Source organism: Ochotona princeps, chromosome 30 (assembly GCF_030435755.1).
Source record: "Ochotona princeps isolate mOchPri1 chromosome 30, mOchPri1.hap1, whole genome shotgun sequence".
Taxonomy (NCBI): domain Eukaryota; kingdom Metazoa; phylum Chordata; class Mammalia; order Lagomorpha; family Ochotonidae; genus Ochotona; species Ochotona princeps.
This window is the reverse complement of record NC_080861.1, coordinates 16227159-16328584: the sequence shown is the minus strand read 5'-3', so window position 1 is coordinate 16328584 and position 101426 is coordinate 16227159. Positions and strand designations below refer to the sequence as shown.

The following is a 101426-nucleotide window of genomic DNA, read 5'->3' as shown; positions in this document are numbered from 1 at the left end:
GCTTGACAAACAGAGCCCACTTCTGCTTCCCAGCAGGTCCATGACGGGTGTGTTAGCATCGCACCTTCTGCCTAAGAAAATGAGACCAAAGACAGATGAAGCTGTCTGCCCCCTGCTTGGACCACAAGTTAGCAGAGCTGGGACCAGGACCAGGTGGTTGGGTCTCTGTCTGTGTGTTTCCCTGAAGCCACACCCAAGAGAGGAAAGGAGAGATTCGAGTGTGGATGCAACACACTGAGACAGCAAGATCTGTGGGCAGAAAACCCTTCTCGTCCCCGTTTGGAGCTCTGAGCACCTGGTGGAGATTCCCGTCTAGACAGTGTCATCATTGGATCGGCCACTGACTGCCCTGGGGGTGGGGTGGGGTGGGGGAGTGGGTCTGTCTCCTGGGGCAGCTGGAATGTGGTCTAGGCAGGTGTCTAGGTCCACGCACTTCATGAGGCCGAACCGAGTCATGGGTCTGAGGCTGTCAGAGCTGGTGCTCCTCAAAGACCTGGCCCAGCTGGGGACACAGCTATCCCAGCTCAGGGCTGTTCATCCCGACTCTCCTTTTTTTAAAAAAACTTAATTTTGTTGGAAAGGCAGATGCACAGAGGAGGAGAGACTGCGAGGAATCCGTCAGAGATCTTCTCTTTCCAAGTGGCTGCAATGGCCAGACATGAGCCTACCCAAAACCAGGAGCCGGGAACCAGGAGCCTCCTCTGAGTCTCCCACATGGGTGCAGGGTCCCAAGGCTTTGGTCCATCCTCTACTCTCCCCCAGGCCACAAGCAGGGAGCTGGAAGGGAAGCAGGGCTGCCGGGATATGAACCGGCATTCATATGGGATCCTGGGGCGTGCAAGGTGAGGACTTTAGCTACTAGGCTGCTGTACTGGGCCCCTGAATCTCCTCTTGAGGGTGAGATGTAAACAGCCAGCCAAGCGGATGCTTCTCACAGGGTTGTCACTTGCCTGATCATGACAGGTTCCTGCCTGTTTGCCTGACATGCCCCTCCTAGAATCCTCTCTTCCCATTGGTGCATCCTGACGCTCACTAAACGAGAAGAGAAAGCTGAATGGAGGTTCTTGGTGCCTTCCTCTTGTTTTTTTTTTTTTTTTTTTTTTTTTTTTTTTTTGAGTGGATCCTTAGCCAAATAGCTGTAACAGAAACCAAGAGCCAGGAGTGCCATGCTGGTCTCCTCTGTGGGTGGCAGGGACAGGGACATCATTTGCTGTCTCCTAGGATTTGCATTCGCAAGCAGCTGGATGGGAAAGAGTAACCAGCACTCAAACCCGCATTCCAATACGGCATTCAGATATCCTGAGCAATGGCTTCACCCACTGCGCCACAGTTCCCGCCTCACAATAAATCATAGACATAAATAAACTTGTGTGATTTATAGACATCACACAAAGTTGTATTTTGTTTTCCGTGTTGCTTTTTTAGAAAGTAGAAGTTTTAGACATAACTTTAAGTTTTTTTTTTTTTTAATTTTTATTGAGAAGCAGTGAAACACAAAGAGAGAAAGCCAGATAGAGCTTTTGTCCATTGGTTTAGGTTTAGTTCGCCATGCCTGCAATGGCCGGAGCTTACACTAGGAAATCCACCTGGGTTGTCCATGCATCTGTCAGGCAGCACGTTATCTGAGCCATCACTGCTACTCCCAGGGTGTGCATCAGCAGGAGACAGAGTTAGACAGCCAGAGCCAGGAAGGGTTAAAGCCAGGTACTGCAATAGGGGATGCAGGGGGCTAGCGACCTGTAGGGTCCAGGCAGGTGTTTAGAAAAACCCTCAAGATTTAAACTTCTATGTAGACAAGGTCGTGATATTCTTTTAGGAATGGTTAAGGGAGAACGCTATTACGGAACAAAATCTGCAAATACAAGCACAGGCTGGAAAGAATTGAGGCTGGCTTAGCTTAGTGGGTTGCCAGTTTGCACTGGGTTAGCTGTCAAGAGTAGGGATCCTCTCTTGGTACCCCAAGACATGTTAGCCTGGGTGATTTTAGTGCTGAAGTGCCCAACATGCTCTCTTTTAGCTCCTTTTTTTGTTTTTAAATATATTTATTTGAAAGGTAGGGTAATAAAGTGAGCTGATTGGAGGAGATAGAAATATGTAAATAGAGACCGAGACCAAGAGAATGAATTCCCTTTGGTCCATTCCTCAAATAACCAGAAGAGCCAGAGATGAGACAAGCCAAAGTCCAGTTAGGAACTCCATCTGGGTCTCCCGGGGTGGATAGCAGGGGCCCAAGCACTCAAGCATTCCTGTGCTAATTCCCAGATGCCTAAGCTGGAAGCTAGATAGGAAGTGGTGAAGCTGGGAATTGAACCAGCGCTCTAATGTGGGATACAGTAGCTGCAAGTTACACAGGCCATCTTCCTTTATGCCCCGTGCCCTCCCATGACATCCATCTTTGAACATGCAAGCATGATTTGCTAATGCATGTGGCCCAAGGAATACTTTTCTCTTTAGTTGTCATAGCCTCTCAGTTTTGCTCAGTTGTACCCACATCTATAAATTCCTTTTAATAGATTGAATGATTAATTTATTTTTTTAAAATGTACTTGTATAAAAGGCAGAGAGCTATAAGGAGAGGTGTCACATAAAGGTTGCAATAGGCAAAGGCTGCCGCTGGGAGCTAGGAACTCCATCTCGGTCCCCCACGTGTATACAAGGTCTCAAGCACTTGAACCAACTTCTGCTGCTTTCCCAGGTGCACCAACACGGGGCTGGCTATGTAATGAAGCAGCCTGAACTCAAACCAGCACCTATACGGGACGTGATAGTTACTTTAAATAAAGAAAGTGAGATCTCTCCTGTCTTCTGGTTCACTCCCCAGATTTCTACAACAGCTGGGGCGGGGGTCACTTCAAAGCCAGGAGCCAGGGGTTCAGTCTGGGCCATCCCAAGGTTGGCAGGGAGCTAAATGATGATGTCACCACTTGCTGCAGGAAGCTGGAATCCAAAGGTGAGCCAGAACTCAAACTCAGGCACTCAAAGAGAAAAAAAGATTATATACCAAGGCATATTATCTGTAAGTTTTAATGTACCAAAAATACAGGGATTCTGCTTGAATATGCTTTGAGAGCAATCTTCTCTTTCTCCCTTAGTGTGTGTGGGTGTTTTTTCTTTTTTAAAGATTTATTTATTTATTTGAAAGGCAAAATGACGCAGAGGGAGAGAGAAATAGAAAGAGATCTTCCATTCACCAGCTCACTCCCGCAATGGCCACAATGGCCAGAATTGGGCCAATCTGAAGCCAGGAGCATCTTCCAGGGTTTGCTACAGGATTGTACCTGGGCCATCTTCAGCTGCCTTCCCAGGCACGTTGAGAAGGAGCCGGATGAGAAGCGGAGCAGCCAGGACTCCAACTGTGGCCCACACGGGGATGCAAACAAAGGTTTATGGCTGGTTCCCTCACCTCCATACACTACTTTTCTTTATACTTGGTGGCTTTCAAAATGAGTGAAAACCTGGAAATGCAATGCACCTTGCTTTTTAGAGAGCTTAGAGTAAATGTTTCATTGTCCCTCTCAGTGACACAGACGCAGACCTTGGTGTACCCAGCATGGGGAGATGGGGATGTCACGGCCTCTAGGACCTCCCATGGGAGCCACTGAGCCATAGGGGTTGAGAACTTAGCCCTTCCTGCCAAACGTCCCCTGATCCAGCTCCAAGGGTGCACAGCTCTTTCCAGATGGCAGTGTGACCACCTTAGTCCACCTGCCACAGCCCCTTCCCTGTGGGTAACGCCTCCTCCAGGGAGCCTGCCCTGCCTTCCTCCACACCTCAAATTGCAGCCCTGGAGCTTTGGCCTCCTTTCCACAGGCACCCTCACCCAGAACAATCACCCTCTGTGGGAATAAAGCCTTGACTCCCAGACCGGTTTTCCTTGGGGGGCGGGGGGATAGTCATTAATAACATTGAATTCATTAGCACAAGTAAAACCTTGTCCCTGACAGTGTGGGGGAGGTGAGACAAACACTCCGAGAAGGTGTTTGTTTTCATCCAAAAGTTCTGTCTCCAAAGTCAGGGGCAGGCAGAAAAGTGCACACATTCCAGGACAGAGCGGTCCCTGGGGCTAGCATTGTGACACAGTAGAGGTAAGCCATCAGCTGCAGCACTGGTCTCAGCTCTGCTTCTGTCCCAGCTGCCTGCTAATGGCCTGGAAAAACAGTGGAGGATGACTCAAGTCCTTGTGTATCCCGGTGGGAGACCTGGACCACACCGGCACAGCTATGGCCGTCACTGCTATCTGGGGAGTGAACCAGTGGAAAGATCTCTCTCATTAACTCTGCTTTTCAAATACGTGAACTTAAAAAAAAAAAAAAAAAAAAAAGATTGCCTACCCTTTCTTCTCACTTGCAAATAAAATGACATTTTAACAGGTGGAGGAAAAATCAAGTCAACTAAATATTTACATTCAATAAAAGGAAATTAAATGAGGCACAATAAAGAAAACCAAAGTAACGAAATCAATTTACAAACGAAATGTTCTAACACACAAAAGTGAATAATGAAAGAAATACATCAATTAATGGGGGGTGCACATGAAGTGAATAAGGATTTAGCTCTATGGCTACATCTTCACCTTGCAAGCACCTGGAGCCCATAAGGGTGCTGGTCGGTGTCCCGGCGGCTCCACTTCCCATCCAGCTCCCTGCTTGTGGCCTGGGAAAGCAATTAAGAGGACGGTCTAGAGCCTTAGGACCCTGCAGCCACGTAGGAGACCCAGAAGAGGCTCCTGGTTCCTGGCTTCAGATCGGCTCAGCTCCGGCCATTGGGGCCCCTTGGGGAGTAAACTAGCGATTTGATCTTTCCAACAAAAAATAAATCTTGTAAGAAAAAAGTAAATAAAAGGATAACATTAAATAAAACGAGATTAATAGAAGGAAAATGGAATAAGCGCCACCATCAGTGCAGGAAACCGAGCCCAAAGGTCGGGGTGGAGTCCCGTGTCCGCCCCGCAGATCTAAGGACGCGCGACGGAGGGTAGCCAGGGACCGAGCGGGTGCCACGACGACCCCCTCGCCTCGCGCGGGCAGGTGACACTGACGGCTCCGAGGAGCACGCGCAAAAATGTGGCGAAACACACTCTGCGCCCCCGTGGCCGTGGAAGAATGAGTCACGGAAGGCGTCCGGTGGCATGAGGGCATCTTGGCAGACTGGGCATGGTGCTTGACAGCGTGGCCGGCTCTGGGGACGCTGCGGAGACGGGACGCTCCTGGGGCCCGGGACGCGCCGAGTGCAGGTCCGGGAGAACCTGTGCGAGCGTCCAGGCTGGGGGAGGGGTGCTTGGCGCAGGGGCAGGGGTTGGGGTGGGGGTGGTGGGGAAGCAGGCATCTCGCCCGCAGAGGCCGCGGGGACAATCGGGCCAGCCTCCGGGAGGCCGAGGCGGGGACAAAGCCAGAGCCGCGTTCTGCATGTGAAAGGCGCGCATTCCTGGGCGGGGAGGCCGGGGGCGCCGCCCCCCACTACCCCATTCACGCGCCGGACCACACAGCGCGGCGCCTCTCGCGCCCAACGCGCGCGCGAAGGGTCCCGGTAGCTTTTCTTCCGAGCCGGGCGATTCGTGCGAGATGTAGACATTTCCCTAAACGGCAGGCTTTGACATTTAATGCGATCCTAAGTAGTCTGAAATGTGGTCGGGATTAAGAGGAGGCTGAGGAGAGGGGGGTGGCCCGCGGGGACACTTGGCCAAATCCCCCTAAATCCTCCAGGGCTATTGTTTGTCACCGCACGGATCCCCTCAGCCCCAGCTGAGGGGGCTAATGAACTTCCCCCATTCCCAACCGGGCCGGCGTGCAACGAGAGGGGGGAAGGCGAGGGAGCCTGTGGCCGGCTTTGTGCCCCTGTTTACCGCAGGCAGGAACCAGCAGATCTTGGGAGGGCGGAGAGGGACCGGTAACTAACCACTACCCTACCCATCCTGAGCCGCTGTTTTTAACTTTCACTCCACAAGCCTGCAGAAACCCTGAGAACCGGGGCCACTCCTACCTTGAAGACCATGGCCCCGTGTAGAGCAGAACCACCACCAAATATTGTTCTAGAACAGTGCCGATAGGAGCACAGCCTGTAGCACCGAGCAGAACCCGGAGACTCCTTTAACACCAGGAGCCCTGCACTTCCTTAGCAGATGGTGTCCTTGCCTGTCCCCCTTCAAGAGGAATTCACTGACTCGAGGGAGTAACCCAGCTGGCCGTACAAGGTTCTAATCTCGACTCAAGGAGTCTGTGGGTTGAGGAGTGCCTCATGGCCAGTGCTGTCCTGGGGTGATTTGGGCAGGGGAGTTCCAGGTCTAGGTAGAATGAAACTGTTGCATTCGTGTAATCCCCAAGGTCTAGGCAAAATGTAACTGTTACATTCTTATAACACCCCCAGGTCTGGAGCCAGACCCACTGGAGCCCACCTGGCTATTCTAAATCCCCTCAAAGAACACAGCATCACTGACCAATCCAAGGTGGTCAGGAGCTCCACGCACCAACCAGGAAGCCGGACATGAGCTGATCACTGACATCTCTCCCCCAGTTCCAATCTCCAAATCCTTCACACCCCCCCCCCCCCCCCCCGCTCCACTGGGAGCCTGGGAATTAAGCAAGCGCTTCCCTACCCACTGCCCCTGCTCTGGGCTTTGGAATAAATGCAATTTCCTTCCATCCTCCCTTGTCAGTGATTGACTCTGTGTGTAGGGCATGAGAAGCCAGGCTGGGGTTCTAGTGTAACGTCTCCAACTGGTTTGCGGTGCTGTTTGGTCAAACATGGGCTGTCTGCCCGGATAAGCCTGCAGGAACGTCCTTGGACCAGGTGTGGCATGAGTAGAAACTCGATGTGTTGCGTAATGTTCATTTGCCAAGAATGTATTTTTGAGATTTAAAAAAAAATCTCAAAGGCAGTTACAGAGGAGGAGACAAAGTCTTCCAACAGCTGGTTCACTCCCCAAACAGGATGAAGCCAGGAATTTTTTTCTGGGTGTCCATGAATGCAGGGGCCCAAGGCTTTGGGCCATCCTCCATGACCACAAGCAGGGAGCTGGAAGGGAAGTAGAGCAGCCAGGACTCGTACCAGTGCCCATATGGGATGTGGACACTGAAGGCGATGATTTAACCGACTATGCCACAGTGCCCTTCTCTCATTATTTATTTATTTTTATTGGAAAGGCAGATATACAGAGAAGAGAAGAGACGAGACGGAGAGGAAGATCTTCCATCTGATGATTTACTCCCCAAGTGGCCGGAACGGCTGGAGCTGAGCCAATTCAAAGCCAGGAGCCTGGAGCTTCTTTCACGTCTCCCACTGGGGTGCAGGGTCCCAAGGCTTTGAGCCCTCCTCAATTATTTTCCCAGGCCACAAGCAGGGAGCTGGATGGGAAGCGGGGCTGCTGGGATTAGAACTGGAGTCCATATGGGATCCTGGCATGTTCAAGGCGAGGACTTTAACTGCTATGCTATCATGCCAGGCCCTATTACTTTTTTTTTAAACTTAGTTTTTAATGTTTACATAGTTGATTAGGGTGGGAACGGTTGAGGGTTAGGGCAAAGGGGGTGAACCCTTTTTATTTTAAAGGATTTATTGTCACTTGAAAGGAAGATTTATGGGGGGAAGGGAGGAAGAGAGAGAAAGAGAGATATCTTCATGTGTCGATTCACTCCTCAAATGGCTGCAATGGCCCAAACTGTGCTGGTCCAAAGCCAAGAGGGCTTGGGCCATCTCCCACTGCTTTCTCAGGCTTGTTGGCAGGGATCTGGATGGACAGTAGAGCAGCCAGAAGCCAAACCAATACCCAGTGCAGTGCTAGCATTGCAGGTGGAGGCATAATCTACTAAGCTATAGCACCTCCCTCTTGTCTGCATCTCCAAACGGATCAGCAATGAGTACTGAAGAGCCTGCTAACAGACTCCAGAACCAGTGCTTCTGCCTGAAGGGCCAGGGCGGTGACCCAAGCCATCGCTATGAGTCCTGTGTGCCTGCCAACCGCGCACAAGGGCATCCTGCCTTCTTAACCCAATCAGAGTGGCCTGATGGCCTATGTCACCTCCAGCTGATATTCTGTGATGGATTCACAGATGCTAAAACACGCTTAAATCTGCAATAAAGACTACCCAAGCCAGTTTCGACGAGATCATGTCGCCTATAGTACAGATCACAGAAGGCTCAACATTTATAAACTGGCAGAATCAGCAGAAATACAGTTGGAACATGAGTTTGTCAAAAAAATTTCAATATAAGCAACCTTCTCACATAACAGCCAGGGGTACATGAGCTGAAAATCAGGCCTTCAAAGTAGCACCTTTTACCATCAGTCTTTATTCATTCTGCCATGCACACTAAGAAGGCCAGTAAGTACACCCCCAGGGGCTCAGGCAACAGTTTTTCCCCTCCAAAAGCAAAATATCACTTTCTCTGCACAGTGGTAAAAGCTGGCATCTGGATGGGCGGCATCGGGTGGGTGGGCGGGCACACTGCCTTCTTTCTCATCTCGGAATGCACCTTCACCGCCGGGAGCAGCTGATTCCTTTTGATGATCTGCAAGGCCAGCTGGGTGTTACCTAGGAAGACACTTCACAGTTAGACACAGAGCACAAGACCCGGCCAATGGCCACCCACCTCTGGCCGGGGCACCAAGAGGTGAACTTGGAAGACGCATGGTCCGCAACCCTGGATGAGCAATGGAATCGCAGGAAATGCTGGCTGCGGCCTGGACAAAGGGTGCTTCACGAGCTCCCTGGTGATGCTGAAGAGCAGCCAAGGTGGACAATCAGTGGCACGTGGGCAGGTGGCACCAAAGAAGGGGCCAGGACCGCGTGCTAACCCTGCTCAGGCCTTCAGGGGGCCAACGCGGGCTGGCCCCTTCCTTCAGTTACGCAGGGAGGGGCCTGTAAGGGTTCCTTCACCAACACAAGCGGCTGATCCTTCCCATCTGCCCCATCCACACCTCCTTAGCCATTCTTCCAGGAGGCTGCATCCTACAGGTGAAAAATGCCACAGGGGCATGACCTGGATGTAAGTTCAGATAGACAATGCTCTGTGCGAACTAGCTTACTGTATCAAACTCATTCATGACACTTGTATTCAGTGTCCTGGGGTGCCACAGGCATTCTGTCTCAGGTTCCTCTTAGAGACATTCAGCAGCCTACAGGAAAGGCTCCTTGGTGGGGACTAGTTAGAACTGTCAAAAGCTCCAATCCTGGATTCCAGCAGGTAAGAAGAAATTAGACTTCTTTCGCCAACAGGAAGCTGCCCCACTTCCCTGCTGCGGAGAGGCACTTGGCAGGCACCATGTGTGACGCAGGTGAGCGGGCAGTGTGGGGTGCTGCGAAGGCAGGCAGGCTGGGCGGGGGTAGCACTCACCGTTCTGCAGCTCCAGATAGACAGCTAGCAGGATGGCTTCGGGTGGCACCTCCTTAGGGTGGATCACTGATGCCGCCTTTGCTCCAAACAGAAAGACACCCTTGAAAACCAGCAGCCCGACACACACCCCAGGGATGCCACCCACATGTCCCCAAGGCAACCCCTTAGTCCCGAGCGTTGCCACAGGATCACTGCCATGTGGCCAGGATGTCCCTCAGCTACCTTGTCCAGTCTGGAGAGCCATTGATGAAGCCAGACCCGTCGCTTTCAGCCAACAAGTCAAGGCTCATTTCCCTCTGCCTAGCTCACACTGACCTAGCTTTACCTGGGCACGTGTGGCTGCCCTGTCCTACTGGCCTTCCCTGGCTGGGGGCTCTCCCTGGGTGTAGCGCCACACTGCCCAAGTCAGGGGTGAGAATAGAATTTAGGCGGTATGGTAGCTCAGAGGCAATGTACCACTAGCACGTGGGCCATTTTTTTTTTTTAAAGATTTATTTGTTTTTATTGGAAAGAAAAAGAGAGAGAGAGAGAGAGAGAGAGAGAGAGAGAGAGAGGAAGATCTTCCGTCCATTGATTCACCCCCCAAGCGGCCACAACGGCTGGAGCTGAGCCAATCCGAAGCTGAAGCCAGGAGCTTCTTCTAGGTCTCCCATGTGGGTGCAGGGTCCCAAGGCTTTGGGCCGTCCGCAACTGTTTTGCCAGGCCACAAGAAGGGAGCTGGATGGGAAGCGGCGCTGCTGGGACTAGAACCAGCGCCCATATGGGATCCTGGCGCGTTCAAGGAAGGGACTTTAGCTGCTAGGCCACAGCGCCGGGCCCACGTGATTATGTTTTGAGTGGAGATACTGAGAGCCATTCCTGACTAGAGCGCTTTGGGCTGAGGGTGACCTGATGTCACCCTTGCAGGGCAGACAAGCGGCTGGCAGAAAGGAGGGGCAGGCTACAGGTTTGGGCTCTCGCTTCCTCAGCTAAGGAAGCCATCCCACAGGAGTGGGGAGGTTTATCCAGGGTACACACTGAAGAAGCTCCTCGTGCCTCTCTCTGGGTCACCGTGCCTTAAAAGAAAGGAACGTCAGGGAGCTCCAAGTAAAGAGGGCTCAAACCGGGCAGGGAAGGCTGAGTGGGAGACGGGTAGACAGGGGGCCATTTCAGAAGGCAGGTGTGGACAGGTTGGCGGCAGGGAAACTGCTCGGGCAGCTGAGTGGCGCCGCAGAGGCTAGATCGTTCTTCCCCTACATCCGTGACCGCAGGAGGGGAGGCTACTTCACAGGCAGGAGGTCATTTCATATCACAGAATCGCCAGGTCGAGGTTCAAACACAAGCCAGTGCGTATCAGTCAAGCCCCTGTGGGCAGGGGCGGAATGGAACGCGCTCCAACGCCACACCCCTACGGGCGCCATTTTGCGCCGGTCCCCAGCGGGCAGATTGCAAAACTCCGGGACAAACCAGCGGCCAGGCACGCGCCACGCGCAGGGACCACGCATGTCCGGCTCCCCAAGGGGATCGGCCAACTCTGGCCCAGGAACGTTATTTTGCTAGTTCCACCAGAAAAATACCGGCAACGCAGCATCTCGGGGTTTGGTTTAAGAAATAAGCCCGGGTTACTCAATGACCTGGCCTCTTGCTAGGGTCCGAAAAGAAAATAGGTGCTTGTTCCGCACTGAACTAGTCTAAATCCGAGAATGGATGGGGAACTGGACAGTGGAAGGGAACAAAACAGATTGTTCACACACCCGCAAAGGACAGAGTTTCCAGAAAAAAAAAAATCTGCAGGGGCTGGCACGGTGGCATATCATTATAACTCCCAAACTCTGGCTGATGCACTTTCTGATTCAGCTCCCTGCTAATCCCAGGAAAGCCGTGCAGGATGCTTGGGTCCCTCATCCATGTGCGATGCCTGGAAGAAGCTTCTAGTTAGTTAAGCTCTGGCTGTTGCAGCCATCTCTGATAATTTCTCTCTGTAACTCTGATTTTAAAGTTAAATTAATAAATCATAAAAAAGTAGTGTTTCTGAAAAAACGCAAGAAGTTTTTGTTATTTAAAGATAAAACTGCCTGAGGAAAAAAACCCGATAACCTCTATTGCAGTGCCAAAGAGAAGACACACAAACGCAGCGGGCTTCGCCCAGAGTAACAGAAACAAACAGAGGAGGAATCATGGAAAAATTCGCCATGTCCTAAGCCTGGTAGAATCAACATAATAAAAAATATCCACATCACCAAAAGGAATCTACAGATTCAATGTGATCCAATTAAAATTCCAGCAACATCCTTCTTAGAGCTAAAAAAAAAAATGCTGCTAAAATGAATTCAGAAATGCAAGAGACCCAAATGGCAATCTAAAACAACAACAACAAAATGAATAAAGCCGGAGTTATCACAATGCCAGACTTCAATAAATACTACATGTGGTAATCTAAACAGCCTGGTGCTAGCACAAAACAGACCTGAAGATCAGTGGGATGGAAGAGAAATCCCAGAAGTGAACCCACAGTTACAACCAAGCGATCTAGAACAGACAAACCAAAACCCAGCCGGGGAGCAAGGCTAGCCTCCTCAACAAACAATGCCGGGAAATCAGTTAAGATGTGAGACTACTACCCTGCCTCTCATGCCAAACGCAACTCTAACTGGATCAAAGATCTAAATCTACAATCTGACACTATCAAATGACATCTGGAACACTCTACAAGAGCGAGGTCTAAGCAAAGACTTCCTGGAAAAGACCCCAAAAGGCACAGACAAAGCAAAAATAAACAAGTGGACTTATATCAAGATGAGAAGCTTGTATACCGCAGGTCCTGCAGACAGGCCCACAGAATGGGAGAAAATATTTGCAAATTTCACGAGACTGAAGACTAATATCCAAGGTTTAGGAAGAACTGCAGAAACGTAACAACAGCAAAACAAACAACCCAGTTAGACAGTGGGCAGAGGACATGAACAGAGATTTTTCTTTCTTCCACTCCCCCTTTAAAGACTTACTTATTTTTATTAGAAAGTCAAATTAACAGAGAGAAGGAGAGGCAGGGAGAAAGATCTTCTGTCTGCTGATTCACTCCCTAAATGGCTGCAATAGCCGGAGCTGAGGTGAACTGAAAAGCCAGGAGCTTCTTCCAGGTCTCCCATACAGGTGCAAGATCCCAAGGCTTTGGGCTGTCCTCGACTGCTTTCCCAGGTCACAGAGGGAGCCGGATGGCAAGCAGAGCAGCCAGGTCATGAACTGGTGACCAGTGACCATACAGGGTCCCAGTGTTTGGACGTGAAAGATTAGTTAGTTCAGCCATTGTGCTGGGCCCAGATAGATATTTTTCTAACAACGAAATTCAAAAGTCTAATAGACACATGAAAAATGTTCAGGTTCTCTAACAGTTAGGAACATGCAAATAAAATCACAATAAGATTCTACCTAACTCCAGTAAGAATGGTGTACATATAGAAATCAAAAAATAACTGCTGGCAAGCATGCAGGGAAGAAGATGCCTTAGTCCACTGTTGGTGGGATGTGAGCTAGAGCAGCTGCTCTGGGAGTCAGTCAGAGGATTCCTCAGACACCTGGAAATACCTCCCATATGACCCAGCCATCCCTTACCTAGGAGTATTTTCAAGCAAATGAAACCTGCATCTAAGACAGAATGCCAACTCTGCATTATACCAGTGAAATTCACAACACTGCTGTTTCTAGACATGGAAACAACCCAGATGCCCATCAAGAGATTAATGGATAAAGAAAATATACATGTGCCAGGATCTCCTACAGGTGATGGTTCGTGTCCCAGTTTCTCCGCTTCCCACCCAGCTCTGCTTGTGGCCTTGGAAAGCAGTAGAGGACAGCACAAAGCCTTGGGACCCTGCACTCATGTGGGAGACCTGGAAGAAGCCCTTGGCTTTGGATTAGCTCAGCTCTGGCCGCTGTGGCCACTTGGGGAGTGAACCAGCGGACAGGAGACTCTTCTCTCCGTAAATCTGTCTTTCCAATAAAAAGAAGTAAATCTTAAAAAAAAATGTGATACATACACTCCGTGGAATACTATTCAGCCATAAAATAAATGGAATCTTATCTTTTCAACAAAATAGACTGGAAACTATTCTGCTTATTGAATAGGCCAGTCCCCAAAAGATAAATGTTGTACGTTTTTTCTGATACGTGATAATAATACACAGAACACATATGGACAGAAAAACAAAACTATAAACTCTACCTGGGACATCAGCATGCTGGCAGAAAACAGGTACACAGTATGCGTCTTAACTCACAAATAGCAATTCCCATTATTATGACTTTTATTTATACTTTTACAGTTACATGACCTTTTTCCTTTTTCTACACTTGCAATGTCATGATACATTCGTATTCCAATAAATTAAGCCTATAATACTGAAAATAATAAAATAAAAGAGGAGGGCTTAGGGTGGGGTGAGGGGAGGCATGAGCCCCTATGCATGTAAGCCCGTATCAAAGGAGGACACAAGGAGATCCCAAGACGCAACCGCAGTGCAAGGCAGGATGTGTGGCACAGCCACAGAGCAGCTCTGGGCTCCCAGACCCCACAGCAGAGCCGCTGGGCTCCCTGGGCATGCAGCTGCCTGCTCACACAGGCCCTGGCAGGCAGCAGAGGCACTTGTGCCTGGCTCCCTGCCACCACAGCACGGAGCTCCTGGCTTGCGCTTGGCCAGCCTCAGCTGTTGGCCACATCTGAGGAGAGAACCAGCGAACAGAGATCTCTGTATGTGTTCCTTCTAACAAATGCATACGGAAACGACAACTTTATGAAGCTCCTCAGGAGTCAAATGTCTCCGGACAAATCACTGAGGTATAACCACTGGTTCAGAAAACGAGATTTCGCACTCCTTGGTTTTTCACTTGAGCTCATGTGGGTGCTGGTTTGTGTTCCAGCTGCTCCATTTCTGATACTTTCATACTAATGGCCTAGAAAAGCAGCAAGGTCCTTGGGACCCTGGGGAGATCCGGAAGAAGCTCCTGGCTCCTGGCACCAGATCAGCTCAGCTCTGGCCATTACAGCCATCCAGGAAGTGAACCAGCACACAGATCTCTGTCTCTCCTTCTCTCTGTAAATCTACCTTTCCAATAAAAATCAGTAAATCTTAAATAAAATAAAAAGCAAGCCAGCAGCCACAATTTCCATCTGGGTCCCCCACATAGCTGCCAAGAACTTAGGCCCTTTTCCATTGCCTCCCAGTGTATTCATAGAAACCTGGAGCAGAAGTATAGAGCAGGTAGCTGGGGAGTCGGCACTGGGGTGCAGGGGCTTAAATTGCTGCCCACACATGCTTCCCAGAAGGGTGTCAGTTTGTTGTCACAGCTGCTTTGTTTCTGATTCAGCTCCCTGCTGATGACCTAGGAAAGCAGCAGAGGACGGTCCAAGTGCTTGGGCCCTGCAACCCACGTGCAAGTTCTGGATGAGTCTCCTGGTTTTGATCTGGCCCATCTCTGCACATTGTGGCCACCAGGGGAGTGATCCAGTGGATGGAAGATCAACCTTTCTTTTCCTCTGTATCTCTTTCCAATAAATAAATCTTTAGAACACAAGAAGTGTGGAGTAATTGGGAATCAAATCAGCACTTAATATATAGGATTTGGCCATCCTAAGAGGGGGCTTAAGATACCACAACGCATTGCTAGCCTCTAGGCCCAGCTTTATACACACAACATTATTTTTTTTTAATTAATTAATCTTTCATATATCTGATTTATAGACAACTTTTTTTTTAATTATTTTTATTGGAAAGGTACGTCACATTTATCCAGAGACAGAAAGGCAAAGATAAAGATTTTTCATCTGTTGGTTCACTTCCTAAGTGGCTGCAATAGTTGTAGCTAAGTTAACCTGAAGCTAGGAGCCAAGAGCTTCTTTTGGGTCTCCCATGCAGGTACAGGGTCTCAAGGCTTTGGGCCATCTTCCACTGCTTCTCCAGTAAACAAGCAGGGAGCTAAGTGGGAAGCAGGAGCAGGCGGGACATGAACTGGCGTGCCCATATGGGAGCTGGCTCTCAGAAGGTAAGGGTTTAGCTATGAGCCATTGCTCTGGGCCCCTAGATACGATCATTCTTTTTATTTTTTCTTTTTCAATTCTGATCACTTACATTTATTACTAGTTCCACTTAAAGGATAGATAAGATCATTCTTACATCATTTTGTGGTTATTAAATTCCCTTCTCTTTCCAGTTGGTTAGGACGTTTACTGTTCTTTGATCACAGCCTGCAGCTTTTTTCCCTAGATGTAAGAATTCAAGGCTCTAAGTTTCTAAGAGTTAATGACGTTCTGCTTACTGGCTGTTCAGCATGGTTACTGGTGTGGGCAACCTAAGAGCTAACCTGCTTTGAGCCCCTTCCCTTTCTACATGTCATTGTTCTGCTGTCTCCCAATTAAACCAAAGTTCCACCACTGGATTAATCTACAAACCAGGGGACCAAAACAAAACGCCCTCGGAGCCTGAACCAGGCCTGACACTGCCTGTCCTTCCCAGTGTAACAGCCAGGGACACCTGCTGCCAGAGAACCTGAGCTGCAGCGTACACACTGTAACTTTAGATTAGAAGCTTTGTCTCTGTGGTGATTGGGGTGACTGGGGTCGGGGGCACCCCAGGTGGGTGCAGGGACTGTTACACATCCTAGCTCTGCCACCAAGAACAGTGAGACAGCTGAACTCAAGCTCTGAATTCTCACACACCTTCCTCGACAGCTACTACTTCTAACTTTCCTCGTTTTGGACCAAAAGTGCCAAACAGACACCATCAAATTGTCTAAATATGTTACTTGCAGCTGTTTTCTCGGTGGTAAAGCAATGCTACTTCGAGGCACAACAATTCACCGATAGACAGAAGTTTCTGGCAACTAACACAATGTCTAGGTGTGATTCATTTTTATTTTAAAAGATCATTCCCCGAACGACCACAATGGCCAGAGCTGAGCTAGCCTGAAGCCAAGAGCCTGCTCTGAGTCTCCTGCACGGGTGGAAGATTTGGGCCATCTTCTACTGCTTTCCCAGGCCTCAAGCAGGGAGCTGAATACAAGTGGAGCAGCTGGGACACGAACTAGCACCCACATGGGATCATGGTGCTTTGCAGGTAAAGGATTAGCCAGTTGAGCTGTTGCAGCAGGCCCTCTAGGCATGGTTTCAATGCTTGGCACCACCTAGGGCAAGGATGGGAAGGGACCCTTTGGGGCAAGCTTTTCTGTGTTACCAGTGTTACTACTCTGCATTCCTGACTTTGCACAGGGTGCTCAGGCAGGGCTGGAGCACGGCCACAGTTGAGTGTGGGTCTGGATGAGTGACAGAAGCTGTCTAGCGGGAAGACGCACGGCTCTACTTTATTCAATGCCTGCAGCTTCCTTTAGTGTGTTGCACGTTTCTCAGCACTGGATCCCTGAACTCGTTCAGAAAGGTGTTTTTTGAGGGCACAGGGAAAAGCCTCTTGCCAGACTGCTCATCCCGCAGGTACTGGTGCACACGTGGGCGGCCCCAAGGCCTCTCAGCTTTCTCAGGGCACACCAATGCCACAGGGCAGTGGGCACCGGGTTATTTCCACCTGGCACCTCTCAGCTATCTTCTCACTTAGTACAAGCAAGGACTTCACCGAGGCATTGTGTTAGCCAGTGTTTACTTCAGTGGCCTCTTATTTGGACAGTTTTCAACCTTTTGGATTAGGGAAGTAATCAGGCTAGTCAGATGTCTCCCTTGCAAGAATATTTTTAGGGTCCAGTGCAATGGCTCAATGGCTAAAATCCTTACCTTACACACAATGGGATCCCACATGGGCGATGATTTGTGTTCAGGCTGTTCCACTTCCTATCCAGCTCCCTGCTTCTGGCCTGGGTAAGTAGTGGAGGACGACCCTAGCCCTGGGACCCTGTGCCCGCATGGGAGACCCAGAAGCAGCTCCTGGCTTCAGACTGGGTCAGCTCTGGTCACCGTAGTTACTTGGGGAGTGAACCAGCAGATGGAAGATCTTTCTGTCTCTCCTTCTCTCCATAAATCTGATCCGCTTTTCAAAAAAAAAAAAAAACTACAAAAATATTTTTAAAGCTGGACAAATAATATTCTAATGTGTACCACATGGCTCTCACAGAAAACAACAGACATAGTAAACCTCAGGCCCTTTGTTGGCCGCTTTCCAAGAAAGGTCGCCTCTGCAGCCCAGCCTCACCTGGTGCAGACACTTGCGGGCTTTGTCGTACTCGCTCCTCAGGCAGTACGCACTGCCCAGGTTGAAGAGCATTACGGTCCTGGCGGAGCTGACGGAGCTGGGGTAGCACTGAGGAGCCCGCTTCCCGGCTGCGGAGAAAGAGCGGAGACCCTGGTGAAGGGGCCCGGCCACAGCCCGGGGAGCGACCCAACCCTCCCGCCCTCGAGGAGCTACTGAGAGCACAGCACTACTGCTCAGGCTGACAAAGGCAGGACACAGACAGTTAGTTTAAGTCTTCAGGGCACAGGCCAGGCTATGTCAAGTACTGACACAACTTCTTACTTACAGGATTCCATTGCTTCATTTTCACCTTTGTCTGATCCTACAAAAACATGAAGACACATCTGAGGGGCCAGACAGCAGAGCACATTAAACCTCAAACCCATCTTGCTCTATGAAATGGAGATCCAAATGAGGCCATGTGTCAGCGCATTGCCTTTGCATGCAGTGCAGGTTCTAGTAAGAGATACGCATGCACCTGCCTACCACCACCTTCAGGAAAGTGAATGCCACACAGTGTCACCCGCTCAAAAGCTTTGCCATGGTTTAAACCATATCTGTGAGTGCCACACTAGAATATAACCCCCTGGATTGCAGCAGCACTCCAAGGGGAAAAAAAAAATACAGAGAGAGATGCAATATGAATTGTTAAACACTAAGAAGCCTGATAAGTCTTCCAAAAATGACCGCTGTATCAAGGGATAAGCAACCCCCAGGTCTACTTTGGAAATAATTTCACACACTGACTTCTACACATCCTGACTATAGCAGCAGGTGGAAGCAGGGACCAGCTGTGGTCAGATGTGTCCTCATTCACCTTGGTCCTGCTCATTTGAAGAGACCCCTAACGAGACATCAGTGACATTCTCCGGGTTCAGGTGAGTGATGGCATCAGATATTCTGTCGAGAGAGATGAGGGCTTCTGCAGCATAGAGATGGCCCAAAAACCTAGGAGGACAACAGATTCTCAATTGAAAAGCTGTTCATTACAAAAACACCCAATGGGCAAGAATATTAACTATGTTACTATTTTTTGGGTAAAGACTTGTTTTCATGTGAAAGGCAGAGTTACAGAGAGAAGGAGAGACACAGGGAGGGATTGCCATCTGCTGGTTCACTCCTCACATGGCCACAGCGGCTGGAGCTGGGCTGGCTCAAAGCCAGGAGGCAGATCTTCTTCCAGCTCTCCAACGTGGGTGCAAGGACTTGGGCCATCCTTTGCTGCTTTCTAGGCCATCAGCATGGAGGTGAATCAGAAAACAGACTGGTTCCAGGAAAGAAGGTGAAACCTTCTGTGCCACGGTGCTGGCCCAATAGTATACTGCTATTATAACAGTATATTGCTATTATAAACTGAGTATATGTTTCAAAGATTTCATGTCCTTGAGATGGAAATTTATGGAAAACTTATCAACCAAGGATAACTTTCTCTTTAAGAACATTTAAACACTAAGGGGTCTGGTACAACAGCCTAGTGACTAAAGTCCTCGCCTTGCACGTGCCAGGATCCCATATGGGTGCTGGTTCTACTCCTGGAGGCCCTGCTTCCCATCCAGCTCCCTGCTTGTGGCCTGGCAAAGCAGTCAAGGACAGCCCAAAGTCTTTGTACCATGCACCCGTGAGGGAGACCCGGAAGAAGCTCCTGGCTCCTGGCTTCAGATCAGCTCAGCTCTGGCTGTTGTGGTCACTTGGGGAGTGAATCACCGGACGGAAGCTCTTCCTTTCTGTCTCTCCTCCTCTCTGTGTATCAGATTTTGCAATGAAAATAAATAAATCTTTAAAACAAAACAAAACCCAACACTTGGGGCTGGCACTGTGGCACAGCACCTTAAGCTGGTACTTGCAACACCAATTCCTAGCTTTTGAGTTGGCTCCCTGCAAATGCACCTGGAAAGGCAGAGGAAGATGGCCTAAACGCCTGGGTCGCTTCCTCCCACACGGGCGAGTGCCTTCAGCCCGACCCACCTCGGCTACCATGCGATCTCAGGAGTGAATCCTTCTAGCTCTCTCATTCTTTCAAACAAACAAATCAATCTTAATAAAACATGCAAGTTTCGGGGCCAGAGCGGTGGCTCAGCGGCTGAGGTCCTCGCCTTGAATGCACTGGGATCCCATATGGGTGCTGGTTCTGGTCCTGGCAGCCCCACTTCCTGTCCAGCTCCCTGACCTCTCTTCCTCTCTGTATATCTGACTTTGTGATAAAAATAAAATAAATCTAAAAAAAAAAAAAAGCAAGTTTCATATTAGCTAAGTAAAACAAAGTACACACTTCCATTAAGAAAGCAGCTCAAAACTTCCAAGCAAATGCTGCTTGATTTATTTTGGAAATAATATTACAGCTAACACAGTTGGGGTCGGTACTGTGACACAACAAGGTGAGATTCCATCTGCTAGTGGTGCTGGCATCCTCCGATGGGCATCAGTCCCAGCAGCTCTGTTTCTAACCCAGCTCCTTGCCAATGCACCTGAGAAAGCAGCGGAGGATAGCCTAGCCAAGAAGCTCCTATCCTGGCTTTGGACTGGCCCAGCTCCTGCCGCTGCGGCCACCACGGTGTGAACCAGCAGAAGGAAGCTTTCTCTGCATTTCAAATGAAAACTAAAAAACTAAATAAATAAATAAATAAAAATTAAAATAAAAAAATGTTTTTGACCAAGAAAGCTGCCTAGAGTAGGAGACAAACTGTGGATCTAACACGCACAGTGTGGACCTCCAGAACCAGCCTGTCGAGCCGGACACCCTCATGGCTTTTAACAGCTTTCTCCCGGTCTTACTTTGCACCATTTACCCCATGATCACCCAATTTCTCAAAATTAAAAACAGTCTCAGACATATAATACTTTTAGACGCACCCTCCCAGAGCTGGCCTACTCTCGCTGAGTCTGTCCACAAGGAGCCTGGGCCCTCAAGCCTCAGCCTCTCTCCAATAGGACCACCTTCTAGGGATCTAAATACATTAATGACCCACTTTATTACTTTATTAAGTAGAAGCTAAGTGACCTTTTATTTTGTTTCCCCAGCAAAGAAATTACATTTGAACAATTCCTAGGCCACAGGACTGGGTGCCTGGCACAGCAGCTAAACCACCACTTGGGGATGTGTGGGGGAGAGGGGCGGCATTGTGGTTAAGCCACTGCCTGTTACACCAGCATCCCATATCCAGACCTTCTGTTCAGATGACAGCTGCTCGTCTTGCAATCCAGCTCCCTACTAGTACATCAGGGAGAGCAGTGGTAGATGGTTCTGGCATCTGGGAACTTCCCACACAAGTGGGAGGCTCAGCATGAAGTGCGGGACCCATCTGGAGTGAAGGAGCAGATGGAAGAGCTCTGTCACTCTGCCTTTCAGATAAATAAACCAACCACAAGAACAAAAGCCCTATGGGGCCTGGTGTGGTAGTCTAGTGGCTAAAGTCCCTTTCTTGTACATGGCTGGGATCCCATATGGGTACCAGTTCTAATCCCGGCAGCCCTGCTTCCCATCCAGCTCCCTGCTTGTAGCCTGGCAAAGAACTGAGGATGGCCCAAAATCTTGGGACCCTGCACCCAAGAGGCAGACCTGGAAGAAGCTCCTGGCTCCTGATCAGCTCAGCTCTGGCTGTTGTGGCCACTGAAGAAGTGACTCAGTGGAAGGAAGATCTTTCCTCTCTCTCTTCCCGTCTGTATATCTGCCTTTCCAATAAAAATAAATATATCTTAAAAAACAACAACAAAAACAAAATAGAAAGAATTGGTTCAGTGGCAAGAAGTTATCTTTCAGTGTTTCTCTCTCTTTTTTTATTTATTTATCGTTATTGGAAGGTCAGATTTATAGAGAGAGTAGAGACAGAGAGGAAGATCTACCGTCCGTTGATTCTCTCCCCAAGTGGCCACAATGGCTGGAACTGAGACAATCTGAAACCAGGAGCCAGGAGCATTTTCCAGGTCTCCCTCATGGGTTCAGGGTTCCAAGGCTTTGGGCCATCCTCGACTGCTTTCCGAAGTCACAGGCAGGGAGCCGGATGGGAAGTGGAACAACCAGGAAAGGAACCAACACCCATATAGGATCCCAGAGCGTGCAAGGAGAGGACTTTAGCCACTAGGTTACCATGCCAGGTCCAAGATGTATTTATTGGAAAGTCAGACAGAGAAAGAAGTCTTGGGTGTGGCGCCATGGCTCAGTGGCTAAATCCTTGCCATGCAATCGCTGGAATCCTATATGGCTGTTGGTTCCTTTCCCGGCTGTTCCAATTTCCCTCCAGCTTCCTGCCTGTGGCCTGAGAAAGTAGTTGAGGCCAGCCCAAAGCCTTTGGACCTGCACCTGTGTGGTAAAAAGATCTGCTGGTTCACTCCTCCAATGCCCGCAATGGCTGGGGTTGGGCTGGTTGAAAATCAGGAGCCTCTCTTAGGTCTCCGGCGTGGGTGCAGTAGCTCAAGGAATTCCATCATCTGCTGCTGTTTTGTGAGATACATTAGCAGAGAGCAGGATCAGAAGTGCAGCAGCTGGGTCTCGAACCTGGAACCATGTGGGATGCCAGCACTACAAGTGGCAGCTTTACCAGTCCCAATTTTCAGCATCTTAATGACAAATGTGGGCCCTGGGAATGCTCCAGTGTCCAGAGTGCACCCTGCCTTGGTAGGGTCCTTCCCTGTAGACTGACCCTATTTTTTCTTTTTTTAAAGAAGATTTATCTATTTTTATTGGAAGGGCAAGATCAGATTTATAGAGAAGAGAAAAAAGACCAAGATCTTCATCCACTGGTTTACTTCCCAAATGCCTGCAACTGCTGTTGCTGAGCCAATCCAAAGCCAGGAGCCAGGAGCCAGGAACAAGGATCTTCCTCTGGGTCTCCCAAGTTGGTACAGGGTCCCAAAGCTTTGGGTTGGCCTCAACTGCTTTCTCAGGCCATAAACAGGGAGCTGGTTGGCAGGTGGAGCAGCCAAGACTCATCCAGTACTCAAATGGGATGCCGGTGACTGGAAGTGGAGGATCAGTCAACTGAGACATGGTGCAGGCCCCCGTATATACTTTTCTTATATATATTTCTGGGTATGTTTGTGTGTGCATATATATTAATTTGTGTTTTCTACTCTATCTAGTGAAATATCCTAATCTGGCAGATACAATTATGTCTTTTTTTGTGTGGGTTTCTATCTAAGGATTCACCTTATTTGGGGGCCAAAGTTTCTAGGCAAAGGAAATGAAAAAATTCCTACTGCAAAGACAGGAGTTAAGGAAGAAAAAAATTTTTAAAACAAGTTGTTCTTCCTTCTCCCCCCCTCCACCAAATATGTTACTAGGGGTTTTCAGAAACTCTGAAACAAAACAAAGGAGACACCTAGGGCAAGTCACACTTACTTGAGAGATCCTGATAGCTTGGGCTGCTGAAGAAGTTTATCTGCATGATTCAAAGCCATCAGGTTGTCACCCAGAGCCAGGGCCACGTAAGCACTGCAAGCCAGGATGGAGCACCTGGAACACAAACGAGAAGACTGAAAAGTCAAGCTAAAAAACCACAGATCTTCCATCTGCTGTTCACTCCCCAAATGGCCGCAGTAGCCGGAGCTCCTCTTTCCTGCTGCCGCCGCCAAGCCGCACAGAGGCGAGGCAGGAGTGTGTTCAAGATTCGGTTTCACTCGTAATCGACCGCCATGGCCGAGGAAGGCATTGCTGCTGGAGGTGTAATGGACGTGAACTCTGCTTTACAAGAGGTGCTCAAGACCGCCCTCATCCACGCCGGCCTCGCACGTGGCATCTGTGAAGCCGCCAAAGCCTTAGACAAGCGCCAAGCCCACCTCTGTGTGCTGGCATCCAACTGTGATGAGCCCATGTATGTCAAGTTGGTAGAGGCCCTGTGTGCCGAATACCAGCTCAACCTCATCAAGGTTGGTGACAACAGAAACTTGGGGAATGGGTAGGCTTCTGTAAAACTGACTGAGAGGGAAAGCCCGTAAAGCAGTTGGCTGCAGTTGCGTAGTTGTTAAGGACTATGGGAAACAATCTCAAGCCAAAGACGTCATTGAAGAATACTTCAAATGCAAGAAATGAATAAACGTTTGGCCTATAGCTAAAAAAAAAAAAAAAAACCAAAACAAAAAACCCTGGAGCTGAGCCGATCCAAAGCCAGGAGCCAGGAGCTTCTTCCTCATCTCCTACACAGGTACAGGGGCCCAAGGCTTTGGGCCATCTTTCACTGCCTTCCCAGGCCACATGCAGGGAGCTGGATGGGAAGTGGAGCAACCAGGGCACGATTCAATGTCTATATGGGATCCTGGCACTTGTAAGGGAGATAAGTGAGCCAGAATAGTCACCAAGTTTAACATCCATTCTTTTTTCTTTATTATTATTATTATTGGAAAGCCAGATATACAGAGAAGAGGAGAGACAGAGAGGAAGATCTTCCATCCGATGATTCACTCCCCAAGTGCGCCGCAACGGGCTGATGCACGCCGATCCGATGCCGGGACCAGGAACCTCTTTCGGGTCTCCCACACGGGTGCAGGGTCCCAAAGCTTTGGGCCGTCCTCTCCTGCTTTCCCAGGCCACAAGCAGGGAGCTGGATGGGAAGTGGAGCTGCCGGGATTAGAACCGGCGCCCACATGGGATCCCGGGGCTTTCAAGGCGAGGACTTTGGCCGCTAGGCCATGCTGCCAGGCCCAACATCTATTCTTACTGATGACTCTGCCAAAGATCACCAGAGAAAATCACGTGCTCCTTAAAAAGCAAGATGGCCACAGCTTTTTACTGCTTACCACGGAAAAACTGGTGTAATTCTTCACCAGGTGTAGAAGGTGTTTAATGGATACTTGCTGACGAATATGGCCTTCAACCTTGGGAATCTGCTTCCCCAGCACCCAGACCCCCCCCATGCTGGTGAAACTGACTGTGGCCTGCCTCCCAGACCCAGGATGTTTCTGCACGCTCTAGGCACCAGGCCATGGGACAAGCCCACCTTCGTGGGCTCTGCTCGGAAGAGCCGCTCCTGACCGTAGGGGGGCTGTTACTGATGCAGTCCCCTGTCAGGTCCACTTTAGGTCAAGAAATCAGTCATGTAAGATCGGTAGAAGGATTCTGTTTCCCAGCAAGCCTCCACCATAACTGTGTACAAGAAGATAAAAATCTGTTTGCTTCAACTTTATACCTATTTTACAGTAAGACAGAAGAAATCCCATCTAGAAAACAAATATCATTCTACTAAAAAATACTTAAACACGGAAATACAAAATTTGGGGTTGGTGTTCTGACCAAGGGTCATCAGTTTCACTGCCCAAAACTCAAACCACTATTTATACTGCCCTTCTTGATGGCTAACACTCCCCCCCAGCTCCCCTCAGACCTTCCGCCCTCCTCCTCCTAGAAAACAACACTCGGCCCGGCGTAATTCTGGCAGACTGGTAATGCCCAAAGCATGCACTGCCCTATTTACTAAGTCCCTGGAGAAACCACTTCCTTTGATAGTTACTGCTTAAAATATTGACCTCCCCTTCCCTCTCCGCGCGTGACTGTCTCATCTACTTTGCCAAGGCCTCAGTGGATCTGACAGGTCAGCAGACCGGAAGAGCTCCACCTCAAGCAAGGCACACAGACCAGCGTCTCCCCTGCTGAGGATGGCACACACTCACGCTCCACCCCGCTCAACTGCAGGAGGGAGCTCTAGGGCTCAGCCCTTGGAAAAGCAGGGCAGCAAGAGAGGAAAGGGTGAAGACATTCCCCCCCCCTTTAAAAAAATTACTTCTGTTTAAAGTCAGAGTGCAAGAGAGAGATCTTCAACCTTCTGGTTTACAACTCAGATGGCCACAATGGCCAGGCCTAAGCCAGAGCCTGCAGCTTCAATTTGGGTCTCCCACATGGATGGCAGATGCCCAAACAATGGGCCAAGTTCCACTGTTTTTCCCAGGCCATTAGCAGGGAGCTGGATCGGAAGTAGAGCAGTCTGGATATGAAACAGGGCCCATACGGGAGGCTGGTGTCTGCAACTTGCAGTAGTTTTACTCACTACATTGTTAACACCGGCCCACATTAAGTATTCTTTTCTTGAAGCACCAAGTTACAGTAACAAGCTTGTGGGACTGGCATTACAATTTGTCAAGCATCGTGTTGCAATCTGTCCTCATCACTTCTAGGACTTGATTATTTTCACCTTTTTTCCTTGATTTGGATCTGATCTTTTTTTTTCTTCTTTTTAAGATGTATTTATTTATTTTTTAAGTCAGACATACAGAGGGGAGGGACAGACAGCAAGATCTTCTGTCCAATGATTCACTCTCCAAATGACCACAATGGCCAAAGCTGAGCTGATCCAAAGCCAGGAGCCAGGAGCTTCTTTCAGGGTCTCCCACGTGGATGTAGGGTCCCAAGACCATGCTTTGGGCCATGCTCGACTGCTTTGCCAGACCACAAGCAGGGAGCTGGATGGGAAGTAGGGCCATGGAGATAGGAAATGGCACCCATATGGGATCCTGGCACATGTGATTGGAGGACTTTAGCCACTACACTACTGCATCGGCCTGCTCTTTTCTTTTAAAACGTTCATTTTCCTTGTTTCATCGTCTATGCTTTTCACTTTTAGAAAAAGAATTTCTCCTCTGTTCTTTTGACTTATTTTCCAAATCTACATGGACTTCCTGGTCTCTGTTATTTAAAACTCCTTTAAAATACAGGGATAAATCTTTATGACCTTGGATTTGACATATCAGTTACACATTACATGAAAAGAATAACAAAAGAAAAAGTATCACTTGAACATCAAAACAAAACACTTTCATTTCAAAGGATACTTCCCAAAAAGGAAAAAGGTGGAGTATGCTACCAGAAATGGGCTGTGCAGGGTCGCCATGGCTGAGCACCAAACTAGGGACAGGTCAGAATGAGGACAATGGGGGCAACCTAAGGTGTGTAAAACGGTTGTCAGGGATGTCCACAGAGCAGGCCACTGCACATGCATGTCAGCCAGAAAGCAGGTAGAGGTGTTGGAGAGGACAAGGGTGCCTGGAGTGCCTCCCAGGGCCGGGCCCCTATACTTGCTGACACGCATGATAACCAGGTAAGAATGCTTGCAAAATATCTTCGGGCTTCCAGTGCACATGGAGTTGGGGAAGGGAGGTGCGAGACTTGGCCAGGATGTAGCAACCACTTGTGTGCGTATCAGATCAGGCGGCCAGCTTGGTATGGATTCTGGACGGTTGCCCTATCTAGGCCACTGCATCCATCAGTATAAAGAACAGTCAGTGTGGGGTGAAGTTTTAACCTTTGTCACCATTGTAATGGCTACCACATATGAGAGCCAGATCTGGGGACTGGTCTGGCAGAGGTCCAAAAGAGTCCATCTGATGAGGCGGCTACACCTGCTGGGACACACGAGAGCTAGGACTGGGGGCAGGAACAATCAGGATGCAGAACACAGCAGAGGTCACAGGAAGTAGGATTTAGTAGGAGCTTAGTAGGAGCTCAAGGGACCTCCTCGACTAGGATGCTGCACCCTTTAGAGAGAGGTCTGGGGCGGTCTGACCTGTACTGTGGCATAGCACAGCAGGCTGCACATTTGATGTATGAGTACCTGTTTGAATCCTAGGCGCTCCATTTCTGACCCAGCTCCTAGAAAATTTGCCTAGAAAAGCAGCACAAGATGGCCTAAGTACTTGAGCCCCATACCACCCAGATGGAAAATCTGGATAGAGTTTCTAGCTCTTAGCTTTGACCTGGTCCAGCCCCAGATGTTTTTGACTTTTGGGGAGTAAATTGGCAGATGAAAAATTTGTCTATTCCCTTTTCTAACTCCAACTCTTTATTTAAACTTGAAAGGCAGAGTTACAGAGAGAAAAAGAGAGACAGCAAAATCTTCCATCCTCTAGTTCACCAATGGCCAGAGCTGGGCAGGTCCAAACGCCAGGAGCCAGGAGATTCTTCCACGTTTCCCACATGGTGCAGGATTCCAAGGACTTGGACCATCTTCTGTTGGGAACTGGATTGAAAGTGGAGCAGCTGGCAGAGAATCTTTCATCCACTGTTTCACTCCTCAGAGGGCTGTAAATGGCTAGGACTAGGCCAGGCAGGAGCCAGGAGCCAGAAGCTTCCTCTAGGTCTCCCACGTGAGTAGCATGGCCTGAAACATTTGAGCTATATTCTGTTGCTTTTCCTAGGTCATTAGCAGGGAGCTACATGGAAAATAGAACAGCCAGGACTTGGACTGGCACCCACATGGGACCATATGGATGGCATCACCACAACTTGTAGCTTCATCCAATATCCTACAGTGATGGTCCCAGGAAAAAAAAAAAACAACTTCGTGAAAAATTGTGGGGTGGGTATGTGAAACAACGGTTAAAATGTCAGCTGGGTTGCCTGCACCTCACATCAGAGTGCTGGGTTTGCAGTACTAGTTAATTGCCAGCTCCAGTTTCCTGTTGATGCACATCCCTGGGCAGCAACAGGTGATGGCTCAGGTTATCTGGGTCCCTGCCTCTCTTCTGGGAGGCTCCTAGTTTTGGTCCAGCCCTGGACATTGCAGGCTTTGAGGGGAATGATCCCGTGGAAAGGTGCTAACTCCATGTCTGTCTAGAAAATAAATTAAAAGTCGCAGAAAAAGAAAAATTCAGCTTAAACTGACACAAAATGAAATACCAAATTTAAATAGTGCTCTATACTGAAACATTTCAATACTAGAAATTTCCTTACGTAGCCTCAAATTGAGTACTTTCACCATTGTATTTCAGACATTTAAGATGTTACACAAACAAGGAACTGACAGAATGCACCTTTCCCCATGAAGCCCTTTCCTCTCTCACACTCGTACTTTCAGAGAACAGAGGGAGAAGCCCTTCTTCACCCATTTTCACGGTCAGTGTCATCCTGAAAGCAAAATCTGACAAGGACATTTCAAAGAAAGGAAAGCGCAGACCACCATATGGGTATTAACAAATCCAGTGTAACAGCCTAGAAGTGCGATGCACTCTAACCAAGCAGGGCTCATCACCAGGAGGGAGAGTCAACACGGGACTTTCAGTCACGGCTCCAGCACAACCCTTCAGATACTCACTTTAAGTTTTCTAGTTCTTGCTTTCTCAGTGGTGATGAAGGCGGGGCGGGAATGAATTGATCTCCATCGTGGCTTTTACTGCTAAAACAGAGACGGACTCTTAGTGAGAAGAACAAGCAAATCAACATTTGTGTCCTGTCCCCGTGTGTGCGCTCTGTGAGAGTCCACACGATGGGAGGGCTCCTGTTTTGGTGCTCCGGTACTGTCACATATTTCTCACTCATCTCTGATTTTTTTGACAACTACAGTGATGCTCATATGGAACCCACTGTTGGGCAAAACCCTCCCAATCCTGCCTCATGTTTTTGACATTAAACATGTAGAAGCAGACTTTCATTAACTATTGAGAACACAGGATTTTAGAAATTTGGGCTTTAGAAGTTGGGAATTTAGACTCTAAAAGCCCCAAAAGCTTATTTAAAAAGCCCTATGGATCTCAGAGCATGCCCCACATCCGGGACTCGGAGTGGGCGGGAAACCGGGTGGGGCTTCTCCCTCAATATCCCCCTTTACCTCAGATACATGATGGAAACAATATGGACATAATAGTATTACCCACTTCCCTATCCCCTTGAACCTTTTTTTTTCCTTTTTCTTTCTTTAACTGTAATTAACTATGTAAAGATTGTCAACAACAATACAATAAAATAGATTTAAAAAAAAAAAAACAACAAAAAGCCCTATGGGATTGCGCCAAGGTGAGTTGGGCCCCAGGGTTCAACATACCTGCAGGCTTCACTGCTCTCACTGCTCTCGGTGTCCCCGCCTAACTGGCTACTGCTTTTAGAGCCATTTTCCTGCTTTGGGTCTTGCTGTTCCTCAGGTAACAGCAACAAGGCATTTCTGAGACAGATGGCTGCAAACTCCATGCTGGCTACGGGGATAGCTGAAGACTGCCCATCACTGAAAAGAACAAACCAAAATGAGTTAAGCATATCAGAAAACAAAACAAAGCAACACACAAAAAAGGCAAGGCCTACACTGTTAGGAATAACAATGAACTACAAATGAAAACTTTAGCAATTTGATAGGTAGACAGTTACATATAAGCAGTTACAGGAGAATGCTGAACATTTTATACATGATGTGTATGGTATTAATAATGAATTGCAAGTACATGTACGTTATGAGACAAGGGAGGGAGGCGATGTGAAACATACTATAATGTCAAGTTAACACAGCAGTCCTGGAAGAATTAAGAGTGGACAAGGAAAATTATGAGGACCAGGACGGCTACATACTGAGAGTGGGAAAGAAGGGAGAAAATGGATTTTCACATTTGAGTCCTCTTCTGGCTGATCCTTTGTTCGTTTGTTTGAAAGGCAGTGTTACAGATGAGGACAGCAGTGGGAGGGATAAAGTGGGAAGAGACACAGAAAGAAATCTTTGATCTGCTGGCTCATTCCCTAGTCTCAATTGCAAGCACTGGGCCAGGATTCAACCAGGAGCCAGGGAGTCCACCTAGGTCTCCCATATGGCAGAGAACCAAACACTTGGGTCATCTACCATTGCTGTACTAGGCACACATTAGAAGGGAGCTGCCGGACCAGAAGTTGTACAGCCAAGGATCAAACTGGTACTCCTGGCATGCTGATGTCATGGGTGGTGGCTTACTAACCGTGCCACAACTCTGGCCTCATTCTTGCTTGTCAAAATGCCTCTATGGAAATGGCAGAGGATCTTAAGAATCAGTTCTCAAGAAAGGAAACAGAAACGGTCCACAAATACATGAGAACACGCTCAATATCACTAACTGCCAAGGAAATGCAAATGAAAACATCATCACCCTATCACTGTCACAATGACTAAAATCCCAAACACAGAGAGCAAATGCTGGCAAGAACGTGCAGGAGGAGGAACGCCTACAGACTCTGGGAATGTAAATTAGCCTAGCCACCTGGAACACAATATGGAGACTGCTTTAAAAACTAGAAACAAACTTGCCATATGATCCATTAATTCCATTTCTGGGGATATGCCCCCAAAATAGGAACATATTGTATAGAAGAGAAATATGCTGGTGCTGGTGCCAGTGTAGTACCTTAAACCTCCACCTGCAGTGCCAGCATTATATATGGGTGCCAGTTTGAGTCCTGGCTGCTCCATATCAAATCCAGCTCCCTGCTTGTGGCCTGGGAAAGCAGCAGAGGATGGACCAGGTCCTCAGACTCCTCTTCCCTCATGGGAGACTGGAATGAAGTTCCTGGTTCCTGGCTCTGGACCAGCCCAGCTCTGACTGTTGTGGCCATTTGGGGAGTGAATAAGCAGTGAAGATGTCTTTCTCACTGTTTCTTTCTAACTCTTTCAAATAAAAACAAAGAAATATTTAAAAAGAGAAAGAAAAGAAAAATGTTTATGGCAGCACATAATACAGAATCATCCAAGGTGCCCATCACCAGATGAATACATTCAGCTACCCCAAAGAGTGAAATCTACCATTTGTAGCAAATGCATGTAGCTGGAGCATGTTCAGGGAAGTAAGACGGACTCAAAAAGACAAACACTGTACGTGCTCCCCTACATATGACAGCTAAAATTAAAAACCAAAAAACAAAAACAAAAAAACAAATACCTTCACATCAGTATTGACACAAACTCTGTCAAACTATTAGTTAAGAATGTTAAAAAAAAAAAAGTTATACTATTGTTGTTAACGACCTGTGATTACTTTGAAATCTATTGTCTAAGGGTGAAACAGTCATTTTTCCATTTGATTATTGTTTATAGTCCCACTTATTTTTCCAATACACTAGGATAGTTTCCTGCTTTTTACTTGAACTCTATTTACTAGAGCATTAAGTCCTTGACTACCATGCAAATTAAAGTGAAGGAGAGGAGCCAAAATTGTGGCATAGCATGTAAAGTTTCTGTCTGCTATGAGGACATCCCGTATGACTGAGAGTTCAAATCTTGGCTGCTCTACTTCTGATCCAGCTCTCTGCCACTGCACCTGGAAAACCAACAGAAGATGGGCTGGATCCCTGTAACCACGTGGGAGACCTGGGTAAAGCTCCGGTCTTTTGCTTGGTTCAGGCCTGACCGTGACAGCCATGTGGGGAATAAATCAGCGGATGCAACATCTATCTGTAGCTCTTTCAAATAAATAAATTAAAAAGAAATTAAAAACAACTTAAAAAGAAGTGAAGGTGGGCCCGGCGGCGTGGCCTAGCAGCTAAAGTCCTCGCCTTGAACGCACTGGGATCCCATATGGGCGCCGGTTCTAATCCCAGCAGCTCCACTTCCCATCCAGCTCCCTGCTTGTGGCCTGGGAAAGCAGGAGAGGACGGCCCAATGCATTGGGACACTGCACCCGAGTGGGAGACCTGGAAGAGGTTCCTGGTTCCCAGCATCGGATCGGCGCAGCACCGGCCCGTTGCGGCTCACTTGGGGAGTGAATCATCGGACAGGAGATCTTCCTCTCTGTCTCTCCTCCTCTCTGTACATCTGACTGTAATAAAGTGAATAAATCTTTAAAAAAAAAAACAAAAACAAAAAAAGAAGTAAAGGGCCCTGCTCAATGGCTCAGTGGCTAAATCCTTGCCTTGAAAGTTCCAGGACCCCACATGGGCACCAGTTCGTGTTCCAGTGGCCCACTTCCCATCCAGCTCCCTGCCTATCCAGTGGCCTACTTCCCATCCAGCTCCCTGCCCATCCAGTGGCCTACCTCCCATCCAGTTCCCTGCCCATCCAGTGCCCTGGCAAAGCAGTCGAGGATGGCCCAAAGCCTTGGGACCCTGCACCCATGTGGGAGACCTGGAAGAGGCTCTTGGCTCCTGGCTTTGGATCAGCTCAGCTATGGCTACTGCAGCCACTTGGGGAGTGAACCAGTGGACAGAAGAACTTTCTGTCTCTCTTTTTCTCTGCAAATTGGACTTTCCAATAAAAATACATATCTTAAAAAAATGTGAAGGAGAGACGGAGAGAAGGTGGAAAATAGATAAGCGGAGGTGGAGAAAAGGGAGTATCATCACCTCACTTGTATCTATGATTTATATGAAATCTGTTAAAAAAATCCAAAAAATTAGAAAAATAAGAATGACTTTATAAATTCTAAAACAGCAGCACTATCTTCTGTCTTATATTTCTGTTAACATTTTATATAACTTTTTATTGATCTAATATCAAAATGAGTTGTTTATTAGAAAAACAATTTAAATCCTTGTTATTTCAAATCATAGGACAATGCTACTTAATCATCAAATAGTACTTCGTACAGTACTGTATTATGATGAATTAAATTAAGGCAAAATGCTGTGTGCTGCATACCACTTAACTTTGAAAAAATGTTTCAATTTTCTAATTATCTATTGGCTAGAGGGGCCAAGACACACAAACACAGAAAGAAAGAGTTCCCTAAGAGTCAGAAACTCGGTCCTAGCCACGCACATGGGTGTCCAAGAACCCAAGCACTTGCGCTATCCCCTGATGGCTGCCAGAGTACAGAGTACATGTCACCAAGAGGCTGGACTCAGAAAAAAGGCAGCGTCTGAACCAGAAACTGAGTATGGGATGTGGTGTTTTTAATCGGTGTTGCTATCAGGCCAAACACACCTAGAAGAATTTAAATTGTAGTCAAAACTTTTTCTTGTTGGAATAAGAAAAAAGCAGTTTTTTAAAAAAGTTTCTCTATTTGAAAGAGTAACAAAGAGGGGCCTGATATGATGGCTCGGCTGGCTAATCTTTCCATTGCACGCAGCTGGGATCTCATACGGGCAGTGGTTCATATCCCAGCTGCTCCACTTCCCATCCAGCTCCCTGCTTGTGGCCTGGGAAAGCAGTCGAGGATGGCCCAAAGCCTTGGGCCTCTGCACCCACATGGGAGACCTGGAAGGAACTCCTGGCTCCTGGCTTCAGATCAGCTCAGCTCTGGCCATTGTGGCCACTTGGGGAATGAACCAGTGGATGGAAGACCTCTCTGTCCTCTCTGTAAATCTGCCTTTACAATACAAATAATAATTTTTTTCCCCCTGCTGCTGTCTGCCTACCAGTCATTCGGGTGCTCAGGGGCCAAAGCACTAAGTGCAGATGTGGCCCCTCTCTGCCACCTGCTGACACAGGTGGGGCACAGCAGCCACACCCACAACACCTTAAGGACAGCAAAATAAACCTTAAAAACAAACCACAAAAAACCCAAAGGGAGTCATGGAGAAGCGCGCAAGGGTGAAAGAGAAAGAGAGATATATAGATATAAGTGAACTCCATAAATGCTCATGCGAGCCAGGGCTCTGCTACCCAAATCATCCATCTGGGACTCTTATGTGGGTGGTAGGGACCCACTGCTGCCTCCTAGAGGGCACATTTGTAGAAACAGGATCAGAAGCAGAGGTGGGACTCAATTTCAGGCATTCCAATAAAGGATGTGGGCATCAAGGAGTTTAACCCATCTCCACTGGCAGACAATTTTCTTACTGTTTCTTTATAAAAAAACACAAAAAAAGTTTATTTCTTTGATATGCAAGACTGACAGAGTCAGCGATCTAGAGAAATCTGCATCCCAAATGCCCACATCATCAAGGGATGATCCAGCCAAAGCCAGGAGCCAAGAGGTACACCCTGGTCTCCCACAAGAGTGGCAGGAACCTAAGCTCTTGAGCCAGTACCTGCTGCCCACCCAGGCACCTGGGCAGGAAGTGGAGGCAGAAGTGCACTAACCAGGACTTGAACAGGAATTCTGATGTGGGACGCAGGCTTTGCCAGCAGCTGGTTTACCTGCCACAACATCAGTCACTCAGATGCCTTCTCTGGACAAGCTGGACAATCGGGCCTTGGATCGATTAGGGGTTTCTTGGGGCATGGGCAATTTCAGCAAGCAGGGATGCAATAAACCCAACTCACAGTGTATCAGTCAATGTTACCATCAATCCACAGAGAACCATCTGCTCAGGGAAACAGCAGTAAGATGCAGTTACAAAGAACCTGCTACTATAAACCAGCCTATGCATTCTCCCACACAGTAACGTCAAATAATCACACTCTTGTCTTTGAGAGATACTTACTTATATACAGTGTTCTGTACAGACTGTGAAGCCAGAACTATTTTACGATGATAGCCTTGACCAACGATGGACTGAACAATTCCCTTTTTGCTTGGAAGCCCTTTAGTTTCTTGTTCAGAAGTCTAGAAAATACAAACCATTTCCAAGAAAATTAAGGTGATTGTGACATGTGGCATGAAAAAATGATCAAATGCCTTTTGTAATTACTTTAAGACGGTTCTTACGATTCATTTGTGTGTGTGTGTGTGTGTGTGTGGACAATCAAGGATGTGTATTTGGTATAAGTGGATCAGAGGAAAGGCAAACACTTTAAGAATTTGTAATTTTGTGTCTTACAATTCTGTTACTATGAGATCTGAGGTAATTTTAAGGAAAAACGTCAATGCAAGAACGACCCAGGTATATTTACAGGACTGAACACTTCGTTTAGCAGGCTCAATGTTACAGGTCCTCCGACCAGAGCAAGAAAAATGAGAGCCAAAAACACAAGCTAAAGAAAAGCAGTTCAGCAAACATCTCTTACTTCTTAGATGAAAATACTAATTGTTGACACACTATAAGCTATATACTAAAATTGGCATCAGCGTAATTCTTGTCTTTAAGAAAATTAACACCTACGCAGATAAACGTTCAGGCAATCCTACTAGATTATCTCTAGGAGCCTGAGGGTGCCAACGTCATTCCTCTTCTCCCTTCACTCCAGCTCTCCAGCTGCAGATGGAATAGCACCTGTTAACTTAAAAAGACACTCAAACCCTCACGTTGGGAACAAACTGAGTGTAGCACCTGAAGAAATAAAACACTGTCTTGGATAAGTACTTCTCTCTAAACACATGAAAAACAAACCAAGATTTCCTACTCAAATTGGTGGCCATTTGGGATCCTGGTGGTGTAGACTGAGTCTTAATCTACTGTGTCATGGTGCCAGGCCCCAAACACAAATATTTTATACTATCACTTATTATTATTATTTTTTTTTTTTTAAAGATTTATTCATTTTATTACAGCTAGATATACACAGAGGAGGAGAGACAGAGAGGAAGATCTTCCGTCCGATGATTCACTCCCCAAGTGAGCCGCAACGGGCCGATGCGCGCCGATCCGTTGCCGGGAACCTGGAACCTCTTCCGGGTCTCCCACGCGGGTGCAGTGTCCCAAAGCATTGGGTCGTCCTCAACTGCTTTCCCAGGCCACAAGCAGGGAGCTGGATGGGAAGTGGAGCTGCCGGGATTAGAACCGGCGCCCATATGGGATCCCGGGGCTTTCAAGGCGAGGACTTTAGCCGCTAGACCACGCCGCCGGGCCCACTATCACTTATTATTGCTTAATATAACTTTACCATAGTTGTACTTCCATATAGGATTTAAACAAATCAAAGATTCATTTTGTGTATTAAATTGCTAAAAAAAAAAATACAAATGTATAAATTGCAATGAAACCACAATTCCCGGCACTGATGCAGAGGAGGTGGCCAAGCAGTATTAAAGAAGCATAAGGCACAGTGACCATCTGAAGCACAGCTGGTAGAATCTGCATTTCCACTCGGCTTGCAGTGATCAGCTCACCAGGATCAGCCATGTCCCGTTCCCTGATGTGTAGGACACGCACACTGACTTACGGAGCAGGAGCTGGAGACGCAACACAGGAAACCAAACCGGTCCCGGATGGGGCCAAACCAGACACCATCAATCACCCACAGCCAGGAAGTGTGCCCGATCTGTTCTGATGTGAACAGGATCACACACAATTAAAATATAGGACCTGTTTTGTTTAGCAGATCTGTCCTTTACACACAGTTCTGCCAACAAACATCTCAAAAACTGAATTTATTTTTGAGGGCAACTGCTTTGTTCAGCATCTTTTTTGCCATGACCAAATAAAGCACATTTTATAAAATTCTTTTAAAATTTTGTTTGTATTGCAAAGTGAGCTATATATAGAAAGGCGGAGAGACAGAGATCTTCCGTCGAATAATTCATTCCCCAAGTGGCTGCAATGGCCGGTGCTGCACTGATCCGAAGCCAGGAGCCAGGAGCTTCATCCTGGTCTCCCACGTGGGTGCAGGGTCACAAGGCTTTGGGCCGTCCTTCACTGCTTTCCCAGGCCACCAGCAGGAGCTGGATGGGAAGCAGGGCTGCTAGGATTTGAACTGGCACCCACATGGGATCCTGGTACTTTTAAGGCGAGGACTTTGGCCACTAGGCCACCATGCTGGGCCCATTTTATAGAATTTTATTTGGAATTTATAATTTTTCCTATTGGGATTTTGTTAAATCTGACAGTGTTTGGAGGCTTTATTGAGCTTTATTGAGATAAAGCTCAAACACAAGCTTTACTGCGATAAAGCTCACACACAGATAACTATTTAAGCTTACTTCCCATAGGGTATGTATATTCTGTTACCCACCAAGGTATAGAAACCAAAATTTATCTTTCCCATTTTTAAAATGGGCCCGGCATGGTGACCTAGTGGCTAAAGTCCTCACCTTGCACTGGGATCCCATGTGGGCACAGGTTTGTGTCCCAATCGCCCCGCTTCCCATTCAGCAACCTGTTTGTGGCCAGGGAAAGTAGCCCAGGATGGCCCAAAGCCTTGGGATCCTGCGCCCATGTGGGAGACCTGGAAGAGGCTCCTGGACTGGCACCGGCTGTTACGGCTGCTTGGGGAGTGAATCCATGGGTATAGATCTTCCTCTCTGCATATAAGACTTCTCAGTAAAAATAAATAAATCTTAAAATTTTTTTGAAATATAAAATCTCTTAGAGAAAAATAGAGGGCTATGTTTTAAACACAATGGAATCTATAATAGTTCTAAAAGTACTATTTCTACAAATACGTAACTTAAAAAACTGAGGAAGGCATTTGGTGCCACACTGGCATCCAAGATCACAAGGGCTTGATACCAGATTCCTACTGATTCAGACCCCGGAGGATCTGTCGGCAGCTCAGGTAAGGTGGGAGACCTGGACTGACTCCTCAGCTCGTTGGTCCAACCCGGTCCAGTCCTGGGCATTGTGGGCATTTGAGCAGTGAACCAATCAGCAGGAAATGTGTGCCTGGCTATCTCTGTGTTTCAAATTAAATAGGTACATCAGAATTTTAAAATGAAATATCCAGTTTTCCTATACTTCTCTAGTCCCAGGAGGAATTAAGTCCCTGGTTTCCTGGAACTTTGTAAAGATCCCAACACTTAAACTCACGGATTGACTGCAGAGTTAAAGCAACCTCTGGAGGTCCCTGTACTTTTAACAAGTATGAATGGGCCTTAGAATTACTTATCAAGTGATTTAAGAATTACCCAAATAAGAAACTCGACTTTCAGAAAACAAAGTACAGTGAAATAAATCATTACAACCTTCCAAAGATGCCCCATCTCTTCTGCAATGGTATACTCAAAGCATACAAGACTTCACTTCCACAGGTCAAACTGCCAGGCCAACGCACTTCTTTAACCCCCTCAGCAGCTGCGCTAAGGCTCAGCAACTGCGGCTTGGCAGGAGAGACTCACCATCTCCCACCCCAGGATGGTGTCCCTTCCTAATCTTCACACACCCAACAACACAGCAGGAGAGGACAGGAAATGGGGTGATCCAACCTGTCTTCTCCCTACCTCCCACCTGCACATTCAAAACGCTGCCAATCACTACCGTTTGGAGCTAATCAAGGTACAGACATTCATGTTGGCTGGTCCAGCCTCCGTCCACAAGGGACAAGTGGCAGGAGAGAGAAACCACAGACCCTGGTATGAGTCACCACAACAAAATGAAAACTCTAGGTAGCACATGTAATGCGGTTTTAGTGCATTCTTCTCCACACTGTCACTGACACTATGATCATCGCCTGGTTCACACACAGCATCCTCCAGCATCCTTCTGTCCCCTGAGACCCAGCCCCCAACCCAGCAGCTGACATCAAAGGCTGCCTAGCAACCACCTTATCGCAGCGGCAACTCTTTCCATGGTGGCACACAGACCAAGAGCCACAGATACCTTGCCACACTCACTGAGAATCAAAATGTGAACAAACGGCTTTGTGAACCCAGCTTTTCCCCCTCAATTGTTCAAGAACAGAACATGTGTCAGTTCACTGACGCTTCGAAGGGGAAGGAGGCTTTACATGTGTTCTATACTCTACGTATATACCGTACGATCGCGTGCCGTTCTGTTTCTGTGGAACAAGAGTGGGGGAAGACACGGCTGAGCAGCACTCACCCCCTTATTGGCAGCAATGCAGCACTCGGCCAGCCGCAGCCACAGGCGAGGGTTGGCGTGGTAGACCTGCACGGCTTCGATCAGACACTCAAAGGCAGCCAGGGGCCTCCCGACGTGCAGCAGCTGAATTCCGCAGTTATACAGCAGCTCATACCTCTTGGTGGTGAGCAACGTACACATAGGCCTTCCCGAGAATTTTTTGCCTAGTGACAAAAATGACAGGACAATGTTATCATCAGGTATACACCGCCAGCTGCGCAGAATATGAACACCACCACGGAATCAACTCCCTTCCAGGTAACAGCAGCCCTCATTAAGGGTGATCTCCACCTCAGCCCCCTAATCCCCCCACAGTCATCCCTGGTGGTGCTGCCAGGGACAGAGATGTCCGTTCCCACTTGCCAGGCCTTGTCGCAACAACACTCTGGGAAGGCAGGGATAAGAGGTGACAGGACTCACTTCCTCATTGGAATGTGACATCCACAGCGTATCCCGCTCTACTGTCACCTCAGTTAGCCATTTTATGGTCATGTGCTATCAATTATCACATGTGTTCATAACAAGACCATTCATGATTTACAACACCTATTCCATGAATTTAACAGCTTTTCACTGTTTTTAAAAACATTTATGCTTATTTGAAAGGCAGATTTTAGAGACAGAAGGTATTCCAATCTGCTGGTTCACTCTCTAGATGGCAGCAATGGCCAGAGCTGCGCTAATCCACGGCTGGGAGCCAGGAGCTGCTTCTGACTCTCCTATGTAGGTGCAAGGTCCCGTCCTCTACTGCTTTCCCAGGCCATTAGCAGAGAGTTGGATGGGAAATGGAGCAGCCAGGATACAAACCAGTGTCCATATGGGACGCTGATGCCATAGGGCAGAGGAGTAGCCTGCTGCACTACAGCACCAACCCTGCATTTTACTATTTTAAAAAGGTGATTGAGGGCCGGAGTGGTAACCTAGCGGCTAAAGTTGTCGCCTTGCATGCGCCGGGATCCCATATGGGTGCACAGTGGGAGGGACCCTTCCTTGTGAGAGACCTGGATGGAGTTCCAGGCTCCTGGTTTCAGAATGGCCAAGCTCTGGGTGTCGCAGACATTTGGAGAGTCAACCAGCAAATGGAAGAGTTCTGTGTATCCTCCAAGTAAACAGAAACTAGGATACTTAGCATAGATTAATCAAACATTCTGTCTTGTATTACCTTTACTGAATCCTGACTTTCAAATTCATGAAAAAAGAATATAAGTAATTTTTATACAGTTCAAAAGCACTCCAAAATTGTTGCTACTCAAACAAACACCACCCATTAAAAGTCCCCAGAGACAGACGTGGCGGGCAGTATCACTGCTAAACTATGTAAGGCCACACACACACGTTCTGCCCAGACGCTCCTTAAATTAGGCTTTGCACAGTGCTGTGGCACAGCACATTAGGCTGCAGCCTGTGACGTGGCAGCGGCTAGGAGTGCCCGTTTGAGCCTCAGCTACCCCATTTCCCATCTAGTTCTCTGCTAAGGTTCCTGGGAAAGCAGCGGAAGATGGCCCAGTGCTTAGGTTCCAGCCACCTGGGAGGGATGCTGGATGAAGATCCTTCTTCCGGCTGCTGTGGCTGCTCAGGCAGTGAGGCAGCAGACAGATCCGCACTTGGCCCACGGCCCCCACCCCAACCCCACCGCTTCTCTGCAACTCTGACTTCCAAAACACACAAATCCTGAAAAACAGATAAATACGTAAATAAACCATGCTTTTCCCAAGTAGCAAACACAGCCTCGGCCAGTGTGGGACTTACCTGGGTCAGTGCTCCCTGCGCTGAGCTGGGCACAGACATTGTCATTCTCCTGTAGCGCCTTTTTAAAGTAGAAAATGCCCAAATTGTGCTTGCTCATAGCAAAGTGGATGCAACCAAGATTATTCCAGAACATGCACCTCAAGCATTCACCTGCAAAAAAACAAGAACAAAACACACCAATCAATTTCGCAGAAAACTTTCAGGGTCTGATGTTTCTCACGAAGGAATCTGGTTTATCCAGGACGAGGGAATGCTGCTTGTAATTCCACTCAGTCCTTTCTGAAGTTCACAGCCACCTGAAACAGAGCGAAGTCTGAAAATACTGCATACTCCTAAAACCATTACTATTTTCTTTAAAAAAAAAAAAAAAAAAAGATTTATTCATTTTTATTGGAAAGGGCAAAGAGCGAGGAGGAGACGGATATCCTGACAGCTGGCTCCCGCCGACATGGCGAGGACACGGCGAGGACACGGCGCCAGCCCCAAGAACTCAGAGCCTCTCATTCTTGTCTGATTTAAGTTTAGTAACTCTACCAAGTGACATAAACCTACAAAAGGCAAGTTGTGGCATTGTTTCCATACAGTGAAACATTGTGTAGAAACTGGAAATAATGAATAAATAGAATTGAAACCAATCTACATACATAATTTTTTAATTACATTTTTTCCTTTTTAAAATGATTTTATTTTTATTACAAAGTCAGATATACACAGAGGAGGAGAGACAGAGAGGAAGATCTTCTGTCTACTGGTTCACTCCCCAAGTGGCTGCAATGGCTGGAGCTGAGCCAATCTGAAGCCAGGAGCCAGGAGCCTCTTCCAGATCTCCCACGTGGGTGCAGGGTCCCAAGGCTTTGGGCCGTCCTCGACTGCTTTCCCAGGCCACAAGCAGGGAGCTAAACGGGAAGTGGAGCTGCCGACATTAGAATCGGCGCCCATATGGGATCCCGGGGCCTTCAAGGCAAGGACTTTAGCTGCTAGGCCACACCGCCGGGCCCCACTCAGCTCATCTTATCTTGAATTCCCAATGCATCTGCTGGGAGCTGGGTTGGAAGTACAGCAGCCAGGACTCAAACTGGTACCCACATGGGATGCTGTTTCCACATGGTAGCTTAACCTACTGCATCACAATGCCAATCTCAACACATTTCCACTAGCTTACCCTCATTTCTTTGTGTGTGTGTGTATGTTTTTCCTTTTTCTTTTTTTTTTCTGGGGAAGTTTTGCTGGCTCATTTGGTAATGCTTACAACTGAGGCTGTGTAAGGTTGAAGCCAGCGGTCTCCACCTCCAATCTGAACTTCCACATGGGTGGCAGCTACCTAACTACCTACCTACCTACCTACCTACCTACCTACCTACCTGCGTTAACATTTGCTGCCTCCCAGGGCGTGCAAGAAGCCGAGAACAGGACCAGACCCAGGCACTCCAACAGGGGATGTGGGCAAACCAAGTGGCATTGAAGCACTGTGACATACGCCTGCCTCATACTTACTTTTTAAGTAACTTACTTTCCTTTCTCTCTCCTCATAAAATAGCAATGATACAAACCTAAATGTCAGCCAAACTTTATCTTTCATTGTAACATTAATATCAAGCAATTCACGAAGGCTTTGAGACAATAAGTAAAAATAATTGTCTTCCTAGTCATACAGAAATATTTTAGACCTCAATGGAGGGTCAGGCTCCTGGCTACTGCCTGACCCAGCCCTGGCTACCGCATCAGTAGATCTCTATCTGTTTCTCTGTTTCTCCCTCTATTATGTTGTCCATCAAATAAATCTTCAAAAGATATATTTTAAATATAGGTAATGTCTAAATAATCTTATTATTTACTACTTTTATAGGAGAAAGGCAAAGTGTAAAAACATTGTCTCACCTCCTTAAACGCTTTCACTTTATAGCAAAACCCCAGGAACTTATCCCCTGGATAAAATTTCTAAGCTACTATTAAAAAAAACCTTGAGGTACTAGTGCTGTGGAATAACTAGTTAAGCAATCACCTGCAGTGCCAGCATCCCCCTTGGCCGCCTGTTAGAGCCCTGGCTGCTCCACTTCCAATCCAGCTCCCTGGTCACGTGCCTTGCAAAGCAGCAGAACGTGGCTCCAGTGCTTCGCCTCCTGCACCCACGGGCAGATCCAGAAGCAGCCTGTGGTACCTGGCTCTGGTCCTGCCCAGCTCTGGCTGCTGCAGTTAGGAAGTGAGCCGGCAGACGGAAATCAATCCATCACTCTTCCTGTAAATCCTGCTTTTCAAATAAACACACAAATCTACCCAGGTTCCAGCTCTGGCCTCTAGCCCCAAGTCACAAGAGCAAGCTTTTATCTTGCTTTTCATCTACCTCACTTTTTCTCTCAAATAATCAAATAAAACTTATAAAGGGGGAAAAATTGTTGAGAGAAGTAACAATGCTGTCTCTCAAGTGCAAAGAGGTCATACCGTAAAATACAAAGAATTCTTTCTAGAGAAGAAATACTGAAAATATTTTCACATCAAACTAAGCATAAGTTGGGGATGGCACGGTAGCCTAGTGGCTAAAGTCCTTGCCTTGATTGTGCTAGTTCTAATTCTGATAGCCCAACTTCCCATCCAGCTCCCTGCTTGTGGTCTGGGAAAGCAGTGGAAGGCAACCCAAAGCCTTGGGACCCTGCACTTGTTTGGGAGACCAGGAAGAAGCTCCTGGCTCCTGGCTTCAGATCGGCTCAGCTCCAGCCATTGCAGCCGCTTTGGGAGTGAACCATCTGAAGGAAGCTCTTCCTCTCTGTCTCTCCTCCTTTCTGTATATCTCACCTTCCAATAAAAATAAATAAATCTTAAAAAAAAAAAACCAACAAACCCAAAGCATAAGGCATTGAAGAGCGATCCAGCAAAACGCAAACAAACAAAACCCAAAGATCAAGGTATCTCCTAGTTAGAAGAAAAACAACACTGACGTTTCAGGAATTTTTTACCTGTTTTCATGAATCCTGGGTGCTCAGCAATGTTAGAGCTATTCAGAAGCTTCACAGCTTTTCGGTAATTGCCCCTTAAGTACTCAAAATTGCTTTTAAGAAACAGAGAGGGTGCCGACTGCAAAGAAAACAGAAATTAGTTACTATTTGCTTTTAGATGCAAGATTGAAATTATACTGCTACACTGGAATGTGTCCAGGAGGGTAAATATTTCAGCTAAGTCGTGGTCACAAATACTATCGTCTCCAAATTCTCCGTGAGCTCACAATCTAAAAATGAAAACTATTAGAGAGCAGGTCTTCGAAAGAATTACTTAGGGTGTACCCCCTCCAACTCCAGAAAAAAATTTTAAGAAGGAGCAACTGACATGCCCAAGAACACAGCTGCAGAGCACAGACGCCTTCACATGTTACACCAACTGGAAGCCAATTTGCAAGCACAAGCCAGTTTTTTCATCAGCATGGCTGCGAGACTCTAGTGAGCTGCCTTACATCTTAGGATATAGACGCAACTTTCATTAGAACCCTAGTGACCAAACACTTCCAATTAGGAAATCAGAGTCATTCCATGAATGGGAGCACTTCCCAACAGAACGCCTCATCTGTGGCTGCCAATCTGTTCAGCAGGGCTAAGACTCCTCGCAGGAGTTAAGCCTTTCCCATTGTCTTTCCTCTATGACTCTGGTCTCCCTGAAGGCAAGAATTGTCTTACATCTCAAAAAAGGTGTAGAAATGGCTGGTTTACTACTCTCTTTCAGCTTTATGTCTAAGCTAAAACCGTTATTCTCAAAAAAAAAAAAAAAAAAAAAAAAAAAAGCGGGGGGGGCGGGAATCTGGCACAATAGCTTTGCCTGGCATCCACCGGGATTCCATATGGGCGCTGGTTCATATCCTGGCTGCTCCACGTCCCTTAGCTCCCTGCCTGTGCCCTGGGGAAGCAGTCAAGCATGGCCAAAAGCCTTGGGAACCTGCACTGCGTGGGAGACCAGGAAGAAGCACCTGGATCCTGGGTTTGGATCTGCTCAGCTCCTGCTGCTGCAACCACTTGGGGAGTCAATCAGTGGATGGAAGATCTTCCTCTCTGTCTCTCCTCTCTATATATCTGACTTTCCAATAAAGAAATAAAAATAAATATTTTTTTAAAAAAACACTGCAGTCAGAGCCAGTGGCTCATCTGAATCCTGCCTCACATTTCCAGCTATTTTTCCTCATGACTTTATACTCTTAGAAATTACCTAGTCCTAAAAGCATCAAGACTGCTCATGATGGGCCCGGCAGCATGGCCTAGCGGCTAAAGTCCTCACCTTGAACGCACCGGGATCCCATATGGGCGCCGGTTCTAATGTCGGAAGCTCCACTTCCCATCCAGCTCCCTGCTTGTGGCCTGGGAAACCAGTCGAGGACGGCCCAAGGATTTGGGACCCTGTACCCGTGTGGGAGACCTGGAAGAAGTTCCTGGCTCCCGGCTTCGGATCGGTGCGCACTGGCCCATTGCGGCTCACTTGGGGAGTGAATCATCGGATGGAAGATCTTCCTCTCTGTCTCTCCTCTTTGTATATCTGACTTTGTAATAAAATAAATAAATCTTTAAAAAAAAAAAAAGACTGCTCATGATCCAGTTTCTTCCCCATATCATCTTCAAAATTATTTATCAATGGAAGGTGAAACTGGAGTGAGTGGAAAGAAGGAGTATTTATATCTCAAATATTTTAGTATTCTTCAAATCAAAGCTATTGTCAAGCAAAAAAATCAGCTTGTGACTATAATTTGACTATTGAACTTTAAATGTTTTTGAGTACAATGTTGAAAAACTCTAAAGTAACCTACATATTTAATAATAGAAAAATATTTTAACCGAATTAGAATAAAACATCACAGAATACTTAGCAGCTAAAAGAATTTCATAGGCTACATTTAGAGGAGACAGGCCTCCTAAGCAAAAACAAACAAATAAATAAAATGTTCTGCGAGGGAGCAGGTGTTTTTTCTAGCAGGAGAACTCCTTACAGGAGCGCCTGGATCTGAGTCCCAGCTCTGGTTCCAGACGCCAGCGTGCTGCCAATGAAGACGGGGGAAGCGGCCACGATGGCGGACCCACTTAGGGTTGTGCTGGGCACCTGGAGCGGAACGTGCAGCTGGGAGCTGCCTCTCTCTGCCTCTCAGAGAGACAACAACTGTGAACTACAGGCACAGTTGACAACTACACACACAGCAGGAGCACGACTTTCTTTTTCTGTTAGTATAAATAGTAGAAAAAAATCATTTAAAACTGACAAACTTTCACAGGCTAAGAGCAGCAAACTGAAAAACCAAAGCCCAGGAGAAACTTACATTTCCAGCCGTGTTCATGACCGACTTGATTTCCCTCTTGCAGGCTTTCAAGGACTTCATCTGGATGTAAGCTCTTACTTTGTACTGTCAAAGGGAAAGCTGGGTACATAAGAACTGCACCAGATTTATGTAGGTTTCAAGTTTTATTTTCTAGTTAATGAAACAAACCCAGGCTATTTACAACATAATCATACCAGCTGACCACAAACGCAGGTCTTAAATTATCATACTCTATTTTTTAAAATTTTTTTTATTAAATTTATTCATTAATTACATTGTGTTGTAATTACATAGAATCTGGGATTCTACCCCCTCCCCCCATCATACTCTATTTTGATTATAGTATTGGAATATATAGTACAAAAAAACCTTGGGCTATATTCTACCAAAAATAGGTAGCATGAAATGTGTATTTAGGTTCCAAAGAGTCTATCAACCCTTCTCGGTACATGGTTAATCAAGCATGAGTTAGAAAATTCCACAGACAAGACACTTTGCCATTTATTATATTCCCAGGCCATTTCTCTCAACCTGCTATGGAATGACTTAAAAAAATAAATTGCATTACAATATCTTAAACAGACTATATAGAATAAGTATGCTCCTAAACAATAATACTTCAAAGTCAAATAAATATGCATGCTTTGAGTTATTTACTGCTTTTAGTAATTTATTACTTCATTATTCATGAATATATATGGCTTCCCTTCAAAATGGACATTACCTGATGTATCTTTGACTTCGCAGCTTCTATCAGAGCGCCGCTCTCAGCTTTATGGTTTGATCCGTCTTTGTTGCTATTATTACCTGTCTAAAAGGAGGTAAAACAACTTTAGTCAAAAGTGAGTACTTTCTGCCATAATTAGCTCCAAGGGAGCTAATCTCTGTCACCTCGAGCGCAAGTCAGAGCATACCACTTGAGGTCTGTCCACAGAGGCTCAGGTTCAGCTGTCTGGGGTGAGGGATGTGCAGGCACTTAGCAGAAGTGGACCCGGAGCATGCAGACACACTCGTTTGAACCAACACGACTACTACTCGGTTATCTTTCTAAAATCCAGAACAGATCTCATTACTACCTTCTGTGCTTAAATTCTGCCAAAAATCAAATCCTGAAAGGCAGCGTTGGAGAGAAAGAGGGCAGTCTCTCATTCCCTGGCTTACTCCCCAAAAGGTCGTAACCTCCAGGCTCGGGCCAGGCTCAAGGCAGGAGCCCGAATTCCATCACAGTCTCCCACATGGGTGACAGGCGTCCAACCATTCGGCTCATCTTCTGTACTTCCCAGGCAGATCAGCAGGAAGCTGGATCGCAAGTGGAACAGCTGGGACTTGAACTGCTTCTCCTATGAGATGCCGGCATTACAAGCGGCAGTTTGCAGTATCTTAAAGTTGGGCCTCTTTCTTTTATAACATTTATTTAATTTTTTTTTTCTTTGAAAGGCAGAGTTGCAGTTCCTAACCTAACAGGTACAACAGCTGGAGCTAAGCCGATCTGAAACCAGGCGTCTGAAGCTTCCTCCAGGTCGCTCATGTGGATGCAGGGGCCCAAGCACTTGAGTTCTCCTCTGCTGCTTCCCCAGGTCATTAGAATGGGAGCTGGATCAGAAGGGGAGCAGCTAGCACACAAACTGGTATCTTATGGAATGCCAGAGCCAGAGGAGGAAGCTTAGCCTATTATGTCATGGCACTAATTTCCTACTCTTAATTTCCTAGTTAAGTATTCAAAGATCTTCAAGCTATGAGCCACCCACACATTGCCAACACCAGGTCATGCTGTTGGCAACTACAGTGCTCAAGTTCTGCACATGTGACCACAATGTTCATGTGGGATGCTACTGCTGCAGGTGGAGGCTTACCCGGGTAGGCCACAGAACACATACTACCTGATGCTGCTTCCATGAAATGCCCAGAATGGGCAATCCCCCAAGACTAAATACAGACTAGCAGGGGTGGCCATTCAGTGTAGCCATTAGGATGCTACTGGGACCACTGCATCCCAAACTGGAGAGGCTGCTCTGGCTCCCAGCTCTACTTCCCAATCTTGCTTCCTGCTGCTGTTGCAATCTGAGAGGCAACAGTCATGGCTTGTAGGGAAGACTATCACCCATGCGAGAGACTCGGATGAGAGTCTAGGCTACAGGTTTCGGTCTGGCCCGTCGCTAGCTGTTGTGGACAATTAGGAAGTGAATCAGTGAATGGAGGACCTCTTTCCATCTTTGGGTCTCTCTGCTTTTCAAAGAAAATGACAAAAAAAAAAAAAAAAAAAAAAGCAAGTGTATTGGTTTAACGTGTTAAATAAAGTTAAAAAAAAAAAAGTAGGTTAGTGGGGAGTGACTACTACTAAAACACTGGGGTTTCCTTGGGTATGAGGAATGTTCTGCAATTCATTCATGGCGATGATTAGAAGCTCTGTGATGGTACCAAAAGAACACTGGACAGTTTGAAACAAGGAAGCTTATGAAATTTGAATGATATCCCAATGAAGCTTTTAAAATACTACTCTGCGATAACCACAAGTATCAATCACATTGTTCACTCTGACCTCCTGGGGGCACTCACCTCATTCTTCCCATTTTTATTGTTGCTGCCCTGGGAAATCATTTTTTCCAGCACCGCAAGAAGATGCAAAGCTTTCTCAGCTTGGTAGGTTAATATGTACAGGTCTACAAGCAAAAAACAGACGGCCTGGGCGAATTTTTCTTCTGCGAGAAAAAAGCAAGACAAAAGTCACACTTCAAAGGAGGCAGCTGTCCCCGTGCACACCCACGTGAAGAACAGAGCTGGGAAGAGCGCAGCTCAGTCTCCACTCAGACGCGCCCACGGCACCTGGAGCCACGCAGGGAGCCGCAGGCTTCGCTCTGGCTGCCCAGTCCAGTGATGCGACTGGATCGCTTTTTGGCAACGTATTTACTACGTGGCAGCATGTGTAATGAAGGGTATTACATCAGGTGGCAGCGGATCTGCATCCCAGCACTTACTCTGCTGCTTACTGGATGTATGGTGTTTGGAAAGCATTTGCCATATGAGACCTCAGTTGGCTGACCTGTACAATCAGGAGCCCACCTGAGCTGTCTAAAGGTAGGGGGTGGACCAGAGGCCCTCTCAAGGATCCCTCTAACTGCACAAAGGCTCATGATGCTAGGAAACAGACTGCCACAAAGACAGAAAAGCAAGCACTCTGATGACAGGCACAGGAGTCATAAGGTGCTGCCCGGAGAGTATCAGAAAATTGAGGCTGCCAAGAAGGAAATGCAGACATGAGGCCTTCCGAGGCAGAAAAGCCCAAAGAGGAGAAACGCAACCTGGTGAAGGACCTTCCTAAAGGGCAGCTGCTGTCATCCAGCACAGGACACTTTCCAAGTCACTGTTTCTCTCCCAAACAGTGCCGCTGGCCCCGGGTTCTTCTGCATATGCCATTCCTCAGGGACTGGTCACCTGCCCTCACTGACAACCACAGTCCGTGCCCTCATCTTCCTCTGCCCTCACTCTGCTTACCACTCCCATTTGAGACTAATACAGAGTAACCTAGTTAAAATAACCAAAAGCTAACCAAGTTCTATACTGTCTACTCCAGAGTACTCATGTAAAAACACAGCAAGCCACTGCGTGCCCCCCTAACATGGCAAACATTCCATCCTTAAGGTGGAGAGGAGGAAAGCCGGTGCACAAGGCGCTGTTCCAACCTCAAAAGCAAACAAAATGCAGCCAAGTTAGAATGTCTTTACCACTTTCCAGCTGTGTTTCTGACAGACGCCTTCAAAACCTGGGAAGAGATGCTGAAAGAAATCCTGGATTTATCTGAAGGTCAAAAAAAATTTTTTATCTTTCTAACCACTAGGAGAAAACTTCAGAAAAAATGACTGATCTGCACTGCTAGGTGAAGATCAGGAAAGCCCCCCGGAGCCGGGAGGAAGCTTCCGGCCCGACAGAGGACCTACCGAAAGGTTCTATGAACTGGTAAAGCTTCTCGCCCACGGAGATGGCTTCTGTGTACTGCCGCAGGTGGTACAGAATGACAGCCTGGTTATAGTACAGCACACTGTTCTCCACGTCATCCAAGCCATCCATCTCTTCCACAGCAGAGTGCACCTGTAAAACGACCAACAGAGACTGTTCTAACATCAGAAGGGAAGAAGGAGCACAAATGAGGCGACCCACACCCAACAGCAGCCCACGGCCAACGCTGCCTCCTCTGCTCGACCCCACAGCTTCCACGGGACCGCTGGATTTGTTACTCTCACCTTCCGTTTTTTTTTTAAGATTTATTTATTTTTATTACAAAGTCAGATACACAGAGAGGAGGAGGAGAGAGAGAGAGGAAGATCTTCCATCCATCCGATGATTCACTCCCCAAGCTGCCACAACGGTTGGAGCTGAGCTGATCCAAAGCCAGGAGCCAGGAGCTTCTTCCGGGTCTCCCAAGCTGGTGTAGGGTTCCAAGGCTTTGGGCTGTCCTCAAGTGCTTTACCCAGGCCACAAGCAAGGAGCCAGATGGGAAGTGGGGCTGCCGGGATTAGAACTGGCACCCATATGGGATCCTGGCATGTTAAAGGCAAAGACTTTAGCCACCAGGTCCTGTCTGTTTATCTGGCTTTCCAATAAAAATAAAATAAATCTTAAAAAAAAAAAAAAGAGTTTGGGTGGTACCTACTAAATGCCCTGCACAGGACAAGGCCATGCTCTTCCTTGTCACTGTAATGACAGCTTCCACATCTCGGCTTCCCAGCAGGACTCCAGCAAAATGCTATGGGGGAGTGGGCAGAATTCAAAATGGCCTTTTCCATAAACGCATGATGTGATATTACACAGCCAGATTCCATTTTGTAAAAGCTCTAGTAAAATTTAAACATTAACAGTAGCTAACTACTTACTGTGTGCCAGGCCAGCCATGTGAAACATTTATAGGCTAGTTTCTTCTATACCACGAGGACTCAGATATATTTCCACTTTATCATTATGAAAATCAGCATAGAATTCTATCTTATCCAAGGTTATATGGCTAGAAAATATACTTTCAAGTACAGTTCCCACACAAAAGATTGTTTTTTGTAAAGTAATAAAAAGCAGAAATTTAACTATCTCATACAAGACAGTGAGAAGCAGCTCTTACAAATTATACTGGAACCCGAACATCTCCAATGATCAGAAGAAAAAGACTCGCAACACTTTACAGTTTAAAGCTAATCACACTTGTATAACACTTTCTCTAAGTTGTGGCAATAGGCTTTTAAACTATCCATAATTTCATGTCACGCATGAAACTGGAATTCTACCTATATTAAAGTGAATCTGTTGCCATTATGAAGACTGCAATAAACTACTGTGCAACACTATATAGTTAATTCTTGGAAGAGTGAGATTTCCTGCAATTGTTCAGCAGAGCTGTGGTACACTTGGCCTTCCCAGCCTCGGTTTGGTTAACGGTAAGGAACCCGAGAGTTCAGAACAAGCTGTGATTTGTAATCAGATTCCTGCAGACTTGAGTCACCAAAATAATCCAGTAACTACTTAAGCCAGACCAAACCTGCTATTAAATGAGATACAACATTAATGAAAACAGAAGTAGAAAAACTACCACTGCTCTGAAGACACGTGACTGGGGGCTCAGAGAACCCCTGAGACATTAAGTGCCAACAGAAGGCAGGCTTCTTGGTTCAACAGCAAGTCTGGATGAACTTCTTATTCTAAAAAACATTCCCAAGGCTAACTTTGAAGGAAACAGCCATTGGGAAGTGCAGTGTTGCAGGACACATGTAAGGTTGAGAAAAATGTCACCTTTCCTTTGGCCCTAGAACTCTATCAGCTGAAGTCCTGGGCAATAACACTGCAGTGACAAATGCAATACTGTATTCACATAGGAACACTAAGGGGTTACAAGGGCAGGCTCAATAGCCGGGAGCTCTAGTTCAAACCCTGCTCCTCCCCCTACTCAGTTGTAGAATTTAAAATGATTAGAATTTCTAAACCCTAATTTAAAAACCAGACAACAAGTGTCTACCACAAGGGCTGAAAGTAAGCATGTTAGGAGATAAGGCGTAAGTGCTTCACAGGCTCTGACATCCAACAATAAATGGACATTGGCTAGTTCCATTTTTGCTGAAGAATTTTAATAGGGTTTTAAAAAATGACTTAACCAAAGAATTATGAAAAGCCTGGAGGGATATTTATCTCTAACTGTACCATATTTTTGGCTGACACGTTGCAGGGTTCACGTGCCTTTCAAGAGCCCCCACTGCCATAACGGACAGCACCGGCTGTGGAAGCAGACAGAACCTTGCTCCTACAGCGCTTACTAATGAAGGTCTATGTCTCTCGACAGCGTACACAGCCACTAGTGCCCCGGGTGCCTCACTTGGAGCAGCAGACATGGCACAGCATCCCTGCGCCTCGTCAATGAGACGGCACACAAAGCTTCTTGGCAGAGCCTGGGCACAGAGTAACAACAGCCCTGATCTGAAATGCTAGACCCAGACAGTAATCTATGTGGTCACAAACAAGGTGCAGCCAAGTTTCTTCACATAATTCTACTTCTCAAAAACTCCAAAGCCCATTCAAATTTCATGTTTTTCTACTAAACAACAGAAAAGAAACAAAAAAAAAAATCATACAACATATCTTTCACTCCCTGAATTAATAACTTCACCTAAGCAAATTGAATGCCAATAAATGTTTCACACACACTAGAACTTAGGTCATTAATATCAATCAAGAAATTAACTTTCCTTAACCAGTCATATTTCACAAGTTCAATAAAAAAACATTTTTAATAGTTAGATTTATTTGCATTATCACCTGATTCTTCAGCTGGTTAAGCGTCTGCCTCAAATTATCTGTTGTTGTTTGGTTACTTTTAAAAAATTCAGCTACTGCTGTGTTCAAAATTATTTTGTAATCGTCTTTGTTTATATCTTGTAGACAGGCAAGGTGCTGCAGACAGGCGTCGTAATTTCCAGACTACAAAAAAGCACACACAGATGCAAACTTCAAACATGGAATCACACGGCAGTGGTAAGAACGATGAGCACGTCCAAGCCAACTTCACTCATGTTTTTTTTTACATTAAAAACTTTAAGATGAAAGTTAGAGTTTCCCTAAAGATGTTTACCGAAGAGACTAGACCAAGCAACACTCATGTCAATTAAAACACTGTGTATGAACCTCCTAAGACTGAAACTCTGCCGCCGACAGAAACTTTCAGTAAGACGTAAATACAGATAGATATATAAGTATTAGTAAGTTGTAATTCCTGGTATCTATACTTTGAATATTCAAGGAGCCAACTCCTCTGCTTATATACATGCAACCCTGATAAGCAAATAAAATCTTCTTTCATATCATTTAATGTCAGGAAAGCTAAAATTGTGACAGTAACTTTTCTTTTCCTAATCAATTTCTTTTTTTATTCATTTGTTTATTTGAAAAGCTTTGTGGCACAAAAAAATTAAGGGAGTGATCATCTGATGGTTCAACTCCCCAAATGCCTCAACAGCCTGAACCAGGTGGGAGCCAGGAGCCAGGAACTCCACCTGGATCCCAGGCACAGGCAACCCAAGCGGCAGCATCACAACACCTACCCACCCTTACAGGAGTGTGCTAAAGTACATTCAAGACCAACTGAACAGAGCAGGAATGAAGGGACCCATCTACACATGTACAAGTCTACATCTAAGACTTAAAAATACAACAATGTGAGTCAAAACGCGTTTATGAAACGTAAAAATATGGGAATGGTTCAAACCACTTCCATTCCTCTGACTGTAAACTCTAAAATGTGTTTTAATTTTAAAGTTAAACTTAGGTTACCAAATAGAACTCTTGATTATCATAAAACAGAAATGATAAACGCAAACATACACTGTGCCAAGATGCACACTTATGGAGTACTACGACGTGAGCAGATTGGAAGACACACCAAGCGCCGGCGCAGAGCCAGCAGCTAAGACGTCCCGCCTCCTCCCAGAGGCGAGTCCCGGCTCTGGCTCCTGACTCCAGGTTTCCACCAGAGCCCACCTTGAGAGGCAGCAAATGATGGTCCAAGCAACTGAGTTTCCACCTCTGGTTCTTTCCTTCAGCCGCAGCCACCGGAGACACTTGGGGCACAAACAACATGTGGAACCTCTCTGTTTTGGTCTCCCCTCCCTGTCTCTTGCTTTCTCAAACAAATAAATAAAAATTGCAAAACAAACACAAAGGCCAAAAGACAGAGAAGCAGTTTCTTACTGTGAACGCCTGGTAGGCATTGGTGGAGAACTCCTTCTCTTGATCCGTGAGGCCAGAGGACTGACCTGGCCCTTCATGTTTCTCTGCCCCCTGATCTGTAAGCACACAAGTTAAATAGTTTTTTTTTTTTTTTAGACACAAATTTGTCCCTAGAGCCCCTCAGGTCTTCTTCCTTAGCAAGTTGCCAGAACTGAAGCACTCTCAATTAGGACTGATAAGTGTTATAAATGAGCAAGCAAACCTGGAAACTTGAAATGTTTCTGTCAAGGTGAAGAAAGATGAGAAGCCAGCCACACACACTTGGAATGGGGCATTCGAGCTGAGGGTGCGCGCACTCAGTATTACACCTGCTACTCAGCAAGATGCAGAGCCCACACACATACAGGAAACGGTCCCGGGCCCTGGACACGCAGGGCGATAAACCTAGAGCATCTTCCAGGGATTCCTAAGCCTTGGCATGTGGTGATGTCAGGTGAGCAAAAGGAACCCAGCTCTCAAAGCCATGCTCCATGGAGACAACAGGATGCTTATTCAGTTCTCAGAAAGGCCAGCCCCACCTTTGTAAAGTAACATACTAGTCACCAGGAAGCGTTTAGCCCCTTCCACGTGCATTCATGGCCTTGCCAGTGACAAAGCCTCGGAGGCAGGCGGTCTGGCAGAGGAACAGCGCCGACCTTGGGAAGGCTAGGCTAGGCACGCTGCCTCCAAACTCAGGACACTTGTGTGGTGACATTTCTTGCTTTCCCCAAGGTGTACTTCAACATGCAAGCTGTTAGGTCCTTACTAACACTCTTTAGAAATTTCAAACATCTTTTTATGACCACTCATGCCCCAAACTTTCAGTGTTGAAAACTATCATACCTTATGGAAAAATGGAAAAGGTCTACAATCAACTTTGATTTCTGCTTCACTTGGATTAACACTTTTTCATTTTAAACTTTTAATTGTAAGAGAATCACAGAATCACGACAGTTTTCAGACATAATGCAGAGGCCCTGTGTATCCTTCACCCAGTTCGCCCAGTGTAACACCTTCCAGCACGCAGCACCGCGTCACAGCCCGGATGAGCGCAGGGATGCAGGTGAGACGCGCACTCCCAACACAAGGATGCCTCTTTTCTTTTATACTTTGACATCCACATAACACTTCCTCCCCTCCTTCCTACTTGTAGCTCCCACTAATCTGCTCCCCCACAAGTTAACAGTCCTATCATTTCGTGAATGTCATATAAATGGAGGCTCCCATTTGTTAACATGTTTGTACATATGCTTTTATTGATCGCTTCATCTAGAGTGTTCATTAAGTCACTTGAAGGTTATAGCATTTAACCCCTCAATTCCTCAGCACTAAGGCTAAGGGTAGTCTCCTACATCAACAAGGTAAATGATTACACTAAGAAAAGCCAGCAGGAAACTGGATTGGAAGTGGAGTAGCCAGGAAACGAACCAGTGCCCTAATGGGATGTGGGCACTGCAGGCAGAAGCCTAGCCTACTGTGCCATTGTGCCAGCCCCTAAGAAAACTGTTCTAGCTTTGTTTTTGCTTTCTCAATCCAGGCTCACATATTTCCCTTGGCTGTTAGGTAACTTCAGTTTCTTTTATTACAGAAGACCTCCTTGCCTTTTTACTTATTAGGTCATGGAGTTTTTAATTTAAAGTCTCTAACCCTCAGGGCAGCATTTTGGGTGTGAGTCAATGGATGAAAGTTCTCTCTGCCCCTCACGTAAATGAATTAAAAATTTGTATTTGTTATTAAAAATTTCACAGTGGACATATGTAGAGATGGAGATTCTGTTTGAATCTAAATTTACACTTTTTTGAGAGAGTTACAGAGAAAGAGGAAGAGATAAAAATCTTTTCTCCATTGGTTTACTCCCCCAATGATCACAATGGCCAGGACCTGGCCAGGCCAAAGCCAGAAACCTGGAACTCCATCTGCTCTCCCGCGCAGGTGGCAGGGAACTGCACTGCAAGTGCAGCAGGCAGGTCTCAAAACTGATGCTCATTTGGGATGCTGGCATCACAGGTCGTAGGTTAACCCACCGTGACACAATACGGGCCCCTTGAATACTGCTTCTATCTGCCAAGCAGGATCTCCAGCTCCACATATACTCACCAGGAAATTTTTAATAATGAATACAAAGTTTTAAATTTATTTATGTGAGAGGCAGAGAAAACTCCTCCACTGACTCACACCCAAAATGCTCACAACACCCAGAACCAGACCACGTTGAAGCCAGGAGTTGGGAACTCAATCTAAGACTTCCATATGGGCAACAGGAACTCCAGTACTTCCTAGCCATCACTTGCTGCCTTGCAGGACAAACGTCAGCAGGAAGTTGGGTCAGAAGCAGGAGTCAGGACGTGACCTCACCCCAATGTAAAAATTCTTACAGCCTATTTGTATACTTCCCAACTTTCCCACAAAGAATGAGTATTCATGTCTGTCATCAGTTTAAACATTTTTTAAATGTTCATTAATTAAAACTGGTGGCGTCTTACCAGATAGAGACTGCACATAATTCCACAAAGTGTCTTTATTTGTCCAAAAGTAATCTCCGTTGCCAATTGACAGAGTGTATGACCGCTCATCCATAAGCTTCACTTTCCTTCTGCTCTGGCCCACTGAGCAGGGCTGACCTTCCGGGCGAACAGAGCTCTTTGTCCCACACACCTTGACATTCTTTAAGCCAATGGACTTCATTTTTAACCAGGTAACTGCTTTCTGGTTTGAATCAAGTAGAAAAGAAATGCACTGCTTTTTTAAGGCCGTGGAAAGTCAGTTAACTGAAACCCAGACACATTCCAACACAGAATGTTAACAATTCAAATCTGATTGGAGGATGACTACTGGCTCAAGTGCCAATGATGTTCAAGGAAAGAGAAAATCCCCAAATAAAATGGAATACTGAAAAGCCTAAGGAGGGAGTGTTTGGCCTACGGGTTAAGACCTGCGTGTCTCACATGGTTTAATTTCCAGTTCCACCTCCTGATTCAGGCTTTCTAACGCACCCTTGGGACCACCCAGGTTAGCAGCACTGATGGCTCAAGCGATTGGAGTTGTCGACTGCCAGGGGAGACACAGGCTCGCAGCCTTGGTGACAGGCTGACCCAGGTCATCATGGACACTCCAGCAGGGAACACTCTCAGAAAAGCCCTAGGAAACGAGTTGCTACAGCTACAAAAGTACCAATGACACCTCTGTGGAACAAAGTTTTAAACAAGAATGATGTCACTTTGAAACTTCACAGAAGGTTCAACTAGCTAACCCTCTGTCTGCATACACTGGAATCACAAACAGGTGGTGGTTTGTGTCCCAGCAGCTCCACTTCCCGAATCTAGCTCCCTGCTTGTGGTCTGGGAAAGCAGGAGAGGATGGCCCAAAGCCTTGGGACCCTGCTCCCATACGAGAGATCTGGGAAGAGGCTCTGGGCTCTTGGCTTCAGATTGGCTCAGCTCTGGCCTTTGTGGTCACTTGGGGAGTGGCTCAGTGGATGGAAGATCTTCCTCTCCGTCTCCCCTCTTCTTTGTATATCTGACTTTCCAATAAAAATGAACAAATCTTTTTTTAAAAAACGGTTATCAGCCAGAAATCAGAAAAAAATAATGCTGTTAAAGATGTGGGGGAAAAGGTTCTCTAACACACTGTGAGTGGGAATGTAAACTTATACAACCAAAGCGAAGACAATATGGAGATTGCTAAAAAGTCTGAAAACAGTCTACCATATGACCCAGCCACCCCACTCTTGGAAATTACCAGCATATGAAAAAGTTATCTGCACCCCCATGTTTTAGCAGCTCTAGTCACAATAGCTAAGATTTAGAATCAACTCCGATGTCCATCAAAAAGTGACGGGTTACAGAAAATATGGCATATGTATAAGACAGAACACCACTCAGCTATAACAAGAATGAAATTCCGTACAACCAGATGGAAGCAGCTGGAGGCCACAAAAATTAGAAAGATAAGTCAGATCCCAAAAGACCAATCACGTTTTGATTTGCAGACACAGAGTACCAAATAATGTAATGAGCAGAGCTGTCATGTGAGATGCAGTTACTGTTCATAGTATTTCTACTCTTGCAGAATAGCAGTCCTCCCAGGGTTAAATTATTTAGTGGAAGACTAAGCCTGTGACTACAAAATGAATGTATGTTATCACAAAAAATTAAAAGAAAAAAGAAGAAAGGAATTCAGAGGGAAAAAACGGGGAGCGGAGGAAGTTGGGTGAGTGGGAAGAATCGTTATGGGATTAAAATAATATACATGGGGCTAGTGCCAACGCTTAATAGGTTAGGCCTCCTTCTGTGGTGTCGCCTCCAAATGGGCATTAGTTGGGGTCCCAGCTGCTCTACTTTCAATTCAATTCCCTGCTGGTGTACCCAGGAAAGCAGTGAAGCATGTCTTTGGGCCCCTGCACCCATATGGGTGACAGAGGAAACTCTGGGCTCCTGGTTTCTGAGCAGCCCAGTTCCAGCCATTTTGGCCATATGGACGGTGAACCAGAGGATGCAGGCTCGCTCACTTTGTTTCTCTCTGTAAATCTGCCTTTCAGATAAATACGTGAAAAAAAAACTAAGAACAGATAGAAATACATATTTAAGATATCTATTTTTGGGCCTGGGGTAACAATTCAACTGGCTAATCCTCCACCCCCAAGCATGGCATCCCATCTGGGTGCCGGTTTGTGTCCTAACCACTCCATTTCTGATCCACCTCTGAGCTGGAAGCAGCTCATTCTTCCCCACATCAGGGTCTCCAGTGACAAGCAACTGTCTCCATTCTTGAGTGCTGACACAGTTGGACAGCAAAGAACGGTGCAGCCCTCCCTCCACCCCCAAGCAGGACACAGGAGGAAAGACTCAAGCATTTGTCTCACCCCCCTTCTCCCTCTCCTGGCCCTCTCACCAGTCAGAGCTCCATATGGGCTGCAACTCCTTCCCACGTGCAATCAATACTGAAACAATTTTGGGGAACTAACTGGAGTCCCGAAGAACTACATCAATGCGTTCCAACCACAGTGCCCCAGGTAGCTAGTTGCCTTCCACCAGCCCCCGCCTTTATTTATTTTGAAGAAGTGAGTCAAACATAACAGCGAGCTCTCATCTACCTCATTTGCTTCCCAAACGCTTGCAGAGACTGGACCTGAAACCAGGAGCCGCAAACTCAATCCTGGTCTCCTTTGTGAGAAGGAGGAAACGAGTCACTGTGCCACCAAGACTGCCTGTCAAGGTCTGTGCGGCAAGAAGCTGAGGACAGGGGCCGGAACTGGAGCTGGATACCGAGCTGAGACATGGCTTACTTCAGCTTTATGCCCAGGACAAATGCCACACGCAGACCCCCCTTAGAGGCTGCACCATCTTTCCCAACAACATCAAGGGACCAGACTTTCAGCTCCTGAACACTTGTGGGAACGCCTCAAACCAAGTCAGTCATTTCTGATGTCGAGTTATCCAACTCAGTGGGAAAGACAGCAAAGAAGCTCACGACCCATAATAAAGAGGAGATACTGGATGCTCCAAATCAGGACAGCCTGAAGTTTACAGGCAGGACAATGACACGACCCAACGAGGGTTTCACAACTTAAACAAAAAAGGCAGCAGTGATAATGCAATGGACAGAACAGAAAAAAATCATACCAGTTTAATTTACTTATGAAATATATCATACTAAGAGACACAAAGTAGAACCACAATAGTTGAAATGTAGACAAGGATATGAGACAATATCTATTGGTCCATTTTCAAAAATGTTTGTTGACTGGCTTACACACATAGCAAAATCCGTTAGGTCAACAGGATGCTAAGGAGTAGCCAATTCACAAGAGGAAATTCTAGAGAAGGAAGGAGGAAGGTGATTGTAACTTAGGTTCTGGCTGGGAAGGTTGTAAACCCCAAGGACTCAGCCAAAGAAGGACTGTGGGAGGAGTCTGTGTCCTGGGAAGATTGTACACCCCAAGTACTCAGCGAATGAGGGACTGGGGGAGGAGCCTGTGTGCTGGGAAGATTGTACACCCCAAGTACTCAGCCAATGAGGGACTAAGGGAGGAGCCTGCGTGCTGGGAAGATTGTACACCCCAAGTATTCAGCCAATGAGGGACTTGGGGAGGAGCCTGCGTGCTGGGTTCAACTGCTGTGAGTTTGCCAGCTCATCAAACACCAGTTGTTACAAAGCTGAAAGGCCTAGCTTGCACTGCAGTTCCTGAGCCAAACCATGTCCGGACAGGTGAAGACATTTTCCACAAACTTAGGAACTCATCTGGGACCTGCGTGCCCAGGTGCTGTGGGACTCCGCCACAAGGGTACTTCTGTGTGCCCCACCTACTCGCAAGGCCACAGAGGAGCTTGAGTCTTTCTTGGAAGAAAATGAAGGTGACAGAAAAAAGCAGACACCATGGCAAGAGACAACCTCATGCGTAAGTACAGCCTTGGTTGGTGGTGTTTCTGAAGGTCCAGTTTGCGTGATTGACACACACCCTACATATAAACACAGCGTGGAGTCCTGTTCCACATCTTGTTCTCCTTTGACGGAACTAGCCAGAGACAAAGTGGGAACACTACTGTGCAAGAAAACTCCACTTTGTTGAGATCACAGGGAAGCTTGAGATAGTGTGTCAGCAAACAGGGCACAAGGGAAAGAAAACAGTTAATAATTCTAGGCCCCACATTGGCCCCATCAATGTGATGGCTCAAGCGGCTAATCCTCCCCTTGCAAGCACCATGATCCCATATAGGCCCTGGTTTGTATTCCAGCTGCTGTTCCACTTCCCATCCAGCTCCCTACTTGTGGCCTGGGAAAGCAGTAGAGCATGGCCCAAAGCCTTGGGACCCTGCACCTGTGTGGGAGATCCGGAAGAAGAAGCTGCTGGCTTCAGATCCAGCTGTTGTGGCCACCTGGGGAGTGAGGGCTCAATCAAGACACACATTATTAGAACCCTGCAAATACACCGTAAAATACTGCAACTGTCCCAGTTAAGAAACCTGATGGGTCCTATAGATTAGTATAGGATGTAAGAAAGCAACTGGTACATGGGGAATTAACAGGACCAGCTCTGGAAAGCCTGTTACTTCCAAAGAAGTGGATACACTTCATGCAAATGGTCATCAAAAGGGACATCCTGTGAAAGTTACAGGAAACAGACTTGCACATGAAGCTGCTAACCAAACCCCCGAACAAGAAGGAATTACGTTTCCCAGTGTAATCACACATATCCCTGGTTCACTAAGGAGGGAAAGGAATTCCACAGAACGAGGACCCCTTGTCCAGCCACAAACAGGCCAAGTCAGCCCACAGCCTGAACCATCCTCCCATCCATTCCCTCCTACTTTGTAGAGCTGGCTGCTTCAGTCCATTCAGAATTCCGCTCAAAGAACACCTCCAGTGGCCCACGTTCCTGAAGCCGCAACATTCCATTCCCTTGTAACCATGTTCTCCGCTGCTTTTCTTCCGATTTGGAAGAGATCCTCTAACGATTTTTTTTCACCCGCACTTATTTTCCGAGCGGCTCCTTTTGAATTTCATACCGAAGTTCATTTTGCCACTTACGGACATCAGCACCCACCAAAAATGTACAGCACGGGACAGATCGCATCTTTTCTGCGAAATGGAATTGTTTGTAAAATTAAGTCCTGACCACTTCTCAGTCACATAACTCAGGTTCCTTTCAGTCAAGGCTAGATACCACAGGGATTTCTTACAGAAATCACAGGAGATCCTCCAGAGCTGGGCTGGAATTTCGTATTTCTCAAAGGGGGTAGATTCTAGGAACGGGGCAGGAGGGCTAATAACGAATAAAGAAAACCAACAAGACAAAGGAGCTATCTTGAGGAACCAGAAGATAAATACAGGTACTGAACAGATAGGGGATCATGGAGAGACACGCAAACATTTCATGCCCATTTAAGCACTGCTGGCAAAGTTAATCCCACAGGTCGTTACTTATGGAGGACGGGTCCAGGTGAGCCCCAGCGTCCGGCACCGGGCGGGAAGGGCAGCTGGTGGTTGCCGGGGTGACCTTCCCCGGGTCGGCTGCCTTTCCCAGTGGAGAGCCACTGAGTGCGCGGGGGCCGCACGCTGTCTAGGCCGAGCTACCCGGGAGAGGGCTGGAAGGACGCTTCGCCCCGCATCGGAGTGGACAAAACTCCTGCAGTCGGGGTTCCAAGGCCCGAGGCAGGGCGCGGGAACGAGGGAGCCACACGCCCCGCTCCCAGGCGTCCCCGGGCCCCGCCGCGCGCGTTCCTCACCTGCGGGCTTGTCTGCAGCCATCTTCCCGCCGCCGCGACTCGGGGTCTTCCCCGCAGGTGGCGTGGCCCCCGACTGCCGGCCCCCCGCCGGACGGGCCCTGGCCGATGGTCCTCAACTCGCTCACCCACCCCGAATGCGGGCCGCCAGGTTCCGGCCTGCAGAGTGGGCTGACCGCGGCGGGTTGAGGAAGTGACGAAAAGCGGGCGCGCGTTGCCTAGCAACCACAGCAGCGACTCCACCCCGCGGCGGCCCGGCGCACGGCACTTCCGGAAGCCGGGCCCTTCCCACCTCTCGGCGCGGCGTGGGAACCGCGCAGGCCCCGCCCCACGCCCCGCCCCACGCCGGCGTCGGCTACGTGCCCCGTCCCCGCCGGACGTGCTCTGAGGTCGGCGGGCGGTGGTTCCTACCGTGACCGAGGCCGCTTAGCTGTTTTTTATTAAAGGTATCGTGGTGTTCCCGGCACGGTAGCCTAGTGGTTAAATCCTCACCTTGCAACAGCCCGTTCGTGTTCCGGCAGCTCCACTTCCCATCCGGTTCCCTGCTTGGGGCCTAGGAAAGCAGTCGAGGACGGCCCAAAACCTTGGGACCCTGCACTCGCGTGGGAGACCTGAGGAATTTGGGTCTCCTTTTCTCTGAAAATCTAATCTACCTTTCCAATAAAAATAAACCTTAAAAAAAAAAAGTTACTTTGGACAAAAAGTCTGCTAACTTGTGTACCTGTTAAAAAGCAGGAGCGCCGCTGTTCAACTTTTATGGCGTTGCCTTTGTGGGTGAAGACACAGAACACTGACTCTGGGCACAACACTTAACAAAGTGTCAAAAAAAACACCTTGCCGAGTTGAGTTTCCTCGTAACCTATGGCAAAAGGAAAAAGAAAACAAGCAACACTAATTCTGTTCTAATTCAGACTGCCAGCAGTGGCCGACGGCGTTGTGGTGCCACAGGTTAAGCCGTTGAAGACACACATTCCGGATAAGCGCTGATTTGAGTGCCAGCTGCTCCCTTTCCAGTCCAGCTCCATGGGAAAGGAACGCAAGATGGCCCAAGTGTCTGGGTCCCTTCCGCCCACGCATACCGGGTTCTGAGGACCTAGGCCGTCTCCTGCCGCTTTCCTGGGTGCATTGGCAGGGAGCTGGGTCAGAACAGAAACCTAGGAGCCAGGACTCCAGTGCGCACTTGGGTGTGGTCATGCCCTCTGTCATCAGTCCCTGTTTGCACTGTGCTGCAGTATGTTCTTCAATACATTGAAATTTTAAGTTGTAGAGATGTTTAATGCACCCACTTTTATTTTCTCATGGTGCCACATCCAAGACTCCATTGTCAAGTCTGAGATCACAAAGGTTGACCTCTATTTTCTGCTAAGAATTTTAAGGACTTAGAGGTTAAATTTAGGTCTTAGGTAAATGTGGAGTTGACTATATGGTGTGAGGAAAAGGCCCAGTTTCATTCTCTTGCATATGGATACCCAGTTGAAAAGACTGGTTTCTCATCCTTGGGTAGTCTGGGCACCCTCGTCAAGAGATCAACTGACTTGGGCCCGGCAGCGTGGTCTAGCGGCTAAAAGTCCTCGCCTTGAAAGCCCCGGGATCCCATATGGGCGCCGGTTCTAATCCCGGCAGCTCCACTTCCCATCCAGCTCCCTGCTTGTGGCCTGGGAAAGCAGTTGAGGACGGCCCAATGCTTTGGGACACTGCACCCGCGTGGGAGACCCGGAAGAGGTTCCAGGTTCCCGGCATCGGATCGGCGCGCACCAGCCCGTTGCGGCTCACTTGGGGAGTGAATCATCGGATGGAAGATCTTCCTCTCTGTCTCTCCTCCTCTGTGTATATCTGGCTGTAATAAAATGAATAAATCTTTAAAAAAAAAAAAAAAAAAGAGAGATCAACTGGCACCGGCATCTGGCACCGCAGGTAAGGCTGCCATTCTTTTTTTTTTTTTCAAAGTCCTTATCTTCTTTTTTTTTTTTTTTGATTATTTATTACGTTGCATTATGTGACACAGTTTCATAGGCTCTGGGATTCCCCCATCCCCTCCCCGTACCCTCCCCCCATGGTGGATTCCTCCACCTTGTTGCAGTATTACAGTTCAAATTAAGTCGAGATTCTTTCGTTGCAAACATATACCAAGCATAGAGTCCAGCATCTTATTGTCCAGAGAAATTCAACGGTTTCCTGGGGAGACCATCTCTGGTCTGAAGGCAGAGCTGGCAGAATATCGCCCCGATCAATTAGAAGGGCTGCCATTCTTGACTTTGGCATCCCACATGGGCTCCTGTACAGATGGGAGACCTGGATGAAGAATCAGTTGGACTTTCAAGACTATTCCATTGATATTTATGTTTGTTCCTATGACATTACATACTGTCTGAATGACTATTTACAGTATAGTTTGAAACGGGAACATGTGAGTTCTTCAACTTTGTTGTTTTTGATCCTGTTATCTATTTAGGGTCTCCTCAAATTCTACATGAGTTTTATTTATTAATTTTTAAAGAAGGTTGTATTTATGTGTGTATTTATTTTTATTTTTTCTTCTGTTTTATTTTAATTTTATAGTACAATTCCATAGGCTCTGGGTTTCCGCTACTCCCCTGTCTTTATTCTCTCCCCCCAACTTATTTCCCCCTGTAATTATAATAGTATAGCACTTCATAAGCAGTCATGAGTCCATCATTCTGTTATTTAAGTGTGTCCTGACATTGTGGGTACAGACAATGGCAGAGTCCAGCATCCTATTGTCAAGACATATCCAACAGTTTCATTGGGAGTCCATCTTTGCTTTGGAAGTAGAGATGCATACCACATTGTATCTTCACAACCGGATATGATAGTCTGTATTATGCAGTTACTATACATTCCTTATTTATGTGTTTAAATTTATTTTATTTGAAAGAATTACAAAGACAGAGAGAGGAAGTCAGAGAGAGAGGTCTTCTGTCTGCTGGGTCTCTCCCCAAACGACTAAAACAGCCAGAGCTGGCCTGGTCTGAAGCAGGGAGCCAGGAGCTTCTTTCGGGTCTCCCACATGGGTGCAAGGGACCAAACACTTGGGTCATCCTATAGTGTTTTCCAAGGTGCATTAGCAGGAAGCTGTATTGGAAGTGGAGTAGCCAGCATTAGAACTGTCATCCATATGGGATGCTGGCCACTGCAGGCAGCGGTTTTATGAACTGCACCGCAATGATGGCCCTGTCTGTATTTATTTATTTGAAAGCAGAGTGACAGAAAGAGAGGGGTGGGAGCCACAGACAGAAAGGGAGATATGATTCACTCCCCAGTGGCTGCAATGGCCATGATGGTCCAGGCTGAAGGCAGGAACCTGGCCTTCCACTGGGATGCAGGTGTATTAGCAGGGAGCTGGATCAGACGGTAGCCAGGATTCTAAGTGACACTCCCTTGTGAGATGCCCCAGTGCTAGTTGTGGACCTGTGATCTTTTCCCATTTGTTCAGACATTCTGTAACTTTTTTCAACAATGTTTTGTACTTTACAGAGCACATATTTCATATTTGTTTTGTCAAATCTATTTCTTAGGTACTTAGTTCCTTATCCTTTTTTTATGGCATTTCTAAAGGAATTTTTAAAAATTTATTTTTCGGGCCCGGTGGCATGGCCTAGCGGCTAAAGTCCTCGCCTTGAAAGCCCAGGGATCCCATATGGGCACCGGTTCTGATCCCGGCAGTTCCACTTCCCATCCAGCTCCCTGCTTGTGGCCTGGGAAAGCAGTCGAGGACGGCCCAATGCATTGGGACCCTGCACCCGCGTGGGAGACCCGGAAGAGGTTCCAGGTTCCCGGCATCGGATCGACGTGCACCGGCCCGTTGCGGCTCACTTGGGGAGTGAATCATCGGACGGAAGATCTTCCTCTCCTCCTCTTCTCCTCTCTGTATATCTGGCTGTAATAAAAAAATGAATAAATCTTTAAAAAAGATTTATTTTTCAGGCTGTTCATTGCCTATATATGAGGATTACAATTAGGGACATGTATTTGACATGGTGTTTAAGATGAAAATAAAATTTTTTTAAAAATTTATCTGAAAGGCAGCGTTACAGGAGAAGGAGAGAGAGAGAGAGAGAGAGAGAGAGACAGAGACAGAGAAAGGATCAGCAGCGCAGCTTTGGCCATTGCGGTCACTTGGGGAGTGAATCATTGGATGGAAGTTCTTCCTCTCTGTTGCTCCTCTACTCTGTGTATCTGTCTTTCTAATAAAAGAAAAATACATCTTTAAAAAAGAGGTAGAGGCCCAGCAAAGTAGCCTAGAGCCTAAAGTCCTTACCTTGCATGCACCAGACCACAAATGACACCAGTTCATATCCCAGCAGCCCCACTTCCCATCCAGCTCCCTGCTTGAGGCCTGGGAAAGCAGTGGAGGACGGCCCAAGGCCTTGGGACCCTGCACTTGTGTGGGAGACCCGGAAGAAGCTCCTGGCTCCTGGCTTCAGATCAACTCAGCTCCAGCGATTGTAGTCACTTGGGGAGTGTGAACCAGCAGGTGGAAGATCTTTGTCTCTCCTTCACTCTGTAAATCTTACCTTCCAATAAAAATAAATGCAGCATATCATATTCTTTAGAACATAATTAATTTTTTTTTAAAAAAAAGGTAGAGCCTAGTGGAACGTGGTTGGATCTCTGAGAAACAGAGAAGTACTAACCTCAGAACTCCTAAAAATCTCATCAGAAGGGCAGTCCTGGGTGGTGCTAGGGGTGAGCTGCAGGTGGCAGTGGCTGAGCAAGCTAGCGTCACATTAAGCTGTCTGGAAGCTCAAGTGTCCCCATTAGGCCCAGCTTTCTGTTCTCTATTAGCCTGGACGTGACCCTTATCAAACCTGGAATTAAGCAGCAGTGTACACTAGCACTGTGGGGGCACCATCAGGTGCCCTCAGCACCAGTCCCCCATCCCCTCGCCTGGCCTCAGGTAAGCACAGCCTGGCTGGAAAGGTCGCTGAAGATGGAGCAGAGACTGGATCAGGGCTCAGGGGTCCACGATGTCTCTCACACAAGAGCCTGTCATGCAAGAAAAGCCGCTTAGACCAGCTGCACCCGAAATCTTTCCCACTTTCCTCACCTCTCCCTGGAAGCACTTTCACTGCCCTTGCCTGCTTGCACCGTCATTGCTAACCCCTGTTCTGGGACTTCCTGAGCCTCAGAATCAATTTCTGTCCAGTCCTGGGCTCTCTGCATGCATCCTGCAGATACGGCTTGCATGCCATGTGTGTGCAACAGCGCTGGTTTACACCTATGATTTTGCTTAAGCTGCTTTGAACCTGGAAATGTAATTTACCTTTGACCACTAGGTGGTACCGTCTCATAAATTATACTCCACTTAGGGTAGGTTTTTGAAAACAGATTTCTTTTGTCTGAGATTGTCTTTTCTGACCACAATAGTATCATGTTCAAGTATATAAAGTTGTTTTTTTTTTAATTATGTTTTATTTGAAAGATGTACAGAATGGAGAGACACAGAGAAGTGGGGTGGTGGGGGGAGATCTACTGGATTACCCTCCAGATGGTCACAGTGGACAGAGCTGAGCTGATCCAAAGGCGATCCTGAGCTTCTTCTGAGTCTCCTTGTGGGTGCAGAGGCCCATGGATTTGAGCCATCCTCTGTTGCCTTCCCAGGCCATAAATAAAGAACTAGATTGGAAATGGAGCAGTTGAGACTAGACCCAGCCTGCTGAGCTACTGCAGCAGGACCAGGTGTGCCAAGTAGAAGCATTGAGGCTCGTTGAAGAACTGAGATGCATAGATAGTCCCAAAAGGAGAGTGACTGGCGTCTTCACTGTGTATCAGCCCACATTTGTTGGATGTTTGTTACAGATCAGCCTCTGTACAGATGTCTCGTGTGTGTGACTTCTTTCTGTTTGGGGTGCAGAGACCCCAGAGCGTGCAGCCTCCTGCATCTCCTTCGCAGTCCAGAGTTTCAAGCTCAGGACGTGACCAATCACGTGTTAGCCTTTCCCTTCTGCTCTTTCATTTATGCATAAAACGGAAGGAAGAACAATAAGACCGCAAATCCTTCTCCTTAAGATGGTTGATTCATGCAGGTTAAACCCACCCTGTGTCTAGCAGAGAAAACAAATGGAATCACACCAAGCTCTCTTGTCCTGACTTGGATTGTTTCTGCTCTGTGTACTGTTGAACTTCCTCTGGTGATTGTGGACGTGTATTTGCATAATCCTTGTAACTTCTGGGAAATCCCACCCAACTCTCCTTACATCTCCACCTGATAAATCTTGTTATCTGATGTTCTGTCGTGTTAATTTACTTTATTACATATCCTTAGTATTAACAACAATTTTATTTTCATTTCAATTGGCAGATAATTTTACATGTTTATGGGAAACGATGTGCTATTGTGAAACGTTGATATGTTGTGGAATAAATAAATTAGGCAATTAGCATATCCATCAACTCACATAATTGCCTTTCTTATGTGACACATAGTGGAATAAATAAATTAGGCATTTAGCATACCTCGCATAATTACTTTTTCTCTTGGGAGCATCTAGCGTGACTGGGTTCAAGTCCCTGTTCTCCCAATTACAGCTGCCTGCTAATGAACATCCAAAGAAGTAGCTCGAGAAGTTGGTTCTCTGTCACCCCCACTGGGGGTTCTAGATTAAATTCTCGACTCTGGACTTCAACTTGACCTAGTTGGGCATTTTAAATTTATTTTTGTCAGAAAGACAGATTTGCAAAGAGAAGGAGAGACAAAGATCTTCTGCCTGCTGGTTCACTCCCCAAATGGCCACAGTGGCTGGAGCCAAGGTGATATGAAGCCAGGAGCCAGGAGCTTCTTCTGGATTTCCCATACAGGTGTGGGGTCCCAAGGCTTTGGGCCGTCCTCGACTGCTTTCCCAGGCCACAAGCAGGGAGCTGCATGGGAAGTGGAGCAGCTGGGATTAGAACTGGAGCCCATGTGGGATTCCACTGCTTAGAGATGGAGTATTAACCAATAAAGCTGTCACACCAGGCCTTATTGTGGCATTTGGAAGTAAATCAATCAATGAAAGCTCACTTGCTCTTTCTGTCTTTCAAAATAGATGAGTAAAAACAAACATTTGAAAATTCTTTTAGAAATGTTCAAACATGCAGTGCATCATTATTAACAGCACTATGTTGTGCATAGATCTTGAAAAGTTATTCCCCTGGGCTGGCTCTGTGGCAGAGCAGGCTAAGCCTCTGCCTAGTGTGCCAGCATCCCATGTGAGCACTGGTTTGTGATCTGGCTGCTGCGCTTCCCATCCAGCTCCCAGCTTATGGCTTGGGAAGGCAGTAGAGGATGGCTCAAGCCCTTGGACCCCTGCACCTATATGGTAGACCTGGAAGAAGCTCCTGGGATTGAATTGGCTCAGCTCCGACTAATCCTCCAGTTACAAGTTCTGGGAATCCCATATGGGCTCTGGATCCTGACCAGAGCTTGTAAATGGAGGATTAGTCAATTGAGCCATCATGCCAGGCCCTGGTCACTTTTTATAAAATGGATACTTGTCTGGAGCCAATACTGGCGATAGCACATTGAACCCCTGCCTGAAAAGTCAGCATCCCATATGTACGCAGGTTCAAGTCCCCGCTGTTCCACTTCTGATCCAGCTCTCCACAATGTGCCTGAGAAAGCAGCAGAATATGGCCCCAATTCTTGGGTTCTTGAATGTGGGAGACTTGGAAAAAAAAAGCTCCTGGCTCCTGGCTTTAAGCCAGCCCGGTTCCTAGCCGTGAGGGAAGCAGTGGATGAAGGAAAGATCTCTCTCTAATTCTACTTCAAATAAATAAACAATTTTTTTTTGAAAATGCATTCTTGTTGTAACCCCTAAACAGATTCCTCTACGAAGCATTTTTAGAAGACAAATCTGAATATGCTAACTGTATGAACTATCTCCTGTTTACAGCAAGTTGAACATCTAGCTCAATTTCACTCTTTCAAATAACAAAGTATGATGAAATTTTAAAAAGGAAAAGTTGGACACACAAAAATTTAAGACAGCGGGCTGCCTTTTCCTTTCTGCTGCCTTTTGTTTTCAATGTAAGCTGTGTCTAGACACACAGATATAAACACACAAGTGTTCGTTATAATTATGCCTATTGTTTATGGGGCTGAATCAGTTGGCTGGGGGAGGACTGACTAATGAGGAGGTTAACATTATTTCCTCCTTCCCACTCAAGTTCAGATGGGAAGAAGTGCAGCTTTGGGATTGTAAAATAATGTTTTCTGTGTCTCTATTAACTCTATTGTCTGATTTCCTTTTGTTGCAGTTCTAATGATAGTTGGTGCTGATTTTCGGTGAAGTTGATGGCTCGGGAGAGATTCCAGAAATAAAATGCTACAGAAGAGAGTGAACATGTTCCTTTGACGAGTATCTCAGCAGCTCTGTTTCCGGGATACAAGTGACCCCAACTTCAGCTTTGAAGTCTCAGTTTTCTCATCTGAGAAATGGAGCAGGTAATTATGGTGTAGGAATTTTGGTATTAGTACGTGACTGGGTTCTTGTTCCTCACTGACAGGATGAAAAACGTCAACAAGAAAAAACAAGGAAGAATGGGTTTGTTCATAGTCTTGCAATGGGTCTCTGAGAGTTTGGGGCAGTGAGTCAGATACTTTTGCGGGTAAGGGGAGTTTTTAATTTAGCTGTGTTGACACCTGCCCACTTCTCAGAAGTGAGTTCCTGGTGGGGGCCTCATTGATTCGAAGAAACCAACTTGCACACAGTTTGCTCAGTAGTAACCTCTTTTCTTATTAATAATGGTGAACTTGTTTAGCATTGAATGAGTTGCATGAAGTGCTTGCTTGGGTTCTATCCTCTAGTGAATAATGTGCCGTGCTTGTCATTATTGTAACTAGGCAGTCTTAACTGGGCTGGGAATATTATACTGACACTTTTTTTAAGGTTTATTTATTTCTATTGAAAAGTCAGATATTAAGATAGGCAGAGAGAGAGAAAGAAGGATCCTCTGTCCAATGGCTCGCTCCCCAAGTGACTGCAACTGTCGAAGCTGAGCCAATCTGAAGCCAGGAGCCAGGAGCCTCCTCCCGGCCTCCCACATGGGTGCAGGGTCCCAAGGCCTTGGGGCATCCTTGACTGCCTTCTCAGGCCACAAGCAGGGAGCTGGAAGGGAAATGGAGCAACCGGGATTGGAACTGTTGCCCATACGGAATCCTGGTGCGTGCAAGGTGAGGATTTCAGTTGCCAGGCTACTTCACCGGGCCCAACAATTTATTTATTTATTTATTATTTTTTTTTTATTATTTTTTTTTTTATAAGGCATTGCCAGATTGAATGCTCCGTTGCCTGTTGATTCCATCACTGCAGCTTCATCCCTTTTGGGCCATGATGTTCAGATGCTGCTGTTTAAAAAGCAAAAGATCTGGGCCCAGCACGGTACCTTAGCAGCTAAAGTCCTTGCCTTCCATGTGCCAGGATCCTATATGGGCGCTGGTTCTAATTCCGGTAGCCCCGCTCCCTGCTTGTGGCCTGGGAAAGCAGTGGAGGATGGCCCAAAGCCTTGGGATCCTGCACCTGCGTGGGAGACCTGGAGGAGGCTCCTCACTCCTAGCTTCGGATTAGCTCAGCTCTGGCCATTGTGGATGTCAGGGGCCCAGGCACTTAAGCCATCTTCCACTGCCTTCTCAAACCCATTAGCAGGAAACTGGACCAGAAATAGGCTGAAAAACACTGGGGCTCAAATTGCCTGTCTCACATGGGGTGCTGGCATCACAAACTGCTGCCTGACCTCTTGTACCACAACTCTGGCCCTTGGTGTTTCAATCACGGGGTCCAACCCACCCTGCAGCCACCACTTTTTGGAAGGAATTGTCCCACAGTGACAGATAATCCATGCAATTCTCATGCTTATTAAGGAACAATCAGAAAGATCTAAACCACAGTAAAGATCTATAGGGTTCTCAGACCACAAATACATCCTTAAAATTTATAGACAGATTGAGTGATTGCCACCCCTATGGGAGACTCAGATGGAGTTCCTAGCTCCTGGCTTTGGCCCGGCCCAGTGCGCATTGGAGGAGTGAATCAGGGGATGGAAGATCTCGCTCCCTCCCTCCATTTTGTTCTGCCTTTCAAATAGAAATATAATTTAAAAAAAATTAAAAACTTAATAAAAATTTTGTTTTGTTGTTGAAGTGTCTTCTTGGGAACGCTGACGGCCTGTCCTACCGCTAGGTGGCGCATGGGTCAGGCTGCAACAGAACCAAATAGGGAACCTTTAAAAGTCATCCCACCCAGGGACCCTTAGGAGCTGTCCAGTGGAGTCCTAGGCAAGATTAATTTTCTCTGCCAGAAATTCACAGTGCTTCAAATTTTCCTTGCCAGCATTTAAAAACCAGAAGATTTCATAAACATTTAGTTTCCCAACTCTTTCTGATTCTGAATTGGCAACCCCAGGCCTCTTGTCCTTCCCTGCCAGAGGAGGAGCCGCCTCCCTCAGCAGGCATGGAGAGAGGGGTTGTGCTGAGCACAGCCCTGCCAAGCCCCACAGAGCCAGTTCCACATTGCCCATCCACCTGCTTCTCCCTAGCTCCTCCTTTGCACGCATTTGAGTTTGCAGTGCCTCATTAACTAGCCCTAAGTGGTCCAACTCATAATGAGTCCAGTCCTTCCCTATGCTGGTGCGGAGACTGAGCCATCTTAACCCTGAGACCAGACCCTTCTACTGTTTCCTTTTCATTTGGTTGTTCCCTGAGAAGGCAGGGAACCTACAAAAAGTGTGTGTGTGTGTGTGTGTGTGTATGTGTGTGTGTGTATGTAGGGGCGAATCAGTGGGAGAGCTGCAATTTTCTTTTTTAAGATTTATTTTTATTACAAAGTCAGATATACAGAGAGGAGGAGAGACAGAGAGGAAGATCTGTATGATGATTCACTCCTCAAGTGCTGCAATGGCTAGCGCTGAGCCGAACCAAAGCCAGGAGCCAGGAGCCTCTTCCGGGTGTCCCACACAGGTGCAGGGTCCCAAGGCTTTGGGCCGTCCTTGACTGCTTTCCCAGGCCACAAGCAGGGAGCTGGATGGGAAGCAGGGCCGCTGGGATTAGAAGTAGCAGAGCTACAATTAAAAAAAAAAAAGATTTATTTATTTTTACTGGACAGGCAGATAAACAGACAGGAGAGACAGGGAGAAAGATCCTCTGTCTGCTGGTCACTTCCTGACTGGCCAAAATGGCTGGAACTGAGTCCATCTGAAGCCAGGAGCCAGGAGCCAGGAGGGAAGCCATCTAGGAAATGAAACAGAGGATGGACGTGTTCTGTTTCTCTCTCGGCCTCTTCTTCTCCTACTCTGTGACTCTATCAAATAAATTAATTAATGTTAAAAAGCACCTCAATATCCTGAAGACAACAAGTAAGTCTTTAAAAAAAAAGATTTTAAAAAGTTATTTGAAAGGCACAAGCAAGATCTTCCAGATTTCTGGTTTACTCTCCAGGTGATCTCAATGGCTGGAGTCGAGGCTAAAGCCTAGAGTTTTCTTCCAGGTCTCCCAAGTAAGTGACAGGGGCCATTTGTGCCATCTGTCTGCACTTTCCCAGGCACATGAACAGGGAGCTGGATTTGAAGTGGAGCAACCATGTTTCAAACAAGGGCCCATATGGGATTCAAGCAGCACAGGCAGCGGCAACCACTTGGTCTCTAAAATAGATTTAGCTGTGTGATGGGTGATTGGAAAAATGGGATTAGATGATCAGAACCCAGTGTACACATTCACTTTTTAAATATACATAGTTATTTAATTGCGAGGCAGTCATACACGCACAGTTGGATAGAGAGCTCTCATCTGCTGGTTCACTTCCCAAATGTTAGCATCAGCTTGCAGCTGAAGCTGAAACCAGGATCTGGGCCCTCAATTCAGGTCTCCCATGCAGGTGGCAGAAACCCAGTTCCTTGAGCCATCACTGCTCTGTCTGCCAGGATTAGCCTCAGCACGAAGCTGGGGTCAGGAGCAGAGTGCAGGAGTCGAACCCAGGTACTCTAATATAGGCAGCGGAGTCTCAGTGGATACGTCATTCCTGGTAGGAATACTCGGTTCCTCAAGGATTGCATTAGTCTGGTGTGGATGTTACTACTATCACAGGCTCGGAAAGCCTCGGAAAGCCTCGGCCCTCAACAACTTACAAGTGTATCTTCTTCACTCACTGTCTTTGCAGGTTGTGCTTCGATTTGGTCTCTTTTACCCAATTCTCATTCTAGGATCTAAACTGGCAGGGCTTTGGCTCCCTGGCAGCTGGCAGAAATGCAGGCAGTGCTGCTCATTTTCCAAAACTCATTGGAAGCCTCTGGCTTGACATAGCATAGGTGACATCTACCCACATTCTATAGCATTCTTTTTTTTATACACACATATGTTAATTTTGATGATGATCTTTACATAATTGATTAGGGCTCAAAGTGTCAAGGGCTACAGGAAAGTGGGTAAGACCATTGTTGACACATTCTCTTTTCTCTTTCCTGTATCTGGGAGAAGAGGAGAGACAAAGGAAGAAGCCACACCCACCTTCCCAACCATCCCAGGGTCCCCGACGTGGGGCATGCTCCGAGGGCACTGCTCAGGTGGTTTCGATAGTTCAACTGTTCTGAATTGCTGCCAGTCTCACCATTCCAAACATGATGTAATCTCTTCAGAATCCACTGGTCTACATAGTCCACCACATTCTACAGCATTCTATACCAAGCCCAGAGTGAACGATATGAATAATACTCTGTGCTTGGTAAACTAGGGTAAGAAGATGGGGCAAGAAGGAAGATGGGATAAGAAGAAAGAATAGCTTAATGTCTAAATCCTTACCTTGTAAGTACTAGAATCCCATATGGACGCTGGTTCATGTCCTGGTTGCTCTACTTCCCACCCTGCTCCTTATAGCCTGGGAAAACAATAAAGGATGGCGCAAAGCCTTGGGAACCTATACCCATGGAGGAGACCCAGAAGAAGCTCCTGGCTCCTGGTTTTTGATTGGTTCAGCCCCAGCTTTTGTGGCCATTTGGGGAGTGAACCAACAAATGGAAGATCTTTCTCTGTGTCTCTCCTTTCTCCATAAATCAGTTCATCTTCCAAGTGGATTGGTTCCAATGGTAGATGATCCTTTGCCTCACAATTCTTTCCTTTTTAAAAGATTTATTTATTTTTATTGGAAATGAAATAAAATTCAAACTGAGTCTCGTACGTGCAATTTAAAGCTTCCGCCCAAGAAAACTGCAGTTTTGTCTGGGTTGCTCCCCAAGACCCTGGATGAGTGTTCTCCTCTGATCACACCCACTTCCGTGCTTTGTCTGCCATTTATTGCAAAGACATCACTTGACTCTTCAGAAATGGAAAGGATTAAACTGTTCTGTCCATTCTCCAATGTTATGAGAACTGTTTTATCCCTTACCCTGCCAAAATCTCTGATCAGCAACTACCTAGGAGATTTCCCTTTGAGTGAAAAGAGATGATTGTTGCCAGGCAACAAGTAAAAGGAGAGCATTGTCTTAATGCGCTCTGGAAGGTGTAGCAAGCATTCGCTGCCCTGTTTCCATGGAGAATCCCAGTAGCCAAGATTGTTCAACTGTGGAAAGTGAAAATGTATTTAAAAAAAGAGAGAGAGACAGTCATCAGTAAACAATTATGAAAGGTGACAAGGAGAAATATTTAGATTAAACACATTATCCTAAGTCAAGCATTATCCCATGGCATCAGTGGTCTGAACCTAATAATAATTCGTCATGATCACAAAGGACACACACACAGTGTCGCTGCTGGGTGTTCAGCGTGACTATGGCAGGGGAGAAAATGTACGATTTACCCCCTCACCCATTGCAAGGCTGAAGGTTGGGACCCCTTTATGTAACACAAGCCAGATTGACAAGAGGAAAGCCTATGCATGTATTTAATGTAGGTCTTACATAGCATGGACCCCACTGAGCCTAAGACCCCAACACTTAGGGGGAAACTGTGTTTTTATGGACAGTTGTGTGGAAGTGTGATTGAAGGACAGAAGGGAAAGAGTTGATGACAGCATTGGGGGGAATTCAACAAGACCCATTTGTTCAGAATCTTTTAGGCCTCTTGGTATGACATTCCTTCCTTCCAGGTATGGAGAAGGACATCTGTCAGCAGGGAGGGAAGCCAGAGTGATCTTCCAAGGGGAGAAGGGGGACAGGGGACTTCTCATTCCTCTCTGGAGAGGTGCCACAGAGGACCTGAGAGAAGCCAAGCATGTCATGTTTGTGAAAGGCTTTGATGCCATTCACTAGTCCTTGTAATCAAGTTGTTTCAATGCTACCGTGACTGGATCGGTAGCCAGAGTTCTGTGCATGCTGGGAGAAGTTTCATGTGTTTTTCATCATGAACACACCCCTCCCTCCTTTTTAAAAGGTGTTTTTATTTTTATTTGAAAGGCAGATTTTAGAGAGAGAAGGATAGCATAAGCATGAACATGTACTTATATGTCAATAATAGCACAAACAAGGAGAGAATGAATGGATTTACATAGGAAGAAGTTGCCTGAACGGTACTGAAGGAAACCAACCCAGCGATTGCAAGACCAGCTGATTGGGGCGACGGACTGTGCCGGGCCCTGTACTGGCAAGCACACACAAGAATCTGTTCTGGGATCACCTCAGACAAAGTTTCTTTGGAGATCTCCCCAACTGAACTGACGGACTCAGAACCCTAGAAGTGCAGGTTCCATGGTCTGCCATAGAGTGCAAATGCCAGAGCCAAGCCTCCTTAGAGGCTCAGATGGGGCAGTGGACAGTACAATCAGGTGTGCATGGAGGATATGGCAGTCTACCGGAGCCTGCAGAGGATACCTGGCACCACAACAGAGGACAGGACAAATCGATCAACTATCCCAGCCATATGTTGGCAGTGAAAAACTGGGCAAATGGAGACTCTAAGATAGACTATGTCAATCAATGGATTCTGAAGAGATTTCATTTTGCTTTGAATGGTGAGACTGGCAGCAATTCAGAACAGTTGAACTATCAAAACCACTTGAGCAAGACCCTCAGAGCATGCTCCACATCCTGGACCCTGGGATGGTTGGGAGGCTGGGTGGGGCTTCTCCCTTTATCACCCACTTTACCCCAGATACAAGAAGAGTATAAAAAGATAATGTGGAAACAATAGTTTTATCCACTTTCCTGTAGCGCTTGACCCTTTGTACCCTAATTAACCATGTAAAGATTATCAAAAATAAAGAAATAGGGCCTGGTACAGTAACGTAGAGGTTAAAATAATAAAGTCTTTGCCTTGAATGCACCAGGATCCCATATGGACGCCGATTCTAATCCTGGTGGCCCTGCTTCCCATCCAGCTCCCTGCTTGTGGCCTGGGAATGCAATCAAGGGCGACCCAACCTTTGGGACCCTGCACCCATGTGGGAGACCCGGAAGAGGCTCCTGGCTCCTGGCTTCAGATTGGCTCAGCTCCAGCCATTGCGGCCGCTTGGGGAGTGAACCATCAGACAAAAGATCTTCCTCTCTGTCTCTCCTCCTCTCTGTATATCTGACTTTGTAATAAAGATAAATCTTTAAAAAAGAGAAAGAATTAGAAAAAAAATAATACAGAAACAAAAAAAGTTGGTAATGAAACCTTCATCTCAGTTGCTGTGGTGGGGGAGGCAGACAGCTTGGACTTCATGGTGGAGATCTCCGTGGTCAGGAGCTGGGCAGAGTGGAGACGGAGGAAACATGCTGGTAAAACAAGGTCGTAAAGCTCTGAACACCCCACCACTGCTCCTAGAAGGAGACCACCCTTGTAGATAGGTAATGTGATCTGGATGCCGAAGGCAAGCGATGCTTGTGCAAAAAGAGAAAGGATGGAGCAGCCTGGAAAGCACAGCAAGGACACAGGCCAGTATGTCACAGTAGAAACTCCTGCCGCACCCCAGTGACTGTCCCAGCGATCAGCCTCCTCCCACCTCCAAGGAAGGCATCCCAGGAGAATCCGGACAGCCTGGTCCAAGTGGGCAACTCAGTCTGCAAACACCGCATCTAACCTATTACACACCCGATAAACCCTTGGTCTGGGAGAAGAGATAGAAAGGACAGAGAAATAACGGGAAGGCCTGGACCGCCCTCCCTGGTAAGCCCCAGTGTGAATGCCCACTGGGCTCGGTCCTTTACTGAGATACCCAGCTGTGTGCGTTAAACTTTACAGCCTTGCTTTCCGCTGCTCTCACTCTCGTCTTGCTCTCAGACTGGACACCCTACGCCGCTGAACTTGGGCACCATTTGTACCTGTTTGCTCTGTTACCTCTTGGCAAGGAGGCAAACCAGTTCTCCACCAAGAAACATTCAAGAACAGGCAACCTTGGGGAAGAGATCAACGGGATGCAGGCGCGATGACAGCCACACTTGCCCCTGGGTGAAACAGAAGAGGAAATGATTTAGATGAGATTAAAGACAAAAGTCCAATAAGTATTGCTTTAATCACCTAAGAGCATCAGCGTGTGGAGCCACTGCCTCAGCCACCCATGCTCTCCTTTTCTAGTACTTTATTTACTTATTTTTATTAGAAAGTCAGATCTACAGAGAGGACGGGAGACAGAAAGATCTTCCATCTGTTGATTCACTCCCCAAGTGGCTGCAACACTGGAGCAGAGCCAATCCAAAGTCAGGAGCCAGGAGCTTCTTTTGTGTCTTCCACGCAGGTGCAGGGTCCCAAGGCTTTGGGCCATCCTCTACTGCTTTCCCAGGCCACAAGCAGGGAGCTGGATGGGAATTGAGGCCACTGGGATATAAACCAGTGCCCATATGGGATCTTGGTGCGTGCAAGGTGAGATCTTTAGCCACTAGGCTCCTGCACAGGACCCTCTAAGTATTTTATTTTTAGTAGTGGTATATGCATACATTTAAAAAAGATTTATTTTCATTTTATTTGAAAATCAGATATACAGAGGAGGAAAGACAGAGAGGAAGATCTTTCGTCCATTGATTCACTCCCCAAATGGCCACAACAGCCAGAACTGAGCCATTTTGAAGCCAGGAGCTTGGAGCCTACTCCGGATCTCTCACGTGGGTGCAGGGTCCCAGGGCTTTGAGCCATCCTCAACTGGGAGAACTGGAAGAAGTTCCCAGCTCCTGGCTTCAGATTGGCGCAGCACCGGCCATCGCGGTCACTTGGGGAGTGAATCATCGGACGGAAGATCTTCCTCTCTGTCTCTCCTCCTCTCTGTATATCTGACTCCGTAATAAAAATAAATAAATATTTAAAAAAAATTTTAAAAGAAGCAGTTTTTCTGAATCCATCGGCTTCTAATAGGAAAAATACAGCCGTATCAGTTGTTATAAAAACAGAAAATTGAATACAGTTATAAAGAAATTAGAACGGTGGCTCTCAATTTGGGGTGAATTTGCTCTCCAGGGAATATTTTGGCAATGTCTGAATATTTTTATAACTTTATTTTGTTTTTGATAATGTTTCCAGTCTGGACATGTTTTAAGCATGTTTTTCGTTGTCTCACAATAGTTTTCCAAATGTATGGGGTGAGTGTGATAATGTATGTGTGAGTGTTTAGTAATATAATGATGACATCAGGATAACTGCCATTTCTATATCTTGAAATATTTTAGTTATCATAACTTAAGGAAGAATCTAGTGGGGGAAGTTTGTCCAGGCATACTGTCACTTATTGTTTAACACCCAGGCAACCCACTCAAACAAAGGATTAGTCTGAAGTTCTGGGTTACGAGATCTGGAAGCGTGACCAGTGGAAGTGAACATGGCTCTAAGGTTGTGAGCTGAGGAAGCCGCTCTCACCTCCGTAGCAGGATCGGAGGAGTGCTGGTTGGAGTCCTGGCTGCTCTGCTTGCCAATAAGTTCCCTGTGAACTTGACTGAGAAGGCGGCAGAGATGGCCCAGCTGCTTGGGCCCCTGCCACCCGTGTGGGAGGCTTGGGTGGAGTTCCAGGCTCCTGGCTTCAGCTTAAACCAGACCTGGCTGTTGCAACCATTTAGGGACCGAACCAAAACAATGGAAAACCTCTCTCTCTTCTCTGTCTCCTTTTCTCTTTATGTTATTCTGTCAAATAAATACATATTTTTTTATTTGTTTTTTTGGGGGGGGGTCAAAACATTTGCTGGAGGAGTTTGGAGGGTGGGAGAATTTAAAGACGTGCAGAACTGAATGAAATCGGATGTCGCTGGCCAGGATCTTCTCTGTGTTTCAGTCCCCGGAAAGCAAGAAAGAAATCTTTTAAAAATATGTTGCTAAGCACAGTTGCGTTCTGTTTCTTGTACAACTTTTTGTTTTTCCTGGAGTCAACAGTCTTTTTTTTTTTTTCTTTTTGCTTAGTTTCCTATGCCTATAACACGAATTTTTTCCTAATTACTTGTTGGATCTATAAGCTCCTTCAATTTAGATATATTTTTTCTGTTGCATGGCCTCAAGTGCAATATCAAGTCTAATAGTTCTGTGTTTTTCCTACTGAGTTCCTTCCTGGTATCCATCCTTCCTCAGCCTCATTTCTATGAAAATACCATATCAATAATCTTTTCTTTTAAAAAATATTTTATATTGCAATATACTATTGTTATGCTTTCTGTCAGCTATTTTTCCCAAGGAGACAAGCACACGAGAGATAATTAGCCCCTTTTATTTGCTGTGTTTTAGAGTAAGTAGTGGTCCCAGGATGGTATTGATGGGAAGTGCTGGACTTAAGAAATAGTAGGCAGTGTTGGCATGCTGCAACCCGCCTGCTTTCCTGGTGCCTGCGCCCCCAGCTCCTGCCCCCTCCTCCAGCCATGGTGTTGCCTGCTAATAGTTCAAGCTTACTTCCTTCTTGGGAGAATTGCCTTTGGTCAGTAGTGGGCACCTGTCTTCCAGAAGTTGCATTTCCATCTAGCCAGTGACTGGTCACGCGGTGTCATTCACACTCCAGAACTCTCCACCGGTTAGGCTGAAATTGGACTTGACAGGAAATCCCCTCTTTGCTTAGCACGGCCCCTGCTTTGGGCTGCTCGCTCCACTTTCTTACAGGTTTCTTCTGAGAGCACTAAGTCAGCATGTCTGTGATACCAGCGTGTCTGCCCAGGTTAGGATTCACCACACAGTGATGGATACTTGATCCTGTTTGGCTCCCTGCTCCTCCTTCTCCCTCCCCAAGAGCACTGCAAGCGTCTCCTGATGAGTTCTCTCAGTACTGTGGGCACTCTTGATGTGGCTGTGAATCTAGAACCCTGCCTCTTTGCCAGGGAACCTGAAAGGGTTCTTAGAGACGCCCTTAGAGACTTCCTTACTGGAAGAACCTTCCTGTTACTGCCTGGGGACAGCAGGCCCAGACCTGTGACCTTCACCCAGCCAGCTTGACACACCCCACTAGGATCATGAAATTCAAGTGAGTCATTCAAAGTCAGATCAGGTCACCGGCAGCCAACTGTCTCAGCAGGTGGAACTGTTGTCTTAGCTCCCAAAACTGCGGCATCTGCCTAATTTCAAATTATGTGGTTAGCTCCCTGTCCCGTTTTTTTTAAAGTTTATTTTTAAATTTATCTGAAAGCAGAGAAACAGAGAGAGGAGGAGAGAAAGCTCTACCTGCTGTTTCAATGCCTATAACAGCCATGGGGGCTGTGCCAAAGCCTGGAAACAGCATCCCTCCCACACGCGTGGCAGGAAGACAGCTATGTGACCCATTCTGACATGCGCATTAGCGGGAAATTCAAGTCAGGAGCAGATCTGGGACTCAAGTCCAGAAATTTTAACATGGAATACAGCCATCATAAACCATTTATTCACCAAGTGCCAAGAACTTGCCTCTGGTGAGCATTTTGAGCACCCCAATTCCTTCAATAAGTTTCCTTATGTGTTGTATCATAATCATAAGTGATACAGTATCTAGTTTTTTCTCTTTAAAGATCTATGTATTTATTTGAGTGGCACAGTTACAGTAAGAAGGAAAGGGAGAGAGATTTTTCATTTGCTCCCCCAGCGGCCACATGGCAGAGGCTGGGCCAGCCTGAACCCAGGAGTCAGGAACTTTATGTGGGTCGCCCAAGCACTTAGGCAATCTTCCGCTGATTTTTCCAGATGCGTTAGCAGGGAGCTGCATTAGAAGTACAGCAGCTGGGATTTGAACCGCTTTCTCTATGGGATGCTAGCAACGCAGGCTATGGCCCTGCAGTACCTAATGGGTTTTTTGGGGGGTGGGAGGTGTTTAAGTGTAGAGTGAGAGAAACATGGCAGCACTGGGTGGACCCAGGGCTTTCATGGTGGGGCCTCCCTCCATGGCTCCTCACCAGGGGTGCCAGTGTCGCAGGCACCTGCAGCACCATGACGCCACCAGTGGTACCTGGATCTCATGTGAGGTGGTGAACCCGTTTCTCTCCTTAGACAGTGCGGATCTTTCAGCCTCAGAAAGCCTCCCCCCGAAATGTCCTCTCCATCAGCCTGCTTTTGGGTTTTCTTCTTCTTCTGTGTTCATGCAACAACCCTGAAAATAGAGTGATTCAACTGCGTAAAGACAGCTGTACTGCCTCACAAAAATATCTTCTGGAGGAGAAAAGGGTCTGTCTTCTAACCAGAACTTTTCTCCAAAAAATTCTTCAGTTTGGGGATTGGAGGGAAAGAAATGAGCTCAACAGAAAAACCTTGAAATAGATAGGATTCCTGGGGAGCCAAAAGATAGACTTTGGTCTGAGTTACCAGGCAACTACGTCTCCAAGGACGCTGTCAGTTCAATGTTGTAGAACAACCAGGAAACTGAATTTCTGACTCAAGATGTCCTGTGATAATAAGGGATTCATCTTTTATGATTAAAAAAAAAAGATCGCTCTTGCTTGGAGCATATAACTCACTCTTTTTCCAGAGTATCTTTTCTTTTGATCATTTCATTTGGGTTTTCCGTTTCTTTGGGTATTGATTTCTTTTTATGAAAACTTATTTGAAAAATAAAATGACAAGGACATAGGCAAAAGCAGAGAGAGAAAGAGAGAGAGAGAACTTCCATCTGTTGGTTCATTCCTTATAGCTACAGTGCACACTGCTGGGCCAGGCCAAAGCCAGGAGCCAGGAGCTTCTTCTGGGTCTCCCACACGGATGGCAGGGGCCCAAGATTTTGGGCTGTTTTCCACTGCGTTCCCAGGCCGTTAGCAGGGTGCTGGTTGGGAAGTGCAGCGGCTGGAACATGTATCTGTGCTCGTATGGAAAACCAGTGCAGCTGACAGTGGCTTAACCTGCAATCCACGATGCCCCCAGGGTATTTTTTTTTTTTATTTATTTTATTTTTATTACAAAGTCAGATATACTGAGAGGAGGAGAGATAGAGAGGAAGTGGAGCTGCCGGGATTAGAACCAGCGGCCATATGGGATCAAGGTGAGGACCTTAGCCACTAGGCCACGCTGCCGAGCCCTATTTTTTTTTTTTTCTTAAAGTAAAGAGATATTTATTTTAAAAGATAGTAGATCTCACAGGGAGTTGGAGAGGAGGGGGCAAAGGGAAAGAGAATTTTCCATCTGGTGGTTCGCTTCCCCACCTGGTCACGATTCTCAGAGCTTGTCCAGGCTGAAGCCAGGAGCCTGGAACTCCAGCCTTATCTTTCACATGACTGGCAGGGGCACACCTACTTGGCCCACTGCTCCTGGCTTCAGCCTGGCCCAGCCTTGACCATTGTTGTCATTTAAAAAAAAAGATTTATTTATTTTTATTGGAAAGGCAGATTATAGAGAAGGAGAGATAGAGAAAATCTTCCATCTGCTATTTCACCCTCCAAATAGCTGCAATGGCCAGAGCTAAGCCAGTCTGGAGGCAGAAGCCTTTTCCAGGTTTCCTATGTGGGTGCAGGGTTCCAAGGAGTTGGGCCATGCTCTATTGCTTTCTCAAGCCACAATCAGGGAGCTGGATGGGAAGAAGAGTAGCCGGGCTAGGATCTGATGCTCATATGGGATGCCGGTGCTTACAGGTGGAAGATTTGCCTGTTGAACCACAGCACAGGTCCCCATTGTGGCTATTTCAAGAGTGAACTAACAAATAGAAGATATGTTTGTCTTGCTCCCTTGCTGTTGGTCTCTGCTTTTTAAATAAATCAAATTAAATTAAAAAAAGAAAAAAAGTTAAGAGCTGAAAAGCATAAAAGCAACATTGAATATTTTCACTAATTTTGAAAACAAGATTGTGCAGTAACACGATCTATTTAGGTACTTGTGTTTAAAATCTAGGAATAGAGATAGAAAAAAAATCACTTGTTAATTTTCTACTTTCTTTCTGTCCATCTTGTGATGTTTACTCATTGCTTGTTATTGTGCGGTCTCTGATAGTCATGAATCTACCATCGTGGAGGAATCCACAGTGCCAGACAGGGCAGTGGTTGTTGACCACTGGCAAGGAGTGAAAAATCATAGGATCGGGGCTGGTGCTATGGCATAGCAGATAAAACCGTCAGAATCCCATTTGGGCATGGTTTCAAGATCTGGCTGTTCTGTTTCCAATCCAGCGCCCTGCTAATGCTCCTGGAAAAGCAGGTGCTTGGGTTCCTGCACTCACGTGGGAAATTTGGAAGATGTTCCTGGTTTCAGCTTGGCCCAGCCCTGGTTGCTGCAGCCGTTTGGTGAGTAAAGCAACAAACAGAAGATCAATTTCTCTGTCTTTTCCTCTTTCTGTGTAACTCTGGCTTTCAAAGAAATAAACAATTCTTGAAAGAAAAAAGAGTAGGATGTACTGTCTGCCATTACAAGTGGTACACTATGTGAGCTGAAGTTTTTAAAATACTGTTCATACTGTGGATTTGTTGGTCAGAGCTGTTGGTTGTAAACGATGGAAATGAAGGGTAGTTTCCATCATTTACATAACCAGGCATGCAAAAGGTTCAGTTTGAAGGGGTAAAGGGGACCAGGCCCTGGGCACCCCAGCAGGGTCCACACCCAAGGAGAGTGGAGGCAGCCAGATGCTGCTGCCAATAAGGGAATAACCTTCAAGCCTTCTACACCTCCCTCCACATTTCAAACACCAGGAGAAAGCAGTAAGTTCCAGAATGTTCAAGCAGGCTGTCTTGCCTGTGCCAGACAGGAGAGACATCTGTCTCCCAAAGTAGAACTCAGACAATAGAAAGGTGTAGCTAGATTCTGGAAACAGCGAAAAACAGCTAGAGGTGTATTGTTTTCAAATATCAAGAGCTGGACATGATTCAGATACAACCAAGACAAGTCACTAGGGAGTGATCGTTGCTAACATCTGTGACTCTGTGCTGTTGTTTCGCTGGTTGGTTGGAGACACTGAGTTACCTCCGTCCCTGTCTGCAGTGTCTCATATTCAGGGCTGGAGTCCAGCTGGCACGTCCTAGTTGGACTGTATTCATTAGAAATAAGGAAGAACATCTAACCACCTGTAGATGTGTGGCAGATCTCAGGTGGGTTTCCCCAGCCAGATTCAGCCAGTAGGTTCCCAGAATCAGTAGTGCTTGGGGATTTGTACCCTTGTCCATTGTGGTCCATTGTGGCGCTCACACAGTGACCAAGGGGTGTTGAGACTTGATGGCGGAAAGCCCTGACCTCTGGTTTGAAGAATTCCACGAAAGAGCTGATGTGTCACAGTCCCTTGCGGAACCAGACAATGAAAGCTGTGCCATTTAATTGTAAGGATCAACTTGCCCAGGACAGGAGGTGCCAGTTCTTTGGACTGTGTCTAGATGAGGCTACCGTTTGATGCTCAGATCTGCAAGCAGACAGCTCTCCCCAAAGTAGTCAAGCATCACCCAGTCTGTTGAGGATCTGAATAGAACAAAGAGGGAGGAAGGAGAGATTTGTCCCTTTTGCTTCCTAGCTGCCTTTTGGAGTTGACATTGGTCTTCTGCTCGGGGACTGGGATAGACTCCAGCCTCAGTTCTCCTGGTCCTCAGGCCTTTGCACTTGAATGAAACTAAATACCCAGATCTGTCAGACCTCGAGATTGCAAAACATAGATCACAAGACTTGTTGTCTTCCATAACGGTGTGAGCCAGCGCCGCATAATCTCTTCCATACCTTTATCTCTCCGTGTACATGGCTCTTGGTGTCTGTCGATACAGCCTAATGGTTCTGCTTCTCTGGGGAATCATAACACAGCACCCTTGCTTAGCTTCCTTGCTTTCCTTGTTCTCTTTCTTACAAAAAAATAATATTTTATATATTATTTTGGAAATAACACTTTTATTTATGTTAGAATCAAAGGCTTAATAGTCTGCTAAATCAAAAAAATTTCAACAAATAAAAAGACCATAGGTCTTACAGCAAGGGCTTTAGGAAATAATCGAATGATGTCTATTGCACTTACATACGGTAAATTAAAAATAGTCACGGAGATGCTCTTCCACCTGCTGTGGACTGGAGCTGCTGGAGCTGAGCACGGCAGTGCCACCTTGGCTGCCTCCCGCTTGCAACTTCCACTGTGATGCAATGTTCATCCCTACGTGGAGTGATTTTTCCTAGTCATGCCATATGATAATGATGCTTGTACTGGCCAATTAAGGGTTCTGACATCAAAGTTCATTCACATAATAATGATAGGGAAATTATCACTTTTTTTTTGGAGATGGTGGTGTTAGGAAGAACAGATATGTAACTAATAAGGTTGATATCCAACTCCTCCATACAATAATATGGAATTTTGAAGTAGAGATTTGAAAATGGATGGACATTTTTTTACCACACAGATTTTGGACACAGCCAGTCGAGGGTGATTCTGAAGCCTGAGGAGGCCATTTTACAGGGGTTCTCACTGTTGCCTGCTCACAGTCAGGGTCCATGATTCACAAAGCTTCCAGACCCTGAGTAACTGGAAGAAAGAATTCATGTGTTATGCAGATGTGAAAGAGCCTGGAAGCTTTCTTTTTATGGTTTTGGGCAACGAAACTGACATAAGTGAAGGACAGGTGTCTACAGAAGAGGCCCAGACCTTAGCAGGGACTATCGCAACTATCCTTACTTTGAAATGAGTGCGAAAGATGCAATGTAGCAACTGCTTTGAGGAAGCAATTCGGAGAGTTCTTGCTACCAAGGATAGGTCTGATCAACTGAATCAGAAAGCCACGGTCAATCTCCACCAAAAACCCAAGCCTGGCTCATCTTGCTGTTGATCATACAGAGATTGTTGGTACGTGTACTCAGCATAACCACGAGAGTGGATAAGAGAATTAGTCTTCACAACAGTGAGACATCTAAAGAGATTAAGCTAACACACACAGCTGCTGCTTCACCAGAGCAATCCGATGAAACAGTAATGGCACCTTGCATATGAATTGTAACGATTACCTGATGTTTCTTTAAGTTAAATATGGAAGTTAGAGCTAACCAATGAGATGACCAGAATTTCAACTATAATGAAGTACTTGACTCTTCTGGAAATTACACTTGGATTGCTCTTTCCTGTGAAAATGCAGAATGGCTTTTTCTATGTACATATTTTTATGTAATTAGCATTCTTGATTCAGGAAAAACATTTCCTAAAGTAGTAATGTTAAATAATTTAAAGATTAAGCTCTAATGTGCTTGAATGTAAAATAATTAGTCCCAGATCATTAAAACTGCAGCACTGTGTAATTCTTAACAATTTGTTTGACAAGGAGTTAAAGCAGAGTTTGACCAAACACCATTTCTGCAGGGAAACTGATATACATGTTTTTTTTCCCTTTTTTGTTTTTTGTTTTTGATTTATAAAGAACATGTAACTCCCACACGCAAGGGAAAACATGTTCTTCTGTGTCCAGCATATTTCATTCAGTGATATGTTCACCAGTTGCAATCATGTCAAAGCGAATGATAGAATTTCATTCGTTTTACAGCGAAATGATGTTCAAGTATGTGTACATAATGCATATTTTGTGTGAGTGCATGTTTCACATTTTCTTTGTCAATTCATGTGATGATGGTCACCTTGGCTGATTCCTAGTTAGGCTGTTGTGAACAGCGCTGTTATAAACATAGTGGGCAGGTATCTCTTTGGTACAGCACATTCAGGTTCTTTGGGCATACACCCAGGAGTGGGGCTGCTGGCTCATATGGCAAGTCTGTGTTTCATTTCAGCAGAAATCTCCGTACTGTTCACCACAGTGTCTGCATTGATTTACATTTCTACCGACAGTGTATGAGGGTTCTCCCTCCTCCACATCTTGACCAGGATTTGTTGTTCTCTCCCTTTAGGGACTAGCCACTCCAACAGGGGTGAGGTGATACCTCATTGTGGCTTTCATGTACATTCCGCTGATGGCTAGTGATGCTCACTGGTTGACCTTTTGTGTTTCTTCTGTTGAGAACTTTATGCTGAGGTCTATTGCCCATTGCTTGAATGGATTGATTGCTTTTTCATCGTAGAGTTTTTGAGTTGCTGCAATATTCTGGAAATTACTCCTCTGTCAGAGAAGTAGCTTGCTAATATTTTCTTCCCTATTCTATTAGCTGTATGTTCATTGTATTGATTATTTTTAATATTTATTTATTTTATTGGAAAGGCATATTTATAGAGAGAGGGAGAGGCAGAGGGGAAGATTTTCTTTTTTTTTTTTTTTTTTTTTTTTTATAATCTATTTTATTGTGTTGTTGACAATCTTTACATAGTTAATTACAGTTAAAGAAAGAAAAAGAAAAGAAAGAAAGAAAAAAAAAGGTTCAGGGGGATAGGGAAGTGGGTAATACTATTATGTCCACATTGTTTCCATCTTGTATCTGAGGTAAAGGGGGATATTGAGGGGGAAGCCCCACCCAGTTTCCCGCCCACCCCGAGTCCCGGATGTGGGGCATGCTCTGAGATATGTGCTCGAGTGGTGTTAATAGTTCTCCGGTTATAAATCGCTGCCAGGTTCGCTCGATGAGGTCGTCCACTGATTGATATGGTCCATCATAAAGTCTCTGTTTGCCCCATATATCGCTGCCAACATATAGCTGAGATGAATGATTGATCTGCTCTGTCTTCTGTCTTTTCTTGATTAGAGTTCTGAGTCCAGCAGTTCGATTAGGGAGATCTCCCAAGATACTTTGAGGTATTCCCAGACTAGTTTCTTGTATGCTCTAGCAAGCACAGGGCCCGGCACAGTCCATCACCACGATCAGCTGGTGGTTGCAATTGCTGGGTTGGTTCTGTTTTCAGTCCCGAGTTGCACTGGAGCCAATGGGTGTTGCAGTCCAGTCTGGTTCTGCCCAGCACGTACTCGGCCCTCACACAAACCAGTGGGAGCTGCAGCCTAGTCGGGGTGACCCACAATAACCCCCACCAGGCCCGCCCCCTAGCCTGGTTTGCCAGTATGTGTAGCAGAAGACCAGTCTGTCCCCCATCCCGTTTGACTCTTGTACGTGTCAATGGGTATTAAAGCTTAGTTCTATCTAACCAACTCAACCATCCAGCCCTCACGGGTGTTGTTGAGTGCCTCTCTATCTAGCCATCCCAGCCCCCGTCCCAGTCTTCATGCCCTCCCACGGGAATAGTGACCCAAGAAGGGGGAACCCACTTTTTCCCTCCCAGATCTCTCTGTCCCGGTTTATGCACTCTTTAGGTGGTTCTGTGATTTGACTTGACAGAATTGGTCCCCAGTGCCAGCTTCTGCGGCTATGTCCAAACATCCCTCACCCACTCTAATTTATGCTTGCACCAGCAGGAATAATCAGCCCAGCCTGGCTTTTCCCTGATCTAGTCCACATGCAGTGCACAGGCGTTGTAGCCTTGCATAGTCTAGTCTGTCTCTATCCCAGCCCACGCTCTCCATTGGGAGTAGCTGTCCGGCGAGGGAACCAGCCCCTTAATCCCCCTCCGCCAGTTCTGCCCCTCCCTTCCTTCCTGGATCTCATGTGTGCTGGTTGGGTGCTGCATTCATATCCAGTACAGGCAACCACGCCCTGGCATTCCATAATGTGTACTGGTTTTGTCGCGACCAAACCCGGCTCATCCCACACTCTGATCTGGTGATCGGATTTGCCAGAGGATGACATGAACTGATTCAGCCTGGTCTGCTCCTGACCCATGCTGAATGTGTGCCAGTGGGAAACTTTCCATGGCCTATTCTGGGCTGTTTCCTATCATGCTTCTTGCGCTTACCTGCAGGGACTGTGTCCTGCCAGAGGAGTTGCCCAGGCTCCTCCATCAGATCCCCTCCCAAAGGCAGGTTTTGCGCATGCCAGGGGGTCCTTGAGCCAACCCAACTCAGTTCACCTCCTGCCCTAGCAGGAACAGTGGCTTTTCCTGGCTGGCTTTCACCCCATTCTGGTTCTTGTTATTGGATGTTTCAGCCCAGCCATGGCTCGTCCTTACCCACATACAGCTCACGCATGGCTCAGTAGGGGGTTGAGACCCAGCCTAGTCAGTCCCACATCTACCCTCTGGTTCTCCATGCCACCAGATGGTGTTGGGGTCTGAACTGGCCTGGTGCATCCAATCCCAGCCCACACTAGTGCCTCGGGTGACTGCAACTGTTTCCTAGATAGAACGCAGCTCCAATTCTAGCACATACGCCCCTTGGTGGGAACCTCAACCTAGGTAGGGTGTCCCGTTACCTCCCCGATTGGGCTTGTTCCTAGCTGTAAATCATGCACCTGCCCGTGGTTGCTCTGGGGACCAGTAGGTGCAAGAGCCTAGCTCGGTATGACCTGTGTTCCATGCTGGTTTCTAGTTTTGCTTGTAAACAAAGGTTTGTTCAGTCCTGCCCAGTACATTACGGTCCATTACCAAGTTACACATTTTGGAGCTACTATGCCCTGCTAGTCTGACCCCCAGATTTGGACGGCATGTTCACCAGCGAGAGCTATGACTCGCCAGGGGAGCTTCCCAAGTACCTCCACTTGATCCACTCCCAAACCCAGTTTACATACATGCCATTGGTTTTTAGGCCAGTGCCCGGTGTACTCTGGCCTCCCATTTGGCTTTGTATGAGCTGGTGAATGTTGCAGCCCGGCCCACCCCACAGCCTATTCAGGATGCACATTTGGGTGCTGCTGCCTTGCCCAGTCCAGTCTATGGTGGATCCCTTTACCTGTGATTGATGGCAGGCTCCTTGGTCACACCTAGCTTAGTCCATAACCACCTAAAATTTAGGTTTACCAGTGGGGCCAAACTTTCTACAGGGTGTGGCCCACACATCCTGCACAGAGTCTACCCCAGTATAAGGTTCTAGAGTGCTAGTTAAAATTATGGACCTGCCTGATGTGACCAGTCTCCTGAACCAACATCATGTCAGGCAAAAAAATATCCTGCTAGACAATCCGGGGTTTATCTTTTGCATTATAGGTGTTCAAAGCTCAGCATTATTGAGTGATTAGAAGTTCTGCAAAAGAAGAGTTACTGGCGTTGGGAATCTTTAGGATTGACTCAGAACCCAGAAACAGTGGGGTCACCCTAGAGCTATCTAAGCAGCAATTCGGACATCCATTACCCCAGAGCTTCCCGGCCGGGCGGCCAGCAGGCAAAGCCTAGCACCACATGGTGCACTGGCCGCCCTGGATGAGGCCGAGGACTCGTTCACTGCCTTGCGGCAGTGTCTTTGGCGTGAGCCCCCAGCATTGGGTCCGACCCGGCAGGGGCACCCCCCACAGCCGCCACACTGTGAGGAGCGGCAGTTGCCCCCGAATCCCAAGGCCCGAACCCCTCCCAGACTCACCTAGCTGCCAGATATTAGCGGCTGGGTGGAGCTAGGAATTTTAAGCCAGTTCCCAAGTTCCCACATGGTGCACTTACCCTGAGGACTGAGCTCTCTTGGGTCCTGGATGAGGCCGAGGACTCGTTCACTGCCTTGCGGCAGTGTCTTTGGCGTGAGCCCCCAGCATTGGGTCCGACCCGGCAGGGGCACCCCCCACAGCCGCCACACTGTGAGGAGCGGCAGTTGCCCCCGAATCCCAAGGCCCGAACCCCTCCCAGACTCACCTAGCTGCCAGATATTAGCGGCTGGGTGGAGCTAGGAATTTTAAGCCAGTTCCCAAGTTCCCACATGGTGCACTTACCCTGAGGACTGAGCTCTCTTGGGTCCTGGATGAGGCCGAGGACTCGTTCACTGCCTTGCGGCAGTGTCTTTGGCGTGAGCCCCCAGCATTGGGTCCGACCCGGCAGGGGCACCCCCCACAGCCGCCACACTGTGAGGAGCGGCAGTTGCCCCCGAATCCCAAGGCCCGAACCGGGAAGATTTTCAATCCGTTAGTTCACTCCTGAAATAGCCACAGTGGCTGGAGCTGAGCCTATCTGAAACCAGGAGCCCCGCACAGGTGCAGGATCTCAAGGTTTTGGTCCATCCTCTACTGCTTTCTCAGGCCATAAACAGGGAGCTGGATCAGAAGCGGGGCAGCTGGGACATGAACCAGTGCCCATATGGGATGTTGGTGCTTGCACATGGCGTGTTAGCCAGTTGAGCATCACACAGACCCCTGTCTGCTTTCTGAACAGTACTCCCCGGAATCACCTCCTTACTAATCACTTCTACCTGAATGCATACCTGAGTCTGCTTCCAGGCACCTGGGCTTCTGGGAAATTCTTTCACACTCTCCTCTCCAAGACCATTTTGAATTTCCTGTGATCCTAGTCTACTCATTGCTAACACCAAAAAGATTAATCCTGGCTTAACAAACGTCCTCCTACTGACTGTTCTTGGGCCACAGTCCTTGGTTCTGAACATAGCATACCATCACAGTTAATAAATATTTTTTAATATTGATCTGGAATCTATCTGTTACAGATGTAAAACATAGAAGCTAACTGTGTATCCCAGGCTCCAGAAAGACTGATAAATATTTAGGGGCAGGTTCCCCTCTGCCATATTTGAGCCACATGAGCCTGTCCTTCTGGCCAGGTTTCCTGGGTTGGGCTCATCAGGTTCCGGCCTTGGTAGCTTGAACTGTAAGAAGTAGCAGTTGAGACTTGTCAGGGTTGAGTCATCCAAATGACATCATCCGTTAAGGGAAAAGGACGGTGAACAACTGGTCCTGCCCTATTCCAGGCATGAGTGTCCGATTCTTCCAGCACATTCTCGTTTTTATTTGGATTTGCTAGGGCAGCTTCCTCTCCCGTATGGACCTCTGAAAGAAGCACTGCTCACCTGTCTCATTTACAGCCGCCACCATTGAGCTCAGTGCCCGGAATTGATTAGGCACCCCACAGATATCGGCTATCTCCATAAAGGGTTCTCTGTAGGAAACAAGGGCACCTGTCAGGCACAGGAGCGCCTGATTCAGTCACACACACAGTCCTGACAGCGGGGAAATGAAGGCCGTATGTGTATTAAAATTGTCTTCTTTTTGCCAGTGAGCAAGACATTTTTACTGAATTCTTTAGAAGTGTGAAAGTCATAAAACATCTTAAAAAAAAAAAAAGTGGGGCCCGGCACGATAGCGTAGTGGTTAAAGTCCTCACAAGCGCCGGGATCCCATATGGGTGCCGGTTCTAATCCTGTGACCCTGCTTCCCATCCAGCTCCCTGCTTGTGGCCTGGGAAAGCAGTGGAAGACAACCCAAAGCCTGGGACCCTGCACTTGTTTGGGAGACCTGGAAGGAGCTCCTGGCTCCTGGCTTCAGATTGGCTCAGCTCCAGCCATTGCAGCCGCTTGGGGAGTGAATCAACGGATGGAAGATCTTCCTCTCTCTCTCTTTCTCTGTGTATATCTGACTTTCCAATAAAAATAAACAAATACTAAAAATAATAACAATGAGCATTCGAGAGAGGTGCTTGGCAGTTCCCCGCACATTTCTTTTAAGTTTCCTGTGAGTGATCTCAAAGCAAAGGTCCAAGATAAAAAAAAATCACAGACTGACTTCTAAGAAGGATCTTTGTGAAGAGTGTATCTGAGCTCCCATCTGCTGATTGACTCCCGGAATTCCCTCCCCGGGCTGAGCCAGGCTCCCACTGGGAGCTGGGGACTCTGTTCAGGCCTCCTACAGGAATGACATGGACCAAGTAACTGAACCACCACCTGCTGCCTCTCAGGGTACACAGGTCTCAGGCAGTGAGGGCAGCACCCAAGCTGCCAGCGGGCATCTATTTCCTTAGTTGCAAGGTGTTTGGAACATGATTTCAAGCTTTCCAGTCTCCCCGGTCCCACTGAAGGGTGGACTGGCCACTGAGCACCGACTCACACTGTGGCTCTTAGGACAGACTCTGCTTTATTTTGCTAAGATTTCTGTTATTTTTATTTGTAAGGCAGAGTCACAGAGAGAGAAGGAGGAGACAGATCATTCACCTGCTGATTCACTCCCTAAATACCTGCAACAGTCAGAGCTGGGCTGGTCCAGAGCCAGGAGCCAGGAGTTTCATTGGGGTCTGCCACATGGTTTCAGGGGCCCAACGACCTGGGCCATCCTCTACTGCTTTTTAAGGCCATTAGTGTGGAACTGAATCCGAAGAGGCACAGCCGGGACTTGCTTGAACCTGTGCCCATTTGGGATGCAGGCACTATAGGAGGAGGCTAAACGTGATATACCATGATCCTGGCCCCTTGGATTTTTTGTTCATTTGGTCTTTTTAAGATTTATTTTATTTATTTGAAAGAGAGAGGAAGAGACAGAGAGAGGCCTTCCATCTGCTGCTGCTTCACTCCCACAATAGCCAGGGCTGGACCAAGCTGGAAACTTCAACTCCATCCGGGTCTCCAATGTGGGTGGAAAGGCCACAAAAACTTGGTCAGAAGGAGGAGGTGAAGGGTGAGGAGTAGTTTAGGAAGGAAAACAGCATGTGCAAAGGCTCTGTGGCAGGGAGGGTGGCTCTTAGGAGCAGCCGGAAGCACAAGCTAGAGAGCATGGGGAAGGAGAAGGCGCAGAAGTGGGGCAGGCCTGACGTGAATAGCCTTGCAAACCAGGTCAAGAGATATGTGTCGGGACCAATACGGGGGTACAGCTGCCTGTGTCACCAGCTGGCTTGAGTCTCAGCTGCTCCTTTACAAATTCAGCTCTTTGCTAATGTGCCTGGAAATGCAGCAGAGGATGGCCCAAGTGCTTTAGCCCATGTGGGCAGTCCAGGAGAAGTTCCTGGCTCCTGGCTTTTGATTAACACAGCTCTGACCATATCAGCCACTTGGGAAATCTTCCACGAAGATTTGTGGTCTAAAACCAAAGTGAAAGCACTTGAGGATGCCTTAGCACACCCAGAGTTAAACCCCTGACTGGAAAGCCCAGGGCTGTGGGGTGGAACATTCTAGAAGCAATATTTCCTTTGAATTTGGAAGAAAACTTGGTCATCTTGATTCTAGCCTCAACTGTTCCAGGTCCCTGGCATCCAGCCAGTTACTCACCTAGCGTCAGCGTGCACAGTTTAAAGTTTAATGGCTTTAGGCATTAGCAATAACAATAGTAACTCCTTAACAAGTTAATGCTGAGGTGTCATAAAAATTAGAAATTGGAGGATCGCATAGCACTGAACAGAGAATAAGAGGCTCCAGGAACCCAGGAAGAATGTCTTCCGTTTCTGTCTGCCACTGGGCTGAATTCAGCAGCGTTGCTTGAGTGCCTTGTTTCCGGTGGCAAAGCGGAGTCACACTGCCCTTGGTTTTGTTGATGACTTTTCTTCTTCTCTCTAGTTAGACTAGTTCACCGCCTTGCTTTGATCCCTCAGTGTAAAACAGTTAGTACTCTAATTAGTGAATGAAACAGCTTCAAGGTAAAACGAGCAAATCACTCCTAACTTGAATTCAGAATGTCTCAAAAATACCTAACAGGCCAGTAAGCACATATTCACAAGTAGAAAAGGAACCGCCTTGGGCGCTGCCCCAACATGCCTAGTCATGTCGCAGCCCTGCTCCGTTCATTTCACTTGTTTCCTAGCAGCTCTGCTCTCTGCACTTTCCACTGTCCAATTCTGGTTTCTTAACTTAGGAATTCCAGCCTTTACAGGATAGAAATTCTGCTACATTTTTGGTTCGGTTTGCTAAATTAAAAGATGACTGTGCTAAAGACAGTCTTTCTTCTTCTTCTATTTTTAACACTGCTAAAAAGAAACAGCCTTGGAAGCCAGGAGACATCAGTTGAGGGCTTTTAGTTAGCAAATGACGTACCTGTGCTGTGGCTGCAAATTTTCCTCAGCACCTAGAGTGAGAAGGTCAAGTTCCACCTCCAGAAATCAGGTTGTCACCTTCATCACAGAAAACCAGGCCAGTGACGGGGTGTGCTCCCATGCTAGGCGTCTGGTTTTGCTGATGGCAACAGCCGTTGAATCATCAGGAAAATTTAAAAACAGCACGTGGGTGTGAACGACAAAGAGTCTAAGCAGCAGAAACCTGGAGAAAAAAAATCTGGGTGGTCCCCTCTTGAGCCTGTCGGCAGAGGCGGGTGTAACTGTTCTGAAACATTCGAAAGCTCACACAGCAGGCGGAATGGGCTTTTCATGGGATGCACAGGAATTGCAGCTGAATCAGGAAATGTGGGAGAGACAGCATTTTAGAACAAAGCAGTGGACCCAAAGGAAATGCTTCTGTGTGAGAGAGGAGATGGATCTGAGCGTGTAGGAACTGGGAAATGGGTCTGGTGTTTGCTGTACAGCTAGTTAAGCTGCTGCTTGCGAGGTTGTCATCCCCTGCCAGAGCACTTGTTTGGGTCCTGGCTGATCCACTTCTGATCCAGCTCCCTGCAGATCTGCCTGGGAAGGCAGTAGAAGTAGGCCCCAAACCCTGCCATTCACGTGGGAGACCCCAGTGGCGCTCCTGGCTTTGACTCAGCCTGGCTGTTGCAGCCATTGGAAGAATGAACAAGCAGATGGAAGATCTCTCTGTGTGCTTCTCTCTCCCTTTCAAACAAATACTTACACACACACACGAAGGTTCTGGTGCAGTAGCCTAGCAGATAAAGTCCTTGCCTTGCATCGCCAGGATCCCATATGGGCGCCGGTTCTAATCCCGGCAGCTCCACTTCCCATCCAGCTCCCTGCTTGTGGCCTGGGAAAGCAGTGGAGGATGGCCCAAAGCTTTGGGACCCTGGGCCTATGTGGGAGACCCGGAAGAGGCTCCTAGCTTTGGATTGGCTCAACTCCAGTGGTTGCAACTACTTAGGGAGTGAGCCAGCAGACAGAAGATCTTTCTTTCTTTCTCTCTGTAAATCTGCCTGTCCAATAAAAATAAATTGATCTTCAGTCTAACGCTCTCCCAACTGAGCTATTCCGGCTACACAATAAATTGATCTTTAAAAAAAAAAAACCCTTATGAAATGTCTTAATTTCCTGGCCATTTAAGAAAAATCTCCAGCAAAGCATGTGTGTACCTTTACTGTATAAAAACCAGCTAATTCTCTGAGGGTTTGTCAGTTCATAAGGGTGGAAGCCTTCTCTCCCAAGCACGACCTCATTTGGCCTTAGGTTCTGTTCACATATATCCATCAAAATGGAGCACACAGGAGCACATCCCCAGCATTGGCGCCGGTTAACATGGGACCTGCCCAAACCAAGCCACACCTCATTCTGAATATGGAAGACCAAAGATGGCAGCTGCCCGCCGGGTCTCTGCATCACATCGCTGTCGCAGTGAGAGGTAGACCTGCTTAGGCAGGTGCCCGATGTGCCAGGCCCTTCTCCAAATCATCTTGCTCATGGTGGCACAAGGGTGATCTTCCCCAGTTCCATTCCCATGATGGCTTCAGTGACTTGCCCCAGACCACACAAAGGGAGTGTAGGGCACACTTCCGTCTGACCTGGAGCGTCTTACCAGGACTTGCCTGGGAAAAATTGAGAGGGGTTTGTGGCCTCTTGGAGCTTTCTTTAGATTTTCATAGCTTGGCCCTTTCACTCCTTACTACACACTTGGCTGGGCTAAGAGAGCTGGCAAACCATTACTTCTGTGTGTTTGCCGAAGAGGTTAGCGGTTGAACCAGCAGATGGAATCAAGGGGACCCTCTCTCACCAACGTGGGGTTGAGGTCTTGCATCAAACAGAAAGGCAGAAGAAGTAGGAATCCCCTTTCTCTCACCCTCATCCTCCGTTTCAAGAAATATTTATTTATTTTCGTTTATTTGAAGGACAGAGAGACAAAGTCAGGCACAGAGTGGTTGTTTTTCTTTATTTTGAAAGCCAACACATGTACTAGTGGGTGCAGCTGTCTGGTCAGTCCCACCCCCAGAACCGGTTCTTACATGAACCTGCTGGGCTAGGCTCTCATGTACACCGATGGATGCTGCAGCTTTAGACCCGAAAGATTCCCTACCTGGCCTGTCTTCAGCTCCACTCTTCCCCTGTACCAGCAGGTGCTGCAGATGCTGTCTCTAGTTCAAGTTCCTCGTGTTTGGCATTCTCCCAGTCTCTTTGTATGTGCTAAGATTTGAAGGTCTGTGAGGATTCACTAGATAAAAAAATCCCTGGGTAACTAGGTGTTGGGTCTTTAACTGGAAAGACAGGTGACAGAAAACTGAGTTATGAATCCATCATATGTTTCATTCTAAAGAGTTACTATAAACATGCCTCAAAGGAAAGCAAGCAGTAAGCACCTTTGGTGTCTGCTTCCTCTCTAATGAGAGCCAAGCTCTGGTTGAGTTTGCTGGGATAAGTTCCAAGCAGAGAGACTGGCAATTCACACATGGCCATTTTGTCTCAAATGTCAGGGATGCGGAAAAAAAAAAAAAAAAGAACAGTTTTATAATATGGAGTGTGGGAACTAAGACACTTAAATTCTGAAGTGCTTTCCAACACTATTTGGATATTTGAATTGTCTAGAGTCCAATCTTAAAGGTCTACTCCCCTTGGTATAATTCTTTTTAGTTTTGGTTTTGGCTCAACTGTCAGCATTTGCATCGTCTGCCAGCTTTTGGTGTGACCAGTGAAGCAAGCCTCATTGGAAAACCTGCTGGCAGCAGGCGGCAGGTGGAAGCCCAATGAATGGGAAGCAGTGGTGAGAGCTTTGTCCCAGTTCCCAAACACAGCGGAGAGGGGTAGAACCTAACAGAAGGAGGAAGTGACTCTGTAACCCTTCTCCCCACCCAGACCTGCACAAGGGTCCCTTCCCTGTTGAATGGCACCTGATTGTGACCTTGAGGAAGTACAGGAGGCCGACCCCCAGGGTGAGAAGGGAGACAAGCAGAGAGGAAAGACACTGCCTGTGAATCAGGATGCTGGAGAAAGAGGCTATCTTTCAGGACATGACCGAATTAGAAACCACACTCTAAAAAGAGACTTCTGGGGTACCCTAGAAAGACCTGAGCGTTTCCACCAAAACAACAGGGTTCCAGCGCTCCCTGACATCCTAAATAAGTCCAAGTTTGAGTCCTGCATCTACTTCTAAACCAACTCCCTGCTGATGTGCCTCAGAAAGCAGCAGAAGATGGACCAAGTGACTGGGTCCTTGCTCCTGTGTGGGAGACCAGCAAGAAGCTTCTGGCTCCTGGCTGCAGACTGGCCTGGCTCCATGGCAGCCATTCGGGGACCAGTGGATTTAAGATTCTCTCTTTGTGCAACTCTATCTTTCAAATAAATAAATCATTTTTAAGAATACTTTCAAAAATTTTACTAATATTAATACTTCTATATTTTATGGAGTCTTGTGAAATATTTTAGCACATTCTATGCAGCATAAACAGATCAGCAGGCAATTAGGAGGCTCACCAGCTGCCTCCTGCAGTGCCTAACACAGTGGAGGATGCACCACTGGAACCACAGCCAGCCCACTGCGCTCGCTTCGGCAGCACAGACACTAAAATTGGAATGATACGGAGGCTAGCATGGCCCCTGTGCGAGGATGACACGCTCGGCCCACTGCGCTGTGCCATCCTGACCTTCTGCTTCTGTCTCCCTGCATGGTATCCAACTGTCTTCAGTTCCCCCTCGCCCCACCCTTCCTAGATTCTAGTCATCACTTGCCAATTTCAGATAGATTTTAACTTCCCCACATGGAGAGAGAACATACGGCATTTACCATTCTGTGTCTGACTTATTTTAACATCATGGCCTCCGGCGGCTCCCTGTTTTACTGCACATATCAGGGTCTCATTGTATTGAAATGCTCCGTAAAGTCCCACTGGGTATGCACACTGCATCTTCTTTCTCTGCCTGTCCACTGAGCAGCACTAAGGGGGGTTTGGTACCTTGGCTCTTGTGAAGGGTGTGGCCACTGACCTGGGAGGGCGGATCTCTTTGATGGCTGATCTCACTTCCTGCAAATGCGTACGTGGATGTGGCGTAGCTGGGTCACATGGCAACTCTGTTTTTAGCTTTTGAGGAACCTCCATTCTGTTCTCCACAGGGCTCTGCTCATTTGCATTCCCACTAGTGGTGTAGAAGTTCCTTTTTTTTTTTCATTTTCACCAGTGTTTGTGATTTAAAAAAAATAACAGCCATTTTATTTATTTTATTTTAAAGATTTATTTTATTTTTTTATTGGAAAGTCAGGTTTACAGAGAGGAGGAGAGACAGAGAGGAAGATCTTCCATCCGATGATTCACTCCCCAAGTGAGCCGCAATGCTGGAGCTGTGCCAGTCCAAAGCCAGGAGCCAGGAGCCTCCTCCTGGTCTCCCACATGGGTACATGGTACAAAGGCTTTGGGCTGTCCTAGACTGCTTTCCTAGGCCACAAACAGGGAGCTGGATGGGAAGTGAGGCCACTGATATAGAAACCCATGCCAATATGGGATCCCGGAGTGTGTGAGGACTTTAGCCACTAGGCTACCACGCCGGGCCCTCTTTTTTTTTTTTTGACAGGAGAGCTAATAATACTCATGTGAAAGATCTGGGGAAGATGAGACAGTAGTGCCGTGGAGGTGGGTGGGCTGTGGGAACAAAGTTGATGAGAGGAAACTGCTCTAGCATAAAGGTGTGGAATGTTCTTTTGGCCATTGGCAGACATGGAGCATATGAGAATACAGAAATGGGAAGGTGGGTAGATATGTTTATAGTTTTTGGTGGAAGTTATAAAGGCTTCCCAGGCAGAAAATAAAAGGGCTGAGGCTGTGCCAGGGGCTTCATCTGGGTCTTCCATGTGGATGGCAGCAGCTCAAGGACTTGGGTCATCTTCCATTGCTTTCCCAGGCCCATTAGCAGGGAACTGGATCTGAGGTGGAGCAGCTGGGACTTCAACTGCTCACATCACAGACTGTGGCTTCACCTGCCATAATGCAACCATCCCCTAGAAGGCTTTTGTTTTGTTGTGAATAACTCCTTTTGACTGGTTGTGGTTTTAAAGTTTTATTTATTTTCATTTTACTTGAGAGGCAGAGAAAGAGGAGAGACTGACAGATCTATCACCTGCTAGCCACAGCTGGGTCGGGTCAAAGCCAGGAGCCCAGAACACAGTCTGGGTCTCTCGAACGGGAGTCATCCCCTGCTGCTTCC

At 46.9% G+C, this 101426-nt stretch overlaps 1 protein-coding gene, 1 non-coding gene and 2 pseudogenes across 8 annotated transcripts; 2 read left to right on the top strand and 2 right to left on the bottom strand.

Moving 5' to 3' along the window:
• Positions 1–8266: 8266 nt before the first annotated feature.
• Positions 8267–62496, bottom strand: CNOT10 (CCR4-NOT transcription complex subunit 10). 7 transcript variants are annotated; one of them, XM_058657081.1, is made up of 19 exons: positions 62287–62495; positions 54044–54138; positions 52616–52777; positions 49762–49912; positions 48383–48525; positions 46551–46637; positions 45827–45910; positions 43497–43614; positions 40546–40695; positions 38758–38960; positions 34546–34667; positions 29276–29452; positions 28550–28627; positions 22873–22986; positions 18355–18485; positions 17824–17859; positions 17499–17626; positions 9331–9406; positions 8267–8528 (listed from the first exon to the last, which is right to left on the bottom strand). In XM_058657081.1, exons 1-19 carry the CDS (start codon positions 62306–62308, stop codon positions 8374–8376), a joined length of 2232 nt encoding a protein of 743 aa, XP_058513064.1. In that variant the 5' UTR covers positions 62309–62495; the 3' UTR covers positions 8267–8373. The 7 variants fall into 7 exon arrangements, with proteins under 7 accessions (XP_058513064.1, XP_004588306.2, XP_004588305.2 ...); XM_004588249.2 differs by having other exon boundaries at positions 28550–28630; positions 62287–62494; XM_004588248.2 differs by lacking the exon at positions 62287–62495 and adding an exon at positions 56545–56845 and having other exon boundaries at positions 28550–28630.
• On the top strand, positions 22996–23562 carry LOC101532381 (small ribosomal subunit protein eS12-like; annotated as a pseudogene).
• On the bottom strand, positions 33522–33647 carry LOC118760429 (small nucleolar RNA SNORA17). The gene has a single exon (XR_004996783.1). It is a non-coding gene; the product is annotated as a small nucleolar RNA SNORA17 (small nucleolar RNA).
• A 24237-nt stretch (positions 62497–86733) lies between the features above and the next one.
• LOC101518947 (ras-related protein Rab-9A-like) lies at positions 86734–87309 on the top strand (annotated as a pseudogene).
• The last annotated feature ends 14117 nt before the right edge of the window (positions 87310–101426 follow it).

Excerpts from the sequence above, each read along its gene's own strand:
- CNOT10 (XM_004588248.2), bottom strand. The coding sequence starts at position 56,746 with ATGAAGTCCATTGGCTTAAAGAATGTCAAGGTGTGTGGGACAAAGAGC. Across the intron at positions 34,668-38,757 it reads GCATTGCTGCCAATAAGGGG|ACTTCTGAACAAGAAACTAA; the intron begins GTGAGTGCTGCT and ends TGTATTTTCTAG. Across the intron at positions 29,453-34,545 it reads GTACAGAACACTGTATATAA|TGATGGGCAGTCTTCAGCTA; the intron begins GTAAGTATCTCT and ends TGTTCTTTTCAG.